The sequence below is a fragment of the Pinus tabuliformis genome, chromosome Q, assembly GCF_031772625.1.
Source record: "Pinus tabuliformis cultivar Carrire ecotype Pingquan chromosome Q, CPIR1, whole genome shotgun sequence".
Taxonomy (NCBI): Eukaryota; Viridiplantae; Streptophyta; class Pinopsida; order Pinales; family Pinaceae; genus Pinus; species Pinus tabuliformis.
Genome location: NC_142296.1, coordinates 121,176,223 through 121,320,401, shown reverse-complemented (window position 1 = coordinate 121,320,401; position 144,179 = coordinate 121,176,223). Strand labels below are relative to the sequence as shown.

The 144,179-nt window shown below is 39.5% G+C and overlaps 1 pseudogene; it reads right to left on the bottom strand.

Moving 5' to 3' along the window:
• Window positions 1–116,161: 116,161 nt before the first annotated feature.
• On the bottom strand, window positions 116,162–116,845 carry LOC149218552 (3-phosphoinositide-dependent protein kinase 2 pseudogene; annotated as a pseudogene).
• Window positions 116,846–144,179: the final 27,334 nt, after the last annotated feature.

Genomic DNA, 144,179 nt, shown 5'->3' with positions numbered 1-144,179 from the left:
TGGGGTTTTGCCAGGGCGCCCTAGGATCAGCGCAGGTTTCCCTTTCGAAACCTGCACTGAAGGTCAAGCTGCCTTAAGGCAGTCTGACCCTCAGCGCAAGTGCGAGACTTCCTGCCTGCGCTGGGCTCAAAAAGACTGAGTTTTAAGGTTATTTTTGATGATTTTTTCGCCAGTTTTTTATCAAATCAGGAATTCACTCTTTCTCTTGTTTTCTTTGCAGGGAACCTTGAACAAAATGTCCCTTACATGGCGAGAACGAGAACATGAAGAGGAGGACATGATTTCCCTCCATGACCCGGTCACGGTGAACGCGCTGCGGAACTGTGGCCTGCTGAAGTTCTTCCGTATCTCTAGCATGAGAGCACAGATTTCTTTACTGCAGTATATGCTTGATGCTTGGGATCCTGTTAACCAAGTGTTCCAGATTAGGAGGAAGACCATCCCCTTGACCATAGAGGACATGTACTTCTTGACTGGACTGTCAAGACGAGGTGCCCCCATTTCCTTATCAGGTACGGCCCGGGGGACTGATTCCACCAGAGATTATGTCCGCCAGTATTGCAGGGAAGGTTCTCAGCCGAGCAGAGACGGCAAGATTGTTATCCGTGAGATTACTGATCGGGCTCTCAGGTCTATTTTGTTCACTATAGGTAGGATGGCCGGCAGCGCAGCTCTACATGTTGCCAACAGGTCTTATATGCAGCACGCCTTGGAGTGTCTCCAACCGAAAGTATTCAACTGGTGTGATGCAGTACTTGTTCAGATGAAAAGTCAATTGACCAAGGTAAAGGACGGGAAGCTGAAGAACTTTGGATTTGGTTCTATTCTGACTGCCTTTGCCTTGGAGAAAATCCCACTGATGCAGCCTCAGTACATCATACTTGACTTGCCTTCTCCGACCGAGCCACGCATGCAGAGGTGGGTTGACCACATGTCTAGGCATGCAGGTCAACCTCAGATTACTTTTACTGAGGCCTTCTTTAGGTGGTTCGAGCGCCAGGAGATGGCGTTTTCTGAGTATCCATATGTGGGTATGGATTTCCGAGGTGATCCGGATTTGGTGCTACCGGATGGCGAGCAGTGGGGAGCCATTGGTAAACTCCTTGACCATATTACTGTTTATTGTTCTTACTCATAATGTTGTTGTGCTTTATTCTATCAAGACTTTTAATCGTACTCTTGGGTGCATGCAGATATTGGTCCTGTTCGTCCAGCAGTTCGTCCGAGATCGCCGGCTGCTGCCCTGGCAGGGGAGCCTGCTAGGAGAGTTGTTATTCGCGATCTTGACGACACTGAGACCCTTACAGCTGTGCAGGAGCAGGTTGAGAGCCTTACTCGTGGCCTTCCGGATGTACAGATTGACGAGTTACCTTTACAGATGCAGCGGCATACCATTGGTGTGCCTAGACGATGGACTCGTCTCTTGCGCATGATTGCACAGGCCGTGACGTACTATCATGAGCACCACTAGGCTAGGGTGCCCCCTAGCATCTTTTTGAGTTTTTAGGTCATATGACCAATTTTGTCTTGGTTACAGAACATTATGTATGAACTTATATAAACAGCTTATATATTTTGATTTTCGGGTTTTATTCTGGTTGATTTACGTGATCCATATGTACAATTTTTGATGATGTGTCCTTTTTATAAATGTTGCAAATGTCTATCTAACACATAGTTTGCTAATGAGTCAGTTAATGTGTTTAAGTTTCTTGAAATATGTTGATATTGAATTGAATCAAATCGTCTTTCCAAGATCTTAACCCTTAGGAACATGCGATAAATAGTTGGATTGCGAACAGAATATATACCATTGAGTTGTAGTATTACGAGCTGTGAGTCTAGCCTGACAATTAGTCGGCGTATGCCACGTGTGATGGCATCAGAGAGTAGTTCTATCAACGCGCTATACTCAGCGATGTTATTCGTTGATTGCCCAATACATACACCTCTGAAACTTACTAACTCACCGCTTGGATCAAAAATGGCCCAGGCTGCGGAGGACAGGTTCCGCGAACTACGACTCGCTCCGTCGGCATATCCAACACATGTCTCCATAAGGTTTGACATCTGCAACGAACGAAAAAGGCGGATCACTCGACCAGAACAAACACTTTAGCGAAAACAAAATACAACAAAAGCATACAGGTTACTATTTAAGCATAGTAACGCTTGAGGTACAACCCGTTGCGGGGCTGCACCAGTGGAATTCCATCGTAATCCATTAACTCGTAGGCTCCTTTTGCTAACACCCTTTTAACAATATAGGGGCCCATCCATAAGGACTTGAATTTACCTGCTCCCAATTTATCGGATTCTTGGTCATAAAGTAAGACCAAATCACCTTTTGAGAAGACACGGGGTTTGACATTTTTGTCAAACTGAGCCTTGACTCGTTTCTTATGAGCTTCGTTAGCCAAAGCGGCGTCATGACGAGTTTCATCCAACTGGATTAATTCCAAGAAACGAGCCTCTTCTTCTGAAGTTCCGGGGAGGAGGTCGATTGCGAGTTTAAGTGACGAAATTTCGCACTGGATTGGTAAGACTGCTTCTAGGCCATACACCAGTTGAAAAGGTGTGAACCCGGTTGCGTTCTTTACCGAGGTCCGGTAAGCCCACAAAGCTGAGTACAGGATTAGGTGCCATCTTCTTTTATGAACCCCGATCATCCTTTGCAACATACGCTTCAGGACCTTGTTGATTGCCTCAACTTGTCCGTTGGCTTGCGGATAATATGGGGTAGAGCTGTCGTGAGATAGCCCTAGCTTGGCAGCTAATTCGACCATCATGTGATTGCGAAAATGCGACCCATGATCTGTGACTATAGCCTGTGGTACACCGAACCTGGCGACTACATGATTGAAAAAGAAAAGGGCAGCTGTTTCACCAGTGTTATCCAATGTAGGCATCGCCTCGGCCCATTTGGTAAAATAGTCAACAGCGACTATAATATACCCATGCCCCCCGGTCGAGGTGGGGTTACATTGCATGAAATCGATGCCCCACTTGGCGAAGGGCCCAACAGCAACTATTGGCTGTAAAGGTGCGGGTGGTCGTCTGGTTTTACTATCAAAGATTTGACAAGCATGGCAACTTCTGACTGCGGTTATGCAATCTTTGAACATGGTTGGCCAGAAGTATCCTGCTCGTAAGATTCTTTGTGCTGTTGCATATCCAGACTGATGCCCTCCACACGCGCCTGAATGACAATCATTCAGGGATTTTTCGGCCTCCTCATGGGTAAGGCACCTCCTCAGAACTGTATCGACACCACGACGGTAAAGTGTATCACCGACGATCATGTAGTCTTTTGCTTGGTATCGTATACATTTTTGTTCGGAGCGAGAGGTGTTAGGCCTGAACTTTTGGGTTTGGAGATAAACTATGATATCTCCATACCACTCATCGCTTACAGATATCAGAAACAAACTTTCGTCCATGATTGACTCTTCCGATGTTTCATCGTTGGACAACGATGGGAGATCGCATAACAATTCTGCGAAAACTAGAGCTTTCTTTGATTTGAATTTTACAAATTCCGGATCAAACTCTTGAAGGATCGCTATCCATTTTGAATATTTTCCCCCCAGCAACTGTCGTGACAGTATATAAGTCATGGGGTTGCAATCTGACAGGATGGTAGTTTTCCGAAAGAGGACATAATGTCGAAACCTTTGAATCGCTTGAACAGCTGCAAGCGCTAGTTTTTCAACATAAGAATATTTACTTTCTGTATCGTTTAAGTTTTTACTTAAATAATAGATAGGATGTTCTATTCCATCGACTTCTTGAACTAAAACCATCGCAATGGTCGTATCCGCTGCAGCTAGATACAGGTTAAAATCTCTTTGATAGTCCGGGGCGTACATTAATGATGCTTTTACTAGACAATCTTTCAGAGCATCAAAAGAAGCTTGCGCCACCTGGTCCCAGACAAAAGGTACATCCTTTTTCAATAGACGAGTATAACCCTTAGCAAGTTCTGCGTAATTTGGAATGAACCTCCTCAGAAAGTTTGCTTTCCCTTGGAGTTTCTGAATCTGAAGCAAATTTGAAGGTGGAGGCAGATTAATGATTGCCTGAACCTTGCAGGGGTCGAGACGAATCCCATCTTTAGAGACTACAAAGCCAAGTAAACGACCAGAACCAACGCAAAACACACATTTGTGCGGATTGAGTCTTATCTTGTAGTGTCGGCAACGTAGAAATATCGCTCTTAAATGCTGCGGATGATCAGTCCGCTTTCGCGAATGAGCCGGAAGATCGTCGAGATAAGGTTGAACAATGTTCTTGACGTCATGGAAGGCATAATTCATCACCCTTTGAAACGTCGCCCCCGCGTTCTTTAAACCAAAGGGTAATTTTCGATAAGCGAATGTGCCCCACGGACAAATAAATGCAGTCTTTGACTGGTCCTGTGGGCGGATATTTATTTGATTATACCCGGAAAATCCATCCATAAATGAAAAGATTTCACATCCGGCACATTCGTCAATTATCTGGTCGATGAAGGGTGTAGGGTAGTTGTCCTTTGGACAAGCTTGGTTTACATCCCTATAATCAACACACACTCTAATCGTCCCTTGTTTTTTCATAACAGGGACAATATTCGATACCCAATCGGTTAGAGGAACCGGGTAGATGAATCCAACATGGAGGAGTTTTTCAACTTCCGCCTTAATGGCAGCGGCTTTCTTCGGCTGCACCTGCCGAAGCCGTTGCCTTATTGGTTTGACATCAGGATACATTTTAATTTCATGTTCAACGATACTCGAGTCAATGCCTGGCATTTCATCATATGACCACGCAAAGACATCTCTAAATTCGCGAAAAAGAGCGTTATATATTTCCAGTTCTGAAGGGGAACAACCTTTGCCGACATAAATATTTTCTACAACACCTGTTTTGGTCGAGATATTTATGGCTATAGTCTCTTCAATATTGGATAGGTTTCACTCGGAATCCATCGTATTTACAGTATTCGTTAGGAATTCAAATACTGAAGGGTGATAAAGGTCACTTTGAGTATCTTCTTCATATTCCGGAAGAAGGGAACGATGGTGGTGATCATTCCATGGTGCCCCCTCAATCATCATTGATTGTAAGATTCCTTCGTCAGTCCCATGTACTTTCGACCAAGGATCTAATGGGGTTCCATATTCTCTAGATCTATCTACCCAAATGCTTGACGAGCGTTGATTTGGGCTCGCCTCCCATGCTCGAAACATTGATTGCTACAATATTTCTAAAGGGCTTGGGGGCAAAACCATTGAATGATCCATGTCGACCTTCGTGGAAGATATCATGTTGCAGGTTGCTACAAACGGTACATTTCCTATATAAATAGGAGGTGGTAGCGCGAAAGTTCCCATCAATGTGGGGTCTTTCAATAATCCTACCCCGATATCTTGAATTGAATGGTTGCTCTCATGGATCATGGGAATGCTTCCTGTAACTTGTGAACCATTAGGGAGGAAATTCTGTTGGTCGACGATCGTAATCCCTCCTTCAAACGGGAATGCGATCTTCCTAAAATAAGTCAACACGACAGCTGCCATGGCATAAATCCATGGTCTACCCAGTAGGATGTTATAGTCAAGATTTCCATCAATGACTTCTACATCGATTTCTACTGTCTTTCCTCCTAGTTCGACTTTCAAGTTATTAAGGATACCGTAAGGGGTATAAGTCCTTCCGTCGAAGGCTTTTAATGTCGTCGAAGATCGCGACAAGGTTGGAGATCCTAAAGTTTTCCAGCAACTCATTGACATAATACATGTCGAGGCTCCCTCATCAATTATCGTTCTGTGAACAGTTTTGTTGAGTGCTTTCACTTGAATAAGGAAAGCTAGCTGAGCTGGTAACTGAGGATCATATCCCTTGTGATCAAAGGATACTAGATTGGAATCCTTAGGATCAACCCCACCAATTGCTGATAACAACGCCTGCCTTTGGGTTGGACAATTTTGTAGCACTTCAAGAGTCGACATAGCGGATGGCGATTGGGCCAAATCTTCCACTATATTATAATGCTGCGCCGCTCTGGCGTGAGGATTAAATGTCGACTTATGTACTACACCCTTTGGCGGTTTTATTGTTAATTCAGGGATGGTGGGCGTTACAACTTCTGTCGAAGTTGTTGTCGAACTGCTTGGTTGATCTTTACCTTTTTCGTTCGACACCTGAGGATTCCCATAATCTTTGTTCCTTGTCGAAATCAAAGCATCATTCTGCTGTTTCGAAACCGACAACATAAGGACTTGCGACGGGGAAGCATTTCCACTATCAACCAGATTTTGACCTGGGTTGGGAAACGGATCAGTTAACACAGCTGATGTTTGGGAACTTTTAAAGAACCTCTTTAACTCAGCTTTGAATGAGCAATTCTTTGTGTTATGATCTTTATCATCACATATTAGACATGGATAATTTTGTTTTCTCTTGCCAGGAGGGTTTGAAGAATTTTTTCCAAGGGATGACTCACCCTGTTTCTTCTTCTTCCCTTTGTTTTGCTTCTTCTTGCTTCCTGGTTGATTGGTTTCTTTGCCTTTATCTTCTGATACGGCATTTACTTCCGAAGCAAGAATTTCTTCTTTTGCATTTTGATCCGAATTCTTACGGGCTTTCTTTGACGAAGCCTTTATCGATTTCGCGTTTGCTGTGCCAATCACGCCATCACCGGCATGAGAGTCACTATTTGATTTAGGAGGGGGAGGAATTGAAAACTCTGGTCTAGGGGCGTCAGGTATTTTGTCATAGAGTGTGCCGGACTGAGTATAAACTAAGTCCAAATATTGTGCACGAGCAATCACTTGCTCCTCTGTTACGACTCCCCCCTTGGCCACATCTTCCGTAATAGCCGGAAGTAACGACTTTATAAACCATTCAGCTAATAGCTGATCGGGAACATACGTTTTCACCATCCTACGACAACGACGCCACTCATGTATATGATCAGATATATGGGTAGCAATTGTCTGTTTGAAGTTGGTTAATATTTTTGTTCCCGTTTCATACCTTATCGGTAATTGAAAGTGGGTTAAGAAAGTCGTGGCTAGGGAACTAAAGTTGTCGAAAGAGGCTCTTGGCAATTCAATATACCATTTAGCCGCTGGACCTGTCAATGTCCTCTGAAAAAGGCAAAGCCTTATCGAATCGTCATTAAGGGTGTTCGACGAACACCACAGATGAAAAGTCATCACGTGATTCGACGGGTCTTCACCTGGATTTCCATTGAATTTAGGAATGTCAGATGGAAGTTTGTGAGGAATCGTTGGCCACCAAGGGGCATAAGCAATCGGATCGTTTGTTAACCGGTGTAAATCAGGTAACTCTAAAGTTGCCACGAATGGTAACTGTTGATTCAGGTTAGGCGAAGTGTAACCAGGGTACGATGGAATAGCTTGAGCAGTGGGCCTTTGCATACCAGCATAATGTAATTGATGTTGGTATGATTGATACGATTGGTGGACTTGACCACTGTAAAGTTGATCCGGATTTAAACAGGAACGCAACAAATTACAGAGATAACCATATACACAAAGATGCAGCGGAAATAATACTTCATTTCATTAATGGAAAATACTCAAATATGCTTACAACAGAAATGGAAATAAACTAGCTAGGGCGATGGTAGCTTATCTCTGAGAAGAGATGTGATGGCTACATGCCTCTGAACTGTCTTACAATGAGGCTCGGAGGCCTATTTATTGTTGAGAAACAATAGAAAAACCCTTCACATTCCAAAACCTAACCCTAGAAGATGAAACGCCAAATTGTGGGCCCCGTTTTTGGGTAAGTTGGTACATCAACTTCCCGGGGTCGCGAATTGGTCATACTATCTCCGTTTGACGTGCATGATAGCCCGTTGGAAACATCTATCCGAGGACTACGATGGAAAAGATGATTTTTATCAGAAAAATCGTTGGCGGTAGATTTCCCAACAAACGTCGTTTAGGGCCTCAAAACGGCTCCGGAAGTTCAGGACCCGAAAAACTGCTAAAAATAGTAACTTGTGCTACAATTAAGGAAACTGAAAATGCTGAGAAAGACAATGGTGGGGGTCCAGGTGGACTTGGCAGGTGGCCACCAATATCCACCTGGATCATTCCTCCCCCCTTAGGAAGCAATGGTCCCCATTGCGTTGAGATCCTCCATGAGATGAGGAAACTTCTGCTGAACTTGTTCCCTGGTGAGCCACTTGCCCTGCTGAAGGAGTTGGCCTGCTTTGACAACTCGATACAGTTGGATATTCTGTTGGCGAGTGTTCTTGATCTGTGTGTCCATGATCCGATCAGTTGCAGCTTGTTCCATGCAATCTGGATTTAATTCTGTGGGTTTGAGCTGTTCTGCAATGTCGGATGTGTCTAGCAATGGTGGAAAGTATGGCCGAAGGCGGTCTACATTGAACACTGGGTGCAGGCCAAGGAATGGGGGAATGCTGAGCTCAAATGCATTGTCTCCCATAGCCTTAGTAATGGTGTAAGGACCATATCGGAGTGGTCTCAATTTCCGATAGGCTCCAGTAAGGCGTTCCTTTTGCAAATGCAACCAGACTTTGTCGCCCACCTGAAACTTGTGTGGCACCCGATGTTGATCATGTCGCTGCTTGTACTTGGCATTTGATTTCTCAAGAATTTCATGGACCTGCTGGCGAATATGTTGGATGCGCTCAATGAAGCTGGTGGCCTTATCTGTTTCGGACTGGACATGAGCTGAATTCATGTGAGTAGCTGCAAGTGGCATGGCCACATCAATGGGGCATAGTGGCTGGAATCCCAAACCCACCTGAAAAGGGCTATGGCCAGTGGAGCTGTGAAGAGCTCGGTTGTAGCTATGCTGAACATAGGGGAGGCTCTCGTCCCATGTGCGTGGATGCTTTGAGTTATACATGCGCAGAATGTGCACAATCATCCTATTGACAACCTCTGTCTGGCCATCAGTTTGAGGATGGAAGGCTGTGGACTTCATGAGTTTGGTGTCCATCATTGACCAGAGACTGGACCAAAATGTGCTGAGAAACCGACTGTCCCGATCTGAGATGATAGACTGTGGGATCCCAAAGTGCACCCACACTCGTTCAAAGAAGAGTTTAGCAGTGGCTTCTGCTGTGATATTCTTCTTGCAGGCCATCATAATGGCCATCTTTGAGAACCTGTCGACGACCACAAAAACACAGTCATTTCCATGCTTAGTGGAAGGAAGGCCTGACATGTAATCCATGGAGATGGATTCCCAAGGTCGACTAGGGGTAGGCAACAGGGTGTAGAGGCCTTGCTTCTTAATGGTCGGTTTGGCAATGGCACAGGCAGTACATGATCGGATGTACTTCCCAACATCCTGTCGAAGATTCGGCCAATAGAAATAATTTTGTAGTACTGCCACTGTTTTCTCGACCCCGAAATGCCCAGCAGCCCGACTGTAGTGTGCTTCCCAAATCATCTTGGCACGCTCGCTTGAAGGAACACAAAGGTGACCGAGGTGGCATAATAGGGCATCCTGGAGGTGAAAATCTGCAACCTGCCGACCCTCCAAGAGTGTCTGGTATGTGTGGCCGAATTCTGGGTCGCTTTTGTAGAGAAGTGGCCAATCAGAAGTCTCGTGCCCGCAGGAGTTGAGCACAGTGGTTAGCGCCATGATCGGTGGTCGACTGAGGCAATCTGCAACATTATTGGTGCTGCCCTTTTTGTACTTGATATTCAAGTGAAATTGTTGCAGGTATGTAGACCACTTCTGATGGCGATCATTTTGCAATTTCCCTTGGGTCTGTATGAACTGCAGAGGTCGGTGGTCTGTGTGGATGATCGTTTCCTTCCCCAAAATGTAATGCTTCCATTGTCGGCAGGCCTGTACAATGGAATACATCTCTTTATCATAAGTGGGGTACTTCCGGACTGTGTCTGAAAGTGTTTCACTGTGATATGCCACTGGATGTCCATGTTGAGTAAGGACTGCCCCAATAGCATAGTCAGAGGCATCTGTCTCGACCTCAAATGGTTGTTGTAAATCTGGTAACGCGAGCACTGGTGCCGTGCAGAGGCGATCCTTCAACTCCCTGAATGCCTTCTGTTGAGATTCAGACCAAAAGAATTTTTCTTTCGCCCCGCCCTTGGTGACTTGACTCAAGGGCCAAGAAATATGAGAAAACCCCAACACAAACCTGCGGTAGAAGTTGGCAAGACCTAGAAAGCTGCGTAGCTCTGTTAGAGTGGTTGGAGAGGGCCAATCCCGAATGACTTGGACCTTGGCTGGATCGACATGCACCCCCTGTTCATCAATGATGTATCCCAGATACTAAACCTCGGTCATGCCAAAAGTGCATTTCTCCAAATTGGCACATAGCTTGTGTTGCCGCAGTGTTTGGAGAACCTGTCGGATGTGGTGGAGGTGCTCTTCCCAACTCTGGCTGAAGATCAGAATGTCATCCAAGTATACTACTACAAAGGAGTTGGTGAATGGCCGCAAGATGTCATCCATTAGCCTCATAAAGGTTGCAGGAGCATTCGTCAATCCGAAAGGCATGACCAACCATTCGAAGAGGCCCTCCTTGGATTTGAAGGCAGTCTTCCACACATCTGAGGGTTCGATTGGTACCTGGTGATATCCTGACTTCAGATCGATCTTGCTGAAATATTTCGCCCCCTTTAGTTGGTCTAGGAGGTCATCAATCCGTGGGATCGGGTACCTATTACGGACAGTGATCTTGTTCAGCGCCCGATAGTCAATACAGAGTCTCCACGTCCCATCCTTCTTCTGTACCAACACGATCGGGCTCCCACAGGGCGATGAACTCGGACGGATGTGACCTTTCTGCAGGAGCTCCTGAATCTGCCTCTTGATTTCATCGTTCTCCAGAACGGAGCGCCGATAAATTGGTCCATTGGGTAGCGGTGCACCTGGGGTCAGATCGATGGAGTGCTTGACTTGACAGTGCAGAGGAACCCCTGCCGGGGAGGTGAAGATGTCCTCGTACTCCTCCACAATCTTGTCCATCTGTAGTTGTCGTGCAGAGGGGCCCCGTTTGGAGGCCGCGGCCACTGTCTTCTTCTTTCCTTGAGGGCGTATCATCAGGAAAACAAATTTCCTGGTTTTGGAAATGATCTTACTGCATTGTTTTGCAGTAATCAAAGAGAGGGCGGCAGGTGGTGCTACCTCTGGTATCCTGAACAACTTATTTCCCAATGTAATAATAACTGCACGGGGTCTCGATTCATACACAGCATGTCGCTTCCACAAGTATGGTTGTCCTAGTAATACATCACAAACTTCAAGGGGAGCAATGTCACACAATACCTCATCCGTGAAGGGCTTGATGTTGTATGGAAGGCGACACTGCTGGCTCACGCGAAGATCTCGTCCTTGGTGAAGCCACCCAATGGTGTATGGTTGTGGATGTGATGTGGTCGGTAAGCCCAACCGCTTCACGACCTCTGCCGAAATGAGGTTCTTTTGACTCCCGCTATCAACAATGAACTGTATCGGGGAGCCCTTTACCCACATCTGGGAGTGGAAGAGACGCTCCTCCTCCTCTGGATCTTCGGGTTCATTTTTCTGGATCTTTGCGGTAGCAACAGTGGCGCTGGGGTCCGCATCAATGATCTGCTTCCCTTTTTCATACCCCTTATCGGGTTCTGACTCTGTGTCGGAACATGCATCTGATTCTGAAACCTTTAGCTCAGCCACCAGTGACTGCTTGGCCCGACACTCACTTGTGTTGTGAGTGGAGCTCTTATGGAACTCGCACCATTTTCCAGTGTCCTTTCTCGGCTTCGCGGCGCTGTTCTTTGCTTGCAGCTTCGGCTGGTTGTCTTGGGCTGTCCCGCCTTGGATTTGTCCTTTGTTCTGTGGTTTAGGGGCACCTTTCCCCTGCTTTGGATTCGCAGATCCAAAGTCTCGCTTCTTTTGTTTAAACTTCTGCTCGACCTTGACGGCATACCGGTATGCTGCGCCGAGCGAGGGGATGTTTAGGAATTGTATTTCTTCCTGGATGTACTTGTGCAGGAAGCCACGGTATTTGAGTATCAAATGTTGCTCTGAATCCTTGATACCCAACTTTGTGCGAAGGGTATGGAAAAGATTGGTGAACTCCGGCACGTCTTGGTCCCTTCCCTGCCGCAGCGTGGTCCACTTTATGTATTCATCCTCATAGCTCCCGACAGGGTAGTACTGCTCCTTGATAGCATCCCGGAACGAATCCCAGGTGGGTGCGGCTGAAAATAGTGAGCCAGTACTTTCATCCTTCTGCTCGCAGTAGGTTTCCCACCAGTCCTTGACGTGGGGGGCTGCTTTGAGGAGAGCAAAAACAATCTTTTCCCGACTCGAAAATTCATGAACAGAAAAATAACCCTCTAGCAGATTTAACCATTTATCTACGGCATCTGCGTCTATCTGACCTTCGAATATGGGGATTTCAAAATTAACTTGTACCTTAAAGGGTGTGGCGTTTCCAGAGTAGCTGCTGGAAGCCGATGCATTGCTTCTCGGTAGCCGCTGAAGGATCTGGGCAAAACTGTCCATCATCGCGTTCCGTTGTCGCTCGAGGGCTTCTTCGAGCAAGATTTTGATGGGATCTCCTGCCCCCTCGTCTTTCTTCTCGTCTGCCATGGGAGGCCGTCGGGATTTGCGTGGCTGGTCTTGCAAAGGTTCAACCAGTTCAAGCCCTAACTCCTTATATCCCGACCTTGTTGGGGACATGCAAAGAAAAACAGAGAAAAAGCAGACCGCTCTGATACCACTGATCCGGATTTAAACAGGAACGCAACAAATTACAGAGATAACCATATACACAAAGATGCAGCGGAAATAATACTTCATTTCATTAATGGAAAATACTCAAATATGCTTACAACAGAAATGGAAATAAACTAGCTAGGGCGATGGTAGCTTATCTCTGAGAAGAGATGTGATGGCTACATGCCTCTGAACTGTCTTACAATGAGGCTCGGAGGCCTATTTATTGTTGAGAAACAATAGAAAAACCCTTCACATTCCAAAACCTAACCCTAGAAGATGAAACGCCAAATTGTGGGCCCCGTTTTTGGGTAAGTTGGTACATCAACTTCCCGGGGTCGCGAATTGGTCATACTATCTCCGTTTGACGTGCATGATAGCCCGTTGGAAAGATCTCTCCGAGGACTACGACGGAAAAGACGATTTTTATCAAAAAAATCGCTGGTTGTAGATTTCCCAACAAACGTCGTTTAGGGCCTCAAAACGGCTCCGGAAGTTCAGGACCCGAAAAACTGCTAAAAATAGTAAGTTGTGCTACAATTAAGGAAACTGAAAATGCTGAGAAAGACAATGGTGGGGGTCCAGGTGGACTTGGCAGGTGGCCACCAATATCCACCTGGATCAAAAGTGGTTGGTTTTGACCGTTTTGGATATACGGTTGTCCACTATTCACAAAGATCTGCTGCTGAGAACCTTGGTACACTTGCTGAAACTACGGTTGTTGGTATTGTACAAGCCATGGTTGTGACGCCATGTTCTGTTGCGCCATGCTAACCATTGGACCAAGGTGTGGGGTAATTGTACCCATTTGTACTTGTGTCGTCCCACCAGTTGGTGATTGTGGTTGTGACCCATGGTTGCATTACAACCTGAGAAATCTGAGGTTGACATGTAACACGAATCGCTTGAACTTGAGACACAGTTACAATAGCCGGTGTGGTTGGGATGTTCGTCACAGGTACACACTGTTGCATAGAATATACAATCCTTGGTTGTTGAGGTAGCATAGGTACCCAACTACTTGATGCAATTCCAGGATAACCTGAATACTGTTGAGAACTGCCATATGGATATCCTCCCGGAGGAGGTAATGAAAGGGCATACTGCCCCCCATATGGTAGCAATCCGGAACTCAGAGGGATTGTTAGTCCTTTAGGACTAGATGGCCCAAATTGACCTCCATGAGGATCAATCTGTCGAGTTTCAACATAAGAATTACCGGGTTTTACTCCGGATGAACAAACTGGAACAGACCATACTGTCGAAATAGTCCCTTGGTGGACTCCTTCTAGCTGTTGAGAGCTTGTTGGGACAGCTGGTATGCCGGCAAACATCGTTGGAGTGACGGCAGGGGCTTCTGCTGTCGCTGTGTCATTTGACACAGTCCTAGATGATGACGGTTGTTCAGACATTTTAAGTCTATCCAGTAGATTGCCTAGCGATTCTACAGGGACTTCCACTTGTGGTGGATTAACCTCTGATGAAGGAAAGAGAGTGACCCCTACTCCAAAATGAGTTGGAGTACTTGCTTGCGGATCCTCTGCAATTTCCTCTATCGCAATCAAACCTGGTGGAAGAGGAAGACCGTCAGGTCCGTAAAATATTTCTGGTGCCGAAGAAGTGGTTGTTTCGACAGCGACAGTTGTTTGGGGAACAAAACTTTCTGGATCGGTTACAGATGGAACTGGTTCAGTTACACAAGTATTTGCCCCCAGACTAGGATCAGTATTACTGTCCTTTTGTGGCTGTTGAACTTCTTCTATAGAGGCATGGTTTCCAGAAATGTTAGGAGTAACCGGAACCTCGGATGCAGTAGGAACACTTGTTCTAACTTTCAAAGGAGATTTTGAACCGGTTAAACGAGTTCGCTTTGCCCGTACTGTTTTCGATTCCGGGGACAAAGACGGTTGACTCGTAAGCCTCCGCGAATGACGGGGTTTCAATTGACTTTCTTCCACGATTGCGGATTACTCGATCAACTAAAATATTAAAAGGGGAAATTTGTGTTTCCGAATTGAGTGAATTTTATTAGACGCTTTTAGACACAACTTGCTTTTTCACTTTTTAAGAGTCGAGAAAAAGCTAAAGATGACTCTAGTCTCCTTCGATGTATTAACGAGCCCGAAGTGACAAATGCTCGGTTGGACTTTTTCAATTATATAGTTTGAAAAAGGCCAAAAGAAACTGCTCTGGAGATCTAGGCAGAGGGTGTGCCAAACCTTTCGCAAAACCACTAAATACGTTTTACGGTACGAGTGGTCGATCTTCGTGAATGTTGTGTTCACTGCATTGCGATCAGTAGGGCGGCCGACACGGTTTCCTATTGGATAAAGGCTTTATTCCTATAGGGGTCTCCCAATATATACGCGACGGTACGTGGGAGCACAAGTCCGTATTAGTGCCACCGACTCTCAGGAGGAATCACCCACCTTCGTCGAGATCGACAATCACTACGTTTAACGACGCCGGAACACGTCTCTAGCTTAGACCTCTAGATGTTTGCGTTATGTTTCAAAGCGTTGTTAGGTTCATTCAATATATTTTAAGTTGATCTTTTTTAAAGTTTGCCTTTCAAGGTTCACCACGAGATGTATTGATACAAATTCCTAAATGCAGTCTAAGATGAGAAGCAAGCTTTTTCAATCTTTTCGACTTATGAAAATCCTAACTACTAAGGGAAAAGAGAGACAAAATCTTTTCACACAGATCAAAGAGCACTCGCTAATGCACTTTTTCCCTAAATCAACATACAAACTTATATGCAAAATGCAAAGATGCAGGTATTTCTTTTCTCTTTCTTAATGTTGGCGTAATGCAAAAAAGAAAGCGGTTGTATAATTTTGAATTCAATTTCAAGTGAAAGCAAACAAGCTTGTCCAAAATCAAAAGACACCTTAAGATTTACTTGTTTCGACACTAGAAATATATAAACTCAAACCAAATGACGAAATCAAAAGCCTAATCAGCTATGAACAGCAAACAAACTAACTCTTAAGATCAAAACGACACTTTATCACAGGTCTAGATCTAAGAGGTCACAACAAGACTAGTTCACTTTCGTTATGGGAAACTGTAAATGTACAAGAAATACAAAAAGAACAAACACAGTTTCTTTATACAACTGAGGCGGAATAGTGACAAGGAAAGTTGGTTTCAGATAGGCACACTGACTGGTAACAAACAGCAAAAACAAGAGTGAAAACAGGGCAAGAAACAGCAGGAAACCCGAGTAGCACAAGGCAAGACTGGTCCAGCGCAGGTGGGACACTGCCTGTTTGACCTTCAGCGCAGGTAGCCCCTTCAGGAACTGCGCTGAAATGTAAACAGCCTTTGTACAGCCTGCACTGAAGAACGAAACTTTCGTTTCTCTTGGTTTCCGGGTCACAGATTGCTCAAAAATTCACAGTTTTTGCTCAAATCAGAAGCTATCAGCCAAGGACACACTAAGGGATGACAAGGAGGATGAAAAGCTATCACTAAGAGCTTATTAGAGTCCTTGTGGATCAGCTCTTCAAATCATAAACTTGCCCATAAACTGAGCTAGAGTAGCTGCCCTCTACTTTGCATTTGAAAGATTCAAACACAGTTCGATTCGGTACTCCCTTTGTTTATGAAATGAATAGCAAAAACACAAACAACCAACAAGATACGATCCCCAGTGGAGTCGCCAATTTGTTGTTGGGAAAAGTATCCAATACGGAATGACCCTATCCCACTCTAAGGGTGATAGTACCTCAGCAACAACTGAATGTAAAGCTATTCAAGATTACTTCTTTATGAATGAGAGAGAGAAGAGAAAGGGGATCCACTAACCGTTATCTTCCGCTAATGGTTGATCCAATCTTCCCTCTTTGATGCTTGCTCCTAGCTCCTTGCTCTTTCACAGGCCCAGCTACACAAAGATCCTGTAAAAGCACAAGAAAAGGAAACTACAAGAATCATACATCCATAATCGATTCAGGGATTAGAATAAATCAAATATACAAGCATCAATTCACCATTAAGACACATGCATATAGAAGAACCTCAAATACTTTATTAATGGAAGAAGTAAATTTCTGAGAGTGTTACAACCATAATAGGCCCAATCCAGCAACACCTCCCAGCAGAAAGAAATCTCCTCTTCACCTCCTTCAAAGCAATCACCCAATAGTTCTATACTCAAACCAACAGCACTTCCTTACTTGCACAAAATTCCAGCCTCCATAGACCTCATGAGAGAGCTCTATATATAGGAGTTTTGGAGAAAGGATGAGTCAGCTTGAGGCTGGCATGAAGCTGACTAGTGTCCTCTCCCACTTTAGTTATACTTCAATTCTTGAGTCCACTTGGAGTTTCTTGCTTCCACTTGGAGATCTAGATCCTCTTACTCATCACAAGGTGAATTCCCTGATCCAAGTGTCATTTTGGAAGCTTCCTGGGCATTTGACACCTTGCAGAATGACTGTGCCACTTGGCCAATCTCGCCCAGCGCAGGTAGCCTTCATTGCTTTTGACATTCAGTGCAGGTACAGAGTGGAGCAGTTGACATTCAGTGCAGATGCTCAGTGGAGCAGCTGACATGATCCAGAAATAGCCTGTTTTTGAGTGTTTTCAGGTGGAGAACTGATTTTCAGTGCTGTGGTTTGCTGACCTTGTTCCTCTAGGGGTAGGAACAACATGTTTAGGGACTTTGGATCCCTCAGATTATTGACATTTCATGCTTCATGCTGTTAGGCACAAAAATGTCTATAACACGGCGGTCCTTCTGTCCCCTCCGGGTATCAGTCACTTTCTGGTACTTTTGTGGGAGCAACTCCTCAACCCATTGAACATGGGTTATTAGCTGGAAACAATGGTAATAAACCATTGGGTGTAGGAGACATTTACATGATGTCAGGTTCAGTTCCCGGTTCTCAACCTCAAGGTGGCCAATTACCACCTGGGGGGCAGCCTCAGTTAACGCCTGGGGGGCAACCTCAAGGTACACAAGTTGCGTCTGGGGGCAACCTCAAGGACAGTATGTACCCATAGTACAATACATTCCTCAAGGTCAACCCCAGCCTCAATATGTACCCCAGGGTCAACCTCAGTATTAGTATTTACCTCAAGGGTATCAACCTCAAGGTCAAGGTCAACCCCAGTATCAGTATTTACCTCAAGGGTATCAACCCCAAGGTCAATACTCGAGTTAAGGTTATCAACCACCTCAAGGTCAGTCATATGTTCAAGGTACGGAACTGTGCCTTTCAGTTATCAATCCTACCCTCAATCCGGTTATGGATCTCAATATCCTCAACCTGTCATGGGTCAATACCCCGGAATGAACATAGTGTGGGATCCATCGCAAGTTTAATAGGTATTGCAGCCAAGCGTACAGTTGTCATCTCAAGCTGGACAACCGTTAGTTGCTGGTCCATCCCAGCAACCAGTCCAGTCTAATGTTCAAATTTATGTACCCTCGGTAGTTACTCAGTCGCCAATTGCACCTAGTACTCCATATCAAACGACTGTTGCAACTACCGCAACATCTGCTCCTTCCACCACACTTGCTTCTGGAGTATCGACAGCTCCGGTTTCTACTGTCTCTACAACTACTCCTCAGACATCTTTACCATTATCTGGATCTATGATTCAAACTACGGTTCAGATGCCTGTAGGACAACCTGGTTTAAGTACGGTTGTCACTAGTCAACCACAATTCGCATATCAACCGTACTAGGGACAGTACCAATACGGGTCTGTTGTCCAACAGCCGGTTTACCAGTATCAACCGTATCCTGGGTACACTTATCAACAACCCCAGTACGGTCCGATTAATCCTGGATTTCCAGGAGGATACAATATCCCGAATGCAATACCTATTCCAAGTTATCCTGGATATCCTCCCCCTGGGACTGGTCTTGTGACCCAGAGTTTTAGGGATCCTAATCGGCAATTACCGTTTATCGCAACTTTGGATTTGCCAGACTTGTCGCGCCTAACGAACGATCCAATAAATTATCTTCCGTTCTGGCCGCCAATGCCAAATAAGTTGCCCAGTGATATACCCAAGTTCGAAGGTAAGTCTGGAGAGGATCCGTCCAATCATGTGATGACTTACCACCTCTGGTGTGCTTCAAATTCCATCTCGGATGATTCGATCCGCTTACGTCTTTTCCAGCGTACGCTCATTGGTCTCGCGGCCAAGTGGTACATTGAGTTACCACGGGCCTCTTTTTACAATTTTAGTCAGTTAGCTACCCCGTTCCTAACTCATTTTCAGTTGCCGGTCAGATATGATAATGGCACGGAGCTACTAACTTCACTGAAACAGTCGACGTCCACTTATATTTCCGATCATATACATGAATGGAGACATCGACGGCGATTAGTGAAAGTTTTTATCCCGGACCAAATCTTAGCTGAATGGTTTGTTAAATCATTATTACCGAAGATTACTGAAGACGTAGCTAAGGCCGGAGTAGTTACTGAGGAGCAAGTAATTGCTCAAGCACAGTACCTTGACTTAGTTTACACTCAGTCAGGTACGTTACACGAAAAGATCCCAGATCTTCCAAAGTCAAATCAAATCGTTGTTGCTCCTTCGGGATCTCATGCTGCTGATGGCATGATTGGTACGGTAAATACTAAAAGCAAGAAGAATTATTCAAAGAATTCTTCGCCCATTATAACCTTACCAGATTCCCCGACAGGAGAATCTTCTCCTGAAATTTCCGCTGATATTCACGCTGTAGAGTCATCTACGGCTAAATCAAAAAACGGTGGGAAGAAGAAAGGTAAGAAGAAAGGTAAAGCAGACAAGACTCCAAAGGAGAAAACAGAAAAGTCGGAAACCAATGACGAAAAGCGCAAACCTCGATATCCTTGTCTTATTTGTGAAGAGGATCATTTTATAAGAGATTGCCCTCATCTGGCCGAGGTTGTGAAAATCGTCAAAGGTTCCTCAACTCCTGCTGTTTTGAAAGATCCATTTCCAAAGCAGGAGAGTAAGATGATAGGTTCTTCCTCGAGTGCCACTGAAGAACCCATATTGATGATGTCTCATGTAAGGATTGCGACTCGATCACAAGATTATGGTAGTAAAAGTCCTGTTGATGGATCGAAAGAAGCAGAATCTTCTCATTCAAATCCATCAACCTCAGCTCCCGGTTCCGATCCACTACAGATCGAGAAACCTAACCCTGACTTAGTAATCAAACCGCCCGCCAAGGGTGTACTTCGAAGGTCTGCTTTCAATCCACATGCGAGAGCGGCCCAGAATTACAACATTGTTGAGGATTTAGCTGTTTCACCCTCAGAAATGTCGGCTTTAGAAGTGCTTCAATCATGCCCAGAACAACGAAAATTACTTTTGTCGGCTATAGGAGCTGTTGACGTTCAGGACCGGAACCTCATAATCTTTGATCTAGAAAATAGTACACCGCGTTTACCTCATCAGATGGCTTTCCAGATCCCAGTGATAGTAAAAAACAAGCCTATTCATCGGACTGTAATTGATGAGGGAGCTTCCACGTGTATTATGTCAATACAGTGTTGGAGATCGCTTGGTTCTCCTTCACTAAATCAATCCCCGACAATTCTTAAGGCCTTTGATGGCCGTGGGTTCCATCCGTTTGGCAATCTACAGGATTTGCCTATAGGGGTTGAAGGAAAAACCGTTAGTCTAGATGTGGAGGTGGTTGATGCCCCTCTAGACTACAACCTTCTTTTGGGTCGAAGTTGGTCTTACGCTATGACAACGGTCGTTTCATCGGTCTTCAGAGTAATAAAGTTTCCACACAATGGCAAGATCGTGACCATAGACCATCTGGCTTATTTTTCATCCAACCCAGCCTCTTCAGAGAGTATCCAGCATGTCGGTAAAACGACTATCCCTTACAAGGATGTTGGCGTAGGATTAGTTAAAGATGCCAGTTTACTGGGAACTTTTCCTTTTCCTCCAATCAACGCCGTGACTTCATTTGCATCTATTCATATGATTAATTCAGATACCATTGTTTATGACGATCCTTGGATTGTTCCTGTTGAATCTGAGATAGACTCATTTGGTGATGTAATGCCTTTGAGTCCATATGAAATTGCTTATGAAGCCGTGCAGTCTTTTTCCGACCCGAGTTCAACCCAAATCGACCAAATGAATGTGGTCTGTGAGGAATCCCTTTTCGCGTCAACCTCGAAGTTAATAACGTTTCCTGAAGTTGTGTCATCTGACGAACAACTTTGTGAAGTCCTGTGCGTAGACGATTTACCATGGGAAGATCTCCATCATAGATCTTCGTTTTTACCTGAGGATGATGGTTTTGAAAACGATTTCTCATCAATCTTTACAGCTGAATATGTCAAAGACGCTCAGAGTCCACTGAAATATCCTGATTCAGATTTGAATTTGGGAAACATTTCTCGCACTATTCCCATTGACATTTCAGTAAAGCCCGGAATTGTTGAACACATTCATATAGGTGCCTCGTGTTCAGATGACGAAATTCAAACATACAAGGCCCTATTTCAAGAATTTCGTGACGTGTTTGCCTGGTCTTACGAAGAAATGCCAGGAATTGATCCCGCCATTGTTGTCGATGAAATCAAGACTTACCCAGACGCCAAACTCGTCCGGCAATGTTTGTGTCAGATTCACCCACGAAAAGCGGCTGCGATTAAAGCAGAAGTTGAGAAGCTGTTGAAAGCAGGTTTCATTTATCCGATCCCGTTAACGGATTGGGTATTGAATATTGTTCCGGTTAACAAAAAACAAGGAACAATAAGAATATGTATCGACTATAGGGATATCAATCGTGCTTTTCCCAAGGACAACTATCCAACACCCTATATCGATCAAATAATTGATGATTGTGCCGGTAGTGAAATATTTTCCTTTATGGACGGTTTTTCCGGTTACAACCAAATCAATATTCTACCTGCCGATCAACCAAAAACAGCTTTCATTTGTCCATGGGGGACATTTGCTTATTGTAAATTACATTTTGGGCTTAAGAATGCCAGAGCCACTTTTCAAAGGGCGATGTCTTATGCATTTCATGACATCAAGCACATTGTGCAACCGTATCTCGATGATTTTCCCGCTCACTCCTTACATCGAGTTGATCACCTTGTCCATTTACGAGCAATTTTTATGAGGTGTAGGCATTATCGTATACGGTTGAACCCACACAAATGTGTCTTCTGCATAGAAGTGGGACGATTGTTGGGATTTGTAGTTTCAAAAGCCGGCATTCGCGTCGATCCCTCGAAGGTAGAAGCTATCATCAAATTGCCTCCTCCTTCAAGTCTTCGCCAACTCCAAAGTTTGCAGGGGAAAGCAAACTTTTTACGCCGATTCATTCCTAAATACGCCGAGATTACCAAGAGTTTTACTCGTTTGTTGAAACAAAACGCTCAATTCTCTTGGGATGAGATAGCTCAGAAATCTTTTGATGCGCTAAAGCACGCGTTGACCCATGCACCGTTGCTGCATCCTCCCAACTACAACCAGGATTACTTTTTGTACCTCGCCTCCGCTCATTCCACCATTGGAATGGTCTTAGTCCAGGAAGATGAATTCAGAACGGAACATGTGATCTATTACCTTATTCGGACGTTAAATCCTACTAAGCTCAAATATTCACATGTGGAGAAATTGGCCTTGGCAGCTGTTCAAGTTGTCCAACGTTTTCGTCACTACATTCTTCTCCATAAAACTACAGTCATTTCAGATTGCAACCCTATGATCTACATTTTGACTAAACAATTGCTAGGGGGCAAGTACTCTAAATGGATCGTTATCCTGCAAGAGTTCGACTTAGAATTTGAAAAATCTAAGTCTAAGAAATCTTTAGTTTTTGCGGAATTGATGTGTGATTTCCCGCGTGCTGACACAGAAACTGTGGCAGAGGAACCCATTGCGGACGAATCTCTGTTTCTCATCAGCACTTTAGATCCGTGGTATGGGGATATAATTGTCTATCTCCAAACCCAATCCTTTCGGCCCGAACTTTCAAAGACGGAACGTCGAAAAATTCGATTCCAGTCCCAACAGTACAAAATTATTGGAGATGCTCTTTATCGTCGTGGAGCGGACTTGGTTTTTCGTCGTTGCTTAACTCACGAAGAGGCAGAAAGGGTTATGAATGACTATCATTCTGGAGCGTGTGGCGGTCATATGTCTGGGTATGCCACAGCCCAGAAGGTGTTGCGTGCTGGCTACTTCTGGTCGTCCATGTTTAAAGATTGTATCATTGCGGTCCGAAAATGCCACAACTGTCAAGTGTTTGATCGCAAGATGCGCACACCACCTGCTCCTCCCCACCCTATAATTGCCGTTGGTCCTTTTGCTAAATGGGGAATCAATTTTATTACATGTAACCCTCACTCGGCCGGGGGGCATGCGTATATCATCCTTGCGGTTGACTATTTTACTAAGTGAGCCGAGGTGATGCCTACATTCGAGGCAGACGGCAAGACAGCTGCAATTTTCGTATTCAATCACATTATTGCTAGGTTTGGTGTCCCACAAGTGATAATCACTGACCATGGGCGCCATTTTCGAAACATTATGATGACAGAACTTACAGGCCAGCTTGGTTTGCGTCACGATAGCTCAACTCCTTATTATCCACAAGCCAACGGCCTGGTTGAGTCTATCAACAAAGTTTTAGTTATCATGATCCGACGAATCATTGGTATTCATTGGTCGAATTGGCACAACATGTTATTTTCCGCGCTTTGGGCGTACCGAACCTCAGTGAAAACATCAACAGGGTTCACTCCTTTCCAACTAGTTTATGGTTTGGAAGCAGTGCTGCCCATTGAATGCGAAATCTCGTCACTTAAAATGGCTGTCGAATTAATTCCAGCTACTTCCGAAGAGGAGAAACGTCTATTATACTTAGCTCAATTAGATGAGACTCGACGTGATGCTGCTCTAGCAATCAAGACTCACGCAAAACGGATGAAAGCTCAGTATGATCGCAACGTGACCCCTCGTAATTTTTCAGAAGGAGACCTAGTGCTATTATATGATCAGGCTAACGATAAATTAGGTGCTGGAAAATTCGTTCCTATGTGGCATGGGCCCTACATTGTCAAGCGAAAGCTAGCAAAAGGGGCCTCTGAGCTGGTAGATTTTGATGGGGACTCTTTAGGTAAGCCCAGAAATGGACTTTACCTAAAGAGGTATTATGCTTAAATGATGGGTATGGAGATTTAGTTAGATTAGTTTTTCTTTCTAGCTGGTGTGTTTGTTAGTATAGACAGTGTGCTTAGCTTAGAGAGTGTGTTTTTCGTCGTTATTCTGGCTTATCTTGGTTTTACTCTTGATATTGCAGATGTCGACGCCTCTCCAAACGTATATTGGATTCGCTGATGGTGCTTGTCGTAGTATACGGAATATCTCTTCTGCAGCTTGGGTTATCTATTCGCTCTCTAATGAGTTAGTTTCTATGCATGGGGTGAGCCTCGGTCAAACAACAAATAACATTGCAGAATACAGTGCAGTGATTGAGTTATTATCTGAATCTATTTCGTTTGAGATTCGGAGTTTGATAGTGAGGTTAGATTCTGAACTCGTTGTATTACAGCTTAATAGAGTTTATGCCATTAGAAATCCAGTGTTATTAAGGTTATTTTTGAGAGTGCGCCTCTTGGAACGTGAATTTGATTACATTGAATATCAGCATATTCCAAGGTCATTAAATACATTAGCAGATGCAATTGCTTCTCGAATGTTAGACAGACATTTGCGATAATCATACATGTAAATTTAAAAACATTTCATCATACATGTTTAACAAGATAAGCCGGTAATAATGATATATATAGATAGGAGTGTGTCAAAATATACATCGTCTTCGATCATAGGTTGAAAAACACCTTATGATCGACAAAAATGATAAGTACAAAAAACCAAAATGTCACATGTGTCTACAAAAAGTGAATAGCCAATCACTGGTGGTGCTCTCTATATGACACCACTGCCCACGCTACCCTACACAAGAACCTCTTGAAAGGTCCTGGGACTGCGACCACATAGCGCTGAAGTCGGCTAGGAATATCGTCTATAGTCGTCTCTGGTATGTCCGCCGTAAGATGCTCTAGGTCCTGTTCCAACTCGGCTAAGGTCTCTGCGGCCGCATCCTGTGGGGCCGGTGCTGGTGCAACTGGTACTCTCCTCTCGAACGGCCGGAGATTGGCCGGACGCTGTGGACCTACATCTGCATTTTGAAAATTGTCACTGTCAGTTTTGAGACGATATAAAAAACAAAAAAAAAAGTAAATAATTTAAAAACTTGTGAAAAATGAAGTACCTTTGTTGTCCCATTGTTCTCCCTGTGGAAGAACCATGTCTGGATCACTGCGAAAATCCACTCCGGCATAAGGAAAATCCTGGATCGCAAAGACCTGGTCCTCCAACTAGTGAAAGTAACCCGCAGGAAATCGGACAACTCCCGCTCCCTCATCACGATGCCGGGCCATCACCGCAACCCATCGCATCAACTTTGGCTCCTGAGGAGGCCCAACTGCAACAGTGAGATGCTGAGGGATCAGCATCGGAACCCTCTCTAGGGCAAAGCTCACAACTAAAGGCCCATACCCAAAGGTCTTTAATTGCCCGTTCTTTGCCCTAGTCAGTTGGCCCTTCATATTGGCCAACACAGCGTCACACCAGTTGAAAATGGTGCCTCGGAAGAAATCAATCGCCATCCACATTTGGGACCCGGTGGAAATGTGCAAAGCGGCTGTGTCGCAGAGTCTGGTAACTGTAAAGGCAATTACCATAAGTTCAGGTCGAGATATGTATTTGATTTCTATCCCCTTTTCCTGGTGCTGATTATTGCACCACTCTAGCCGGAGACTAGCAAGGGATTGGCCACCCGGCCTAGTCCCGAACAAAGACAGTTGCTCACCCATATTAGGCAAACCAGTGAGAAAATATATGTCTGAGGGCTCTATCTCGATCTGGTGCCCTCCAATGTAAAAGCATTGATCCTGAATGTTTCACCTTTCAACCAGCCACTCTAAGAATCGCACCTGGGCCCTCATGCCAGGTATGGCCCAGTATTTGTAGAGACCGCATGCCTTCAAAGAATCAATGGAAGGTTGATGATCTATTACGGCCAAATCAACATCTTCATGTTCTCTTTCGCGCCAATCAAGCATGGTGGGCAATCTACACACCAGAAAACATCCATTAGAATTCACTAAATCAAAAATTAATGGTTCAATTTTGAGATTTGGGGGTTTAAAAATGCTTTGCGCGGAGTACGCACCCCGCCTTCAGAAACAGAGCGTGGGTACGCAACTGCTCTGAAGGTAGGCTGCGTACACCTGCCATTTTCCCAATGGAGAAAATGTCGGGGTACGCAGGTCACCCATGGGGGACCTGCGTACCCCGAAAAGCGGATCTTTAAACTCTAAAGCCCCCAAAAAATCAAACTAGGGCCTGAAATGAAATTCTAAACGGACAAAAACAAAGAAGAGGATGTTGTGAAGTACCTGAAAGAGACAGCGTTCGATTCCGACGGTCGGAGTCTCCGCAAAGTCCACGGGAAGTTTCTTGCCAAAAGCCCTTTTCTCTCCCTCAACAGTAAAATGGTAAAAATGACATGGTAAAAGGTCTTTTTATAGGTTTTTTGGATAAATGAATGCTAAGTTTGTTTATTTTTCACCATGGAAGGATATTTTCTCAATGCATTTTTGCCTATCTTAAACAGGTATGAGTAATGTGTTGTTTTTGTGCAGGACAAAAGGACTTTCAGGGAAAATTATCATTTTTCACGAACCAAAACATCAGAGTCATATTTTAAGCCCTTTTCTGACTCCTAAAACATGAAAAGATTCCCGAGCATTTCTTTTACACTCGTTAAAACGGAATTAAAAGACGGTCCCCTTATAGCTCTTTTCTGACCATAAAAATAGGAAAAGATTGCTGGGTTTTTGTCGTTTCAAACTTGATACTGGAAATAAAACGACGTGTCCTTGATCTCTTTTTACTTTTCAGGTCAGAGGCACTAATCATGAAAGTACTCCTTGGTCGCAAGATCAAGCGGTTCTCTCAAGTATTATTTTATACTTTTTCGGGCTTGGGAGACACAACTTTACGAAAAAGTTCAACCTGGAGTCTTCTTAAGTTTTTTCAGACTCTCTAAAAATGAAAAACGCCGAGTTTCTCCTATACTGGACTCGTTAAAATTTCACAGTAAAGGACCTGTTCGATTACAAACAGGAACAGACCACTCCTTCTTAGGGTTCGAATCAAAACTAAGTTGGACTCATCCGAAGGATGAGCTTATAATCAAGCATATGTTATCCTCCTCAAGATTGTTAAAAATAAAGAGGTACTTGCCAGAAATGGTGGGGGAAAAGAGAGAAAAATGAGCCTATTTGTCATCCTTTGTCTCAGAAGAAGCCTTATTATCACTCTTGAACACGACACTTTGCATTCACCTAGGTTGGGAAATCCTTTGCCTCACAGTTGATCGAAACCACATTGAAAGTCTTCAGTCGGGTATTAACTTTGGGTCAAATGTCACCAAGCCATCTGTCGTGTCATTATGTGTTCAAGAGGTCTCTGCATATAAAACATTCATCTGCAAAATACCCATCATCCATCTTGACCATCCCTAAGTCAGTCCTTACAGCTACATTTCTTCAACTTGATCTATGATTTCGTGTTGTGGGCTTGCCCTGCAACGGGTCGCTTTCTATCGACATCAGCACATTATCTAGAAAGATGACCTAGGAATCGTCAGAACCTTGAAGTCTGCATGCATCAATGGCAGGTTTCTCGCCTTTGACGACGGTTTACATCATTGACTTTCGATCGAAGGATTCCGTGAAATGTTCGACATCAACTCATTCATTCACATCTCATGGATTGTACTGGGTACTTTGAGAACCATTGACATCATTGGTGGTCTCTCTCACGCTTGTTAACAGTTTACATCACTGACTGGTAATCAAGTGGTTTCTACCATGTTCGACATCAACTCATTTATTCGCATGGATAGAATCGTACCTGTTCGGGGAGTAGAAATGAAGACCCTGGATCTAGTTTCCACCATCCAGGCTGCGAGGAGTTTTGTATTCATTATATAGTAGACCAACTATAAACAGATGGCTGCATCCATACTGTGTCTACAAAAAGTCTATGATTATGATGTACTGCAAAATCATTCCTGTATCAGAGCAGTAGATAGTCAATTAGTTAAAGTTTTCAATCTGAGTATGGGAATGCCTACCTCAGCGATGATATGATCTTATATATGTATTTTGTGTTGAATACTTGCAGGTTCTGACTGGGCTCTCCACAAGATAATCCTTGAAATGATAAAGTACTTCACCCTTCCTAGATGATATGAAACCCTTATCTACTACAGGCTTCGAACTTTAGGGGGCAATCTGTTACACTAAAATTTGTCACCATGACTCTTTGCAGTTAGTATGGCTCCATCAACTGTCATACTATCCTCCTTGGCAAGCCTCATACCTCTACTCTCCATGTCAAACTCCAAGAAAGAGAGAAAGTCATTAAAAATCTATATATCTCTGGGTACGCAGTTTCTCTTAGCCTTACCTGCGTGTACGCACCCCAAGTTCACAATACCTGCGTACTTGTACGCTCTGTATGTAAAGGTGAGGGTGCGTACTCCTGTAAAGGTCAAAAGGCGCAAGTTTCACTCCAAAAAAGTTACTTGTGGTCATTTCTAGAGCATTCTAGAAGCTTGTTTGACGTGTATGGAGCGCCTCCAAATGGTTCATGTATCCCTATCAAAGAGGAACTTATCCCATCAAGAGGGGAGCTATCCCATCCAAAGAGGGGCTTATCCCATTGATGGTGGACCTGAATAACTTCCTCTAGAGCACTATAAATACAGGCATTGGGCCAGAGGGAGGGGAGGTTGAAAGCTGAACATTCCTAAGGGTAGATGCTGCTGGAATTAGGACTCCCTTGTAAAGCTTGAGAGGAGAGATTCCCATCCTTTCCTAGCCTTATTGGAGAGTGGGTGAGCTGATCAAAGTAAAGGAAAACTCTTGTTGGACCCTAGGAGGGACCGGCACAACACCAAGGCTCAGGTTGTAATGGTTTCTTTTGTTTCCACTTAATACAAATGAACTCATTTTTCTCAATAGATTGTTATTCATGATTTGTTTCATATACTCCTTGGTCTGTATGATGGATATGTATTGTTTTATGAGTTTATCAGGTGCTATTTAATCTTTTGGCTTGTTAGTGAATGCAAGTTTCGAAGAGAAGGAGGAGCTCATCCGGATCGGCGAGGCTGGACTACTACAAAGCGTTGGACTAAAGGTATGTTAAAATCACCTAATTACTTGTATTTTCAATGCATGTTTAGAGAAAGGTAGTTTTTATTTGTCTTGTTTGTCACTAGAAAGCCTTTGCTTCTAGGGAGGTTGGTTGTGTCTGCACTATCGACTCTTTCCGCATGACAACAGGGTAAGTTCCTCAGATAGAACACCAAAAGTACACCGCTCACAACCAGATCGCAGATCAATACACTAGTATTTTGACGTGGTTAAAACCCTCAAAGAGGGAAACAGTCCACGGCCTGAGCCAATGCGGCCACTTCAGGCAATTTATTAATAAAAGAATGAAAATTTACATATGTTTCTCTCATGCACGGATTACCCTACAAATGACCCTCCATGCGCTTTAAATAGAATCCATGGACCAATCGGGTGTCAAGCCACGGATCAAGTGTCGATAATACCGAGGAGAGAATGAACCATCGGATCACTACATATCGTGACCGTCGGATTGTAAGTTACAAAATGTACAACGGTAAAGAAACACACTTTACCTAACTCTATACCTAACTCTACACTAGACCAAGTTGTACTTAACTATTTCCTATGTGTCGGAATATCCTAACATCCCCCCTTAAGAAAAAATTGGGATAGGATTGAAGGATTTACAAATATGACACAATAGGAGAAGGAAGGAGGCACTAGAGCCTATCCCCCTTCAATGACAACTTCGTGAACTCCAACCATAAATCGAAGTTTAGTGAACTTTGCCTCTGTGAGAGCCTTTGTGAAGATGTCTGCAACTTGATCATTTGTTGAACAATATTGCACTTCAAGAACATGGTCGTGAATGAGCTTTCTGATGAAGTGCATGTGCAGTTCAATGTTTTTGCTGCGCTGATGTTGGACTGGATCTTTGCATAGCTAAATGGCACTTTGATTATCACACCAAAGTGTAGTCGGATGCTGCTGCTGAAAGCCAAACTCTGACAGGATCTGACGAAGCCACAAGGCTTCCTTACTAGCTTCTACGGCACCGCGATACTCTGCTTCTACTGATGAAAGAGAAATGGCAGCTTGTTTCTTACAAGCCCATGTAATAGGTCCTGAACCAAGAGTGAATACATAACCGGCAGTAGACTTCCGATCATCAGGGTCACCAGCCCAATCGGAATCAGTGAAACCAACCAATAGAGGAGATGCTTCAGCACTGTAATGAATCCCAAACTGAACTGTACCTCGAACATAACGAAGTATTCTTTTAGCTGCTTTCCAATGACTTTCACGGGGGTTTTGCATGAATCGAGCAACAAGGCCAACAGCAAAGGAAAGGTCAGGACGAGTATGAGTTAGATACAAGAGTTTTCCTACAAGTTGACGGTATAATGTAGCATCAACTTCAGGAGAAGTACAAGTGACTGAAAGTTTGACTTCAGACTGAAAGGGAGAAGGGGCTGGCTTACAGTCTTCCATGTGAAAATGACGTAGAATATCACAAGCATACTTGGACTGGGAAAGGGAAATACCCTCCTTGGATTGCAGGACTTGAAGACCGAGAAAATAGTGTAAGTGTCCTAAGTCTGTCATTTCAAATTTCCTTTTAAGGCTAGACTTCACATGGTTTATAAGGTTGGGATCACTACCAGTAAGGATAAGATCATCAACATAAAGAATAAGGATGATAAGAGAGTTGCCCACTTTCTTGGTGTAGACAGTATTGTCAGAATGACACCTAGAAAAGACAGATTCTAAAAGAAAGCTATCCATTTTGGCATACCAAGCCCGAGGAGCTTGCTTGAGACCATAAAGGGATTTCTTAAGTCGACATACAAGGCTGGAGTCTGTTTGTATGAAGCCAATTGGTTGTTCCATATAGATTTCTTCATGCAAGTCCCCATGCAAGAAGGCAGATTTAACATCCACCTGATGGACTTCCCATTTGAAAGAGGCAGCAAGGAAAAGAACAAGGCGGACAGAGTTCATTTTGGCAACAGGGGAGAAGGTTTCAGTGTAGTCAATGCCTTCAACCTGTGAAAAACCCTTAGCAACAAAACGAGCTTTATGTTTATCAACTTTCCCATCTGGTCCATACTTGGTTCTGTAAACCCATTTGCATCTAACAAGTTTTCGTCCCTTTGGTAGAGGAACAAGATCCCATGTATCATTTGCCAATAATGAATGATATTCTTCATTCATAGCTGCTTCCCAATCTGGATGGCCTGAAGCCTCTGCAAAGGTGTCAGGATCATAATTTACTAGAGCTTGAGCCAGTAAAGAAGAGGCTCTCTCGAACTGAGAACGTGTACGTCGTTGATCTGTAGGATCACCGGCAAGATCACCTGCTGCATCTCGAGTAGCACGAACCCATTTTGGAAGCTCAGGAGCTGAAGGAGGATCCTGAGATGGTGGGGGAGGATTGTCATCCTCACTTTCATCATCTGAAGAAGAAATGTTTTCAAAAGTAGAAGAGATAGGGAGAGGTGGCACAACCGCCGGACTAGGCTCGCAGGCCGATATATTTTCATCAAATTTTACATCTCTTCTAATGATAACATTTTTGGACTTAAATGGAATAAGTCTATAGCCTTTGACATCTTCAAAATATCCAACAAAAGTACATTTTTCACTCTTAGGTTCTAAAGCTTTATGCTTTTTATCTAGAATATGGGCCCACGCTTCACTTCCAAAAACACGAAAGTGACTTACATCTGGTTTGATTGAGCTCCATGCTTTTTCTGGAGTGATATTCTTTAAAGCCTTAGTAGGAGTGTGATTTATTATGTAATTTGCACAGTTAATTGCTTCTGCCCAAAAACTAAGACCAAGTCCTTTAGATTGTAGCATACAATTAGCCATTTCCTTTAAGGTGCGATTCTTCCTTTCAGCTACACCATTTTGTTGTGGAGTATATGGAACAATATGTTGCATTTGAATTCCATTCTCAGTGCAATAGTTGATGAATGTTTTTTTAACATATTCTCCGCCATTATCAGATCTTAACTTAAGAATTTGATGTCCAGATTGTTTTTCAACAAAGGCCTTGAAGGCCAAAAAAGTGTTAAATACTTCACTCTTGAGTTCTAAGAAGTATACCCAAGTGCATCTGGAGAAATCATCAATGAAAGTTAAGAAATACTTGCAGCCAGAGAATGACACAACTGGAAGTGGACCACATAAATCACTATGCACAAGCTGTAAAGGGGTTGAGGCGTTCCAAGAGGCACGTTTTTCAAAACTGTCCCGATGATGTTTTCCGAGTACACATCTGGAACAAACACCATCTCTGCAAGATACCATAGGAAGACCTGTCACCATATTTTCTTTACATAGATGCTGAAGGGAGCGATAGTTTAAGTGACAAAATCACTCATGCCAAAGTTTGCTCACTTCATCGTTATGAGCAACAAATACTGAAGGAAGATTTGATGACCCAAAGTTGTGAAACTTATACAACCTTGTAGAATCATCAGCAATTCCAGTAGCCAAAATCTGTTTAGGATCTCTTAAGTCCTTGATTACAACATCATGAGGTGAAAATTCAACGATTTTACCTTCACCTGAATGAGTTATCTGATGTACAGATAGAAGGTTGCAGGATAAGGTTGGAACACATAATACATCATTAAACTGACCATTGTCTAGATGAACAGTTCCAGTCCCTACAACATTAAGAGATCTATCATCACCAACATATATATTTTTGGTGTTACAATCATTTAAAGAAGAAAACATGGCTTTGTTTTTGGCCATGTGATAAGAGGCTCCAGAATCAATGAGCCACTCATGAGAATGAGAAGAAGAAGATACATTTAATGCATAGCCAGACCGAGATGCTTGACAACCACATGCAGAAAGTGCCATTCCTGAAGATGAAGTTGAAGTTGAAGATTGCCCCAAATGGATGTTATGCTTCTTCATTGCTTCTTCCAAGGCTTCCATCTTCTTAAAGCATTTTAATTCTAAGTGGCCATCTCGATTACAAAAATTTCAATGTCTATCAGTCTTTTTCCCTTTGTTTTTATTTGTCTTATCATTTTGTTGAAATGATTTTTCATTTTGGGGCTGAAATTGCTTAGGACCCTTGTTTGGTTTAGGACCATTCTTTTTAGGATATGACTTCTTGGGATTCTTTGAATTTGGTTGCTGCTGGGCGGCTAACGCTTTCTTGGAAGAGTTTCCAAGATTAAGAAGACCAAGGTGTAAGAGTTTTTCTTGTTCTCTTATTAAAGAATCACAAAAAGAGTCAAAGGAAGGGGACTTGTAGTCTGTTCCTTGATAAATGAAGGCTTCTCTTGTAGAATGGAAGGTGGAAACAAACACAGAGTAGGCTGGTCCCAACTTTGTAAGAATGGAATAGATAAGATTACTATCTTCTTTCTTAACTTTAACACCTTCCAAAAGATATCTAAGGGTCTTGAACTTGGACAAGAAATCTTCAATGCAAGAAAAATTATTAGGGTCCAATGTAAGCAACTCATTTTCAAGTTGATGGGCTCTAATTTCATTTTTAATGCCAAAAACTTTATTGATTTGTTTCATTGCTTCATCAGGAGAATCAATTTCTGCAATATGGAATCTAAGATCTGGAGAAATAGACATCCCTATCAGTCCACGTGCTTGATCTTGCCTATTTTCCCATTTAGCAGCCTTATCTTCATCCTTCGGTTTCTTTTCTTGGCCTGAGGCTATTCTAAAGAGACCTTTACTTCTAAGTAAATCCTCAATGTAAGCCAACCATTGGAAGTAGTTGGTGCTATCAAGGGTAACTTGGTATTGACTTTCCATTTCAATGGAAACTGAAGCTAAAGATGCTGAAAATAAGTGTTCCAATGGATAGATCTCGAAAAATTAGGCTGGTTTAAAAAAAACGGCTCTGAAAACGGCTTCCGGATGAAGAAGTTATGGCTTTTTGAAAAAAAAGTTGTTGAAGTTGCCGACGAAGTGCGGGAATGTGCGGAAATGAAAAAGTCCGCCCCCAAAAAATGGAGACTTGAACCCAAGACCTCTAATCTCTTAAAATAGCTTTGAACCAATTGATCTATACAAAAAATTTGAGAGAGAGAGAGAGAGAGAGAGGAGAGGGGGGGGTGCTTTGGTTTGCGTGCTTGCCTTGAGAAAGCTCTTTTTCCCTACAAAACACAAAACACAAAACCCAACATGGACATGCAAAGAAAACGAACCTTATGGCTCGAAGTTAGCTTTAGCCGAAAAACTAAATATTTTCAAAAATGAACCTTGCGGCTCAAAGTTAGCTTTGGCCGAAAACTAAATATTTTTCTCAATGTTTCTGATTTTCCGAGATCACCCTAAGGCGCAGGGAAAAGAGCATACGCATGAGAAAAATCCTTCCTTTCTATTTCTGATTTGCCCAGATCGCACAGAGTCGCAGGGCAAAGAGCATACGCAGAAATGAAAGGTATAGATCCGGTAATAAAAAAGCTAAATAAACCGAAACCGAAATAAATAGAGAGAAAATAACAGTAAACTGCAAATAAACACTGTATACCTCCAGATCTTAAAAATGACGCAGTTAGGGCTACAGGAAACCTTTTCGCATGAAACGAAAGGGGTTCCTCACTGGAACAGATGCTCCGAACACAACAGAGCAGTCCTCTCAGCCCGAAAGCAGTCAGAAACAACATATCTAGGAAACGGCAGTTGGATGCAGTTCTACCGGCTTCAGATTTGGATCACCAACGGACGCGGCCCTCAAATAAATCTGATACCATGCAGGAATTTACAGGGTAAGTTCCTCAGAAAGAACACCAAAAGGATACCACTCACAACCAGATCGCAAATCAATACACCAGTATTTTGACGTGGTTAAAACCCTCAAAGAGGGAAACAGTCCACGGCCTGAGCCAACACGGCCACTTCAGGCAATTTATTAATAAAAGAATGAAAATTTACATATGTTTCTCTCATGCACGGATTACCCTACAAATGACCCTCCATGCGCTTTAAATAGAATTCATGGACCAATCGGGTGTCAAGCCACGGATCAAGTGTCGGTAATACCGAGGAGAGAATGAACCATCGGATCACTACATATCGTGACCGTCGAATTGTAAGTTACAAAATGTACAACGGTAAAGAAACACACTTTACCTAACTCTACACTAGACCAAGTTGTACTTAACTATTTCCTATGTGTCGGAATATCCTAACAGTAATTATGTACTAATCAATGAAATCTATAATATTTTCTATGTTAGCTATCTTTAGTGGGATAGTTTCTACCCATTTTGTGAAATAATCAGTAGCAGTAAGGATGTATTTGTGTTGCTTGGAAGAGTTATGAACAATCTCACCAATTATATCTAATCCCCATTGTTCAAATAATAGTTGGATATTGACTGGATGTAAAGGGAACAATAGTTTCTTTTCTCTTTCAGCTATAGTTTGACAAGTTTTGCATTTTATTGCATATTCATGTGCATCCTTGAATATTGTTGGCCAATAATAACCTACATGTAGGATTTTGTGAGTTGTGGTGTTTCCTTCGAAATGACCTCCAACTGGTCCATCATGTAATTCCTGAATGACCTTTTCAGCTTTAGGTTTTTCTAGGAATCTTAATAATACTAAATCATAGTTTTTTATAAATAATTTACATCATCAATTAATTCATACAGATTTGATTTTAACTTTAAAGCACACTTTGTTTTATAATTGATATTCATAGGATCATATCCATTCTTTAAATAAAAATTCAAATCATCATACTGTGATTGTGCATTATTGAGGCTGACCAATCATATTTTCCCTTCATTACCTTGGTCTTCTTCTGCTGATAAGTGGGAAGCTCCAATTAGCATCCTACAAAACCTTGGCCCCTAAAAATTTTAGCTGGCTGGATTTCTACATCGTACTCTTGAAGCACAATAACCCAATTGGCTCTTTTATTCCCCACTTCTCTTTGAATCAATAATTGCCTTACTACATAGTAAGGTACTACTATCTTTGTATGGGTTTTGAGAAGAAAAGGTCTGAAATGTTTCAATGTTTTAAAAGTAGCGAAAGCTTGTTTCTCAACAGTTGAATAGTTTAACTCAACACCTTGCAAGTTGGAACTGAAAAAAGAGATGGGTGCCTCTATATTTTGATCATTCAACCGTGTTAAGACTGCTGCATATGATGTATCAGATGAAAAAGTGTATAACACAAAAGGTTTGAGAAAGTCAGGAGTTGTTAAAGAAGGAGCATTGATAATGGCTTTTTTGATCAACTCAAATGACTCTCTTTCATATTTACCCCATTTGAAAATTGTGTTCTTTCTTATCACTGCTTGAAGGGGTAGGATAGTCTGTGAAAAATCTGGAACAAATATTCTTACAAAATTAATTTGACCTAGGAATGATTGCATGGTCCTTTTATTATGTGGGAGAGGAATCTTTTCAATTTATTGGACTCTATCAGGATCAATATAAATCCCTTTCTTGGACACTATAAATCCAAGGAGTTCTCCTTCTGTTAAGAAAAAATATGAGTTTTTGGGATTTAAAGCAATGCCATATTTCTTGCATCTTTAAAAAATGTGTTTTAGGTCATTTAAATGATTTTTTCTATCCTTGGAATAGATTGTAATGTCATCTAGGTAAATAACAACTTATTTATTAATTAGACATTTGAAAGAAATATCCATAGCATGTTGAAATGTAGTACCTGCATTAATGAGTCTGAAAGGCATCTTCCGATAAGCATATGTCCCCCACTTGGTCCTAAATGTTGTCTTCAATATGTCATCTAGATGTAGAATAATTTTATTGTATCCTGAAAATCCATCTAGAAAAAACATTAATTCAGAACCTACAACTAATTGCAATATTTTTTCCATGGTAGGCAAAGGAAATTTATCATTTTGACAAGCTCTATTCAGGTTTCTAAAATCAATACAAATCCTAATATCACCATTCTTTTTCCTCACAAGGACCATATTTGATACCCACTTTCATTGTCTAATATGAAATATTATTTTGGCTTTCAGAAGCTTGTTCAATTCGGATTTGATTTGACTTTCAAGGTTTGGGTGAATTTTCGTAAGCTTCTGCTGGACTGGCTTTTCATTAGAATTCATTGGTATGGTATGTTTAATTATAGAGGTATCATAGGTTTTGAGATCTGCGTAATCCTATGGAAAGACACCTTTATATTTTTTCAACAACTTAATGAATGATATTCTTTCTTCAGATGACAAACCAAGACCTAGGTTGACATTTTGAGGTTTTTCAGTTGAACCTAGGTTTACTACTTCAAATCTTAGAGTAGAACTCTGAGTTTTGGAGTTGGTAATTTTCTTAAATCTGTCCTTTAAATCATAGAGATCTTCCATCTTAACTATAGACTTTGGGATCGGGTTTTGATCTTGTTTATGGTTGATTTGTAAGTCATGCTCATGTTCATCTATGATTTGTTCCTCATAAGATCCTTCTGATGTAAGGAAATTGATTATATCAACATCATTATTAAACACTCTCCAATTTGTTACATTATTAGGAATGGATGGCCTAAAAACTAATTCTATAGAAAATCTATCTAGACTAAATTCTTTCGAAGGTATAAGCTTGGATGCCACATTAGCAAGTAAATCAGCACTTGTGTTTTGCAATCTAGGAACTGAAGAAATGTTAAAAGCAGTGAAATTAGAAGTAATATTTTAGGCTAGAGGTTGATAATGTTTAAGGTGCCTAGACACACAATGAATTGTATTTCTTACCTGTTTAATGACTATTTCGGAATTTCCATATACTTGCAAATACTTGACTTTAAGGTCAATGGATTTACACAACCCTTGAATCAATGCTTCATATTCCATAATATTGTTAGTGCATTGAAATTCAAGTCTGCAAGCTAACTTGGTTTTCTCTCCTCGCGGGTTGATTAAAATACATCTAGCACCTGCACCATCTTCAGATTTGGAACCATAAAAATAGAGAGTCAAGGACAATGAATTATCTAAAATTTTATCAACTACATATACACACTTGGAAGCATTTTTTTGTGAAAAAGTTTCTATTTGAGACACTACAACATTATTGGAAAATGAGATATTTGGGAATTAAAATACCCCAAAAATGGCTCGGATGAGTAATTTCCAATGATATTATTGGTGAAAGAAACAGGTTCATTGTTTCCCCAAAGATCAGTGACTATGTATTTCATGAACTTCTCTCGGTCTACTCTGATTTGGCTTGGTTTACCATTGTGTAGCAACCACATGTGAGACTAATTAGTTGTGAAGTATCCGTGCAACTTTTTAGAACAATCCCTACTTAGAATTAAACCATAAAATTCAAGTATCTCAGCCACTAGAATATCAATTATCTATGAAACTTTTGGATTAGAGAAAAGCCCAATTGAAACTAATGTTATTTCTCCAAGAACCTATACTTTTGACCTGTCCAATTGAACTATGTGTACTACAAATTTTTGAGGCGTAATGTTCAATTTAGTACACACGGTCCTTGGCATAATATTTGAAGAGGCTCCTAAATCAACAAGGAAATTATGGACATTTCTGTTGAAAATATCACAAGTAAGGAGGAATGGATGTGTGTGAGAAATAGACCTATCACCTATTAAAAATAAATCTTTGGGATTTACTTTATTTGAAGATGAGGGAGGATTTCCCATATCGTAGGCAGCTTGAGTAACTACAACAAATGGTAGAGGGGATATAGGAACTTCTTTTAACTCTCTTAATATAATTTTCTATTGTTGTTTGAGTTTAGTCAGCTCATGTAATGAAATATTTTCTTTGGTCTTTTTCATATCTTTGACTATGTTATATTCCACTGTATCTGATATTACCAATGTTTTGGAAGCATTTGGGGGATCTAGTGGAATAGGATCAGTTTGACTAGTCTTAGACTTCTTACTTACTGTTTTCTCCTTTAAAGGAGTAGCAATTTTTTGTTTCTGATTTGTTATAGACATATCAAGAGAGCTTTTACTTCTTGTAGTTATTGGCATAGCTTATGCTTCCTCTTCAGCTGGTAGAATGAAATCCCACATTCCATATAATTCAACTTCTTCTTCCATTTCAACTTCCTCTTCAGCTGGTGAGTCTTCTTCTACTTCTTGATCTGATTCAGAATTGGAAATAATATTTGGTGGTTGCAATGCAGAAGAAGGGTTTCTTTTAAATGAGCGAAAAGGTTTCTTGGGAGCATAAGACTCTGCGACCTACTTCTTGATTTCTACCATTTCATTGGACATGATCTTTAACACTTTCTGGAGGCCTTCAAGATTGAAAGGGTCCTTTCAAGCTTTCCTTTTTTAATCATCTTTGAATGTTACCTTTTTTGACTTCCTTTCATCTTCCTATGACCTATTTTATAAAGCAATAATTATTCTTTCTACAGATAGAACTTCCTTCATGTTTTCTACAAGGGTAGCCTTATTGGCTCTATCTACAAAAATCACAATATTAGAAGGAAGGGAGGATATATACCATTCTATTTGTACATCGACCGTAGGTTTTGATGTAGCTGGGATCTTGTTTAGTAACTTGTTAAATATGGAGTTGAAGTCTTTGATCATTACATCTGATTTTTCTTTTAAGTTAGAAAGATCATTGATTAAGGATGCTGTGGTCCTATCATCAAAATTTTTTGCAAGAAATACTTCTTGAAAAGTGTCCTAGTACCTTATTGATCCTGTTGGAAGGGACAAATACCAAGATCTAGCAGATCCTTGGAAGGTATAAGGAAAAAGTTTGATTACAACATATTCATGTGCAACTTCATTAAGATTCATGACTAGCATAAAGTTATTAAGATGTTCTTTAGCAGGAAGACCATCATCAGGATTATACTTAGGTAATCATTTTTCTAGGTTTGTTGGGAGAGCATTTGGATTAGCAACGAGAACAACACTAGGATTTTTCCAAGGTTGAGCGGGTTGATTGGCCATAACTTGAGTCGAGGACTGGGAAGATAGGAAGGTCGGTCCAGAAGTAGGTATAGATGGCGAAGAACTTATTACTGAGTTAGTACTACTAGTCGCAGTACTAGTTGGAGAAGTGCGTTGCTGAGAAGAAGTGGATTGAGTAGAAGTGAATGGATGGAAGGTTGATGTGATCTCGCTAGTTTCTATTTCAGACCTTAATGTGATAGCTTTCCTACATCGTGGAGGGATGGGAAACTCAAAAGGAGTTACTCCAAGCCTTTCACTTTACAATCTAGTTAATACACCAGCTTCTCGTAATAAGGAAGTAACACTCTATTCATAACCTTCGAGTCTCTCTGGTTTCTCATCAAAAATGGATATCTATTCCAATTTCTGTATCAAAGAGTGAACTTCGGGAGACTTGGGAGTGTAATTCAGAGAAGGTGGTTGTCTTACTACTTCAGGAGATAAGGGAGATGTTTCCACAACTTCAAATTTCTGATCCGGAGATTTTGAGCAAGATATAGAAGGTGTAGAAGTTGTGGAGGGGTTTTGACTCTTATGAATGTTTTTCAATTGATATTTAGGTTTATATGCCATTCATAGTCAGATGGCCCTCCTTCTAGTGCCAAAATGTTGAAGTCTCATATTTTTTCTACTCCAACATGGGGGATAACCACCCGGTCCAAACCTTAAGACAACTCCTTTTCCATTTAAAGTGGTGGCTCCGACTGGGGATGATGGGACTAGTTTCCTAGTGTGGGTTTTAAAATGAGAGTGGGTGGTTTTCAAGTGATTGCAAATAGGATAATGATAACTAAATTGTCTATTCTATCATGCAAATCTCTAGCTAACTTAATCTAATATAAACCCAGGTATTTATGTGTGATATGCGATCTAAAAAGATATATGTTTGACATGTGATAATAAAGATTAATCACGCATAAAACAGAGGTGATAACATATAAAGATAATTTCTTTGACTAAATAGTTAGTCAAAGAAATATATAAACCATATTGCATATAACTGATGATTTATATATGAAAATAAAAAAATTCAGCTAGGCATCATACAATAGTGCAATTAACGCTTAACAGAAAGAACATATCTCATATATAATTCATGAAAAAAAAGTGTTATCACTAATTAAACAAAAACAGAACTAATCATACAAGATATAAGTACCATATATTTGAATTTCTTCTCATTTGACTAATGAGATAGATCAACTTATTTCTTCATATCAAATTATCGTCTAAGTATACAATAGTGCATCAACAAAGGAAAGTAGTCTGATATTTAAAACAAACGATTATGTTCCATAATTTCACCAAAGCATTCACAAACTTACAAAAGTGCATTCTTTGCAAATATTTTTGATAAAATTTTGGACCCTTCTCTAAATGCATGAGAAGGGTATAAGTACTATTCTAACTAATTTTCAAAAATAGATTATACAAAAATTTGAGGAGGTTTCAAACAAACTTCCTCCTAACTACTTAACTAACTCTAAAAATGAAAGAGACTTGATGAGCAGAGGCTATGATAATGATTTTTTGTTTGCCAGCTTGTCTTTTAAATCACATATATCAGCCATCAGTTTGACTTGAGGAGGTGGCCCAAACTGTGTTCTAACCTGTCCTGTGAAAATAGCATCTGTGAGAGGTGGCAGCGTCTGCTGAGTTGAATGGAGTGAGTAGTTAAGGGTCATGATTTGGCTGTGTGGCTTGACAAGGTATTGCCAATATGCCTCCCAGTCAGTCTTTGCTATCTTTGCAATTGCTCCACTTTGGATTTCCGCTCTCTCCTTCCATATTTTATGCAAGTCATTTAGATCACATAGTTCTTTCAGGTTTCCTTCCTTCACCAGATTGGTGGCATACAAAGTGTGGTTTACTACCTTTACTATGTTCTTCGACACCTTGACTGCTCTTTCCACTCCTAATTTAGCTTGTTTGATCATTGCATCCCAACCCGTGAATAGAATGTCCTTATGTGTCTCTTCGACCTCAGGTAGATTAGCTTTTCTTCCCTCTTCTTTTTCTTGCCACTCAATGAATTCTAAGATTCTTGTGTGTAGATCAATAAATTCAATTCTTTGGTCAATCACCTTATCTGTTAACTAGTCACTGGTGATCAAATAAGGAGTGATATGTGACATCTTTTGGCAAAATTGTTCTTGTTGTTTTAATAGGAGGGAATTTAGCTCTAGCGCCTCTTTGATGAATTCCTCGATAGCAGGAACATCCTTGTTCTTTTCCATGGCTTTCTTCAAGTCTTGGAGTTGCATTTTTTTGGCCAATATGTCTTCTTCATGGCTTATCTTCAACACCTCCATGTTCTGTTGCAATTGGGTTAGCTGCTTAGTGGCCTGCCTGTTCACACTTGCCTTCTCTGTTTCAAGTTATTTCTTGAGCTTTGCAATCTTCTCTTCCTTTTCCTTCAACAAAATAGATATCTCGGTAGCTTTATCCATGGTGCCAGTTACATATGCCCCTGTAAACTGTGACATTCTGGTCAAGCTTTTGGCTAGATTGGAAACAATGTCCTTCCAGACTATGTCCATCGATTCATTCCCAGGTGGGATTTCAGGTGTCTCTACCCTCCTTCTTTTCCTATTTCTTCTTACTACAGCCTTGTGTAGTGGGCTATAGAACACATCTATAGGAGGGATTTCATTCACCTTTAAGACAGTTTCCAATGTGGGAAAAGCGTGAATGATTTCAGTTTGTTGAGATGTTGTTGCCTACTCATCCATCGGTTCAGAATCTATATTTTTCTGAATATGCAAAAGAGTTTGATATTACATGATTTCCTGGGTATCTTTTGTCTTGGGAGTGTTTTGTAGTCTTTTATTGAATTGATCCCACTCCTGTTCCAAACTATTGCTTTTGACCTCAGAACCGATGTCTCTAGGTGGGCTACTCGTACCCTGCTTTTCATCTGACCTATTGTTGGATTAAGCTATATTCTCAGTGTCTTGGACCCTCTCTGCATCCATTGTTTTCCCTGTATCCACTTGAAACTCTATGCAAGAATTAGGTCCCTCGCTATTGACAGTCACACTAAGTGTAGGCTTGTCCTCAATTTTTAACAAATGCAACAGAATTATTTCGAGGCTTTTGTTTCTGAACTCCTGAAAGTTTTCAAAATATTCAAGACTCAGATTTTCCCTTGCCTACTTGAACGCTTGTTTGAAGGATTTGGCTGACTGTAAAAGGTATTCAGAATTATTAGCCTCATGATTATAAGGCTTGATCTTTACTGTAGTAGTAATTTTATGTGCTATTTTGTCTAGATCGAATTTCCTTTTCAACAAAGTATGGAGCCTGAGGCGTTTTAGAATTACTGATTCTTTGGTTGCATGGTTAAAATTTGCTAATGAAAAGGAACCGCACCGAATGGGAAAACATGGCCATAATGACTTCTTGCTTTCTTTTAGGACTTCAGTCAAGCCTTTCCCCATAGTCTGGTGGGCTATTTCTTTTGCTAATAATTTATTAGAGACATACAAAGGGAGGACATGCGGGTCTGTTGTACTGCCAAAAACCCTGATGTATGTATACCATTCTTCAACAAAATACTTGCCCACTACTAGAAGGTATGTAGCGGCTTCTTTGGAAAACTTGGGGGATTTCTTATTAAAAATTAATTGATGCAATGTAAACATAATGACATGGCATATTTTATAGAAATGATGTATATAATGGGATTCCCAAATCTGTTTATGACTGAGATGGTTAGGGTAGGGGTCTTGCAAGGTCCATTTCCAATCCATGATTGGAAATTTAGTGCAGAAATAGATGGCATTCATGATGTAGGCACTGAAATAGAATGGAGGAAGGTTTTCTATGGAGGAGGATCTCTTCTAACAATACTCGATGATGATAGTGGCTAGGTTATCAGATAGGATAGTGGCCCAATTCAAAATGTGGGAATTAACACAGGCATTAATCAAAGGAATCCATTCTATGGAAAACTTAGCATTATTTGGTAATCTATATAGCCTACATAACATAGCAGTTGCATAATTGTAGGGGTTCCAAAGGGGCTATAGGATAAATACCTGTTTTCTCAAATTTGAACTTGTTCTCCAATACCCTCCGGCCTTGGATCATCTTGAAAGGTTCTTCATTTTTCTTTGCAAAGTTCGTAAGGTATGAGTTGTCATATATGTCCTGAGGGTCAGGTATATGGTACATTTGCTTCAGTTCTTCAGCTTTGAATTACACCATGAGTTCCATTTTCGAGTTTCTGAATTGCATGTCTTCAATAGTGAGGTTTTCCACCACCCACCTAACCATATCTATATATGGAAGTATTTTCGCTCTTGCTCCTATTCTGTGAAGGAAAGAACAGGCAGCGTCTTTAAATTAGACTCCCTCACATCACAACTTTTAAATGATGTAATATAGTGTTGCCTATTTATAATGCAAAATGCAATTAAGAATATCGCAATATCGCATTTCGCAAATCGTTAAAGGATGACACAATGAAATGGCTTATTTATTTGCGATTTCTACAAAGTGCAAATACGAATTCTCAAGGCATTTTGATTTGCATATTGCAGCAAGAGATTTGATCACATATCACAATTCGAGATTTACTTAAAGGTATTTACTTGAAAAAATGTGAAATGTTATTTGTGATAAGGATCCTAAACTTGGGTTATTTTCTAAGAGTTTTCAAGGCAATTTCTTAGAGTTAGAATTTATTTTTCAAAGACTAAAAATTTAAAAGGATCCCCATTTATATGTCTAATATTAGCTATTACTATATATAAATGGGTGGGTTGTTACATAGTACAACAAGTCCCCTCCCCGTTGCAGGCGCACCGCCCTCGGTGTTCTTCCACTAATAATCCATATCAAAATTTCAAAATGTAAAATAATATTTTCCATGGAGCTTTATATACACAACTCTATACAATATTTATAGTTTATATAAACTTGCTTTATCTAGCAAGCAAGAAAGGGAAATTTTTCTTTCGTGGCATCAACCATTTCCCACGTTGCCTCCTCTGGCCCAAAGTGCTTCCATTGCACCTTGAATTGTTCTATGGCTCAATTTCAGAGCTTGAGACTCCTCCGATATAGAATGCACACTAGTTCTGGCTAGAAATCTCCTTCCAATTCCACCTGTATCACATACCGATCAATCACGTGATTATAGTTCGACATATATCTTGAAAATATCATGAACTTTAAGTGATGGAGTTAAATCCAGCCTATATGCTACTGGCCCAATCCTTTCAAGGAATTTGAATGGTCCAAAATACCGTGGTGCCAATTTGATACACGTCTCAATTGTCAAGGAGCTCCTTCTAGGTTTGACTCTTAAGTAAACATGTTATCCAACTCAGAAATCCTTGTGTGTTCTATGTTGATCTGCATAACTTTCCCGTATAACTTGTGCTACCTTCAAGTTTTTCTTTATGCTCTGAACATTTTGTTCCATGTCCCTGAGCATATAAGTTCCTATATAGGTTTTGTTAATTGGGTCACTCTAGCTAATGGGAGTGTTACAAATCCTTCCATACAATGCCTCAAAGGGGCTTATTTTTGTGGACTCTTGGTGTCCATTATTGTATGAAAACTCCACAAGTGGAAGATATTCCTCCCATCTCTTGGGATGATACATCACACACATCCTTATCATGTCCTGAAGGATCTGATTGACCCTCTCTTTTTTCCCATTATTTTGTGGATGATAAATTGTACTAAATGCTAATTTTGTTCCCAATCCTGTAAATAATTCCTTCCAAAACCTAGAAGTGAATCTAACATCTCTATCTAATATGATCTTCTTGGGGATGCTATGAAGTATCACAATCTCCTTTATGATTATTTTTGCTATGTCTCTAGTGGAACTTGTAGATTTGACTGCCACGAAATGAGCTACCTTGCTAAGATTGTCCACTACCACCATGATTGTATCATGAAACTTAGATGTTTTGGGAAATCTGATAATGAAATAGAAATTACCTCCCACTTCCACTTTGGAATGGGGATAGGCTGCAACAATCCAAATAGATGTTTTCACTCAGCCTTTACTTGCTAGAACTCTATGCACCTTGCCACAAAATCAACCACTTCACTTTTCAAATTCAACCAATAATAGCACCTTTTGGATTGTTTTAAGGGTCTTTTGATAACCTGGATGACCCGAACAAGAATTATTATGAGATTCTTTCATTTTTAGCCCTTCTACCTTGCCATTGTTAGGAACATATATCTTTCCTTTGAACCAGATTAAGCCATCCTCAAAGAGGCTATACTCTTCATCCTTACCGTTCTACAATTTTTTCTCTCACTTGTTGATATTTATCATCCTAATGTCCAACACTTCTGACTTTTTCTGCCAAATTTGTTGTACCAAAATTATTATTTTCAAATGAGTTGCCTAAATTCTTCAACTCAGAGCATCAGCAACCTTGTTCTCCTTACCTCTTATGTACTGGATTTCAAAGTCAATTTCACTGAGTATATCTATCCATCTTTCTTACCTATCATTCAACTTCGGTTGTCCAAAAAAATACTTAATTCCACTATGGTCTATCATGAGTGTGAATTTCCTGCCGAGGAGGTAATGCCTCCACATCTTCAGAGCATGAATGATGGCAGCCAACTCTAAATCATGAGTGACGTAGTTCACCTCATGCTCATTTAACTTCCTAGATTTGTAGCATACCGCTTTCCCTTCTTTCATCAAAACTCCACCGAGTCCTTCCTTGCAGGCATCTGTACATACCAGGAAATCCTTGTTAGGATCTGCAATTCTCAGTACTGGTGCATTTGTAAGTAACTTCATTAGTAGTTTGAAGCTTTCTACACATTGTGCGGTCCATTCAAATTGCTTCCCTTTTCTCTGCAATGTTGTAATGGGATGGCCTACCTTAGAGAAATTTTGAATAAATCTCCTGTAGTACCTTGCCAAACCCATGAATGACCTAACTTCATCCACATTCCTTGGAGTTGGCCACTCCCTTATAGATTTAATATTCTTAGGATCAACTGTGATTCCCTCCTTGGAGACGATATGTCCCAAATAGTGTATATATGACTGGAAGAAGTCACACTTGTTGAGATTCACATATAGCTTGTGTTCTCTCAACAGTTGTAGTACTAAAACTAGATGTTTCTCATGTTCTTCTTTTGACTTTGAGTACACCAGTATGTCATCGATAAACACAATGACATACTTGTCCAAATAAGGACACAACATGTTGTTCATTAGGCACATAAATGTAGCTTGGGCATTGGTAAGTCCAAAGGGTACCATTATGAACTCATAGTTTCCATATCTCATTCTGAATGCAGTCTTATGAATATCTTCCTCCTTGATTCTCATTTGATGGTATCTAGATCTCAGTCGATTTTAGAGAAAATTGTTTCTCCTCGTAACTAATCAAAGAGTTCATCGATCCTTGGAAATGGATATTTGTTCTTAATAGTCACTTTGTTTAGTTGTCTCTAGTCAATGCACAGTCTAAGAGTTCCATCATTATTTTTTACAAATAGTACTAGTGCTCCCCATAAAGACACACTTGGCCTTATATAGCCTTTGTTGAGAATTTCCTTCAACTGAAATTTCATCTCAACTAGTTCTGAGGTGCGCCTTAGACATCGATGTTTCTCCATGTATCGTCTCGATAGAAAATTTTATCTCTCTGCAAGGAGACAGTCCAGGAACTTCCACTAGAAAGACATCTATGAACTGCTACAAAACAAGGTATCTTTGTAGGAAATTGGCTTTTTCTCCTCTTATGCCTTGTTCGACATTCACTTCCTTGGTGCTCAGTATAGAAAATAAAATGTAGCCTTTTCTACCATTGTATTTGGCCTGCATATCAATAACCAACCTTATTGAAACATGCTTTTTATTTCCCTACAACACTCTTTCCCTTCCCTTCTTATCCAGGAACTAAATTGTTTCCTCATAGCAATCCACTTTGGCTTGGTGCAAGTACATCCAGTCCATGCCCAACAACATGTCATATGTTCCCAATGGTAACATATTCAAGTAGATGGTTGTGGGCATGTCTTTAAGCTCGAATTCACATGAATGGTTGATCCTTCGCCTTGTTCGAGTTTCCAACTAAACTAGCCAAGGTTCTTCATGCAATTCTCTGACTAGATTGCATTTCTCAACGAGTTCTAGGTTAACATGGACATAATTAGAACCTAGATCAATTAAAATGGAAAAACTTGTTCTTGGAGCTTACCTTCCATCTCAATTATGGACACCTTATGATCTGCTTAGCAGTTATCCACTACGGCATAGATTCTAGGCATACTCCAAGCTACCTTTCCCATCATGCTTGCCTCCTGAGAACTGTAAATCCTTGGTCCTATGCCCTGCTAGTGTGGACAATATATTCTTCTATGATTATAACCACAAGTACAACATTTGAGCAGCTCACAACCTTCAAACTTAGGGGGTAATTTCATTGGTTGCTACACCATTTTCCTAACAACAACATTGGCCTTCCGCTAAAATTGTTTCATCTCAACTGTGTGTTTACCCTCCTTTCTTTCTAAGCCTCTCCTAGTCCAATTTCCCTTACTTCCAACATTACCCTTGGCCTTCCAATTATTTCTGGTGTCCAACCTATTTTGGGCTTTCTCATAACAGTTTCCCAACTTCTTGATAGCTTCCTTCAGGGTTTGGGGTTCTAGTAACTCAATTTTGTCCTTAAATTCGATTGGAAATCCACTGGTGAATCTTTGGATTTTGGCTTTCTCATCCTTAATATATGGCACATATCTCAATAATTCTAAGAATTTGGTGACATATTCATCACTGATTAATTGACTCATTCTGAGTTCATAAAATTCTCTGGCCTTGCCATCATAATAGCTTTCGAACAAGTAGTGTTCTATGAAGAGCTTCTCAAAATCTTCCCATTCGAATTCTCTTTAACAATGTCCCTTACGGTTTTTAGGTCCTCCCATCATATATCATATTTTCCTTTCAAGTTTTAGGAAACTACTCTAGTTTTTATGTTCTCAGAATAGTCATGTATCTTGAAGAATTTCTTCATTCCTAACAACCATGATTTTGCGTCTTCTACTTTTTTCATACCCCCTTTGAATGTAGGTGGCATGGACTTCTCGAATTCCTCAAGCATGTGATCCTTTTCCTTGCACCTTGAATGGTGATGATGATAGTGAGGATGATGGTACCTCCGAGTAGAGGAACTATACAGTTTGTTGTAATGATGTACTTGCATGCTAGTTCCTCACTTGGGGGTGCTCAACGAATCATCCCCAGGCACTGTGTCTGCACTCCCTTGTTGGTGTCTCTTTCTAGGCCTACTACCATTTGCCTCGTTGGTATTATCTTCTGATTCATGAAGGCTTTTCCTATCTATCTAACTAGCCCTCCTTTTAGATTTCCTTTGCCTTTGCCAATCCCAAATACCTTGTAGGATGAATCCATTGATCTCAACTTTCCTTTCTTGAGCTCTTACTAGCCTCTCATTATCAGCCTTAAAGCTTCTTACCTCATCCCTTAGGCTTCTCAAGGTTTCCATCCAGTATGGGGAATGATTCCCTTCCCTTTGACCAACTGATCCTTCCTCTTTGTGAGTTCTAGCCCTGTCACTTCCATGTTGTGATTGATGAGAGAAATGTTGTCAACCACACAAATTGTTAGACAAATAATCACAAGTCTAAGTCTGACATGTATGATTCTACCACAGAAGGATATGCTGCAACAAGAAACCTAGTTAGTGTGAAAACATAATCTTAATTCATATGAAATAATAATTTAAACTTGCAATCATAATAGTCAACATTAGATATAATAGAAACAACCCTCAGTAACTCAGAACACCCAACAATCACATAGAAGATTTCACTCTCATTACTTGCTCATGATTAAGCCCATCCAGTCCAAGTGTTGAACCTTGCTATGATAACACTCTATAAAATACCCACCCCACCCACCTAGAGTAAGAGGGTCATCACTAGGTAGGTCCATCTCAAATAGTACGATCATGGGAATGAAACTATAAAGCATAAACCCCTTGCATATTTTTTTTTCCCTCTACGCACAAGGATCAATTGCCACCTGCTGCCCCTTACCACAAAGTAGTTTTCTATAGGCTCACCTAACAATCGGTTAAGTAGAAGGGTCAGGAGCACATAAATCTCCACAACGCATAACTACCATCTAATGTCCCAACCCTTGACATCTAACTAAGTTGGAGTCAGCCTATCTCATGAGTGTAGCAATCACCTCCTACAAGATGGCTTAACCCTTGACTTCCAACCAAGTCATATTCATGTGGGAAACTTCCTCCTTCACAGCAACCTGAACTTCGAATTTTGACCAAGTCATGGATGACATACGGCTCCTTGTTGTCATTCCCTTTATTGTAGGCAGGCAACCCAACTCTCGACCTAGTTAGGGTCTGCATCACTCCTACCTTGTGATCACTGTAACATTGAATCTAACCTTTGACATCCAAACCATCCTTGGGACTAATGTAGTTCTCTTTTTCTACGTACTTGGATGCACGATGTCAATAACAAACCCATGGTTGACACGTTTAGGGTTTATCTCCTGGGTTAGGATAAGGTTCAAGCATTCTAGCTGTTATAAGGTATAAATGCACTTCTTCATGTCAAGGTAACTTGCTACCCCTGCCATGGCATGAATAAGGGCCTCTACCCTTGTCTCCTATAATGCATCTGAGGATATTTCCTCCCGGTGTTGATGATATTGATCGTACTTTCTCAACCAAGGCTCTAATCTAAAAGGCCCGTAGACCTCAAGAATAATTGTAGAGCTTGACTCCGACATCAAGAAGTCATTAACTCTTGACACGATGATACCCCTACTAAACTTTTGTAATATATTCCGTAATAGGTTCTAGCCCATCTTGGTTTCATCATTTCTGAATAGGGAATTCTAGGCATGGCAGTCCCAACACCTTCTCCACTATTAACCACCATGGGCTTTGTGTGAACTCCTGAAAGGGGTTCACCTCTCTTGCCACACGCTGACAATGCCCAAATATTTGCTAAGGCTACAAATGGTTCCAGACCACTATGAAAAACCTCTTGGTTCCCCACTAACACCACAAGAATGCTAATAGTAGATAACTAGTCTATTAAGGATGCAAGGTTGGTTAAGCCTTCCTACAAGACCCTTTGGCTAACCTCATGCTTTGAGGGAGAAATTCCTACTTCGATGCTCTTACAACATATTCTAGACAGGTACACAACTTTGAGTTGAATATCAAGGGTAAAAAGGAAGTTCAACCCTTCCCACACAAGTTGGTTACATGTAATCTCTACATGAATAAAATGGGTCTCTTAGCCCTCTGATTCCCATCAAATTTGTCCCATGGCCCTAAGATTTCTCCTCTCTAGCCAAAGGCTCATTATTTATTTTGTACAACTTAAACATTTTATTGAAATATCATTCAGAAATGTACTTACTTCAATCTCGAGTTATTCATTGTTTATTAGTATATCATAGGCTTGGGATCAACTCCAATGACCCTTTTGGCAGTATTCTGCTTCCTTCTCAGAAGCCCTGATTTACTTTGTTTATCTAACAAAATTACTCATTCAATGATTAATACAAATGCACAGATAGGCTCGAGTTTCCATTACTGCTATATTTTCAATGAGATGTTATCATCCACATAAGCCATAATATCATACAATAAACACAAGTCCAGGCAACATCATACAATAATTAATTATCAACAAAGAAGATAACAGGCACAAATCCAGAACTAAAATAACATCATTCAATATCATTTGTTAACAAGAAATAACCTCTAAGGGTAATTAGTTATATTATATTTGCAGGGTAACTGAGTCTGGGAAAAGGACTCTCCACCCAACCTTAGATAGTTGCAGCTACAGTTACTTTCTTTTGTCACACTCGAGCCAGATTATAGAGTCTAAGAGGGATGGTTGCTTAAGGCTGAAAATCAGCTTCCAACAATGCAAGGACTCTAGAGTTCCTCCTACCTCAATCCCAATCGTTACCTACCATCTTTGTAAACATAGAGGGTCCATAGGTGCTCCACCTCACCCGAAGAGTGAACACAATGATTTACTCATTTTAAGAGTCCAAAATCCACTATGCCCACAGTCTCCAAACAAATCTTTTTGGTGAACAACTCCAAGATGATATCTTCCCAAGAAGTTATAGGGCTCTACAGTTAGATATCTCAACCCATAGCATCCAGGGGACCCAATCTGTTACATGGATCTAAATATTTCATCCCAACCCACAACCTCAAGGGACACGAGTTGTTATAGGGCTCCAGAGTCCTCTTTCTCAACCCACAACCTGCAGGGACCCATGTTGTTACAAGGCTCTAGGGATCTTATCTCAACCCATAGCCTCTAGGGACCCCAGGTTGTTACAAGGCCCTAGATACTAGCAACTCAACCCATAGCCTCCAAGGAACCTGACAATCAATCCCCCTCTCTTCTCTTCTCTTTTCTTTTGTGCTCTGTTGATTGCCTCCAAAATATGTCTGCAGACCTTCTTCCTGGTGTGATCTGTCATTTTTTCCTACTTGGTTGGGCTCTTTTCTCTCCAAATGTATTTCCATGTTCTGAATGAATATCCCCTTTCCATGGTGTCCCTCTTCTTCTTCCCAGTAGCTATTGTCTTGGAATTCACAACTCCCCTTCTGCTTCCCTTCATCCTTTCCTTAAGCACATGGGTTGTGTACTCTGTGTTACAACTTATTTAATTTGGATATTTTTCCTCATTAAATTTCTACACCAATAACCTTTAATGGCTATCCAAAAACTTAGTTTCTTTCTTTGCACAAGAACCATAACTTCCCAAGCAAGCCATCCTCTTCCCCAACTTTGGAATTTGTGTCCTTGACTCAGTTTTCCCTTTTCCTTTTCATATCTTTTCACCATATTTACAATGCCTTCTTGAGAGAACCTCGGCGGGGGGGGCTATCACACTTATTAAATAAACACAATTTGAACAATGTGGAAAAATATTTAATTAAAAGCTTCAAAAATAATTTTTACCATGGTTATTAAATCAGTGAGATGTAACCATATTCTAGGAAAAAAAGTGTCGTTTCATGCAAGACAAAAGGCAGTCCTAGCTAGAAATGAAGCTTCAAACACAGTACATCAATTTCACCCAAAAATGCTTAGAAGTTGTAGAAAACAAAAATTTATCTTACATGTAGTGACACAATGTTAAGATCTCAATCATTACCAACAATAAATTTTCTTAAGATCTCTAATGTCATGACATTCTGAGTGGGAGTCGCCTGGAGCACCCCTTCCCACATTTGTGCAATTAGTGTGGGGCAGTCTACTGGGTCATGATCGAATTGGTAATAGTACAAGCATCATGTCTTGATCGGGTTTCATGTAATCCCGCGTGTAACGTGTAGGTCCTCCACAATTGTAGTAGATTAATTGTCCCCAGCCTCGTCCAGGTCCCATTCCTCCTCATCCCCATCCGCGTCCCTGAACTCCACCCCGTGTGAGTGGTACAGCGGGGTCCTGACCTCACGCCTCAATCTGCATCCTATACGCAGATGTATGTTCCATCAACAACTCATAACTTTAACAATTGCATTCGTCATGGCCCATCGATATACAAAAATTGCAAAATAGTTGCTGAGGGGGTTGTATCAATTTCAACAATAGATGACAGTTGTCTATGTTGTTCTTTCCTCCCACCTGACAGATTGCACACTAGAGCAACGACACCATGCTTGACCCTACTTGTGCCTCTGGTCGCAATGGCATTGGTCCCACTCCTGCCTAATAGTTTGCGAATATCGAACAGTGATCCTTATCATGGCCCTGGCATTTACATTTTATGCACTATACCTCTACGCATGCTTCTAATTAGGGTGCTTTATCTTGTTTCAAAATTTGTATTTCTAAGCTTAGGTTTTGTATTTGCGTGTGGATTTGTTGAACTCCCAACCCCCGATCTTGTATTGGAGTTTCATGCAACCTCATCACTGTCTCCAATGCTTTAGCTTGGGTTGGGATATTTTGCTGTGATAGCATCCTCCTAAGATGTGGTGTCAATGATGCCACAAACCACATGCAGTGTTGTGCATCTGTTAGTGTCGTGTTCACCTCACATATTTTACTTTTCAATCTCTGATCCAGATCCCACGGGGTTTCACTAGGCATCATTGCGATCTCCTTGAAACTGATGATCAACTGTGTTTCCAATTTTGGTCGGCTAAATTATTTGTTCAACATGTCCTGAATCACCACTATTCCCGCATTCAGGTGATCGCTAGTGTATTTTATATACCAAGTCAGTGCGTGATCCTGCATCGCACTCACCAAAGTTGCCTTTTTAAGGTTATCATCCATAATGCCTTGGGCTTCCCAAACTGCCTTTGCCACAAACCAGAACTAATCTATCGCTTCGTTTCCTACACCCCTAAATACAGGCAACTTGATCGCATTCGCCATTCCAACCCTTGGAGGTGCTGGGGGTGGTGTAGGTGGGGATGTGGTTGGTGAAGGCGGGGTTGACGTAGGTGAAGCGAGCGATGGTGTGGGTGGATGTGGTAATAGTGGGATGCGCTAGTTTATCAACTGGACCACGCTTCTCGAAGAGAACGCAACAAGCTCTTCTTCGCTTTCTCACAACCATGAAATTAGGGGACTATTTTATAATCCTTCGATCCCTCGGTAGACTCTTCCACTCCGCGTTACCCCAGACATCAATGGATTCACATAACCTGTTTCTCACATAACAAAATTTTAATCCAAGTATTCAATGATTTGATGTACTTACCTTGTGGTCCTTAGAGAAAATGCCTTTCCGCTTCACTGTAACTTACAGTGGTGTCTATCATGAACTCAGTGATGAACCCTCCTATTACCCGATCCAGCCAATGATCTACCACCCTCGCGATCTTATCTTCAGATGCTTCTAGCCTATGCACCAGCTCTGGAGTCCACACTATTAGTTGATCAAGTCTGCACCTTCCCACACTGTCAGCTAGCCTCGCAATCCACTCATACAATTCTGTCGAGAATGACGCGAAGAAGATCTCATGGATTTCTATGTATATGTAGCGATCTAACCACCTTTCCTTATATATCTGTGGATTTCTATTTTCTTGTACCACGAACTTGTGAAGCTTCTGATCCAACCAATCTTCAAGCTCTTTCTTTGTAGGGTTCCAGTGTTCCGACATCAGAAATCCCTTAGGCAGATCCTGGTCCTGACAACGAAACCAATTGTTGGCTTATTGGGGCCTGATCCAGGTTCAGAAGAGTTATTAGCCAAACAAATCCCGTAGCTACCGACCCTTTCAGCAACAGTCCGTGGAGCGCAGACTGAGGTCTCACTCGAGGTAGCAGGGGAGGGTGCTCGAACTAGGTTTCCACACCCTTGGGATGTCTTAATGTGGTCTAGAGGTATTGCGCACTATTTTGAGGCCTCGTGCTACTCTGAATTATTATCGAGCTTTTGCGAAGATCTGTGCAGTGGGGTTAATTTCTTCTTAATGAAATTATTATAGATCTGATCTTCTGATTATAGTGTCTAAGCAAACATTTAACAATAAAACCTAGTGCACGCAATTATAAAAAGATATAAAATCATATAACAAATGCATAACTCAAAGCACAATAGATCTGCGATACTTTAGAAACCACTTTATCTTTATTAAATTCTTTCACCAATACAACCAGGTCTGCCCTGTGCACTCAGCTGCAAGGGTCTGTGCACACAGTTGTGGACTCTACCAGGCCTCTACACACACAGCTGTAGAGCCTCTATCTATCTCCCAACACCCTTGACTCAGACTTACAGACTCAAAAACTATTGTTTTCACACAACCATACTACCAAGATCCAAGACAAAGACTTCTCCAAAAACTGACTTCTATCCATAGAGCCTTGCTCTATTTATACATTCCCATGGTCCGTGGACCATGGGCAGGCCGACTCACTTCCTATTCTTTTACATTATTTTTGGGCAGACAACCCTTTGACTTGACTCAATTCATGCTCTGCGCACTTCGCAGAGTCTTTACCATACTTTTCCAAAAATTGTGGACTTTGGGTCCCAGAACCGTTATGTGGGGCCTTCACTACCCAACACATGACCAAAAGGGAAAGTATATGCATATAGATCAAGCACCTAAGGCAAATGCACGCACACAGAAAATAGAGCAATGCAACAATATTTACTTAGTTAATACCATCAAAGAGAGAAAGAGTCTATGACCCTAAACAACTAGGCCACTTAAGGTAAATGGTTAATACAAAATGTATAATTTATATAAACTCTCAAAGTAAACCAACAACAAATGATCATCCATGCTCTTTAAACAACGACACTTAATCAATTGGATGCTAAAACATGGATCAAGTATCATTAAAACCTCTAAAACATTTAAATCATTGAATCATGCATATGTAGGAAACTATCTTGACACTTAGATTAGTAAGATACAAAAGTGAACTAAAAGCACACTTTAATTTAACATTACACCAAATCAAGTTGATTTCTGATGTTCAAATATTATAACAGCTTACAAAAATAATTTTATTGAGGATATTGATTTCTATTTTGAAATAAAATACACACACACACACACACACACACACACACACACACATATAATATGCAGCTTGTCTCTCTCTTTTAATGTAAAATTTCGTGATATTTATAATTAAATAAAAATGATAGTAATAAGAGAAAAAGTAAATTTGAAATAAGTTTTAAATAGAAGGATAACAGTAATATAAAATGGAAAAATAAGGTAGAAGTTGTAAAAAGATGATAAGAATAAAATGAAATGAAATGTCCTGATGGGGTGATAGCACGAACGTTAATGTGGGTGCCTTGTGAGGCATCCCCCATCAAAAAATGGCCCAAATTAGTTATGGCATGGCAGAGAATGGGAAATAATAGTTAGATGTTGTATACTGGTCTCATTGTTTTAAATGTAGGCTTTAGGCTTTGGGGTGGCGAGGGTACATAACTTGTGTGGAAGGTGGTGAGATTGGTTTTCCCTCAGCCTCCCCTTCCTTGGTCTATGTGGTGTCATTGTTGTTGGTTCCTCTATAGGGTGTGGATGCAGTTGTTCCTATCCAAGCATTTGGCTATGGTACATCAATTATGTCTGCACTAAGTTGGGTGCTTTGTAAGAGTGAGGTATTGTGGTTCCTTGTTTATTAGTTGGTTCACTTTGCTATGAATTCCATTTTGTTTTTGTCTTTCCTTCAGAGTAGTGTAATGTTTGATGCGTGTGCTGGACAATTCCACTTTAGTAGTTATTCCTATGGTGGTCATTAGGGTTTAAATTTTTGTACTCCCTTGGTGCATCTAGATTCCATATTGCATTTGCCTATTTCTCTTTTGTGTAGTCTCAATGTTGTCTATATTGATTAATATTTGGTCTTCCCTCTGATAATTCTTGGTGGTTATCCTAGAAACGTTCCTATTTTTTGGCCTTCACCTTGTTCTAGGTGAGTCACTCGCTATTGTGGCAATGATGTTTGTTCTTATAGGGCAGTTGGATATTGTTTTGTAACATCCCTAGTGAAAATTCCATGTAAAAAATATATAAGGCCACGGTGATGGGACACTTGTTCATTTGGTTTATTATGGATAAGGAAATTGCCAAAGGTAATGGCTAAGGCTTTGGAAAGGAAAAATGGAATTTTTGGCACATTTATTTATGAAAATAATGGAAATTAGGAGAAAAGGAAGGTTGTTGGGGGGAAAAGTATCTAATGCAGAATGCCTCTATCCCTACTCTGAAGGTGATAGTACTCCAGCAACAACTGAATGCAAAGCTATTCAAAGTTTCTTCTTTATGGGATGAGAGAGGGAAGAAAAGGATGATCTACTAACCGTTATCTTGCGCTTATAGTCGATCCAGTCTTCACTCCTTGCTGCTTGCTCCTAGCTCCTTGCCCTTTCACCGGCCCAGCTACACACCGATCCTGTAAAAGCACAAGAAAAGGAAACTACAAGAAGCATACATCCATAATCGATTATAGGATTAGCATAAATCAAATGTACAAACATCTATTAATCATACAGATACATGCACATAGAAAAATCTTGAATACTTTATTGATAATAGAAGTAAAGTTCTGAGAGAGTTACAACCACAATGGGCCCAATCCAGCAACACCTCCCAGCTGAATGAAATCTCCTCTTCACCTCCTTCAAGCAAACACCCAATAGCTCTAATCACAAACCAACAGCACTTCCTTACTTTCACAAAATTCCAGCCTCCTTAGACCTCATGAGAGAGCTCTATATATAGGTTTTTGGAGAAAGGATGAGTCATCTTGAGACTGGCCTGAAGCTGACTTGAGTCCTCTCCCACTTTAGTTAATCTTCAGTTCTTGAGTCCACTTGGAGAATCTTGCTTCCACTTGGAGATCAAGACCCTCTTACTCATCATAGGGCGAATTCCTTGAACCAAGTGTCAGTTTGGAAGCTTCCTCGGCAGTTGACACCTTGCAGAATGACTGTGCCACTTGGCCAATCTCGCCCAGCGCAGGTAGCCTTCATTGATTTTGACCTTCAGCGCAGGTACAAGGAGGAGCAGTTGACATTCAGCGCAGATGCTCAGTGGAGCAGCTGACATGATCCAGAAATAGCCTGTTTTTGAGTGTTTTTGAGTGGAGAACTGATTTTCAGTGTTGTGGTTTGCAGACCTTGTTCCTCTAAGGGTAAGAACAACATGTTTAGGGACTTTGGATCCCTCATATTATTGACATTTCATGATCCATGCTGATAGGCACAAAAATGTCTATAACAGTTGCCCCCTAAAGTATGAGGTCGTTTATCAGGTGAAATGCTTTATTAGGAGGATCCGAAGTTCATTCAATCGGCTGAGAGGTGCCCTGCAATAAAATACAATACAATACATTATTTTTCATTCTGCTTTCATGATCTAGCTGAGGCGGGCATTCCCATGCTCAGCTTTATAAATTCATTTTGGTACATATAACAGACGACCATCTGATGATAGACTGATAATTCTCTGCTGAAATTATCATCCTTTGAGTAGGATGATCATCTGCTGTAATGATGTACATATCAAATGTCTTTATATCCTGAATATATATCGCAGCCCGGATGGATGAAACTAGATCCGGGGTCTTCAATCTCGTTCGATCTTCACTCTAAGTACAAGTCGATCCATGTGAGAATTACGCTGAAGTCGAACATGGAAAGACATCGCTTGATTACCGGTCAATAATGTAAACCGTTAACAAGCGCGAGAGGAATCACCAATAATGACAATGACCCTCAAGGTACTACAGTACAATTCACGTGGTGTGAATAAAGGACTTGCCGTCGAACACCACGCAAAATCTTCTGGTCGAAGGTCATTGATGTATACCTGTCGCCGGAAGTGAGAAACTTGCCATTGAGGCATGCAAGCTTCAAAGTACTGGGGGGGTTGTTCCTAGTAGATTCACTTCTTGGATAATGAGCTGAAGTCGACAAGAAGTGATCCGTCAAAGGAGGGCCTTAATGAATCCCACATCAGTGACACGGAACGGAGCTAATGACTTTAGTGGAGGTGAAAACAAACTGTGAGATATGATTCAGGGTGGCGATCATGGGTGGATGAAGGATAATGTATGGCAGTGGATGGGACACGGTTGACTCTTTCTGAACACATCTCTTGAACATATAACGACACTAATGTGATGGATCGGTAGCATTACCCCAAATACGGATGGTTTGGCGAGGACCATGGTGATGAGACCGGTGAATGAAACAACCCAACCCGATGTGGTACGGAGGACAAAGTGTCATGTTCAAGAGCGACTTGCTACCATCAAAGCTTTTCGAGATTCTCCCAATTTTCCCCCAGTCATTTCTGACCAGTACCTCTTTATTTTTGTCAAGCTTGAGGAGGATAACATATGCTTGTTCTATAACCTGCCCTTCGGGCAAGCCCATCGCTATGTTTTAACGAGCCTAGAGATAGGGAAACTCGTTCTCGTCTAAAGACAAGCTTGTCGCTATTTAATCATTTTAACGAGTCTAGCGACAAAGACAACTCGGTCCTTTTCATTTTTAGAGAGTCTGAAAAGGTACAGAAAGTTAACTCCAAATTTCCTTTTTCATCATCTAATCCCTTAAGTCCGAAAAAGTATAAAACAATACAGAAGGGATGAATTTTCGATAACTTTAACGAGCCGAATAAAACAAGCGCTCGACCTTTTTGTGCAATAATCCCTCAGGTCCAAAAAGATTAAAATCTAGAGGAGGGATAGCTCTTCCGGTCCTTTTAACGAGCTGGAAGGCCAAAACTCGACAAACTTTTCATATTTTACAAGTCAGATGAAAAGAGCTCAAAGAAGACTCGTCTTTTGAGGAACGAGTGATAAACAGGGATAGCTGCAGATTCCAGGTACAAGTTGGAATTTTCCAATCACAGCAGTGTCACAAGGATGGCTAGGTGAAATCACTCTTCGCAGCTGTTCCTCAAAATGGGTAAACAATCATATGGAGGTGAACGATAGGCCAAATGAAATGGAGGTGGCGGGTGCAAACACGACCAAGGCTTTTATGGCTAATAAATTTACGATCACAATGGTTATTTACCGGAATAGGTTCTTTTTTAGATAAAAATGAGCTTAAACTCTGGAGGAAACATTGCTCACTGCTTATATTTATTTTTTAACGAGCATGAAGACCGCGTTAAAACTGCTCGGATCTTGCGTTTATTTTTTAACGAGCATGAACTTTATGCTAAAACTGCTCGATATACCAGTCATGAGATAAGAAATGTCTCTTGTGAGATAGCTATTTTTTATGGAGCTTTATCTCACGAAGCTATGCTCCTAATTTGGCAAATTTTGACTTTTGCCCCACATCTTTGCATGCCCCCAGGTATAAAGTACAATTTCAAGACTGCCCCTACTTATCCGATAAAACATTTGTTTTAAAGGGTGAGGCTTGACTCTTTCTGGTTACCCAAAGAATGGTTTTATTTGCTACCGCAAATGAAACTCTCTCTTCGGCGGTGTCTATCATTAGGTTACTCAAAGATGGTTACTACTTGTTGCAGCACAGAGTCCCCTTCTTTGGGGGCTGCCCCTACTTATCCTCTAAAACATAGTTTTAATGGGTGAGGCTTGCCTTTTACCCAAAGACGGTTACCATTTGCTGCCGCAATAGAATCTCTTTCTTTGGTAACCTACTTGTTTAGACAGAGATGAGTGACACTTTGTCAGACAAGTAACCTTATCAAAAGAATCTTATTCTAGAACAACCCCTCTTCCATCCACGGACGGGGTACGGACTAGTCATATTCTTTCGCGGAAATTCCACTTTATACCCAAGGTTTCTTCTGCCCGAAGCAGACCAGGATGCATGCCCCCTGGGTTCCAGTTCTATCTTTCCGAATCACTCGCATTCATCCAGAAGGAGGACTGGGGGTGGAGACATTTCTTGGGTGAATAGACCATTGAGGATTGGTATTTGACTATTTGCGATGCGTGATCCCGGAAATGAAAGTTGGTCTACGAGCTTGACCACCCTTCCTTCGTGTGGAAAACACATTACTCTAAAGAGTGAGGAGACTATAGCTCCCATGCAATATATATAGTCACATCCAAGGAGTAGGTTATAATCCAAGGGTCCTTGAACGACCATCACGTTCAAATTAACGGTCTTCCCTTTCAATGTAACAGGCACATTGGGGAGGATTCCTAATGGTCGACTGGTTCCTTTATCAAAGCCCGAGAGATTTCTCATCTCAGGAAAAAGCGTCGGGGAACCCAGTGCTTTCCAAGCAACAGAGGAAAGGATACTCACAGATGCCCCTTCATCAATGATAGTTCCAGCCATCACCATTCTATAAATTTGGACTATGATTTTGAATGGTATACTGGCTGGTAACCGGGGTCTGCCCAGTTGGTTCCAATCAAAGGACACAAACAGGTTGCTTGGTGGTGGGACCGAATAAACGGTCGGATACGATCCTGACGATGTTCCTTCATGTGATAAAGGAATGGGCGCATTGCCCTGATGCTCATCAGAATCTGTGTTGATGAAAAGAATATGGATGGTGTCATCCTTATTCTTTTCCGTGAGGGTGTCATTTGAAGATGAATCTTCAATGACGGAGTCATTTGAGGATGAAACCTCTGAAGGAAGAACCGGGTCAACTGCTGTATCGACCTTTAGACTTTCATCTGGTCTGGATTCAGTAGGTTCATTTTCAATGACTGACGCTTCAGCTGACCACTTGAGCAGGCCAGTTGTATTTTCAACCAACAAAGGACTTGGCACGAGTTTTTTGTATCCAGGAGGAAGTATTACCGGAGAAACCGAACGATCTTCCAAAACTCTCTTTGCTTCGTCTAAGAAGGGACAACGGTGGATGGCGTGACCGCCTTCACACAGTCTGCAGGGGGATTTTACTCCCCCTCTTTGTCTTGAACCTTCACTTTCGTTGGTTGACGGTAAGCAATCAACATGGCCATCAGAGGTTGATGCCCCCGAATTGTGCAAACGAGGTGACCAGTCCCTTAGTATCCGGGGAATACAGGGACAATCTCTATGGAAGTGGTCTCCTCTACATATGACACATGGCGATTTAGGCCCGGTCTGTGCTGTGTGTGGGTTTTTGTCAGATGTCTTTTGCTTGCCCCCAGTCGCCTTAGGCTCCTTCTTCTTCTTCTCTTTCTTCTTCTTTTCCTTCTTCTCTATGGGAGCTTGGCTTTTTCCAGCTTTACCTTTTGAAGATGAAGGATTAGAGGAAGGGTTAGAAGAAGTGGAAGGCTGGTGGGATGCTCTAGACTCATCTAACTGTTGACTCGACTGCTCAGGAACCATGGTGTTCTGAACTACACTAGTTGAGAATAGCCAAACAGGCAGGCCAATTGTCAGCCCTGGAAGCGACAAGGTGGCCATGTGGGGCGCACCAACTTCTCCCCAAGAGGAGAATGGACTAGGACTTCCATCATGTGGAGTTCCTTGGTTGGGGCATTCCATGTTCTCAACTTTAAGATCAACGTGGGAATAGGAGGTGATTATGTTCCGTTTAAAATAAATTTTATAACGACGCTTAGACACAACTTGCTTTTTCACTTTTTAAGAGTCGAGAAAAAGCTAAAGATGACTCTAGTCTCCTTCGATGTTTTAACGAGCCCGAAGTGACAAATGCTTGGATGGAATTTTTCAGTTATAGAGTTTGAAAAAGGCCAAAAGAAACTGCTCTGGAGTTCTAGGCAGAGGGTGTGCCAAACCTTTCGCAAAACCACAGAATACGTTTTACGGTACGAGTGGTCGATCTTCGTGAATGCTGTGTTCACTACATTGCGATCAATAGGGCGGCCGACACGGTTCCCTATGGATAAAGGCTTTGATCCTATAGGGGTCTCCCAATATATACGCGATGGTACGTGGGAGCACAAGTCCGTATTGATACTTATCGCTTCACCGTGGAGGAATCACCCAACCACTCAACGCTAAGATATCACGTTTAACGACGCCGGAACACGTCTCTAGCTTAGACCTCTAGATGTTTGCGTTATGTTTCAATGCGTTGTTATGTAAATTCAATTTATTTTAAGTTTGATCTTGTTTAGCAGTTTTCCTTTATGGATCACCACGAGATGTATATAAACACTCCTGAATGCAATCTAAGATGATAAGCAAGCTTTTCAATCTTTCAACTTTGAAAACCTTAACTACTGAGGGAGAAGGAAGATAACACCTTTTCACACAGATCATAGAGCACACACTAATGCACTTTCCTAAATCATCATGCAAACTGTCATAATGTACATGCACAATGCAAGTATTTCTTTTCTCTTTCTTAATGTTTGATGAAATGCAAAAAGAAAGCTGTTGTATAACTTTGAATTCAATTTCAAGCGAAAACAAACAAGTTTGTCCAAAAATCGAAAGACACCTTACGATCTACTTGTTTCGACACTTAGAAATATATGAATTCAAACCATATAACGAAAGCGACAAACTCAATCAGCTATGAACAACAAATAAGCTAACTCTTAAGATCAGAAACGACACTTAATCACAGGTCTAGATCTAAGAGGTCAATGCACGACTGGTTCACTTTTGTTATGGGAAACTGTAAATGACGTAAGAAATACAAAAGAACAACTACAGTTTCTTTATACAACTGAGGTGGAATAATGACAAAGGAAGATGGTTCAGATAGGCCTACTAACTGGCAGCAAACAGCAAAAACAACGGTGAAAACAGATCAAGACACAGCAAGAAACCACAGGAACTCAAGCCAAGACTGGTCCAGCGCAGGTAGCCCCTTCGGGAACTGCGCTGAAATGCAGACTGCTAGTGTACAACCTGCAATGAAGAACGAGACTTTCGTCCGTCTTGGTTTCCGGGTCACAGATTGCTCAAAAATTCACAGTTTTTGCTAAAATCAGAAGCTATCAGTCAAGGACACACTAAGGGATGTAAAGGAGGATGAAAAGCTATCACTAAGAGCTTATTAGAGTTCTTGTGGATCAGCTCTTCAACTCATAAACTTGCTCAGAAACTGAGCCAGAGTAGCTGCCCTCTACTTTGTGTTTGATAGATTCAAACACAGTTCGATTTGGTACTCTCCTTGTTTATGAAATGAATAGCAAGAAACACAACAAACTACCAAGATCCTCTCCCCAGTGGAGTCGCCATTTTGTTGGGGGGAAAAGTATCTAATGCAGAATGAATCTATCCCTACTCTGAAGGTGATAGTACTCCAGCAACAACTGAATGCAAAGCTATTCAAAGTTTCTTCTTTATGGGATGAGAGAGGGAAGAAAAGGATGATCTACTAACCGTTATCTTGCGCTTATAGTCGATCCAGTCTTCACTCCTTGCTGCTTGCTCCTAGCTCCTTGCCCTTTCACCGGCCCAGCTACACACCGATCCTGTAAAAGCACAAGAAAAGGAAACTACAAGAAGCATACATCCATAATCGATTATAGGATTAGCATAAATCAAATGTACAAACATCTATTCATCATACAGATACATGCACATAGAAAAATATTGAATACTTTATTGATAATAGAAGTAAAGTTCTGAGAGAGTTACAACCACAATGGGCCCAATCCAGCAACACCTCCCAGCTGAATGAAATCTCCTCTTCACCTCCTTCAAGCAAACACCCAATAGCTCTAATCACAAACCAACAGCACTTCCTTACTTGCACAAAATTCCAGCCTCCTTAGACCTCATGAGAGAGCTCTATATATAGGTTTTTGGAGAAAGGATGAGTCATCTTGAGACTGGCCTGAAGCTGACTTGAGTCCTCTCCCAATTTAGCTAATCTTTAGTTCTTGAGTCCACTTGGAGAATCTTGCTTCCACTTGGAGATCAAGACCCTCTTACTCATCATAGGGCAAATTCCTTGAACCAAGTGTCAGTTTGGAAGCTTCCTCGGCAGTTGACACCTTGCAGAATGACTGTGCCACTTGGCCAATCTCGCCAAGCACAGGTAGCCTTCATTGATTTTGACCTTCAGCGCAGGTACAAGGAGGAGCAGTTGACATTCAGCACAGATGCTCAGTGGAGCAGCTGACATGATCCAAAAATAGCCTGTTTTTTAGAGTGGAGAACTGATTTTCAGTGCTGTGGTTTGCAGACCTTGTTCCTCTAAGGGTAAGAACAACATGTTTAGGGACTTTGGATCCCTCAGATTATTGACATTTCATGCTCCATGCTGATAGGCACAAAAATGTCTATAACAAAGGTGAAAGGTCACAGGTTACAGATGAGGAGGAAAGTGAAAGAAAATAATGGAAAATGAAGAAAATAGAGGCCTAATTGATAAAAAATTAAAAGGCTTCTAAGGATCAATTTGTAACCTTTTGTTAGTTTAGTTTTGGAGCTCTCTCATTATTCTCTCTCTCTCTCTCACTCTTGGACACTTAGAGTTTTCAAGGGGCACTTTGGCATTGGATCAAGAAAGGCAAAGAAGGCAAGAGGAAGGAAGGAGAAAGCAATGAAGATTAGGATCAAGCAACTACAAAAAAATTCTTTGTAGGTATTGATCTACATGTGTGTTTTCCTTGCTATATTTTGGCATGCATCGTATTTCATGTGGTTGTTTTGATGTTATGGCATGTTTTGCTAGGTGTTACAGTGTTTTAGGCTAGCCTTGCCATTTCTAGAGAGCCATGGTGTGAGAGGGTTCTCCTGTTTTGGTTGAGCTGGATTGTTAGATGGATTCAAACTTGAGTGAGGTGGATCTTCGAATGATAGAGTAGATGGCCTACTGTTCCCTGAAATAGACTGTGAATCATAGTAAAGCCACTTGTCTAGTAACCCTTGAGCCAGACTATGGGTTGCAGTAAAGCCAGGATTGTGTTGCCTCGGTGAGCCTAGGAATCCTTTTCAATGAATGACAGGATATACAATAAAGCCAATAAGTGGATTACTCTTTGTTGGGTCTAGTAATATTGTGTTTGGTATGCATTAAAGCTTAGAGTGTGGATCTCGTTTTAGGGCCTAGTGATCTGATGTGGATTGCGGTAAAGACTGAGAGACTAAGGGATAGGAAAATTCCTCATGGCGTAGGTGGAGAAAGTTGGTGGCATCCATGCTTGTTTGGCCTAGTGATCAGGTGGAGATCATGGTAAAGCCTATTATTACATGTTTATTGTGTTGGCATAGTGATCCAGGATACATTATGGTAAAACCTAGTTTTTATTGATGAGGGTGAGGTGGTTTAGCCTCGGGATGCCCTAGTTGGTTATTTTGGTTTGAGTCCCACATTCATGGTTGGAATATGGCATGGGGGTGAATGGCTAAAGAGAGATTTGGCTCAACCATTCTATGGTTAAGTGGAATGTGGTAGTCCCATCCCATGTTTGGATTTTGCATCATCAATATGAGGTTATTTCTCCTTGTATTTCTATATAATGGTTTATATGTGGATCATATGGTTGTGATTTCCTTGTTATTTATGTTTCTATTATGTTGGTTATGTATATGTTTTATCCCAGTGGCTATGTATGGATCTCGTGATGTTTTTAATTGTAAATCAATGAATAATGTATCTATGACCTAATAGATGATAATGCAAAAAATGATATAAGGGAACAATGCTTCATATCGATTCTCAGATAAGTACGAGACCCCTATGCTTAAATTTGTTGTTTACACCTATAGATTACATATTCAAGATATGTTTGACGAAATTCATGTCATGGCTAGTAGGGGTCCGATTAAGGTCTTCTTCAAGTATTTACATTTGCATCACTATTTCCCTGTTATATTTCTATTTTGAAGGTGTCATTCAATTGTGGACAGTAACTTAGGCTCTGGGCCTGAAAATGTGGCTCAAATCCTAGGGACGATGGCACTGCACTGGGAAAAATAGTCCCTAGACATTGGCATGAGAACATTCAAAGCCTCCTAGATGTTTTTAGGTCCATATCATGCAAGCATCCAGAGGTGAAGTGGTATAAAACCTCAGTGGGACCCAAAGGCTAGCTACCTAAGTGGTTGGGATGGTTCTTGGGAGTCCTATAGATGATGTGGAAGGCTTTTTTCTTGTGTTTCTGTCGATTCCACTTACTTAAGGTCACATAGGAGGTTAAATCTAATCGTAGTAACCTCTCGTCACGTGTTTACCCTGGTTGGTCGGTTACTTGGGTAGATGCGAGAAGAGGTTGTTACAAAGTGGTATTATATCATGGTTCACCTCTCGGACTAGATGGGCGGTGTGTTGGTCATTCATTCATGTCAGTTGCATATGTGTTTCCTATGCTTGTAGTCCATGTGTTTGTTTCATTTGTATGGTTTTGATCATCATTGTAGTGATGTCACCATGTGAAGGTTGATGGTGTTGTTGTGCGATGTGTCACTTTGAGTGTATGGTTGTATATGCATTTGTTATGCATGTCGATGTCTATATGTTGTTATGCATGCATTGTCATGGTTATGGTTATGCATGTCTAGTAGGTCATAAATGCATTTTGAGATCATTGTATGCAACTAGGTCATCATGATGATATTGGTATGTTATGATGTTAATGTGTTGGATGAGATAGAGCAAGAGATGCAAATCATCAAAGTGAAGTTGCAACATTGGACCTCGAGGCAAGAGCATGTTGTCATACAGGTTTTGTATGTTCGGCATGTAGGTGTGTAGGTTAAGGATTGTTATTTTCATTATGGTTAGGTATATGCCTTTCATTCTGCTGATGTTATGGTTACATACATGATAGATGCTAGTTGATTAGTGTAGTCATATGCACATGTTGGATAGTCATGAATGATAGTAACCTGTGGTTGTATGCATTTCTATTGTTGTTTTAGGTTAGATAACTAGATGATTATGTTATATGTTGTTGATGAGTATGTTATAGGTTAACTTGTTGTTGCTATATGATAGTTAGCTTGATTATTAGGTTATATGTTTGATGAGTGTGATATGTAACTTCTTGTTGTTATATGGTGGTAACCTGACGATTAGGGTTATTGCATTTAAGATTTTAATGTTATTTGTATTGTGTTAACCTAAATTGGCCTATGCAGATGGTTATGGTTATGATATTCAAGTATGAGTTAATATATTGTGATATTCTGTCATACTAATCTAGACTAGTGATGCATATGTTCTTGTTATGCATGAGAAACAAATTATTATGAGATGTGAACATGTTAGTTAGTTAATGTTATGGAGATCATGATCTTATTTGTGCTTGAGATTATGTGTTGTAAAGTTATATTGTGCTAAATAGATATATTGTGCAGACAAGATAGCCTCCCATGAGATACATTAAGGTATGGGTTTGTTTATGTTATATATTTGGTGCTTGACTGTTTAATTATGTCACCTAGTTGATTAATTTAACATGGTATGTTTGCAAGTTGGTTGTATGCTTAATGAATTGCATAATACGAGTATCTGTTCAAATGATCTTGTTTCAAAATGGTAATACCAATACATATGTGTTGAGACAGTTGATATGTACTTGAGTGTAGTAGGTTATAGTTACAACATTATGTCTAATGACTATGAGTTGACTATGGATTATGACATGATTGTTAGTCTTGGGAAATTTTGATTTCAAATTTATAGATATGATTGTCTTGATATTTGGAACCTGTGGTTGACATGTGTAAACAGTTGCAGGAAACATGCTTGGTATTAGCATGAAAAGGTAACAATTGATGTGATTATATAACTAACAGTCGAGTGATGTGGCAATACATAGTAAGCCTCGATTGCAATAAGGTAGAAGGTAAAAGAAAGGAATTGGGAAAGAATTCCTTTGGCTATGTTTGGAAACCCTAATTCAAAATGAATGAGTGATTTTCATAACAGAACTCTTATTAACCTTGATTTCGTCTAAAATTATGTGGATATGTGTGATGTTCATGGACATGTCTTTGATAGGTATATCACCTAGTTTCTAATTATAGCTGCATTCATCAAGGAATTGGAGTTCCTTGAGAAGTGTACATTTTTTGCAAGAAAAGTGCTTGGCACAACAAGGTAAGGTAACCAATGTATTTTATGTTTATTTATGCATTGATAGTTATCTATTTATGGAAACAAGATGCAGGGAGTTACATGGAAAGAGAGGTTGCCATGAAATCTTGAAGAAGGATCTAGTTGAGCTTTCCTTCGGAACCATGGGATTGAGTCATTGTGTTTGTTGTTAGTCTTGTTATTTTTGTTAGAAAATTTATATATTACAGAGCAATGGAACACATAAAATATATTGCATAAATATAAACACAGAAAACACATAAAACAAGAGAGAAACAGATATATGTGGTTCTCCCAATTTTTGCTACATCCACATAGAAACAGCTAGTCCTTCCTTTTATATTATCCAACAAACTAACGAGATACAACCTACAACAGTACTGTTGTAATTCCCTTTTCGCTTTCACACAATCTCCTCTCTCTTTCTTACTCAGAATATAGATCTACATAGACGCAATATAATGTCCTCATATATAGCGAGGGGTTTCTTTCTATAGCAAAAAACCCGAAATTAAACATAACTTCTACCATCATATCTATGCCTAATGAATGGCCCGGATTGACTACGAAATTACAACATTTTACATCTATTTTTAGCTTCGGGGGCATTGGCCCCCTCTGGACCCCCCTGGCGGTGTACATTTTATGGGCAACATTACCGCCACATTATGAACTGGGGTCCAATGTGGTGATACCTCTGAATAAAGAAGATAATCAGGCTCCACACCCAACAATATCCCACTTGGAGACTGATTATAGAAACTCCACCACTGCTTCATTTGTTGGACAACGACTCCATTTTGGACCTAGTTGTTTCTCACCTTCTTCATCATTCTTGAAGACCGATTGAAACTGAGCAGAATCTTAGCTTCTCCCTAGTTACAACTTTTGTTAACATATCTACAATATTCTGGCTAGTGTGTATCTTTTCCAGCTTCCACTGTCCATCTTCCAACGCTAACCGTATGAAATGGTACTTGAGTTGTATATGTTTAGTATTGGAATGAAATGCAGAGTTCTTTGCAAGATGTATGACACTCTGGTTGTCACTATATAACCTACCCAACTCCTGTTGCTTACCCAATTTATCTAAAAACATTTGTAACCAAATCATTTCTTTACTAGCCTCTCTAACAACAACATACTCTACTTCCATTGTTGAGAGTGTAACAACGCTGCAGTTTTGAAACCCAACTAGCAGTTGTTCCACCTACATTAAACACATACCCTACTATGATCCTCATGTTATCTCTATCACCCACCATATCTACATCAACATATCCCTATAGAGAAATGTTTGAACCACCAAAGAATAATGCTTTATTTGTGGTACCTCTCAAATACCTGAGAATCCACTTCACCACCATCCAATGTTCTTTTCCTGAATTTTTCATGTACCTGCTTACAACTCCCACTGCATTTGCAATATCAAGCCTTGTGCAGACCATTGCATACATTAAGCTTCCAACTGCTGATGCCTATGGAACTTTAGACATATAATCCATTTATTTCCGAGTCTTGGGACACACCTCCTTACTTAGTTTGAAATGGCTAGCCAAAGGTATACTAACTGGTTTTCATTCTGCATATTAAATATTTTCAACACCTTTTATATGTATTCACACTGAGACAATGTTAATTTTTGATTCTTCCTGTTTCTAGTTATTCTCATACCAAGGATTTGTTTTGTAGCACCCAAATCCTTCATTGCAAATAAGTTCACCAATTTTATTTTGAGCACATTTATTTCTTGCATGTTAGAACCTACAACAAGCATGTCATCTACATACAATAACAATATAATATAGCTTCCATCATTTTTCCTTTTGAGATAAACACAATGATTAGAGTGACGTCTAGTATAACCTTGTTTAGACATAAACATGTCAAATTTTAGATACCACTGTCTTGGAGCTCGTTTTAAGCCATACAAGTTCTTCTTCAACCTGCACATCAGTTTCTCCTTTCCTTTTACCTCATATCCTTGTGGTTTCTGCATATATATCTCTTCCTCCAAATCCCCATGGAGAAATGTTGTCTTTACATCTAATCGCTCAAGATGAAAATCTTCAACTACTACCAGACTTAAAATTGTTCTAATTGAAGTCATTTTAACAACAAGAGAAAATATCTCATCAAATTCTATACCCTTTTTCTATGCAAACCCTTTCACCAGAAGTCTAGCTTTATACCTTTTTCTACCTCAATCTTCTTCCTTCAACCTGTAAACCCATTTATTCTGCAATGTTGTTTTACCTGTAGGTAACCTGACTAAATCCCAAGTCTGGTAATGTGCTAAGGAGTCCATCTCTTCTTTCATTTCTTGCTCCCACTTCTTCCTAGTTTCTACCTACACTGCTTCTTCATAACATTCTGGTTCACCAGAATAAATCAACAATACATAATATAATGAAGGAGAGTATTTTTCAGGGGGTCTACTTATCCTAGTAGATATTCTAACACCACTTTCAGATGTTTGAGGTGCTTTTTGTTGTTGTAGTTTCTGTTGTTATTCTGGCTGTTGATCATTATGATTTTCAAGCACCTTCACTTTTTCTGTGATTTCATCAAGCACTATGTATTCTCTGTTTTATTTTTCCTGTTTCTTTTCCTACATCTGATCCTTATACAAAAGCTTTTCATTGAATATGACATCTCTGCTCCTAATTATTTTGTGTTTTTCATAATCATAAAAGCGAAAACCAAAATCATTAACACCATATCCAATAAAGGTACATTTCTTTGATTTTTTCCTCAATCTTTGTTCTATTTTCTTTATTAATGTGGACAAAGGCTTCAAAACCAAAAGTCTTTAAAATGAGTAGTTTACCTTTTTACCTATCCATGCCTCCTCCAAAATACCACCATCCAAGGAACTTGAAGGCCCTCTGTTTATTAGATACACAACAGTGTCTACAACATCTACCCAAAATTGTAAAGGAAATCATGCATGCAATTTCATGCACCTTGCACGTTCCATGATTGTCCCGTTCATCCTTTCTGACACACCATTTTCTTGTGGTGTTCTTGGAATTGTCTTCTCTCTACAAATTCCATTCTCTGAATAGTACCTATCAAACTCTTTGCTGCAATATTCAACTCCATTATCTGATCTGAGACACTTCAACCTTTTTCTTGTCTCATGTTCAACCAAAGCCTTCCATTTCTTGAAAGTATCAAATACATTAGATTTATTTCAAATACAATAAATCTAAGTTTTCCTGGTTGCATAATCAATAAAAGTAACATAATAATGAGAGCCACTGAGAGATGATACTTGAGCCGGTCCCCATACATCTGTATGCACAATCTCTAATTTTTCGCTCTTCTTTTCTTTCCCAACTCTGAGGAATCTGACTCTCTTCTATTTTCCATAAACATAATTCTCACAGAATTTTAAATCAATGTGCTTCAAACCTGGCAAAAAATTTCTTGAGTGAAGAATCTACATCCGCTTCTCACTCATTTGCCCAAGCCTATGATGCCACAATGTCGTATCTTCTCCTATATAGGTTAAAGCATTAAAAATATTAGAAATACCATTGCATAAATACAATGTACCAACATTTTCTCCTTTTCCTATTACCAGGGCTCCTTTAGTGACCTTCCAGGTTTTATCTGTAAAAGTAGTTACACAACCTTCACCTCCCAACTGCCCTATTGAAATAAGATTTTTCTTCAGATATGGAACATGCCTTACCTCCTTCAATAGTCATTTATTTCCATTCTACCTTTTTATGAAAACTATACCCATTCTAATGATATTATAGGGTTTATCATCACCCAATTGAACATGTCCAAAATCTCCTTGAACATAATCATGAAAATGTTTCCTATCGGAGTGGCATGGAATGCGGCCCTTGAATCTACACCCAAGCATCAATAATATTTTCTAATGTAAGAATCAAAGCATCATGCAACACATCACCTGTCACGTTCGCTTCATGATTATTTTCTTGTTGCGCATCTCCTTCTTTTCCCTTCCGACACTTGCAGTCTTTCTTCAGGTGTCCTTTCTTCCTGCATTTCCAGCACACTATCCCTGATCTGGACTTGGATCTACCTTTCCTTGACTTACTGTGATATCATAGGCTCTTTCCTCTTTCCATTTTTCTTCCCCTAGTCTTTGTAGTCAAAGCATTACCTTATGTGTCACCGGAGCTTTTCCATCACATTTCCTCACTAAGGATTGCACCGAAAACATCATCAAACATTAAAGTACTAGATCCAAAGACATAATTACTAATGGCCATAACTAAACCATTCCAACTTTCTGGCAATTAGCACAGAAATAAAAAAGCCCTAACTTCATCATCAAAAGTTACCCCTACAGAACTTAATTGACTAGCAACATATCCACCTTCTAACATCTTCATATTAAACAAATTCTTCATAAGAAATACCTTATTTGAGGCCGAGGGCTTTTCATATAATTTGGATAATCCTAACATTAAATGCTTTGTTGTCATTTCCTTAGAACTATTAAAGGCTACCGATGATGCTAGGCATAGACGTATTGTTCCAAGTGCCTTTCTGTCGAGAATATCCCATTATGTGTCTGTCATACTCGTTGGCTTCTTTGTCTTTCTGCTCAATGGTATGTACAGATCTTTTTGTCTTCCATAGCTGGTAGTTTTGGGCGTTAAATTTTTCAACCCTAAACCTACCACTTCTGCCATTGCTCCCACTCGAACCAGGGACCCTTCTCTCCAACAATTTTATCAGCCAAATAAACCTTTGGCTCTGATACCATTTGTTAGAAAAATTATATATTACAGAGCAATGGAACACATAAAATATATTGTAGAAATATAAACACAGAAAAGACATAAAATAATAGAGACACAAATTTACGTGGTTCACCCAATTTGGGCTACGTCCACGGAGAAACAACCAGTCCTTCCTTTTATATTATCCAACAAACTAAAGAGATACAACCTATAACATATATGTTGTAATTCCCTCTTCGCTCTCACATAATCCCCTCTCTATTTCTCACTCAGAATACAGATCTACATAGACACAATGCAATTTCCTCATATATAGCGAGGGGTTTCATTTTAGGGAAAAAAACCCTAAATTAAACATAACTTCTACTGTTAGATATCTGCCTAATGAATGGCCCAGATTGACTACCAAATTACAACATTTTACAAGGAAAATTTACATCTATTTTAGCATCGGGAGCGCTGCCCCCCCTGGACACCCCTGGAAGCATACATTTTACAGGCAGCATTGCTGCAACATTATGAACTGGGGTCCAATGTGGCGATACCTTTGAATAAAGAAGATAATCAAGCTCCACACCCCACACTTTTCGTATTTTGTGATTGTTGCTTTTGATTTGTGATTTTGAATGTGTCTTGTGCAAGGCCTTTCCACTTTGTTCGTGGTTTCGTATTCCTGTTGGTTTTCCATGGTTTTCTTCTTGTTTGATTTTTGGCCTTGCCTTTATTGTTTTGAGAGTCTTTGGAATTGGTTAGAAAAGAGGAAATTTAGTGGAGCTCAGGGAGAGCTAAATGAAATCCAACAGGAAATGTAAGACTCAGATGAAGCTGGTGCATGTAGCTAAAGGTAAGAGTATGTCAATTGGCTAAGTTGGTTGGGTCCATTGGTGTAAATGGATTGTAACAACCCGGATGAAAATCTGATGTAATAAAATTTAATCAAGACAAAAGTAATAACCACGGTTGATGGGACACTTATTCCAAGCTTAATGTTGGGAAAAAAGGAAATTGGAAAAGGCAATGGCTAAGGCTTTGGAAAGGAAAAATGGCATTTTTGTCACATTTATTTATGAAAATAATGCAAATTAGGAGAAAACGAAGGTGAAAGGTCACAGGTTGCATGTGAGGAAGAAAATGAAGGAAAATAATGGAAAATGAAGAAAATAGAGGCCTAATTGATAAAAAGGCTTTTGAATATCAGTTCGTAACCTTTTGTCACTTTAGTTTTGGAGCTCTCCCATTACTCTCTCTCTCTCTCTCTCTTGGACACTTAGATTTTTCTTGGATCATTTTGGCATTGGAATAAGAAAGTAAAAGAAGGCAAGATGGAGTAGAGAGCAAGCAAGGAAGAGCATGATCAAGCAACTACAACAATATTCTTTGCAGGTATTGATTTGCATGTGTATTTCCCTTGCTAGATTTAGAATGCATGGTATTGCATGTGGTTATTTTGTTATTATGGCATGGGTCTTTCCAGGTGTGACTATGTTTTCAGCCTAGCCTTTCCATTTCTAGATAGCCATGATGTGATGGAATTCTCATGTTTTGGTTGACCTGGATCTCCGAATGGATTCAAAGCTGAGTGAGGTGGATATCCATATGATAGAAAAAATGGCATAGTAACCCCTGAACTGGACTGTGGGTTGTGGTAAACCTAGATGTAGTGTTTCCTTGGTGGGCCTAGGAATCCTTGTCGGTGAATGGTAGTATATACGGTAAAGCCAAGAGGTGGCTTGCTCTACATTGGGCGTAGTAATCTCGGGTTGGGATATGTGGTAAATCCTGGAGAGTGGGTCTCACTTTATGGCATAGTGATCTGGTGTCGATTGCGGTAAAGTCTAAGAGACTAAGAGACATGAAAATTCTTCATGGTGTAGGTGGAGAAATCTGGTGGCATCCATGCTTGTTTGGCCTAGCGATCGGGTGGAGATTATGGTAAAGCATGTTATGACATGTGTATTGTGTTAGCCTAGTGATTTGGGATGGATTATGGTAAAGCATAGTTTCTATTGATGAGGGTGAGGTGGTTTAGCCTCGGGATGCCCCGGTTGGCTCTTTTAGTTTCACTCACACATTCATTCTTGGAATATGGCACGGGGGTTAATGGTTGAAGAGAGATTTGGAACAACCATTCAATGTCGGGTGGAACGTGGTTGTCCCATCCCAGGTTTGGATTTTTCATCATCAATATGATGTTATTTGTCCTTGTATTCCTATGAGTATTATGTAGAATATTTCTACAAATATAGCTCTGATACCATGTAGAAAATCCTATAGATTCACAAGCTCATGCAACGTACTAAAGAAAAAGACAAGAATCTACTTCTACTTTTAACCAGCGGAAGCCAATAGATTGATGAAAACAATATGAACAAGAGGAAGATAAATCAATGGCACATAACACAACAAGTGTCTGGGGAAAGCCTCAGCTAAAAACCCCCACTATCTGTATTGCATTAAATCAAAAATCCAAGATGATAATACAATGCTTGTTCTCACAAGAACAATCCCAACACTTAGTATGATCAATCTCCCTGCTCACACGCAAGCTGAATCCAATATCTAACCTCTTCTACTGCTGTCCACGCCCCTGATTCCTTGTGCAATTCCTATGGCTGAATAGCCCATATTAATGGGAATCTAGTGCTTCCAAAATTGCGGAATACAATCTGGGTTGACTTCCTGATAGCATGCATGATCTATACAACTCAGTAAATCATGCAACTGATAGTACACTATCCTTCCACTCTAGTCTCAACTAGGTCTTTCTCATAATCGACATGCATGAATTTTTGATGGGGAATATTTAGTTAACTAGAGTAACACTTGTCGATGCACCAGTGCACCAACTGACTGTTAATCCTCTAATAGTTCCACAAATAGTTTGGAACTAATTTAATTGAACATAACTCAGTAAATTGAGTTATATAATTACAACTCACAATTAAACTCATCATGGACCCCTAAAACTTAGGGAGAACATATACATGAATTCCAAAAGACGTCCAACTTGAAATTCCTAAGTTAACTAAGTCAACTTAACTTAGTTAACTATTACAAGTTTCTATGAGAAAATAATTACAATTTTAATTCACAATTTAATTCAAGGAAAAATTAAATTGGAATTTCAGGATTTTATTTTTAACATTTCTTGTTGTTATTTTCAACACTCCCTCTCAACAAGAAAGGAATTCAACTCTATCCTGATCCTAAAACTTTGGAATTTTCTGCATGCAACACTTCTCTCTAGTGTTGTTTCTACATCAACTCCAGAAACAAGAGAAACATCCAACATGAATCATTATGATGCCTCTGTCAGTAAAGTCTCCGACTGCTATTGCCTTTGTCGACTGAAAACTTTGCGCTTCTGCTGACTCTACCTTTCTGCACTATTGTCAACCCTTCTTTGTGTTCTTCAGTATCTGATTGCCCTAGCCTTTATCACTCTGATCTTTGACTGCATCAATCGCCACTTATTCCTCCCGCTACTTTGTACTTGGGGCTCTTGTAGCAAGGTACGATCCATGAGATAAAACCTCTCAATGGACCCTACCCAATTTCAGCCCTCTTGGGGCTATCACTTCACATCTCCCCACCTCTCACCTGGAGGTATGACTGCATGTTCTCCCTTTGCCCACCTCGCTCGGAATTTCCCCCAACTGGAGATCTATGCATGAGTGGATACGTCCACTCAGTCTCCTCTCTACTTCTCCAATTGGGGCTGCTCCACAACTGTTTAAGACTACTTTTGAGGCTGCTTCTTCTCTGCTTGAGTGGATCTATCCACTCGGTCTCCTCTCTACTTCTACAATTGTGGTTGCTCCACAATTGTCTGAGACTACTTCTGAGGCTTCTTCTGGGGATTCATGTTGAGAGGTAATTCACTCTCCCTCTCAACCACCAAGTCTCTAACCTTTTCCTTGCTCCTCAAGGCTTTGCATGCATCTTGAACTTCAAGAGCATACAGTTTCTTGACCCGTGCATCAATATGTTTCACCTGTCTCGTGGCGATCTGTCTAAGGAAACATTTCCCTTACAAAAAATCACATCATAGCCCTTGTTTTCCAATACCGCAACTAAAACAAGATTCTTCTTTAGCCCTGGAACATACATCACATTTATGATCCTGAGAGGGGAGCCAGACTCCTTATGAGAAGTAGCCATGCCCAATCCAATAACACTATACCTCCTGTCATCTCCAAACTCTTTGTTATGCTTGAGGTCTTTCTCCTTAAAATCACTAAAGAGATATCTATTCCTTGTCTTATAGAATGAGGCACCATTATCAAGATACCACACATCTCCTATGATAGTGTTGGCCATGCATGCAATGAGAGTGAAATCAAGTTTGAATTTTGAAGCTAGAGCTTCACCTGCTACCACTATTGTTGGCTCCTTCTTGCTTGCTTGCTTCTGTGGGCATTTCTTGGCATAGTGCTCATGCTCATGATAGTGAAAACACTTGACTTTTTTCAATTCCATCTTCTTTCCGCCCTCCTTTCCTTCGTACTTCTTTCCCTTGGCCTTCTTTGCCTTACTCGCTAAGGAAAAATCCTCTTCCACTTCCTTGGAAGAGGTCCCATCTCTAGTGTTTAGTCAAAACTCCTCTTGTACCAAATCCGACCATAGTCATTCCCAATCTGGTAGCTTTTCCCTCCCATTGAAAGAGTCCTGATAACTATGCCAACTCTTGGGAAGTCCTAGAAGAGAAAGGATCACCATATCATCCTTGGAAATAGTGATTCCAACACTTCCAAGCTCATCCTGAAAATGAGTGAACTTGGTCAAGTAATTTTGAATTGAGTCTCCTGCCTCAATCTTCTTTTTTTGAAGTTTATCTTTCAGTGCCAACTTCCAATGGTCACTATTGTTCTAGAAAAGGTCCTTCAATGCTTTCCACATAGCACGCAGAGTTTCCTTCCCATGGAGACTCAAGACAATGTGGTCTCAAACTCCCTCAAGGATTATTTGCCTCGCCCTTGCCACGCACTTCTTCCATTCTTCTAGATTATGATCATCCGATGCTGGTGGCTTATGAATGTCCTGATTGATGAATTCCTTCAAGCTAGTACCCTCCAACATGGCCTCCATCTTGTCCTTCCAGGCTGTATAATTCAATCCGCCATCCAAGGCATACTAGAGCCGCAAACTGTAGAACACCATCTGCCGATCTTGAAGTATGAAATGAAAATTTGAACTTCACCTATAACCCTGAACTCAAAACTTTGAAATCACCTCTAATATACTATTCTCATCTCTGATTCCAACACTCCTTTGAGAATTAACCCATATTTAATGTGGGAAATCCTTCTCACAAGCAATCTCAACCCAATCTCTAGCCTCTTTTTCTGCTCTCCAAGCCCTTGATTCCTTGCACAATTCCTATGGCTGAATAGCCCATATTAATTGGAATCTAGTGCTTCCAAAACCGTGCAATCCAATCTAGGTTGACTCCCTGATTGCATGCATGATCTATACAACTCAGTAAATCATACAACTGATAGTACATTATCCCTGCACTTTAGTCTCAACTAGGTCTTTCTCATAATCGACATGCATGAGTTTATGATGAGGGAATCTTCAGTTAACTAGAGTAACACTTGTGGATGCACTAGTGTACCAACTGACTATTAATCCTATATTAGTTCCACAAATAGTTTAGAACTAAATTGACTGAAACTAACTCAGTAAATTAAGTTATCTAATTACAACTCACAATGAAACTCATCCTGGACCCCTAAACTTAGGGAGAACATATACATGACTTTCAAAAGACTTCCAACTCAAAATTCCTAAGTTAAGTAAATCAACTTAATTGTTAACTATTAGAAGATGCTATGAGAAAATAATTACAATTTTAATTCACAATTTAATTCAAGGCCAAATTAAATTGGAATTTCTGGATTCTATTTTTAACATTTTTTGTTGTTATTTTCAACATATTATGTTGGTCTATATGTGGATCATATGATTGTGATTTCATTGGTATTTTTGTTACTATTATTCTAGTTAAGTATGTGTTTTATGACAGTGGTTATGTATGGCTCTCATAGTATTTTTACTTGTAAATGAATGGACAATGTATCTATGACCTAATAGATGATAATGCAACAAATGATATGAGGGAAGAATGGTTCTTAGTGATCCTCATATAAGTATGAGATCCTATGCCTAGATATATTGCTTACACCTATCGATTACATAGTTGTGATATGTTCGATGAAATGCCTATCAAGGCTAGTAGGGGTCTGGTTGAGGGTTTATTTAAGTATTTATCTTTGCATCATTGTTTCCATGTTATCTAACCGTTCTAAAGGTGTCATTCAATTCTGGGCAGTGACCTGGTCTCTGGGCCTGAAAAATTGGCTCAAATCCTGGGGACGTTGGCAAAGCACTGAGAAAATAGTCCCTAAATGCTAGCATGCCTTGTCATGAAAGCGTCCAGAGTTTCCTGGATGCTAGCAGGCCTATAACATGAAAGCGCCTAGAGGTCAAGTGGGCAAAAACTATAGTGGGACCCAAGGGTTACTTATCTGAGTGGTTGGAATGGTTCCTAGGGGTCTTGTAGCTGATGCAGAAGGTATGTATGTTGTGTTTCCTTTGATTTCACCTCCTTAAGGTCACATAGGAGGTTTAATTTAATCATAGTAACCTCTCTTCACATGTTTACCCTAGTTGGCCAGTTACTTGGGTAGATGTGGGAGTAGGGTGTTACAAAGTGGTATCAAAGCATGGTTCACCCCTTGGACTAGATGGGAGATGTGTTGTTCATGCATTCATGTCGTTTTCATGTGTGATTAATCATCCTTGTCATCTATGTGCTTGTTACATATGCATGGTGTCAGTCATGGTTGTAACGATGTCGCCATGTGGAATAGCATGTTGTTGTTATGAAGTATGTCATCATGATTTAATGATTTGTTACATGTTGTTTTTGTTTGCGTATTGTCAGTGTACGTTAGTATGGTTGTTGTTGTCATGCATGAGGTCATGGCATGTGTAGTTGGTATGGTCATGCATTGATGACTGGATTCTAGCTAGACTGATGGTTACATGGTTATATTCTTATGTATTATATGTCTATATGTTGTTATGATTATGTTTATACATGTATCACAGTGATTTGATGATCTTGAAAATGAGATATCCTCCCTAAATTTTGCTTAGGTACATTGGTTTATTGTGATTTGGTTTAGCTGACATAGTATGCCTATTAGGAGAAATATCAAAATGAATAGCAAGATGGTAGACTACAAAGACTCTCCCTATGAATTAGATGGGAAACATGGTGTTGGGCACTCTTCTGATTTGGAAGACACCTTGAGAAGCTTGAAGGAAGAAATAAGTAGTTGTAAGGCAGACAATGACAAGATCATACAAGCACAAGAGAAAAAATCAAAGGTTAATGCAATACTTCTTCGGTGTTTGTCAAAATTGCAACGATAAGGGCCACTTCAGATCAGCCATGGACAGGAGGAAAAAACTAATGGGGCATATGGAAATAGGTCTCATGGTGGTTACAGGTCAGATAGAGATGACACTATTAGAGATGACAGACTATTGGATATTCCAGATAAGAGAGGAGATGGATATAGGTACTATTCTAGTTCTGGTTCTAATAGGCATCATGATCATCATCGTTATCAACCTTACAGGAGGAGTGATAAGTGATACTTTCCAGATGAGTTTAAGAAAACAAAGGCACCAAGTTTTGATGGAGATGTGAAGATGTTGGAAGATGCAAAGGCTTGGATACTTGGGATGAAGAAATTATTTGAGTTGCATGAGTACACAGATAATATGAAGGCCATAATAGTTATCTTCAGCCGAGAGGTAAAGAAGACATCTGTTGGGAAGATGTGAAACGGGTTATAGACATAAGGATCAATGAATTGACTTGGCACAAGTTCAAGAGGCCTTTTAGGAAGAAGTACTTGTCAGAAAGGTACTAGGACAGTAAGGCCAAAGAGTTTTATGAGCTAAAGATGGGATTAATGACAGATGAAGAGTACACGACCAAGTTCCTAGAGCTATTAAGGTATGCACCATATCTTAAAGATGAGAAGGATAAAGTTCAGTGATTTGTTAGTGGATTTCCATTAGTGTTTAGAGATTGGATTGAGTATGATGAGAATCAGTCACTTGAGGAAGTTATTGGGAAATTGAAGCATTTGTATGAACATTCAAAGCATAAGAATGAATCTTAGAAAGGTTGGAAAGGGAAAGAAAAAGGTAAAGGTAAATGGCAATCTAAGAAAGCAAGGCCTCAAAATGAAAATCAGAAAGAAAATGTGGCACCACAAAAGAGGTTCAATGCAGCTAGGTAGGGACATGGGTCACAGCAACAGTAGCATAGAGGTGAGGGTACTAGTCAGTTAGAGTGTTGGACATGTGGAAAGGAGCATCATAAGAGAGATTGTCCACAAAATAAGGTGGTAAGCCTCAAATATATAGTGCAAAGGAGGCACAGACTATTGGGGATGTTTGTTAGAGCGTTCCTCGTATTTATGCAGTATTGGATAACAAACAGGCAAACCATTAGGAATTTATCATTGAGATGGATGGTAAGCTTTGTGATCAAATTATTTCTATTTTTATCAAACCTAGATCTAATTATAGCTATGTTAATCTTGACTTGGTGGATAAGTGTTGTTTGGGTAAGGAATTGCATGCAAAATCATCGTTAGTGCAATTGGCTATAGGTACAAAGAAATGAATTCATCATTGGGTAAGAGTTTGTACATTTGAGTTGAATGGTATGCTTACCATAGCACATTTGAATGTATTACCATTGGGATCATATAGTATGTTGTTGAGCATGGACTAGTTGTACCTTCATAGGACCAAGGTCGATTGTTATCACAAAGCCATTGAGTGTGTTGATGACAATGAGGAACCAAGAGTATTACAAGGAAAGAAGAAAGCCACATTAGTTAGGATGGTGTTATCTATGTAGGCAAAGTACAACCACAAAAAATAATGTGTGTTATTCGTAGTAAACATTTCTAGTGACAAGGGTAAGGAAGTTGAGGATGCAGATGTTTTGAGCAGGTACCTAGTTCTACAACAGTTTCAGGATGCGCTTCCCGAGGATATTTTAGAGCTTCCACCTCACAAAGAAGTAGATTTTTCTATTGAGTTAGTGCCAGGGGCAGCTCCAACATCAAAAGCACCTTACAGGATGAGCACACCTAAGTTGGTAGAGTTGAAGTTGTAGTTGAAGGAAATGTTGGACAAAGGATACATTAGGCCAAGTGTATCATCTTGGGGCACACGGTGTTGTCTATGGAGAGGAAAGATGGCACTCTTAGATTGTGCATTGACTACAGGCATATGAAAAAAGTGAATATTAAGAACAAGTACCCATTACCGAGGATTGATGACTTGTTCAAATAGTTGAAGGGAGTAGCAATGTTCTCTCGACTTGAGATCTGAATATCATTAGGTATGCATCAAAGAAGAGGACATTTACAAGACAACTTTCTGGACTAGGTATGGGAATTATGAGTTTGTTGTAGTTCCATTTTGTTTGACTAATGCTCCAACTACATTTATGAGCTTGATGACTAGTGTGTTACATCCGTATTTGGATAAGTTTGTTATTGTGTTCATTGATGACATATTATTATATTCTGAAAATGAGGGATAACATTCCGAGAATTTAGCAACAATATTGAGGTTGTTGAGATAGCATCAATTGCATGCTAAATTCATCAAGTGCAGTTTCTTCAGAATGAGATACACTATTTGGGACATGTTGTTTCCAAGGAGGGCATAGCAGTAGATCTAGAAATGATAAGGGCCATAATGGAATGGGTAGCTCCTATAAATGTGGATGAGGTGAGATCCTTCATGGGATTGGAAAGCTATTATAGGAGGTTCATCAAGAACTTCTCATAGATTTCTTATCCTATTACATCATTGCAGAGGAAAGGTAAGAATTTTGAATGGATAGATGAGTGTGAGGCTAGTTTTGAGCAGCTTAAGTAGTTGTCGACACATGCTCCAGTGTTAAATATTACAGATTCAGACAAGGATTTTGTAGTATGTACATATTCTTGCAAGAGAGGAATTAGTAGAGTTCTTATGTAGGAAGGACAAGTGGTATGATATGAGTAATGAAAAATAAATGAGCACGAGTAGAACTAATCGATGCATGATCTTGTGTTACCAGAAATTATACATGCATTGAAGATGTGGAGGCACTATCTTCTTGGTAGGAGGTTTGTACCGATAAGTGATCATATTGGGTTGAGATATTTGTTTGACCAGCCAAATCTAAATGCCAGGCAATCTAGATGGTTGGCCATGATCAGTGAGTTTGACTTCGAGATCAGGTACATCAAAGGAAAGGAGAACAAGGTGGAAGATGCTCTTAGCAAGCAAGTACAAGTAAATCACTTAGCAACTATGAGCTCCTATGGGACAGACTTCTAGGATAGGATTTTATAGGCAAGTCAGCAGGACGTCGGGTATGTGGAGATTATGCACAGGTTGCAGTAGAGTACAAGTACAAGTATAGGTACTAGCACAGGTACAGGTAGAAGTATAGGTGTAGGTAGTGGTACAAGTATACGTACAGGTGCAGGCGCAAAGGATGTGGACTATATTCTTACAGTAGAAGGATTGGTTAGATTAAGAGACATATATATGTGCTAGACAGTAGTGATCTCAAGAAGGTGACCTTGAGGGAGTTTCATGTGAAACCATATTTGGGTCACCCACATTACCAAAAGACATTGATTGTAGTGAAGAAATTTTATTATTGGCCAAATCTAAATAAGGATGGAGCACAATTTGTGGCTATGTGTTTCGATTGTCAGTTGATGAAAGCAAAGTGCAAGCATCCAAGAGGACTACTTCAATCGATTGAGATTCTAGAGTAGAAATGGGAGGTTATTTCCATGGATTTTATCATAGGCTTGCTGAGAAAAGTGAGAAGCATGATTCCATCATGGTTGTTGTGGACAGATTGAAAAAGGTTGCACACTTCATTCCAGTGAAGTCTACATTCTCAACTAGCGATGTAGCACAAGTATTCATCAGAGATGTGGTCAGATTGCACGGTGTTTTGAAGAAGATTGTGTCATACAATGATGCAAAGTTCACTTCTATGTTTTGGAAGGAGTTGTTTGTAGGTTTGGGCACAAAATTCACCTTCAGTACAACTTGTCATTCACGGACAGATGGAAAAATAGAGAGGGTCAATAGGATATTGGAAGACATGTTGAGGATGTATGTGATGCCTCAACAACGAAAGTGGGAAGAGTATCTTCCATTGGTAGAATTCACTTACAACAATGGGTATGAGGAATCTTTGAAGATGAGTCCATTTGAGGCATTGTATGGGTAGAGTTGCAATACTCCTATCAGTTGGAGTGATCCAGTTAATAGGGTGTTGATTGGACCAAACATGTTGGTAGACATGGAACAAGAAATGCAGGTTATAAAGAAGAATCTAAAGGCAAAACAGGATGGGTAGAAGAGATATGCAGATCAAAATAGGTTGTTTAAGGAGTTTCAGGTTGGGGAATAGGTGTACTTGGGGGTCAAACCAAAGAATAACTCCTTACGAATTGGATCATGTTCCAAGATGGCACCACCGTTTTGTGGACCCTTCAATATTATTGAGAGGATTGGACTAGTAGCCTATCGACTTGCACTTCCTCCGAAAGTGAAAGTCCATGATGTTTTCCATGTGTCATTACTTAAGAAGTATGTTAAATGTGCTAATCATGTGATTGGCTAGTCTATATTGTAGGTGGAACCAAATGGCGAAATCCAGCCGAAGCATTGGTACATATTGGAGAAAAAGGTGCTCATGCTATGGCACCGAGCAATCAAACAGGATAAAGTGCAATGGAAGCACTTTGGAACTGATGAAGCTACATGGGATATGGCAGATCATACGTAGGCTATGTATCCTTCATTATTTGTCAGTTGAGGCAAAGTAGTTCTGGTATGGTGTTTTCATATATGTCTTTGGTATATGTTTTGGTACATGTTTGATGATGTTTTGGTATATGTACATATTTGTATGGATGTAAATACCGCCATCAGCTAAGTTATAAAGCTCCAATAAGTAGTATGGGTTTCATGTCATTATGATGTTATGTTTGTTATGTTTTCCTGTTGGTTTGCTTCTCATGCTCAGCAGGGTGATCATTTAAGTATTAGGGGGTTTTACATAGTGCATTATATTAAATATCATTTTGGGATTCAACTGTGTTAAGTAAGTCATTCACGTATGACCATTTCCATGAGGGTGATCATTGTAAATACTGCACCGAGCTTTTTTGTAAAGCTCCATGGGTAGTATGTTTGTTTTGCAATTTTTCGTTGAGGTATAGGTGTTGTTGAATGCCAAGGATGGTGTCCCCCAAGGGGGAGGGTTATGTAATAGCCTTGGTGAAAATATCATGTAATAAAAGTTAATAAAGGAAAAAATAATAACCACGGTTTATGGTGTTACCACTTAGAATTTTTCCCTAGAAGTTATGAGAAGAAGGAAAAGACCGAGGTAACCAAAAACCAATATTTTAAGTATAGGCTCTAGCCAACCTATGACTCAGAGAGGGTTCTCTCTATATGATTTAGCTTTGTTTGCTAGGATTTTTAGGCTAGTTCTTAAAGTTCGAGTGGTTTTGATTTGTATTGAAGTTTGGATGGTGGAATACTTAAAAAGGATGGATAGAATGATGTCTCTAGACTATTGGACTATGGAGTCAAAGAAGGGCAACAAAAATGGAATTAATTCATTAAAGGGAGTGTTCAAAGGGCAAGCTAGAAGAGTAAAGTGTAGGTCTTTGGGCTGAATGGGTGAAATGATCTTAACCAGGGTGAGAGAGCATTTAAGAATTCTCAAACCGAGAATAAAATGAGGAACAGAGGATAATCATGAGCAAAGGGTAATTAAGAATCCTTTACTATAGATTAGAGGGAAACTACCTAAACTAAAGAGAAATCAAGAATTCCTTAACTTAGATAATTAATGGAAAACATTAAAATGCATAATAGTTAAAACATAGTGCAATGAAGCAAATTCTGAGATATCGTTCCATATCATAGCATTCAAATTTTAGATACATTAAATATTATGGAAAAACTTTTAAAGAAAGATAACAACACAAGAGAAAATACTTATATGTGCTTTGCACTACACATGAATCATGTGAAATGTCTTGGCTTTATTCATTAATCCAGCTTGCTGCTCCAAACAGTGATACAATAGCTTATAGTATTTGATCAAGAAATTCTATAGAATTATCTAAGAATCCACCCTACATACTTCAAATTGTGAAGTATTTATACAAAAATTATTACAAAATATCTCAAACTAACTTTAGATTTAATCTAGGAAATACAAATATCTTCTTGTAAGAAGATAGAGATAGATATTGAACTGTTTCATGTTGTGCCTTTTTATTTGGTACTGCTAGCTTCTATGGTTGGATTTGTAGCCCTTTATGCTGGTTTGCAGTTGTGGTCTTTCATGTTGGAATCTTCTTTAACTTTTATCTTTCACCTGATACTCTTTGACCCTGATACTCTTTGACTATGCTGCCTTGTTTTCATTTGTTTACCTGGATACTCTCATTTTTACTATGCAGTTTTGTTGTAAGTTTCTCATAGTAAATTAGTCATTGTCTCCCACTATTCTGCATCAGGTAATTTTACATTCATCATCCTCCTATAGATCTCATCAGCTTCAATATAATTGGAAAAATTGGGCTTGGTGAGGAATAAGTGTTTTATCTCATGCTCAAGAAAAAACAAGTTCTCAAATGTGTTGTACAAAACTTTGCCTGTTGGCAGTGTTTTTATGAATGAAGTGCTTGCTTGTTCCTTAGCCAACTGTCTGAGTCTATTAGCATAGTCCAGCTATGTCATAAGTTTATCATTGATGACCAATGGACTGGGAAATCCTTTCTCCCTCAAAATTTGGAATTTGGCATTGAATATATCAATGGCCACCTGCATGTTATGGCACTTTTCTTCTAAGTTCAGCATCAGGTTTCTTTTGGACATGATCTTCCTTATTTCCAAGATGGCTTCAGTCCTATCTTCTATATTGATTTCTTGGAGCTCATACCTATTCTTTTTGTTGAGGAAGTGGATGAGCCTATTGGCATCCTCAGGCTTATCTCCCAACTCCTCCTTTACTTTCTGGATAGCTTATGTAGCTATCTTTATCAATTCTGTTTGCTCAAAAATAACTTGAATAGATGGCCAAATATCCTTGACGGAGTCAATGATATTGGCAAACAACATTTCCTTGGTTTTCCCAAGAGGTTTCTCCAGTGTTAAATATTTCTCTAAGACTTTGACTCTTTCACTCATTCTTTGGGCCTTTTGTGCCTCTTCCTTTTTCTTAAGTTGGGCAAGTTTGTAGTCAGTTTCCAAACTCGCCACCTTTTCTCTGAGCCTGTTCATTTCTGTAGCCTGGATAGACATCTCTTCCATGGCTTTAACTAATTCTACTACTTTCTCACCTGATGCACCTATTGTTTTAGATTCTGTTGTGACTGGCAATGTTGTGGCAAGTGGAATTGTAGGTTCCAGTGAAGTTGCCAGTGTAGAAGGGACTACTATGGATACTGTAGGGATGACATCTTTAGAAGTTGTGGCCAAGTCGCTTTGCTTCAATTGAATTAAAGCGTCCAACTCCTTTTTTGTCTCCTTTAATTGATCATTAAGCTTTAGGACCAAGTCCATCACCTCCTCATGTCTGGTTTGGCTCTCTAAGACTTCTAGATTTTGAGGATGTTGCAGTTGGGGTATTTTGAATTGCCTCTTAAGTGCAGAAATATCATCATTTTTCTTCTTTATAAGCTGCTTTGTAGCTTTAATATCCTTGGGATCGTTCCCCAATTCAATCACTAAGTCCTCTAAGGACTTGATCCTGGTATCCTTGGCCTATGAGGAGGCCTTCTCTAATGGAAATTGCACTGAAATGTTGTTCAAAGAGTTTTGTGGCTAATGAGCAACTATGGCTTTACCTATTAGGGTGGAGTATATCATCTCTCCATCCTATTTATGCAGTTCAATTTGGTCTATGGGATGAATATCCCTTTCCAACACTTCAAAGTCAGCCCTTTTGAAATCAGATGTTGTCTTGGGCTATTGTGTTGTAGGTTTGATGAAAGACATCTACAACTTTTCCTCTTTAATGTCAAAAGCTGACATTAGTTTTGTTTGATTTGTGGGAGTCATCTTTAGGTATTGAGCATATGTTTGGGCCTTAAGCCTCTCATTTCTCACTTTGATTTCCTTGTACTTGTTTTTTATGTCCTGATCTTAATTATCAACAGGCCTATTAAAGGATGACACTTCCACACTAAGCTGCCTTTCCAACATCTAAGTCTGTGATGTGGAAGGCTCTTGTATGTCTTCAGATGGAGTAGTAGGCCTACTAATTTCTACCTCTATGTTGGTAACCTGTGCTGATCCTTCTGTGTATTCCTGTTCAGAGGCTGGATTGAGCCTTTGCCTTTTGTTGTAACTTGTTTCCTGTTGTAGATTAAAGGTTCCCATTCCTGATGTGGAAGCTCCCTCTCTATTTCTTTTTGGAATCTTTTCCTCATTCTGAGGAGTCTGCATGACCGAAGGGGTGCTCATAACTCTTTCTTGTTCTTCTGGTACCTGCTGGAAAGTGCTCTCATCAAGCTGCTTTTCCAAATCAATCTGAGCATTTTCTACATCTACCCTCGTGTTGTCTATGTCTACTAAAGTATTTTCCACCCATTTTGTTTGATTTGCATATGCCTCTATTTCTGGTATAGGTGGCGGATGAAAGGTCTGAGCTTGACCTTTTTCCTTTTCTTGGTAATGAATTTCAAAGGGTCATATCTCCATTCAAAACTCCTTTGGAATTTCATTCTTTGCAGGATTAAGTCTTCCTCTTTCCCTGCCTCTCTGGAATTTAATATGAAGGGACCTAATTGGTCTTTGAGTTTGAAATAGGCCTTCTTCTTGGCATTGACAAAGTTGACTTCTTTTGCATAGATGATCTGTTTGTAATATTCTAAGGCAAAAAACCTCATAGGGAGGTATCTTGACAACTTATATGGTGCAAGCAGGCAACATATTCTGATTTTTGTGTGGTTTTAGTAGAGGTACCAATCACCCACTTTGGTTTGCTTGGAAAGCTGGAGGACTCTCTTTATCTTTGGGCTTATCCTAGGTGGAGGATTCCCAGTGAGAATAGTCATGATTGGATGCACAAAAGAGTCTATGAAGTCAGAGTATGTATAAGGTGATCTAAACTCATAGAAAAGTGGGGTCCAAAAGATTACAGATCTGGGCTGGCCCTTGGTGTCAATATTTTGGAGAGTGAAAGGAAACTTATCTGACTGATTGTACAAAAATAGATGGTACAATATAAAAGAGTATTTGAAGACCCTCTCATTGCCCATTCTTGTGAATTTCTCATGCATTCTATCAACTATGAATGTGGCAAAGTGATATACGGTTGCAGGAGGTTTTCCTAGAGTATAAATGGACATGAAAGCAAGGATAATTTCATCAATGTACTCACCTGTGGTGTAACCTAACACACATGATATCATAGCTATAATGTTCTCGCCCCATGGAGAGAAAATAGTTGATACATATGGAGGGGGGTCCTTAGGGATGTTTTTTTCCTCCTGTTGATGCCCCGAAAATCGTTGTATCAACATTAGGGGATAACCACCCGGTCCGGACCTTAATACATCTCCTTTTCCGTTTGGGATGGTGGCTCCGACTGGATATAATGGGACCAGTTTCCCAATAATGAACAAAAGGGGATGGATGAGCGATTGGTTTTCTAATAAATGATAATGAGTGGATGACTTAATCTAACAGCGAAAATACAAATGACTATTCTATCCCAGGAGGCTTCTATTCTTTTAAGTGCAACACTTGATGATCTCTATTCATCGATAGGCATATAGATGACTCTACTCAATAAACATAGACATTCATTTACTTAATGATTGCTTTGTTCAAATAGTTGAACAAAGTGATTAACAAAACATTGTTACACTTATCCTTTTATATTACCGATACATGTATGATAAAAGAAAGGCATGTTGTAAACATCCAGTAATGGAAAGTATAAAGAATGTTGTTAAAAACACATGCATATATCCGATAATAGCAAGAGCGGTCAAACAACAATTCACATAAAAAGAATGAACTCAGACATAGATAGTAGTACCATATGAGCTGCAAATCATTCCCAACGTCAATCGCTATTTGAATTCCTTCTTCCGACTCAGAAATACTTTTAAATAAAGGCAGTAGTGCACATCAACATAAAAGCTTCGTTATGAAAATTGGAATAATTGGCCCAGTCTTTATAAAAAAATATGCCTGAAGTACAGTAGTGCAACTTCAGGTTTATGTCATATACAAAAACTTACGACCCTTTCCAATGCATTGAAAGGGTCTATAAATACTTGATTAAAACTAACTAACTATAAAATTAAAATGCTACTTAATTGGTACAACTTGATTTGGAGTATCTTCCTCATAGCAATCTGGCAGTCGACAGCATGATTCATCACTCTGGCTGTTTGCCTTTTGACCTGAGTTGGCATATTGCTAGCATTGGTTCCACTTCTAGAGGGTGTCTGAGACGAGAATTGAGTTGAGCAACACAGGTGGCATCTTGTATATCGGGAATGATACACTCGATTGCATCTGTTAGGAACTTGAGGGCGGCTCTCTCGCTGTATGGTTTTACTAGGAACAACCAATAGGTGTCCCAAGTTAAACTGTTAATATCTGCGATCAATCTCCCATTCTTTTCCAACTCTTGATAACATGACTGCTCCTATGTTTTAGCTGATAGTAATTTACCTGGTGTACATTGAGATATCATATTAGATAAGTAGAGAGTATCATTAATCAATTCAACCAAATTACTTGTAGTTAATTTTCATCTGGAAATTTCTCTCTCTGCCTTCATTAACTGGGACTGTCATTCCATAAATAGGATCTCTTTATGGGATTCTAAGATTTTTGGCAAATTAGCTGCCTGTCCCTCATCAGTGTCCTGCCAATCAAGAAAAATTGTCAAGGTCTCATCGGCCTGCTCCAAGTCTGTTCTAGCATCAACTGATTAATCGATTATTGATGCTATTATGTCACATAAAACTTCTACTTCAGCAATTTTCTGACATAATAGTATTATTTTTGTTACCAATGCCTTGTTAATCTGTAGTGCTTCTGCTCTGAATTCGGCAGGCTGCGGAAGATCCTTGGACTTTTCTATTTGGCCTTATAATTGAGCAATTTGCTCATCTTTCGACTTCACCATCTGTTCATTCACTGCTTTCAATTTTGACAATGCTTCCGACAGCTCTTTCTGCTTTGAATTGCACTTGAATCAATCCTTTGTTTCTCTTCCTGCAATTGTTTATTCAATTGATTATTTATTTGTGCTACGTAGACAACTGCTGTTCGAGTTGTTCTGCTTTCTATTGTGCCTCCGATAACTGTGCTTGTAGCGAAGCGATTGCTTGGTCCTTTTCTCTTAAAAGATTACTCACTTCTGATGCCTTGTCTATGGTGGCTGCTGAATAGGCTCCAACATATTGGGACAATTTTGTTAGGTCATCAAAAGGATCAAACTCCTCTTTCCAAACCACATTGGCTGTCACTGTTTGTTTAGGGAATAGGGAAGGTTGATCAATCCTTCTCCTTTTTCGCTGTCACTTTACCACAGCCCTGTGCTTTGGGCTGTAAAAGACATCCAATGAAGGTATATCCTCCACTTGCAAAATGATCTGATCCAAAGGATCTTTGGGAATTATTTCTATGTCTGTAGAAGGGGGTAGGCTGCTGGTTCCACTTGGAACCTCTTTTGATGTTGTATCCTGTGTATCAGCCACTTTGGATGTATCGACTTCCTTTGAGCTTTCAAGATTGCTTATGATTGAATCGAATTGTTGCCATTCCTGGAGCAACTTAGGGTCAATCTGGGCATCAACATTCACGTCCGTGTTGCTCTGCTCCTGCTCTTTCCTCTGCACTTCCTCCTGCTCTTTCCTCTGCACTTCCTCCTGCTCTCTTGTTTGGATTTATTGTTATAGCTCCAAATCTCACTCTTATGGTTTGTGATGCTGCACTTATGGCCTAGGGCAACCCCTCCTTCCAGACCTGGTCCAAAAATTTAAAAAACAGTGTTTTATTCCCTATACGCGACTTTGCCCTGTGTTAAACGCGTGTATACGCGGGTCTGTCATACCCAACCCGCGTGTATCTATTAAAACACTTAAAAAAATATAATTTCCTCTTTTTCGGGAGGTGATCGCGGGTTTACCTGCTGGATCACCTGTTAGTGCCCGTGGCCCAACTATTCCCAACCAACTCCTAACTAAAAAACTACTTTGGAGAGGGTATAAAAAGACATCAAAGGGAAGGCCAAGGGGAGAGAGAAAGGAGAGCAAGATTATTATGCTGAGATTTTTCCCTTAGACCAGGTCTGAAGTCCTTGGTGCATTCTGCACTTCCCCCATTTTGCATAGGAAACCCTTGTTTCCATGTGTATTGGTGATCATTTATCCTTGACATCATCATTGAGTAAGACTTGGAAGGAGCTCTTGTTGGAGGCTGGAGGCTGGAACGAATCCGGGAGGAAGCTTGCTTGGAGCCTGCTGAAGGTGTTCAGGTGATATCTTTCCGATATATGTACTTTATTTGCCTTTATATATAAAGAAACACGTCTTTGTTCCCGAATAATCTTTCTTTATGCTTATGAGATTCTTGTGTTGAATTCTTATGAAAGTGGTTACTTAAAGATTTTTTATAACTAACTTTATAGCATAAAGATGATTTATATATAAACTTCTATACATGTACTGTTGTGTTATTTGATTTGTTTGTCTTGCAGGTCAAAGAAAGAAGAAGGGAACTCCAAGAAGGGTTTGCACCCTAACGGTCTTCTCGAACGTAGGACCTTAGGTATGTACCCTAAACATTAGAATTTGCTTAAAAGTAAAAAAGATGGCTGTGTGTGTGTGTTTCTTTGTATAAGCAATTTTCAGTCTGGTAGAGTCTTAGCCCAAAGGACCCTAGGGGTACTTTCCCTTCAACCAGAATTGGCGACTCCACTGGGGACAACACTCTTGTTGTTCCTAGTTTGGGTAGTCCTCAAGCCAATCAAGGCTCAGTCCCTCTGTTTGTTGGTTCTGACTGTCTGATATTTTCTTGAACTCCAAGCTTTTCCAGTTTTTCAGTTTGTGTTTTTTATTTTTCTTGAAACACTTCATATACACACTTTTTCTGGATTACAGAAGCGTATATACGCAAGTTTCACTAAGTAAACCCGCGTATACGCAGGTTTCCTTAGTTACAGTCGCGTGTACACGCATTCTGCAAATAATTGTAGGCGCGTATATCACATAATTTTCAAGATTTATAATTTTTCTTTTGCTGAATGTCTGTCTGGTGGTTTGGGTCAATTTAAAACAGTCAATTCCCAGTGACAGTTCTCTGTTTAACAGGGGGCATCTTGTTTCGAACTCTCTCTAGTTATAAGGAGTGCTAGTCTTGTTTTTCGTTGATTGCAAGCGTCATTGATTTTTGACACACAAGGTTTCTGTTTAAGAATCTTGATTGCTCTGTTTCGGCAGAGTGGGAAGATTGTCTTCAAATCTTTGTGTCCATTTTGTTTTCATGACATTTATGTTTGCTTAACGAAATCGTTTTTATGACCATTTACTCCTTTGTTTCGGGAAATTTGTTTGTTACCAGTTTCTTGAAACTTGTCTTTTGATATTTTGGACTTTCATTGCTGCTTTTGATTGTCAAAAGCGTTTTCGAACACATTTTATTTTTGTTGAGTTTTCATCATTTGAAAGGTGTCAATTCACAAAAGTGTTTGGTGGCTTGTTTATCAATCATTAGTGTCAGTTTTTTTTTTTGAGAGTTTTCCTTTGAAAAAGACTTTTTGGTTTGATTGAAAGAAAATCTTTTGAAAGTTTTTGAGTTTCGCTTTCTTAAACTTGCTTCTCATTTGATTTCCTTTTTTGCGAAGTGAAAGTGCTTTGTTTTTTATCTTAAAACTTGTTTTTATTGTTTGGACGAAATGATTAGTAACAAATCATCTTCTATCTAAGCATTTCAGTGGCAAGACAAAATTTGGTAAAGCAGCAACTTTCCTTCTTTGTTTTTAGAGTAGTCTTTGAATCGTGCATCCACATTTAGTTCTTGCATTAGGGAAAGATTTGCATCTCTTTTTAGGCATATTTAGTTTTGTTAGTTTTTGTGAGTGTGGAGTCTGAAAAGAAAAGGAAAAAAATTTTGTTTATATTACAAGTGCCTTCTGAACCTTATAGAAATTGCTATTCATCGAAAACAAAAGTGCATGTGCATGTAGCTAGGTTTTATTAATTTCTTTTGCGTCCATAAAACACCACAAGTTTCACCTCCATTACCTTTGACTTAAAGAACAGCCTAATAAAATCAAGCGCTTAATTAAAATCCACTAGAACTTTTTGTTTTAGTTATTACACCAACAAGTTTAGGATTTTAGGGCCTTGGATTAGGCGAGTGGAGAGTTAACTCTCCAAGGCCACACAAAATGTCAAACATAAGAGTCTGATTAAAGAGAGTAAATCCAATAGCGTTAGGGAGACCAGGAAAGCTCCGGATCTGGGAGTTAAGCACGAGGGTCTGTGAAGACAGGGAAGAGAGATACCCCCTCTCCTACTTGTCCGAACTTACCTCACGACTGTTCCGCCTGGCTTCTGCGACGAGTTGGTACCCATAGTTGCCTCTCCTAGGAATCTGCATAGGTGGCTGCGGAGGGGAATCCCGTGGCACCTGAGGTCGACGTTGTATCACTCTCGACAGTACTTCCGGAGGGCACCCTTGCGAAGCTTGGGGGCTTGCACCGGCGCAGGCTGTTGTTAGGAGGTCAGCGTAACTTCCTCTGATACCTTCGCTGATAGGACTGGGCCCTCATCATCCCAGACTATCCTCGGAAGGCCCTTTGATTCACTTTCTCGTATTTTGGTGTCCGGTCTCAATCACCCGGAGCGGAAATACTTGAAAGTTGTTTGACTGGCTGTATCTTTAGGAACTTTATACTGTGTGCTCTGTGCTCTCCTAGGGGTACTTTCCCTTCAACCATTTATCCAATGATTTCTGATGTAGCAGGAGGTTCATTGGTAAGTCGTTGTTCAGGCTCGCTTGTCTGTGTCATCGGGGCCGTTGCTAACAGATCTAGAGGCAGAGTTTGCAACCTCTGCTCTCTAAGTCTGTTAAATTCAACTAACCCATCATCGTGATATCTCATTCTGGCTAGCGTTTGAACCTGAAATAATGACTCGGCCGAGGAGAACAGGTCATCAAACTCATCATCTTTATGTTCAAACTTAGTGAGTTTTGCCTGTTCAAGTGCATTATAGGCGACTTTGTTTGGATCAAATCGCCTGTTAGGAAGAGTGGCGAGATTTAGTGTATTAATCTTTTCTGCTTCTTTCTCTGCATGTTTATAGTCATGCAGAGCATAAACGCCACACCTTAGAGGAAAAGGAGGCCAAACCTGCTTCTTTTTATTCCTTAGAGTCTGTGTAACTCCTTCGCATGTAAGCTGATATGCTATCTCTCGGGCCAACAGTTTGTCAGGTGTGTATAAGGGGAGGACATGAGGCTTGGCATGGCTGCCGAAAACTCTTACATACGTGAATTTTTCTTCTCAAAACCATCTCCCTATGGCTGTCAAGTCAATCTCTGCCTGTGAGGAAATCTTAGGAGCAGGTTTGTCAAAAATGGCATAGTGAATGGGTAACATAAATCCATTGCAAACTTGATATAGGTGGTGTTTATAGTGGGCTTTCCACAACTTCTGGTGGTATATATGAATGGGCATGGGGTCTTGTGGAGTCCATCTCCACCCCAACACAGGAAATTCAGAATTAAAACAGAGGGTATCCAAGATGTAGGCACTATAGTAAAATGGGGGAATGAACCTTTCAGTAACGCGAGATTTGTTTCTGAATTCAAGAACAGTTGTTGCTAACTTATCAGATAATATATTCCCCCAATCCATTATTTCGCTATTGCATGTTGCTGCCATTAAAGGTACCATCTCTATAGTGAAGTTTGAGGAATCATGCAATCCCCAAATCCTACACATCATTACTCTGGCATAACAATAAGGAGAACAAAAAGAATCGACAGAGTACTTACCCAAAGGCTCATGCTTGTGTTTAGCTGGGTTTTGTCTCCAATCCCGTATAGGTTTAGATTCAATGTCATTTTCATTTCTGAACTTCTCCAGAAATTCTTTGTTGTACTTCTTCTCCGGTGCAGGCAAATGGTACATTTGCCTCAAATCATCGGGTTGAAACGAGCCGAACACTCTCCCGTCGATGGTGCAAAATGTTCTGTTTGTAATTGGGATTTCCTCAATTTCCCATCTTACTACATCTATATATGGAAGAATTTGCTCTCGGGCTGCTATCCGATGAAGGTAAGAGTTGGCCAAATCCTTTAGAGTAGCATCAGACTTCGGGGCCGGGTCTGCTGTGGCTTGCACTGTTGTTACCTGAGGCTCTTCGGCCTCAATCAGATTATAGATGCTCAACCAAGTAGTTTTACCGAGTCCTAGACATGTGGTGTCCGAGATTAGTCCCTTTTTGCTTGGTCCCGGACCGGAAATGTGTTGTCCTGTTACTGCGGAAGCTAAAGTTGTTCCAGTTTTCTTAGATTTCTTCCCCATTTGGCTTGAATTTTCTGCTTCGGAGGAGCTCTGCACAGGAGAGAAAATGAACGTAATGCGTAGAATTGGTGGCGCAAACCAAATATGAATGAGATATATTAATCAATGAATAATGGAGGATTAACTTAAGGTGGCCGCGGATACAATCTCTGAAGAGATTTTGGCCTTACTGTTCCATTAAATGGCCGTTTAAACCTATAAATCCTTTAAATGCTCATCATATCGTTTACTGGCTGAATAATTCATTTAAGCGTAACTTTGATGTTTTGGCGGTTGAGCGTAAGTGAATCACTATCGAGAAGAGAAAGGCCTTTAATACCAATTAACCATAATATATCTCGGCCTTATCAATCCTTTTTGAAATCTGCGCATAGCTTTATCGCAATCGGCGATCGGGGGAATGCTTAAGTTGTTATATTGGTGTCCTTTCGGAATCCCCGATCGCTGATAGCGATATTGCCAATTCGCATCGAGATTTTTTAAACGAGGGCTTTTAGATGCATGCATGATACATTCCCCGATCGCCGATAGCGATATCGCATCGGAGCAAAGAGAGGGGCCTTTTGTTATGATCACTTGCCTTCTCGATATCCGATAGTCATTTGTGCATTGTCGCATCGAGGAAAACCAATGGGTCTTTTGTCATGCATCCTTTGTTATTGCGATATGCGATCTTGCAATCGCTTTATCGCAATAATAAAGGATTATTCATTTTTTATTATAAGACTGATTATGTGATTTATCAAAAAGGTTTATAATATTTTATTTCTTTTCAGACCTTTTGAATAATGATAAGTTGATACCAATTTAATCTAAAAGGGACCCATTTCATATTATAGTTTTGAAAATAAAAATTTTATGAAATGCGGGGGTTGTTGTACATTACAACATTTGGCGATTCGCTGGGAGAAACAATTATCTCTGAGAAATATTGAAATACTTAGACTTTCTTTAAATAGGAATCTTATCAAAGAGGAAAATTTTAATATAACTAGGTATATATACATTCCGAATAAAATAAAAGCTATTTTTGCTATTTTCTTCTCTTGTTAAAATTAGATACATTCTAAGTTTTAAATTGGTCTCTATTGGTTGATAATGATAAAACAAAAAACCTTTCCAACTCAGCCTTTTTAATTGACTCCTTTGTCATAGGTAGAGCCTCTACTGCCAGCAAACGTTCATAGTTTTGACAGGGATACCTTTTAACCATTTTACTTCCCATTATCCCATCCATTTCAGAGTATGATTAAAAGAATGAATTCAAAACATGCTTTCATATTTTGTATCTCTTTTTGCTTTTCTATTATTTTGTAAGATAAAAAGTCATTGTCCTGGTTTGGTGGCCAACTGTTTGACAATGCCATTCACTGGTAGTAATCTAACCGAACAAGCTGGCTCGTGATGAGACCCCTTGTCTTATGATTATAAGCCATTACCCTGTTTTGGTATGCAGTGTTGGTAATGTCGGTTAAACTATTTCGCAATGATCATGGTAAGCAGGCTTGTAATAAGACCCCTTATCTTTTATATCAAATATTTTAGAATTACACTCTGAGTAATCATAAACTTTGATGAATGGGATGGACAATTTTCTCCTTAAGAGTGAATGGATGACAGGGTGAGAGTTGAAGATGTTGAAGTTGAATTAGTTTCTGTTTTGATATTGATAACCTTTTTGTGACCAACTTGAAAACCATAAAATGATTTACAATACTTCTAAATCTTGAGAATATTTCACAAAAATTGAAATGGGGTTTCAGAATGTGAATATACCTAATTTCCTAGAAATTGTCCCTTTTGTTTAACGCTTCTATTATTTAAAAGCAAATATCAAAACTATTTCTTTGAGCAACTTTTCAATACAGCAAAGGCCAATGGAAGATACCTTACAACTTTATTTTCTAATGGTCCTACAAACTACAAATTCTACTGATCTATAAAGGGAGAAGGGGTTACCTCCTCAATTGAAGAATTTCTTTAAGATGAGGCCATTAACAGGAAGTGAATCTCTCTTACCTGATAAATATTGTAATATGAATGTCAAATGGCCTATCTTTTCGCAAATATGAAATGGTCCAAGCCACATTTTCTAGAACTTGGTGTGTTTTCCTTTATCCTCATGGGATTTGTCCCATTTCAGAACTAGATCACCAACTTGCAATTGTTTTGAACTGGATGAAGTTGAATCAAAAGATGACTTGATAATTTGCTGATGTTTTTCATAAGTAATTTTGGCCTTTTCTCTTTCTTCCCCTAATTTTAAGATTTGATCATGTCTAAGTTGAATAGAAGAAGAGGGGCTTTCTTCAATAAACTGAACTAGGGCTAGAGAAGGAAGGACAAGATTCGTTGGTAGCACTGCTTCTTTCCCATATACAAGATTGAATGGAGAAGAACCTATGGAATCCTTCTGTGTTATCCTTTCAGCCCATAGTGCGAATAGTAAAGATTTGTGCCAGTTTTTATGATTCTGTTCGATAGTTCGCTTAATAATTTTAACTAGATTTTTATTGGTAGATTTTGCTAAACCATTACCTTGGGGATAGTAATTTGCAGAATATTTCAATTTAAACCCTCTTTTAATAGCGAACTCAAACATAGAATTTCCAGAAAAATAAGATGCATTATCAAAAACAAGAGCATTTGGGACACCAAACCTGGTAATGATGAATTGATCTATGAATTCCGTAATTGCCTCAGAATTTGTTGTCTTTAAAGGAATCGCTTCAACCCACTTAGTAAAATAATCAGTGGCAGTAAGGATATACTTATGTTGTTTGGACAAATGTGGAGTGATTTCTCCAATGATGTCCAATCCCCATTGCTCAAATGGTTGTTCAATGTTGACTGGTTGCAAAGGGAAAGCTGGCTTTCTTTGCCTTCCACTAGAAGTTTGACAACTTCAGCATTTCCTTACATATTCATGAGAATATTTGAACAAGGTGGGCCAATAGTATCCAGCATGAATGATTTTGTGGGCTGTTATGTCAGCTCCAAAATGTCCTCCTGCTGGTCCATCATGTAGTTCCTGCAAAACCTTTTATGCTTCAAGTTTTTCTAGGCATCTTAATAAAATTGAATCATAATTTTTCCTAAAAAGTACATCATCAATGATTGTGAATTTTTTTTCCTTTAATCTAATGGCCCGTTTGTTTTTATAAGATAGGTTAGGAGGTGCATATCCATTTTTCAAATAAAAGATCAAGTTTGCATATTGTGATTCAGAATCGGTAATACTTATCTTGTTGATTTCTTCGATATGTTCTGTAACACCTGGTTCTTGAATGTTGGATACTCCTGCTAATAACCTACAAAAACCTTGGCCTCTAACAATCTTTGTTGGCTTGATTTCCAAGTCATATTCTTGAAGTGCTGTAACCCAGTTTGCCCTTTTTTCACCTAATTCCCTTTGGATTAGTAATTGCCTTACTACAGGAAAAGGAACTATAACTTTTGTATGGGCTTTTAAAGGAAGGGCCTGTAATGTTTGACAACATTATACACAGCAAAGGCTTGTTTTTCTACTTCGGAATAATTCAGTTTAGCACCCTGCAGGTTTGAACTATAAAATGAAATAGGTGCTTCCAAGTTGTGATCATTAATCTGAGTGAGTACTGTTGCATAATATGAATCGGATGCGATAGTGTACAATGTGAAATGATTAGAAAAATTAGGAGTGTTCAAAGCGGGGGCATTGATTATTGATTGTTTGATTGAATCAAATGCTTCCTTTTCTACAGATCCCCATCTAAACACTGAATTTTTCTTAATCATAGTTTGTAATGGTAAAATGATGTGAGAAAAATTAGGAACAAATCTCTTGACAGAATTTATTTGGCCTAAAAATGACTGCATGGCTCTTTTATTATGAGGAAAAGGAATTTCAGAGATTTCTTTAATCCTATCTGGATCAATATAAATTCCATCTTTGGAAACAATAAAGCCCAAGAGCTTTCCTTGATTAAGAGTGAAGAAGGATTTTTTGGGATTGAGTGAAATACCATACCTTCTGCAAAGATTTGATTTAAATCATGCAAATGATTGGATCCATTCTTAGAAAATACAGTAATATCATCTAAGTAGATAACTACTATTTTTTTGATCAATCCTTTGAAAGCTATATCCATCACTCTTTGGAACGTGGCTCCTGCATTAATAAGTCCAAAAGGCATTTTCTGATAAGCATAAGTTCCCCATTTCATTCTGAAGGTAGTTTTGAGTCTATCATCAGGATGGACCAAAATTTTGTTATATCCTAAAAAACCATCTAAAAAGGACATTAACTCAGAACTTGCTACTGAATGGAGTATCTGCTCCATAGTAGGTAATGGGAAATTATCTTTTTGGCTTGCCTTATTCAGATTTCTGACATCTATACAAATCCTGATGTCGCCATTTTTCTTCCTAACAGGCACCATATTGGAGACCCAGTTTGAGTGCCGAACAGGAAAAATGATCTTAGCTTTCAAGAGTTTATTGAGTTCTGATTTTATTTGACTCTCTAAGTTCAGATGTATTTTCCTCAACCTTTGTTGAACTGGTTTTTGTTGGGAAAGCATTGGAATGGTATGTTGGATGATAGATGCATCATATGTTTTTAAATCGTCATATTTCCAAGCGAAGGCATGTTTATTTTTTCTTAATAATCTAATGAATGCTATCTTTTCTTCCACAGAAAGTCCTAATCCCAAATTAATGTTTTGAGGATTCTGCTCAGTGCCAAGATTTATCAATTCAAATCTTAAGGTGGAACTTTAGAGCTTTGTATTGGTCACTGGTTTAAACCTGTCTTTAATATCGTAAAGATCCTCAAGCTTAACCACAGGCCTTGGTATTGAGTTTTCCTCGTGCTTTTATTTCATCTGAAGATCATGCTCGCTTTCCTCAATGGTTTGATCATCGTAGGACTTTTCGGAAGTCAAAAATTGTAAGATGTCTTCATCGTGATTGAACACTCTCCAATTAGTGACATTGTCAGGAATTAATGGTCTAAAAAGCAACTCTACTGAAAATCTATCTATTCTATAATCTTCGGAAGGTAGGAGTTTGGAAGCAACATTGGCTAGCAAGTCAGCTGCTAAATTTTGAGACCTAGGGATGGAAGAAATATTGAATGCTAAAAATTGAGAGGTGAGTTCTTGTACCAGCAACTGATAATGTTTGAGGTGGCTAGAAAGACAATGAATCATATTTCTCACCTGTTTAATAATAATTTCTGAATCACCAAACACTTTCAAATATTGAACCTTGAGGCCAATCGCTTTGTATAGTCCTTGGACTAAGGCTTCGTACTCAGCTGTATTATTTGTGCATTCAAACTCCAACCTACAGGACAGCATCGTTTTTTCGCCTTGAGGGCTAACCAAAATACATCCTACTCCCAAGCCTTCGCTAGACTTAGAACCATCAAAATATAGTGACCAAAATAAAGAATTATCAACAATTTTATTTACAGTTTCCTCAGTGTTGTTAAAGCATCTTGACCTATCTGTTTGTGAATAATTTTTTATTTGAGATGTAAAATTGTTTACTGAGAAAGGAGATGGTTGGGCTATGAAGTTGCCAAAGAATGATTCAGATGAATAATTCCCCAAGATATTGTTATTAAATGCTATTAGTTGATTTTCCTGTTCAAATTCTGTAACAGTAAGGGTCATGTGTTTCTCCCGATTGATTTTTATTTGATTTGGCTTTCCCTTGTAGGGTAGCCACATATGGGACCAATCGGTAGAAATATACCCATGGAGCTTCTCAAACCAATCCCTACTCAAGATTAAACCATAAAATTCAAGTATATCGGTGATTAAGATATCAATTCTTTGAACTACTCGTGGATCAGCCGATAACCTGATAGTTACAGAGTTAATGTCTCCTAAAACCTGGACCTTGGTTCTATCTAACTGGACAATGTGAATTTTGGACTTTTGGGGCTCAATGTTCAATTTGGAACAAACCGAAGTTGGCATTATATTTGAGGATGCCCCTGAGTCAATCAAACAATTGTGTAGATTTCAATTATAAATCTCATAGGTTAAGAGGAAAGGAGGAGTATGGGAATTTGATCTGTCTCCAATCATAATCGTATCAGTAGCTTCAATCCTACCAGAAGGTGGTTGACCTGAATCATTTGCAGCTTTAGCACTGGGAAGAGGTGAAGAAGGAACAACATTCAATTCCTTGAGAAGCAATTTCTACTGATGTTTTAGTTTGCTAAGTTCAAACATGGTAATGTTTGCCTTAGTCTTCTTCATATCATCAACAATATTGTAATCCATTGAATTAGATACTACCAACGTTTTAGATGTTGAAGGTATATTTGAGGATGAAGGTTGGTTTTGCAGAACTATTGCAACTGGCTTCTTTGTGGATACCTTTTCCTCTGTAGTAGTAGCACCTGCACTTCTTTTCTTTGAACCTGCTTGGACGGGTTCAGGGGCACCTTTACTCCTAGTAGTGACAGGAAAAGCTTCTTGTTCATTTTCTGTATCGGAGTTAGGCAATATGAAGTCCCACATTCCATGGCATTCAACAACTTCCTCTTCTTCTTCGGTTGGTGAAATGGTTTCCTCTTCTTCTTCTTCTTCAGGATCTGAATCTGCATTAGATATAACATTTGGTGGTTTTGATTCGGTTTTCTTGAAATTTATAAAGGGCCTTTTTGTTGAGGTTTTAGCTACTTGTTTTTTTATTTCAACCATTTCTTTTGACAGGGTCTTGAGGACTTTTTGCAGACCCTCCATATCGTATGGATCTTTGGGAGTTTTCTTTTTTGAATCATCTTTAAAAGAAACTTTTTTGTATTTACTATCTTCAAGAGTAGCTTTTTTTTCTAGAGCATTAATACGTTTCTCCACAGCAAGTGCTTCTTTCATGTTTTCAGCTAAAGTTGGTTTTCCGTCCTTGTCTATGAAGATAGCTATATTGGAAGGTAGGGCAGTTATATACCATTCGCTTCTGATTTTCTCACTTGGTTTGGAGGCCATTGGGATTTTATTCGAGATTTTATTGAATCGCGCATTGAATTCTTTAATCTATTCCCTATGCTCTATCCTAAGATTGGAGAGATCATTGATTAATGTGGCTAAAGATCTATCATCACCATACTTAGTGAGAAACTGTTCTTGGCAAGTGGTCCAACTCGTAATGGATCCAGAAGGCAGGGAAAAATACCAGGATCCCGCTGATCCTTGCAAAGTATAAGGGAAAAGCCTAACAACAACATCTTCCTCTGTTACTCCTTTCAAATTAACTGATAACATGAAGTTATTAATATGTTCCTCAGCTTGTATTCCATCATCTGGGTTAAACTTGGGTAGCCATTTTTCAGGAGCATCAGGTAATGCATGTAATGGTGCAGGCATATTGACCGCACCAGGTCTATTCCATGGATTTGCCATTGAAACACCAGTAGTGGATGAGATGGCTGATGAAATTCCAGATGTTTGGGAAGGAATTGATATTGAGGATTGAGCCGGTTGGGATGTTGAAGTTCCTAATCCTTGATGAACAACAATGTGTAATGAGGGAGTGGACGGTTGACTTTGCACTGTGGAAGATGAGATGGAGGATGTGGATGAAAATGTTTCACTGTCAGATCCTTCAGTGTTCTTCTTTGCCCTTTTCCTTTTAGGTAAGGGCAGCTCAGTAGGTTCAATACCGAGCTTTCTGCTCTGAAGTCTAGTGAGAGGAAGAGGTAGATTGAATTGCAAAGTCTCACTGCTTTGAGATACTTCAGATTTCTTTGGTGATATCGAGAAGCCTTGAAGTTTATGGATGAGTAACTCAACTTCAGGGGACTCAGGACTTAATCGTTCTGGAGTGTTTTGGGTTTGAGCAGTGGTAGTTCATTCCTCTTCTTCTCGCTTGGATACTGGAGAACCAACGTGCAATTGGGAAGTATGAGGTGATGTGGAGGGAGATTTAATCTCAGAATGGTCCGTAGATTTGGATTTGCTCACCATTCATAGTTAGGTCCTCCTTCTAGCGCCAAAAATGTTGATGCCCCAAAAATCGTTGTATCAACATTGGGGGATAACCACCCAGTCCGGACCTTAATACAACTCCTTTTCCGTTTGGGATGGTGGCTCCGACTGGATATAATGGGACCAATTTCCCAATAATAAATAAAAGGGGATGGATGAGTGATTGGTTTTCTAATAAATGATAAGGAGTGGATGACTTAATCTAACAGCGAATTACAAATGACTATTCTATCCCGGGAGGCTTCTATTATTTTAAGTGCAACACTTGATGATCTCTGTTCATCGATAGGCATATAGATGACTCTACTCAATAAACATAGACATTCATTTACTTAATGATTGCTTTGTTCAAATATTTGAACAAAGTGATTAACAAAACATTGTTACACTTATCCTTTTATATTACCGATACATGTGTGATAAAAGAAAGGCATGTTGTAAACATCCAGTAATGGAAAGTATAAAGAATGTTGTTAAAAACACATGCATATATATAGCAAGAGTGGTCAAACAAAAATTCACATAAAAATAATGAACTCAGACATAGATAGTAGTACCATATGAGCTGCAAATCATTCCCAAAATCAATTGCTATTTTAATTCCTTCTTCCGACTCAGAAATATTTTTAAATAAAGGCAGTAGTGCACATCCACATAAAAGCTTCGTTATCAAAATTGGAATAATTGGCCCAATCTTTATAAAAAATATGCCTGAAGTACAGTAGTGCAACTTCAGGTTTAAGTCATATACAAAAACTCACGACCCTTTCCAATGCATTGGAAGGGTCTATAAATACTTGATTAAAACTAACTAACTATAAAATTAAAATGCTACTTAATTGGTACAACTTGATTTGGAGTATCTTCCTCATAGCAATTTGGCAGTCGGCAGCATGATTCATCACTCTAGCTGTTTGCCTTTCGACCTGAGTTGGCATATTGCTAGCATTGGTTCCACTTCTCGAGGACAGCTGAGACGAGAATTGAGTTGAGCAACATAGGTGGCATCTTCTATATCGGGAGTGATACACCCGATTGAATCTGTTAGGCACTTGAGGGCGGCTCTCTCGCTGTATGGTTTTACTAGGAACAACCAATAGGTGTCCCAAGTTAAACTGTTAATACCTGTGATCAATCTCCTATTCTTTTCTAGCTCTTGATAACATGACTGCTCCAATGTTTTAGCCAATAGTAATTTACCTGGTGTACATTGAGAGATCATATTAGATAAGTAGAGAGTACCATTAATAAATTCAACCAAATTACTTGTGGTTAATTTTCATCTGGAAACTGCTCTCTCTGCCTTCATTAACTGGGACTGCCATTCCATAAATAGGATCTCTTTATGGGATTCTAAGATTTTTGGGAAATTAGCTGCCTATCCCTCATCAGTGTCCTGCCAATCAAGAAAATTTGTCAAGGTCTCATTGGCTTGCTCCAAGTTTGTTCTAGCATCAACTGATTTATCGATTATTGATGCTGTTATGTCACATAAAGGTTCTGCTTGAGAAATTTTCTGACATAATAGTCTTATTTTTGTTACCAATGCCTTGTTAATATGTAGTGCTTCTGCTCTGAATTCGGGAGGCTGCGGAATATTCTTGGACTTTTCTATTTGGCCTGATAATTGAGCAATTTGCTCATCTTTCGACTTCACCATCTATTCATTCACTGCTTTCAATTTTGCCAATGCTTCCGATAGCTCTTTCTGCTTTTGAATTGCACTTGAATTAATCCTTTGTTTCTCTTCCTGCAATTGTTTATTCAATTGATTATTTATTTGTTGTTGCGTAGACAACTGTTGTTCGAGTTGTTCTGTTTTCTGCTGTGCCTCCGATAACTGTGCTTGTAGCGAAGCGATTGCTTGGTCCTTTTCTCTTAAAAGATTACTCACTTCTGATGCCTTGTCCATGGTGGCCCCTGAATAGGCTCCAGCATATTGGGACAATTTTGTTAGGTCATCAGAACGATCAAACTCCTCTTTCCAAACCACATTGGTTGTCACTGTTTGTTCAGGGAATAGGGAAGGTTGATCAATCCTTCTCCTTTTCCGTTGTTGCTTTACCACAACCCTGTGCTTTGGGCTGTAAAAGACATCCAATGGAGGTATATCCTCCACTTCCAAAATGATCTGATCCGAAGGATCTTTGGGAATTATTTCTATGTCTATAGAAGGGGGTAGGCCGATGGTTCCACTTGGAACCTCTTTTGATGTTGTATCTTGTGTATCAGCCGCTTTGGATGTATCGGCTTCCTTTGAGCTTTCAAGGTTGCTTATGATTGAATCGAATTACTACCATTCCTGGAGCAACTTCGGGTCAATCTGGGCATCGACATTCACGTCCGTGCCGCTATGCTCCCGCCCTTTCCTCTGCACTTCTTCCTACTCTCTTCTTTGGATTTCTCCAGCAATTTCTGATGTAGCAGGAGGTTCATTGGTAAGTCGTTGTTCAGGCTCGCTTGTCTGTTTCATCGGGGCTGCTGCTAACAGATCTAGAACCAGAGTTTGCAACCTCTGCTCTCTAAGTCTGTTAAATTCAACTAACCCATCGTTGTGATATCTCATTCTGGCTAGCGTTTGAACCTGAAATAACGACTCAGCCGAGGAGAACAAGTCATCAAACTCATCATCTTTATGTTCAAACTTAGGGAGTTTTGCCTGTTCAAGTGCATTATAGGCGACTTTGTTTGGATCAAATCGCCTGTTAGGAAGAGTAGCGAGATTCAGTGTATTAATATTTTCTGCTTCTTTCTCTGCATGTTTATAGTCATGCAGAGCATAAATGCCACACATCAGAGGAAAAGGAGGGAAAACCTGCTTCTTTTTATTCCTTAGAGTCTGTGTAACTCCTTCGCATGTAAGCTGATATGCTATCTCTCGAGCCAACAGTTTGTCGGTTGTGTATAAGGGGAGGACATGAGCCTTGGCATGGCTGCCGAAATCTCTTACATAGGTGAATTTTTCTTCTCCGAGCCATCTCCTTATGGTTGTCAAGTCAATCTCTGCTTGTGAGGAAATCTTAGGAGCACGTTTGTCAAAAATGGCATAGTGAATGGGTAACATAAATCCATTGTAAACTTGATATAGGTGGTGTTTATAGGGGGCTTTCCACAATTTCTGGTGGTATTATGAATGGGCATGGGGTCTTGTGGAGTCCATCTCCACCCTAGCACAGGAAATTCGGAATTAAAATAGAGGGTATCCAAGATGTAGGCACTATAGTAAAATGGGGGAATGAACCTTTCAGTAATGCGGGATTTTTTTCTGAATTCAAGAATAGCTGTTGCTAACTTATCAGACAATATATTCCCCCAATCCATTATTTCCCTATTGCATGCTGCTTCCATTAAAGGTACTGTCTCTATAGTGAAGTTTGAGGAATCATGCAATCCCCAAATCCTACACATCATTACTCCGGTATAACAATAAGGAGAACACAAAGAATCGACAGAGTACTTACCCTAAGACTCATGCTTGTGTTTTGCTAGGTTTTTTCTCCAATCCCGTATAGGTTCTGATTCAATGTCATTTTCATTTCTAAACTTCTCCAGAAATGCTTTGTTGTACTTCTTCTCCGATGTAGGCAAATGGTACATTTTCCTCAAATCATCGGGTTGAAAGGAGCCGAACACTCTCTCGTCGATGGTGAAAAATGTTTTGTTTGTAATTGGGATTTACTCAATTGCCCATCTTACTACATCAGTATATGGAAGAATTTGCTCTCGGGCTGTTATCTGATGAAGGTAAGAGTCGGCCAAATCCTTTAGAGTAGCATCAGACTTCCGGGTCGGGTCTGCTGTGGCTTGCACTGTTGTTACCTGAGGTTCTTCGGCCTAAATCAGATTATAGATGCTTAGCCAAGTAGTTTTACCGAGTCCTAGACATGTGGTGTCCGAGATCAGTCCCTTTTTCCTTGGTCCTGGATCAGCAATGTGTTGTCCTATTACTGCGGAAGCTGAAGTTGTTCCAGTTTTCTTAGATTTCTTCCCCATTTGGCTTGAATTTACTGCTTCGGAGGAGCTCTGCACAGGAGAGAAAATGAACGTAATGCGGAGAATTGGTGGCGCAAACCAAATATGAACAAGATATATTAATCAATGAATAATGGAGGATTAACTTAAGGTGGTCACGGATACAATCTTTTAAGAGATTTTGGCCTTACTGTTCCATTAAATAGCTGTTTCAACTTGTCAATCCTTTAAATGCTCATCATATCGTTTATTGGCCGAATAATTCATTTAAGCGTGGCTTTGATGTTTTGGCGGTTGAGCGTAAGTGAATCACTATTGGGAAGAGAAAGGCCTTTAATACTAATTAACCATAATATATCCTGGCCTTATCAATCCTTTTTGAAATCTGCGCCTAGCTTTATCGCAATCGGCGATCGGGGGAATGCTTAAGTTGTTATATTGGTGTCCTTTCGGAATCCCTGATCGCCAATAGTGATATTGCCAATTCGCATCAGGAGTTTTTAAATGAGGGATTTTAGATGCATGCATGATACATTCCCCGATCGCCGATAGCGATATCGCATCGGAGCAAAGATAGGGGCCTTTTGTTATGATCGCTTGCCTTCCCAATATCCAATAGTCATTTGTGCATTGTCGCATCGGGGAAAACCAATGGATCTTTTGTCATGCATCCTTTGTTATTGTGATATGCAATCTTGCGATCGCTTTATCGCAATAATAAAGGATTATTCATTTTTTATTATAAGACTGATTATGTGATTTATCAAAAAGGTTTATAATGTTTTATTTCTTTTCGGACCTTTTGAATAATGATAAATTGATACCACTTTAATCTAAAAGGGACCCATTTCATATTATAGTTTTGAAAATAAAAATTTTATGAAATGGGGGGGTTGTTGTACAGCACAACACCTCCCTAATGAAGGTTTGGAACAACTGGGCCAATTTTGCAGGGCTAAGCTTGGGATACTGGTCCAAGAGGTCCCCAATTGAGAGTGGAGTTAGGTTTGGCCCTGGTTGGAACTGCAGCAAATGTTATGGTTCTATGGTTGGGGACATAGCATGTATAGCACATATGAACAATCTCTAGAAAGATGTGAACTTGGGGGAACTGGTACTTGGGCAAATTTGAGTCCCAAAGGCCAATCTCATCAACATGGTTGAGGTATCTGTCCCTACTTTGACAATGAACTTTGAGCAGGGGATATAGGGCAGTGGTATCTTTATTTGGAAGTCCTTATTAGCCAAGGGAAGTTGGTCAAGGTCCAAATGGGGAGTGGTAATGGGTCTTACATCCATGGCGATAGGGGTAGCCATAATTTGGTTCTTGTGGATTTCAATTATGCTCTCGGAGTTTCAGCAAAGGTTTTTGGAATTTTTCAGAGGGTTTAGGCAAGAGATTCCTTTAATTTACAATATTTTTACTTAATTTCTTAATTTAAAATACTACACAGGCTAAAGGTCATGAAATTTGCAGAGGTAAGAGGTAATTTTGTGGTGAAATACCTAGAAATGGGAAAATTGGCTCTGAAAACGGTGTTTCACGGTAGCTGCAGTGGTTGGCGTAGTCTTGGTATGTTCTGGAAAGGTTGGCTAGCTATCTGCAGCGTCTTCTGGAGCAGAATTGGAAGTCTATGGGTAAATTCTATGTTTATAGTGGTCGCAATGGTTTACACAACTTAGAAAGAGAATGCGCGAAAAGAAAAAAAAAAGGGCTTCACGTCTTTTATAGAAAAAATGGTTAATTTTTGGTGGGTTCACCTTCGGATGAATAGTGACGGTTTTTCGATTAAATGGGGGAAGCAGTTTTGGAGGGCAATCGCACCACTTTTGTGGTGCAGGCTGTATTCAGGAGGGGTCGCCCGATTCCATACATCGTTTGACACATAGCATCAAGGGTCGGGAGGAAAACCACTTTATCGGGCGGTTATTTTTCAGTCATCAGGCGTGACCGATATGATTATGGGTCGTTGGGTGTGGGGAAGGGATGATCAACGGTGGTCGGGAGACAAATCTACACGGTGGGAAATGATGGGAATTGATGGGGGGCCCAGGGATTTAATTATGGTGGTTTCAGAATTAATTTAGGGACTAACCTAGGGTTCAGTCAGCAGGCCAGGCTTTAATGAGGAATTAGGGATTTGGACGAGGCCGACGTGGGATTAACTTAATTTTACCAGGGTTAGGTAAATTAAGTGAAATTACATCAGGATAAGGGGTAGTTTATATCATTTTTTATTTAAAACTAAGGGGTTGGGATATTCTATATAGGGTTTTAATTTAATATGGGCTTAATGGATTTCGGGGAATTTATATAATAAAGTTAGTTTAATTAATATGAAAGTGATGCCAGAATGGGTTTTCCTAAGTAAAAAAGGGGTAAAGTGTATGTGATTGCACGTTTTGATTTACACTTAGGATAAAAACTTTTGGTGGGTTTTTGTGTGAAAGGGTTTTTACAAGGGTGTTCCCACTTTTCCTAGGTAAGTGATGTCAACCATAGGAAAGTGTGATTTTATTAGGGAAATAAGGGGAAATGAAGGGGGGTTAATTTTTTATGAAGGGGATTCTAGCACTTATGCCCATAAGTCATCAAGTCGAGGGTCTGGTCCCTCCAAAAGTTAGAGAAATGCTCTGAGCCCCTTTGAATTAAAGGATTTTAAGCACTAGAACTTATTTATGGGAAATTAGTGAAGTAAAGGGGTGAAATGAATGAGGGGATGTAAAATAAACCATATTGTGAACCATTGTGCTTGCTTTGTTTACTGCTTATGCATATTTGAAAGATGCATTTGAAACAATGACATAAGTACTTTTGTGTAATCACATGATATTTCTACAACCTTCTTACTACTTACCCATTTACTCATCCTACCATTTTTTCTTCACTTTATTTGGGTGCATTTAGGCTAGCAAACCCTTATCAATATTTTTCTTCTCTTTACAAAGTAAACTATATAATTCTAACCTTATACCATCCAAGGGATCAGATTAAACTGATGAGCTCCTTTTATTTACTCTACTTATCTAATGATCTACCAAGATTACACTGTTTGGTCAGATTTTATTCTTTAACTATAAACATAAAATTTAAAACATGAAATAGCCAAGTTTAAAGAATTTGACTATCATGGATTGTGGCATGAATTGCAAGCTACACACAATAATTATTATGCATAAAAGTAAATAGCAGTGACATTTTGACTTGCACACTTTCATGGTCTCTTTTTGTCTTTCAGGGTTCATATATCTTTCTTTTTGACCTTTTCTTATTCTTTTGTCCTTTGATTATTCTTTTAGGACATACCCTCTTTACATTTTTTATTTTTTTTAATATTAGAAAACATTTGCAGAAAGCAAAGGTATGTACAATATTACAAGGCTTAACCTTAGTCATTCAAAATTATGACTCCTATTGGTATAGGAACCTAATAGTGGCTCTACTTGGGGATGACATTTTCTAGTGAAATGTCAAGAAATTTCTAAATTAGTAGCCTCTGAATTGTTGGCGATGTTTCCTTGCACACTTTTCCTCTATGCCTCTGCATTATTGATACTTATGATAGTAAATCTTTTAAAGCTTAGGGCCTTCTCTTCGGGCTTCAACTTCAAAAATCACCATCCAATCCAACTAGACTTTTGATAATAAAATATGTACAATGGGAAATAAAATTCAGTAGTTAGGTTCAAAATAGTGTTTGTGCATTCGACCATTCACTGGCCCACCTTCTTCTTCTGTACCATCCATTACTCTTAGGAAGAAAACATTATTACCTCTGAAAGCATAAATGACATATGGGCCTTTCCATAAGAAATCAAATTTCCCATGTTTACCTTTGTCTTCCCTCCTTGAATCCCACTTCAGCACCTTGTCACCAAGGTAGAAATCTTCAGCCTTGGTTCTTTTATCAAAAACCTTTTTAACCCTTTCCTCCACAATTTAAGACCTGATGTAGACCTCTTCTCTGGTTTGTTGAAGATGAATAGTTTGGTTTATTCTTATTTGAATACTATTTGGTTCAACCTTCATTTCTTGAAGCAACTTCATCACTGGTGTTCCCAAGGAAGATGGAAAAACAACTTCCATCCCATAAACTAGTTGATAGGGAGAAGTACCAATTGATTTCTTAGTGGTTAGTTTTGTTGGAAATAATACTAAGAGGGGGGGGGGGGGGGGGGGGGGGTGTGAATCAGTATTATCAGATCAATTATTTTTCATTTCACAATTAAATTTGTATACGCTACTTCGGTTAGCAAATACCGCGTATGTACACAACTTCAGTTAAGGAAACATGCGTATATGAGCAAACTTGTAAGTTAGATCATTCTTCAGATGTTAATCATTAATATGTGCATCAAAACATATGAATAGTAACCATGAACAGTAAAACATAACAGGAAATCACACATAAGAACACCAGATATAAGGTGGAAACCCAATGTGGGTGAAAACCACCTGCTGCAATGCATCTCTATCTTATTTCAATTAGAAAATTCTTTTTACAATGTTTCTGTACTGGTACAGACTTATACCAGTATGCAGGCTTCAGCCTATAGAAGGCTACAACCTTCTCTCATTCTCCAGTTTCTCCTGGAAGGGAGCTACAACCCCCTTAGCTCTTGTACTAGCTGAGGTACTAGTACGTAGGTGCTGACCTACAGAAGGCTTCTACCTTCTCTTTTCTTCCAGGGACCACGTTTCATAAACTTTCAGACTAGATCCATGAATATCAATCAAACATCTAATAGATCTATAATAACCAATCTCCTTTGTACAAAATACTGAATCAACCAATAACTTCTTAGAATGTTGTAACCAGAAAAACAGTACTAGTAACCAGACACCAATTCTGAACCCAGAACATTGCAGCAATAAATAGAGGTAGCTAAAACATATTTCAAGAGACGTGTTATCACAAAACCAGTACTAGGGACTGCAACCAAGCAAGGTCTCATGTAACTGTTTCAGACCATACTTTAGATTAGGAATTAGCCTTCCTAATCAGAGAGGGCTCTCTCATGACTCTTGACAAAATCCTTCAAACACTAGAGGGCTAACTCTTCACACATTTATAAAAATATAGCTGGCTGGACATACATCAAATTAGTCTTCATTGGGCTATGGAGTCTCTCACAGTTAATAAACCAAATCACAGTCATCTCATAGAAGCCAAGGCTCTTTGCATCATCAAAGGTTCAAACATAATTTACCTAAATCAAAGCCTGCTGAACATATAGGAAGTCAGAGCATATAATATGAATTCTGAGTGATGTTCAAACATGCTTCACCAAAACCCACAGCCTGTCAAGCACACAGGAAGTCAGAGCATATAATATGAATTCTAAGGGATTGTACCATAACAAGGCTGTAAAAAGAACATTAAGAAACTAAAACCACCATCACATTTGAACAAAAGGATGCATTGAGAATCTTGGGAAGAAAAAACTCTGTTTGCTATTACTGTAACAGTCTTTTCATAAGCTCTAAAACTCTGTTTTTGTATATACAATCCAACCCTTTTTACATCCTACCTTGATCCATATATAGGCAAGCAAACTAAACCACCTCGAGCTTCCTCCTCCAGCATGAGGGGAGCCTCGAAGGTGGCTATTAACTATTCCTACATGCTATTTAATTAATGCATTTATCACAAAGTGCTGAAATGTAATTGCACACAATCCTAATCAAACTAAAACATTAATTCCTTTTTCCTCGTATGCTTGATGCTTTACTGGCTCTTGACACTTGTCCTTTTGCTGATTGAGTTGAGAAGGCTGAGCTACAGATACAATGAATACTGATTTTGGATGCTTGAAAGCGCTGATGGCTCATTAATTGACCAAGAGATGTGCTCCTATTTTAACGGTTTCTGTCTCCCATTTTCTTTCATCATATAAATACCACGCTCCAAACTCTTTAAACCTTTAATGACAACGCATAATAACCATATGCCATATGATCTGAATGCTTCATGGACCAAACAGGTGTACCAACCGAACATGCTGGTAACCCCACCAATACCCTAGTAGCTCGGTCATAAATTGCCTTTGAGAAAACTTTATGAAAATAAACAAAATATTTTATTTTCCCTTCAAGACCTACACCTGTCACTGCTTGAGCTGTTATGAAATCCATGTATGATTTCCCTGCCTGTGTTTGAGACCTTCTTTTTACCGTTAGCTGACCTCATCATCAAAATTCATTGTTTTTCCACAAAACAGCATTCTACAGCAGTTTCGTAGCGCGCTACGAAACTGCTATAGATGTCAAAACAGAACCTATGTATCTTTGAAGCATTTTCTGCTTAGATTCATGATCTCTTCAGACATTTGTACAGCTATTAGGAACCTAAATAGTTTTAAGAAGATGAAACTTGCTTCTGTCATTACATATCACAGCAAACTTGATTAGCATCAAACCAATAAAAAGCTTCATAAATCCCAACTGGAACGTAAAATCACTGTAGTATTCCTTGTTGTCTTCAAATCTTCAAATGAAGTGGTCTTTTTCAAAGTACAGATCTTAAAGTTGGAAGAATTCAACACTTGGACATTAATCTCCTCAGGATTATCAGACCAAACTATCTCACCCTTCTGTACCAATTTGACTGGGTCTACATATATCAACTTCGGCTTGTCTGTCAGAATCAGCTGCATCTTTTTGTTGTAAAGTTTCCGAATTTTCTTAACCAATGAAACCATCACAATGAACTCCCCTGGATCTAGAAATTTCTCCCATTTAGAGTCAAAAGCATCGATAGTATAACATTTAGCCTTGTGCTCCTTATTCTCTACTGCCACTGATGATGAGGCCAACTCTTTCTCTTTGGGAGGTGCTTCATCATTAGTAGAACCACATCCAGCATGTGAAAGAAGCCACCCAGCATCTTCAGCTTCATCTTCCTTATCAACAGTTAATGGTGGGGCTAACTTTGGAGCCAGCATACCCCTAACATTATCCCAGTCAACTCCCTTGAAGAAAGGATGGCTCTTGAGAGAAGCATACCCTTCAGGACCAGAAGCCAATCTTTTAGATGGGTCCATATCCAGCAAACAATCAATAAGGTGCCGTGCTTCAGAAGGAAAATATTTAGGAAATTTGAAACCTCTATCCATGATCCTTTGGAATGTGAGCTACTCACTGCCATCTTTAAAAGGTGATATGTCAGACAGCATCTGATACAAAGTGCAACCTAGTGCCCATAGATCATTTCCAGTTTGTTTGAGTTTTCCATCCTCAAACCATTTAGCGCAGCTAAGGCCTTCGACTTATTATATACAAAATAGCCCTCTCCAACTCTAAAAATCATCTTCACCTGAAACTGTAATATGAATTTGAATGAAAAGATCATAACTGGCGCAGAAAGGAAAACATTCAAAGAGTATATTCCGGTCACCATTATTTGACAAAGTGCTCTAGTTTCTCTGATATAAATTGCACAACCTCTGACAACCCGTGCAGCACCATGGCATTCAATTGCTGGATGTAGGTTATGAAACATATCCCAATCAGGTTGTATGAATTCTCCAGCAACAAGGTATTGTAAGTAACAGAGGAAATATAGTTCTTCATGGGCAAACTTATATTCTGCTTCTTGAGATTTTGTTTTTTAGGCCATGAAGAGCTTGGTTAATTTAATTCTCAAATTTCAGAGCTGTGATATGAACCGGTGCATTAAGTAGAGCCGAGGATCCATCTGTTTCTTCTGGAAGCAACCTCGATCTTCTCTGTAATATATTATGAACAAATGAACTTCTTTTCTGAGAAGTCACATCAGATAAAGTATTTACTGCTTGGAAGATATCATATGGTTGGGCACGAGTTGCAAATGAACCGCCAGATGAAGATTCACTGGTTTTGTTGTCTGCTACTTGAATTCTCCGCCATCCTACTCCATGTACATAAAAATACAACTTAGTTTTGCAAAAAAAACTCGGGCTTCTATCAATTGTCTCCTAGGCGCGCAGCAACAAACAAACTCAAAATGTGAGCAACGCTCAAGCATCCCGCATATGAATTGCAAAGCCCTATCCATCAACAGCGAGTTTGTCATCAGTCTTTTCCCACAGGTTTGAGGGCATCCGTCAATGGCTTTACTAGAGCAATAGAAATCTCCCCAGTAATCTTTGCAATTACTCTGTAAACGAACTCTCTTACAGCTTTCATTGCATTTACAAAACCGCTCTGTTTGTTTAGAGGTGTATGATATGTACAGAATTCAGATGCTTGAATTACTCCATTCTCATATCCTTTAAAATCAACACTATTTGGTGTAAGCACGATGACCTCCTTTTGCGCAATCTGCAGATGGCAATGTTATCAAAAACCATGGCGATTTCTCTCTGAATTGCGTTGTAGATGGGCGGTCTCTGATCAATTCTGAATGTCCACTTTTAGGATAAAAAATCATATTGCAGACGTTCCTGTCCTTCACAAAATGATGACAGAAGTCCGACAGTAGACACGCCTCCAGATCGCTGCTCCTTTTTGTTTTCCCACATCTTATCTTGCTCTTCCTTGGATACTAACACGTGGTGGACCTCGCCTCAGCCTTTTTAGTGTCGGTGGAAGTTTCACTCTCACCCTTGTTATTAATAATGACAGAATCATGAACAGATGTTACATTCCCTTTCATTAACCCCTCCTTTTACCGAACAGATGCTACAGTCATCTAAGTCTCTCTAAAAATCCGCTGTTACAAATAACACGATTTTTCACAAGCGGAGAAAAGCCTGACGGTGGGTATGCAACTAGAAATGCCGTATTACAAATGACTTTCCTGGTATCTCCAGTGTCGACCTCCATAATTGAGACATATGTCATGGTGACAGCGTCCAAAGGTGGAGCATTGTTACAGCTCAGTTGAGTTTATTTGTCGACATATTCTCCACACAGCTTGAGAAATCAAACAATATAACCAAGCTAACATTGATAGATGATACCGACGCTTTTATATCATTTGCATGAAATATTGTGATTTCTGTATGCGCAAGAGGGCGCCACAGTAAAGAGCGTTGATAGGCAGAGGCAACTCAATTTTGTTGTTTTATCTCTGAATTCACAACCCTTACATATGCTACCTGACCCAGAAAATATAGAAAATTAATCTTAAAACATGTCCTTACTTCCTTCTCGAGGATCTTGGTTTTGTGTAGTTGCATACAAACTCCTCTTGCAGCTGTACCCTCAAATGAAAATCCTTGCCTATGACTCTCCAAAACTGGACTACGAGAGCATATCTGGATTCCAGTTCCCTCACGATCAAACGATGGATTAGGGACCTCCCATAAACAAGAATCATGATTCTCCAGCTCCCCTATGGAAGGTATTAGATTCTTTACCTTTATATAACCTCCATTCAAAATATCAGCGCAGCTATCTCCAAGGGAAGTATGATATGTTTTAGAATTAGTGTAGTCCTGTGAGGCCACAGACAACATTTCCCCCAGCATTCTTTCTTCTTCAAAATATGCATCCATACGTCCATTTGGAACTCTGTACTGAGAAAAGCTTATATTAACTGGAAATTTTGGGAACTCACTTTCCACAGATGGAAGACATGCAGATTCACATTGCATCCTTGGAGTGTCTAGCATAGCATCAACCTGTGTGTGAATTGTGTCCTCCTCAGCTACCACACTTTAAGAGTTTGAACTAGTGTCGTCCAGAAATATGTCTAACCATTTCATAAGTGGCGCACTATCTCCAGTTGTATCAATTAAAATCTTCGATGATATTTTTGATAGTAAATGTAAATTTACATCAATCCCCTCCACTGGCTTTGACTGATCTTCTGATTGCACTTCAATGTCACCAGAGTAACCAAGGGAGGGATTTTTCTTTGTAGGAGATAAATCACCCTTCTCAAGTGATGCCGTGTACTGTTCTCCACTTTTTTCACCAAGTCCACTCTTCACTGAGAAGCAGTTTAGCTGCATCATCATAGGGTGCCTCCTTGGACACACTGTCACTGCTCTCATCAACATTCCTGGAGGGAAGCAAAACTCTATACAATAGGCATGCTAGGATTTGGACCCTTGCTGAAAACTCGAACCAATTCCCAATTTCGTAGCACGCTACGAAACCACGCAAACAGGTAGCGCTGCGAAACTGCTAAAAATAATTTAGGCGCTGCGAAAACACCCATTCTTTAAGCCAGGCTAAAAAATTTTGACTACAGCATTTTCAGTGATAACAAGACGTATGCTACTTTACCAATAGAAACCTACGTATATACACAGCTATGACAAAACCAACCAGCATATACGCAACCTTCACTAGCTTAACCTGTGTGTATACGCGCCTCTGTCGTGCCGAACCTGCGTACAGGTCTATAAAAGATAATTTATCCTCAAACGTCAGTTATACCCAGATTATCAGTTTTATAGATCTAATCATGCGCCAAATATAACAGATCAAAATCACACAATGATACTACTATTCAAGCCTTGAGATCTTGACCCATCAATAGAACTTAACCATCTTGTAATGTTTAGGTTCCTCCTTGATTCAGGTTCAGCTATGTCTCACCAACCAATCACCAATCTTCCATATCGTGCACCTCTTCAGACATTCAATGCATAAGTTCATCCCTTGCCAAATGATCTCCTTCCCTTTTTATAGTCTGGGCCTTACACAAACCATGGTCCAAAGCCATCGAGATCCAATACTAGGGACTCAATACTTGGATTTAATACTTAGAAAGCAGTACCAAGGATCAAAAACCATAGGTTCAAATATGTCGGACTAAATACCATGGACCAACCATAAGATTTCCCAAATGTACACGCTTTTCTTTGCATGAAAGTGCGTGCATACGCATACGCAACTTTTGATCAGTAGACCTGCGTGTATACGTGACTTTGTCAAGATGAACCTGCGTATACCTCATTTTCTTTCATTCTGAGAGCCTGAACTATGATCTGCCTTTTTGAATCAGTATTATCAGATCAATTATTTTTCATTTCACAATTAAATTTGTATACGCTACTTCGGTTAGCAAATACCGCGTATGTACACAGCTTCAGTTAAGGAAACATGCGTATATGAGCAAACTTGTAAGTTAGATCATTCTTAAGATGTTAATCATTAATCTGTGCATCAAAACATATGAATAGTAACCATGAACAGTAAAACATAACAGGAAATCACACATAAGAACACCAGATATAAGGTGGAAACCCAATGTGGGTGAAAACCACCTGCTGCAATGCATCTCTATCTTATTTCAATTAGAAAATTCTTTTTACAATGTTTCTGTACTGGTACAGACTTATACCAGTATGCAGGCTTCAGCCTATAGAAGGCTACAACCTTCTCTCATTCTCCAGTTTCTCCTGGAAGGGAGCTACAACCCCCTTAGCTCTTGTACTAGCTGAGGTACTAGTACGTAGGTGCTGACCTACAGAAGGCTTCTACCTTCTCTTTTCTTCCAGGGACCACGTTTCATAAATTTTCAGACTAGATCCATGAATATCAATCAAACATCTAATAGATCTATAATAACCAATCTCCTTTGTACAAAATACTGAATCAACCAATAACTTCTTAGAATGTTGTAACCAGAAAAACAGTACTAGTAACCAGACACCAATTCTGAACCCAGAACATTGCAGCAATAAATAGAGGTAGCTAAAACATATTTCAAGAGACGTATGCTACTTTACCAATAGAAACCTACGTATATACACAGCTATGACAAAACCAACCAGCATATACGCAACCTTCACTAGCTTAACCTGTGTGTATACGCGCCTCTGTCGTGCCGAACCTGCGTACAGATCTATAAAAGATAATTTATCCTCAAACGTCAGTTATACCCAGATTATCAGTTTTATAGATCTAATCATGCGCCAAATATAACAGATCAAAATCACACAATGATACTACTATTCAAGCCTTGAGATCTTGACCCATCAATAGAACTTAACCATCTTGTAATGTTTAGGTTCCTCCTTGATTCAGGTTCAGCTATGTCTCACCAACCAATCACCAATCTTCCATATCGTGCACCTCTTCAGACATTCAATGCATAAGTTCATCCCTTGCCAAATGATCTCCTTCCCTTTTTATAGTCTGGGCCTTACACAAACCATGGTCCAAAGCCATCGAGATCCAATACTAGGGACTCAATACTTGGATTTAATACTTAGAAAGCAGTACCAAGGATCAAAAACCATAGGTTCAAATATGTCGGACTAAATACCATGGACCAACCATAAGATTTCCCAAATGTACACGCTTTTCTTTGCATGAAAGTGCGTGCATACGCATACGCAACTTTTGATCAGTAGACCTGCGTGTATACGTGACTTTGTCAAGATGAACCTGCGTATACCTCATTTTCTTTCATTCTGAGAGCCTGAACTATGATCTGCCTTTTTGAATCAGTATTATCAGATCAATTATTTTTCATTTCACAATTAAATTTGTATACGCTACTTCGGTTAGCAAATACCGCGTATGTACACAGCTTCAGTTAAGGAAACATGCGTATATGAGCAAACTTGTAAGTTAGATCATTCTTAAGATGTTAATCATTAATATGTGCATCAAAACATATGAATAGTAACCATGAACAGTAAAACATAACAGGAAATCACACATAAGAACACCAGATATAAGGTGGAAACCCAATGTGGGTGAAAACCACCTGCTGCAATGCATCTCTATCTTATTTCAATTAGAAAATTCTTTTTACAATGTTTCTGTACTGGTACAGACTTATACCAGTATGCAGGCTTCAGCCTATAGAAGGCTACAACCTTCTCTCATTCTCCAGTTTCTCCTGGAAGGGAGCTACAACCCCCTTAGCTCTTGTACTAGCTGAGGTACTAGTACGTAGGTGCTGACCTACAGAAGGCTTCTACCTTCTCTTTTCTTCCAGGGACCACGTTTCATAAACTTTCAGACTAGATCCATGAATATCAATCAAACATCTAATAGATCTATAATAACCAATCTCCTTTGTACAAAATACTGAATCAACCAATAACTTCTTAGAATGTTGTAACCAGAAAAACAGTACTAGTAACCAGACACCAATTCTGAACCCAGAACATTGCAGCAATAAATAGAGGTAGCTAAAACATATTTCAAGAGACGTATGCTACTTTACCAATAGAAACCTACGTATATACACAGCTATGAAAAAACCAACCAGCATATACGCAACCTTCACTAGCTTAACCTGTGTGTATACGCGCCTCTGCCGTGCCGAACCTGCGTACAGATCTATAAAAGATAATTTATCCTCAGACGTCAGTTATACCCAGATTATCAGTTTTATAGATCTAATCATGCGCCAAATATAACAGATCAAAATCACACAATGATACTACTATTCAAGCCTTGAGATCTTGACCCATCAATAGAACTTAACCATCTTGTAATGTTTAGGTTCCTCCTTGATTCAGGTTCAGCTATGTCTCACCAACCAATCACCAATCTTCCAGATCTTGCTCCTCTTCAGATATTCAATGCATAAGTTCATCCCTTGCCAAATGATCTCCTTCCCTTTTTATAGTCTAGGCCTTACTCAAACCATGGTCCAAAACCATAGAGATCCAATACTAGGGACTCAATACTTGGATTTAATACTTAGAAAGCAGTACCAAGGATCAAAAACCATAGGTTCAAATATGTCGGACTAAATACCATGGACCAACCATAAGATTTCCCAAATGTACACGCTTTTCTTTGCATGAAAGTGCGTGCATACGCATACGCAACTTTTGATCAGTAGACCTGCGTGTATACGTGACTTTGTCAAGATGAACCTGCGTATACCTCATTTTCTTTCATTCTGAGAGCCTGAACTATGATCTGCCTTTTTGAGTGAGTTTCCATCAAGGACAACACCTGTGCCATAGTGCCAAACCTGTGCCATAATTCCAACCAATTTGTCTACCCATAAGGCATTTACTATCTTTTTGTGACATGTTTTCTTATTGTGCTCTACCAACTTTTTGATGATGTTTACCAAGATTTTGTTTGAGGATTCTACCAGTCCATTTCCTTTAGGATAATAGGTTGTGGAATGCCCCAGGGTTATATGATACTTTTTGCAAAAATCTATCATTCGTTTGGATTGAAAGGCTACTGCATTATCAGTAATGAGCTTAGTTGGACATCCAAATCTTGACAGAATATTGGTTTCAAGGAAGGTTATGATAACAGTGTCAGTGGCTTGCCTTGAAGGTATGACCTCTATCCATTTTGTGAGGTAGTATGTGGCTGTGAGGTTCCATTGTGTTGGACAAAGGAGGGTGGGTGAATTTCGCCAATGAATTCTAAACTCCATTGTTGAAAAGGTATTTCAGCAGAGATTGGCTTGAGGGGTAAAGGTAAAATCTTTTTCTTTACCTCAAGAATTTGACATTTGTGATAGGAAATCACATATTTCTTAACATCGGAAAACAAAGTAGGCCAGTAGAAACCAGCTCTAGGAATTTTATCTGTTGTGGTATTCTAGTAAAGGTGTCCTCCACAGTCACCTACATGAAACTCTTGCAACACCATGTCAGCTTCATCTTTTAATAAGCAATTGATAAGAATTCCTTCATGATCTCTCTAAAACAAAGCATTTTATAATACACAAAATTCTAAGGATTTCATCTTTAAAAGCCTACTTTTTAGTCCTAGATAATTCAGGAGGAGCTTGTAAATTCAGTAAAACGTAAATGATATCAGCATACCATGGTGATTCAATAAAGGCCTAGCTGATTAGTGGAGTCGCCATCTCCTCCTCATCATCTATTGCTGCAATAAAGTTTATATCCAAGGTCTGACAGTTTGATTCAGCCATGAACTTGTCTAAACCTTGGCCCTTGATTAACTTAGTTGGTTTGATTTCTATGTCATATTCTAGAATAGTAGCAATCCACTTTCCCCTCTTTCCATCTGGACCTTCCTGAGTTAGGATGTCTTTGACTACTGAATTAGGAACGTAGGCCACTATATGAGAATATAAAATGTATACCATAAAATCCTTGATGGCTTTGACCAAAGCAAAGGCTTGTTTTTCTATTATGTTATATTTCAAGGGGGAATCTCTCAAGGCTTTGCTAAAGAAAGAAATCAATTGTTCATAGCCCTGGTCATTTTTCTGCAGTAGGACTACAACAATTGTGTGCTCAAAAGAAAAGGAAAATAAGATGAAATGTCTGTCAAATTTTGGACTAATTAACACTGGTGTTTTAGTTAAGGCCAATTTAATGTCTTCAAAAGATTTCTTAGCCTCAACAGTACATTTTATGGTCGAACCTTTTTTTAGAATATTGTTCAGTGATCTAATTAACTCTACTAAATTGGAAATAAATCTTCTAAGACAATTAAATTTCCCTAAGAAATATTTCAATGCTCTAATGTTCCTCAGATGTTGTATCTATAAGACGGCTTCTATTCTTGCAGGGTCTATTCGGATACCATCTTTTGAAATTATATGACCTAATAACTTTCCTTCTTCTAACCCACACAAAGACTTCTTGGGGTTCAAGGAATTTCCATATTTCCTACATTTAATAAAGAATTGCCTTAGATTATCTAGATGTTGATTGTCAGATTTTGAAAATACAGTAATGTCATCTAGATATATCACAAGGGAATCATGAATTTCTGTTGCAAAAGCTATATCCATAGCCCTCTGGAAAGTGGCTCCTGCATTCATTAGTCCAAAAGGCATTTTCACATACATGAATGTGCCCCAAGGAGTAGTAAAGGCAACTTTGGCTTGGTCATCAGGATGAACTAAGATCTGATTGTAACTAGAAAACCCATCCAATAATGAGATTCTAGTTTCTCCAACTACTCTTTGTAAAATGTGGTCCATTTTGGGGAGAAGGTAATTGTCTTTTAGGGACACTTTATTGAGGTTTCTAAGATATACATAGAGTCTGATCTCACCAATTTCAAGACCCAATCAGAAAATCTGATTGGTGCAATTATTTTGGCATCATACATCCTCTGAATTTCCTTTTCAATTGCAAGTAATAAGACATGATTTATCCTTCTAAGTTATTGTTTGAAAGGATTTTGATTTTCTTTTATAGGAATGTTGTGTTGTATGATGTTGCTGTCATATGATTTGAGGTCCTCATAACTCCAAGCAAATATATCTTGAAATTATTTTAATGATTCAACATATTTCACTTTTTTAGTTGGAGGTAATGATTTCGAAAGTTTGATCAATTTTGGATTTTCATCAGTGCTATATTACACTCCTCTATATCAGATTTCAAAGGTTACATTTTAAGTTTCTTAGGAACATCATTTGAATCAAACAAATCTTCCAAAGGGGTTAATCCCTTAGGTAAGAAATTATCTTTGAGATTAATTACTTCAGTGTCTTCGTTAATTATTTCATCAATCTCAACTTGCTCTAGGTTTTCTACATCTGACTTGGTAAATTTAGTACGATGAAATCTATCTATTTCTTCACCTTCTATCTGATTTAGTTCTATCTCATCTTTAATGTTAGGATCTATTGATATGTCAGTATGTATATTGCTATTTACAAACTCTTCTTCTAAGATTAAAAAGTTATTTATCTACTTGTCATCAGAAAATATTTGCCAGTTCTTCAAATTATCTGGAATTGCAGGTATGTGCCTAACTTCAGCAGTGTACTGATGGTTAGGTTGAAAGGGTAACTTGCACGTGCTGGCAAACATTGCTAAACTATGAGCCTGCATATTGTGTTTTTTGGGAATTACTGCAAGCTTGGTTTCTAAGAAAGTGTTAAGTATTTCTACAAGTTTTCCTCTATAACAACTTAATCTAGGGTCCTTTGTCATATATACAAATCAATCTGTTTTATAACTAGTTTAGAGTCTCCTGTGACAGAAACTCTTTTAGCTCCTAGATTCCTAACTAATTTAATACCTAAAATTAGCGCTTCATACTCGACCATATTGTTAGTACATTTAAAATTCAGTTTGTATGCATGGCCTCTCGAGTGATTATTCTCCATATTGTATATCCATACTCCTGATCCTACTCCAAACTTATTGACCGACCCATCAAACTCCAGATGCCATAATATCTCATGCTCATAATTTTCATCATCTGGTGCAACAAACTTTTCCTCATTTAAATCAATTTGGCCACCTTGTTTATTGGAAAGTTCTAAAGTTTGGTTAGTTTCATTTTGAATAGAAACTGCAATTTCTTTTGGTTTTGTATCAATACCGTCTAAAATATTTTTTTATGTTTGATCATCATTGTACAAGATAAAGGAATCAATGTTTGAATGTTCGGAGTAGATAGGAAATATTTTAGGCCAATATTGGCTACTTACCATGTATTTCATTAACATTTCTCGGTACAGCTTCTTAGGTTGTCCAAAAATAGAGATTGTTGCATATGACATATCAAGTTGTAAAGATCCCTGAAGTTGGCTCCCCATGATTTGGATAAAAGCATGCCATACTTTGGTGGGATGTTAGAAACCACAATATCCATAAGGATTCTTTTGGCATGATATTGAACTAAGGTAACACACAGGTCTTTAATCAGTCCTAGACACTTTACTTGACTTGAGTCAAATGAGAATAAGTCCTTGTAAGGCTTTGTAATTTCTAGGTTTAATTTCTCCATTATTGATTTGCGCATTAAGTTGTGGGAGGCCCCAGAATCCAACATTGCATTGTGTAGAATTTTGTCATGGATGTTAAGGCTAATGTAGAAAGGTGGTACTCCTCCTTCTAGTGGTTTTCCATTAACATCTGGTCCAAATATAAGTTTTGGTTGGTCATCAAACAGGTTGACTAAATCCTCATTTTCAACAATGTTTAAAGTTTAGTTTATCTGTGACTTGTAGGTTTCATTCTTGATTAGTTATGTTAAAGGGACTGAAATATTTAGCTTAGCTACCTCTGCTCCCAGATTGAATGGCAAATGGGATTTTTTTGTTTGAGTTTTTTGAATTTTCACAGCAAGGATTTGAGTAGGTTGGTCTTCTTTTCCTTTATTGGGGACCTCTTTATGTTGGTTTTCAAATCTGTTGTTTTGAGGTTTGTCCACTAGTTCTTTAGGGGGAATTGAAGTTAATGGATGATCATTAGAAGGTTGATTAGGGGTTATATCTACAATGGTGGGGCCAGAAGGATTCTGGTTCTTTCTGGGGAGAATCTGGAGGATTTAGAAACCGGGGCGTCTTTGATTTTCTTGGGTTGATTTGGAACTGTTTTCTTGGTTTGGTCAGGGATATTAGAGTTCTTTTTACTCCTTAGGTTATACTATTTATGCACTTCAAAAATGGCATAATAATATCCTTATTTATAATCAAATGACTCTCTAGACTAGATTTGCAATTGCCTCAACATGTGCATTTCCTGCTCATCTTGGGTTAGAAAAACAGTATCTTCATCATCTAATCTCATCAGGTTAATTTGTGTATCTTGTTCTGGATCATCTGGCTGGGATATTTCTGCATAATTTTCTTGAAAAAGAGGCCTAATATTCTAATCCGGTCCATTTTTCCCAATGTTTTGGTTTCGATTTTTTCTAAAATTTGGGTTTCTAACTGGAGGGGCCTGTTGGTTATCCCATTGGGCTTTCCTTTCTATGTTATCTATTCTATCCATTAGGCTCTCCATACTTTTGGCTAAACTATCTATTTTGATGTCAGATGGTGAAGCTTCACCTTTAGCAGTTCCTCTCTTTTCATTTCTAACTTTAGCTCTTTTAGCTAACAAATTAGCTTCAACACTAACAACTACACTTTGCATTTCTTCTAATGTTTGGGGGTTTCTTTCCCTAAGTTGGAATGCCATATCTGTGTCAATACGTCAGGGAACTTTATTAAGGCTAAGTCAGGTGGGGGTCTAATATTAACAGGGATTGTCTTATATATATTGTTAAATCTAGTGCAGTAATCTTGAATAGTTTCATTAGGTCCCCTTCTAATATTTTCATATTCTAAAAGGATTTGTAGGGGATATTTCTTCTTTTTCCATATATTCAAAAATTGTTGATGGAATGCTTCTAAACTATTAATGCTATTGTCAGGAAATGCTCTAAACCATTTCCTAACATCACCAGCTAAAGTCTGAGCAAATAGTCTCATTCGAACATCCACAATATCAATTTCATGTAGTTCAAAGTAATCTGTCATCTTATTGACATGGTGTTGTGCAGTGTAGTGTCTTGTGCCATCAAATTGAATAATTTTGCTCTAGTAGTCTGTTGGAATAGCACCAAGTGGGGCAGGCAAAACAAGAGGATCATATCTGTTTGCCACGGCTGTATGCTGGGAGGGGTTAAGATGTGGATGAAGAATGGATGAAGAACCAGGACTAGTAGGTGGTGAATGGGATATAATAGGTTGGTGAGGAAGAGTAGGTACAAATGGTGGTGGAGAATGGACTTCAGAAGTTGAAGGGAACAACGGTGAACTGGGAGTGGTGGACAATTGTTCAGAAATCTCAGGGATCTTAGCAGTACTAAGGGATGATTGTGGAGAATTCAGAATGTATTCATCAATTGACTAGTTGGATTTTTGGACTTAAAGGTCTAAAATGAAATCGGGGTCTAGAACAATATCGTATATTTCACTTTCAGACTTTGCTTTAAAGAATGACCAATCAAATTTCTCATCAAAGGGAAGATCTTTTAAAAACAACCACTCATCAGGACATGAATTAGCTTTAATAAACGGTGTGTGACTAGCTGAACTTTCTTCTTTTTTGGATTTTCTTGAAATCAGGTTGGGATTATCAACTACTGGGGCAGGGTTTGGATCTGGGTTAGCCCTAGTATAATGAGTTCTCCTTGAAGCCAAAATTTCAAAATTTTTCTAATTGTTTTCTTTTGTGAGATTTTCTAAAATAACTTCTAATAAATTACTTCAAGAGGCTCAAAATACAAATTCAAAAATTTCTTAAATATTTATTAGGACTGAGGGTTTGAGTTCCCCAGTATGGTCGCCACTATGTTATCACTCGGAATTTTTCCCTAGAAGTTATCATAAGAAGGACAAGACCGAGGTAACCAAAAACGAATATTTTAAGTATAGGCTCTAGCCAACCTATGACTCAGAGAGGGCTCTCTCTATATGATTTAGCTTTATTTGCTGGGATTTTTAGGCTAGTTCTTAAAGTTCGGGGGGTTTTGATTTTTATTGAAGTTTGGATGGTGGAATCCTTAAAATAGATGGATAGAATGATGTCTCTGGACTATTGGGCTATGGAGTCAAAGAAGGGTAGCAAAACTAGAATTAATTCATTAAAGGGAGTGTTCAAAGGGCAAGCTAGCAGAGTAAAGTGCAGGTCTTTGGACTGAATGGGTGAAATGATCTTAACCAGGGTGAGAGATCATTTAAGAATTATAAAACCGGGATTAAAATGAGGAACAGAGGATAATCATGAGCAAAGGGAAATTAAGAATCCTTTACTATAGATTAGAGGGAAACTACCTAAACTAAGGAGCAATCAAGAATTCCTTAACTTAGATAATTAGCAGAAAACATTAAAATGCATAATAGTTAAAACAGAGTGCAATGAAGCAAATTATGAGATATCATTCCATATTATAGCATTCAGATTTTAGATACATTAAATATTATGGAAAAACTTTTAAATAAAAATAACGACACAAGAGAAAATACTTGTCTGTACTTCGCACTACACATGAATCCTGTGAAATGTCTTGGCTTTATTCATTAATCCAGCTTGCTGGTCCAAACAGTGATACAATAGCTTACAGTCTTTGATCAAGAAAGTCTATAGAAATGTCTAAGAATCCACCCTACATACTTCGAATTGTGAAGTATTTATACAAAAATTATTACAAAATATCTCAAACTAACTTGAGATTTAATCTAGGAAATACAAATATCTTCTTGCAAGAAGATAGAGACAGCTATTGAACCGTTTCATGTTGTCCCTTTTTACTTAGTAATGCTGGCCTTTATGGTTGGATTTGTAGCCCTTTATGCTGGTTTGTAGTTGTGGTCTTTCACACTAGAATCTTCTTCAACTTTTATCTTTCACCTGATACTCTTTGACTATGTTGCCCTGTTTTCATCTATTTACCTGGTTACTCTCATTTTTATTGTGCAGTAACTTTTTGTTGTCAATTTCTCACAGTAAATTAGTCATTGTCTCCCACCATTCTGCATCAGGTAATTTTACATTCATCATCCTCCTATAGATCTCATCAGCTTCAGTATACTTGGCAAAATTGGGCTTGGTGAGGAATAAGTGTTTTATCTCATGCTCAAGAAAAAACAAGTTCTCAAAAGTGTTGTACAAAACTTTACTTATTGGCAGTGATTTTATGGATGAAGTGCTTGCTTATCCCTTAGCCAACTTTCTGAGTTTGTTTTCATAGTCTAGCTGTGTCATAAGTTTATCATTATGACCAATGGACTAGGAAATCATTCTCCCTCAAAATTTGGAATTTGTCCATGAGTCTATCAATGGCCACATGCATGTTATGGCACTTTTCTTCTAATTTTAGCATCAGGTTTCTTTTGAAAGGGCCTTACTTATTTACAAGATGGTATTTTAGTCCTGTCTTCTATATTGAGTTCTTGGAGCTCATACCTATTCTTTTTGTTGAGGATTTGGATGGGTCTATTGGCGTCCTTAGGCTTATCTCCCAACTCCTCCTTTACTTTCTAGATAGCTTTTGTAGCTATCTTTATCAATTTTGTTTGCTCAAAATTAACTTGAATAGATGGCCAAATATCCTTGACGGAGTCAATGATATTCGCCCACAACATTTCCTTGGTTTTCCCAAGGGGTTTCTCCAGTGTTAAATCTTTCTCTAAGACTTTGATTCTTTCACTCATTCTTTGGGCCTTTTGTGCCTCTTCCTTTTGCTTAAGTTGGGCAAGTTTGTAGTCAGTTTCCAAAATTGCCACCGTTTCTCTAAGCCTATTCATTTTTACAGCCTGGATAGACATCTCTTCCATGGCTTTAACTATTTTTGTTTCTTTCTCACCTGATGCACCTGTTGTTGTAGATTCTGTTCTGACTGGCAATGCTGTGGCAGGTGGAACTGTAGGTGCCAGTGAAGCTACCAGTGCAGGAGGGACTGTTGTGGATACTATAGGGATGACATCTTTAGAAGTTGTGGCCAATTCACTTTGCTTCAATTCAATTAAAGCGTCCAACTCATTTTATGTCTCCTTTAATTGATCACTAAGTTTTAGGACCAAGTCCATCACCTCCTCATGTCTAGTTTGGCTCTCTAAGACTTCTATAGTTTAAGGATGTTGCAACTGGAGTATTTTTAATTTCCTCTTAAGTGTAGCAATATCATTGTTTTTCTTCTTTATAAGTTGCTCTGTAGCTTTAATATCCTTGGGATCGTGTCCCAATTCAATCAGTAAGTCCTCTAAGGACTTGATCCTGGTATCCTTGGCCTATGAGGAGGCCTTCTCTAACTAAAATTGTACTGAAATGTTGTTCAAAGAGTTTTGTAGCTCATGAGCAGCTATGGATTTACCTGTTACGATGGACTATATCATCTATCTAGCCTGTTTATGTAGTTCAATCTGGTCTATGGGATGAATATCCCTTGCCAACACTTCAAAGTCAACCCTTTTGAAATCAATGTTGTCTTGGGTTGTTGTGTTGTAGTTTTGATGAAAGACATCTGTAGCTTTCCCTCTTTAATGTCAAATGTTGACATTAGTCTTTTTTGATTTGTGGGAGTTAGCTTTAGGTACTTAGCATATGTTTGGGCCTTAAGCCTCTCATTTCTCACATTGATTTCCTTGTACCTGTTTTTTGTGGCCTGGTCTTTATCAGCATGCCTATTGAAGGATGACACTTCCACACTAAGTTTCCTTTCCAACATCTGAGTTTGTGATGTGGAAGGCTCCTGTATGTCTTCAGATGGAGTAGCAGGCCTACTTCTTTCTCCCTCTATGTTGGTAACCTATGATAATCCTTTTGTGTATTCCTGTTCAGAGGCTGGATTGAGCCTTTGCCTTTTGTTGTGACTTGTTTCCTACTGTAGATCAGAGGTGCCCATTCCTGAAGTGGAAGCTCCCTCTCTGTTTCTTTTTGGAATCTTCTCCTCATTATGAGGAGTCTGCATGACTAGAGGGGTGCTCATAACTCTTTCTTGTTCTTCTGGTACCTATAGGAAAGTGCTCTCATCAAGCAACTTTTCCAAATCAATAAGAACATTTTCTACATCTACCCTCATGTTGTCTCTGTCAACTAAATTATTTTCCATCCATTTTGTTTGATTTGTATATGCCTCTATTTCTGGTATTGTGTGGTGGATGAAAGGTCCTGTCTTGACCTTTTGCCTTTTCTTGGTAATGAATTCCAAATGGTCATATCTCCATACATAACTCCTTTGGAATTTCATTCTCTGTAGGATTAGATCTGCCTCTTTCCCTTCCTCTCTGGAATTGCATATGAAGGGACCTAATTGGTCTTTGATTTTGAAATAGGCCTTCTTCTTGGCATTGACAAAGTTGAATTCATCTGCATTGATGATCTGTCTGTAATATTCTAAGGCAAACAACCTCATAGGGAGGTATATTGGCAACTTATATGGTGCAAGCAGGCGACCATATATTCAGATTTCTGTTTGGTTTCGGTACAGGTACTAATCACCCACTTTGGTTTGCTCGGAAAGCTAGAGGACTCTCTTTATCTTTGGGCTTATCCTAGGTGGAGGATTCCTAGTGAGAATAGTCATGATTGGATTCACATAAGAGTCATGAAGTCAGAGTATGTATAAGGTGATCTAAACTCATGGAAAAGTGGGGTCTAAAAGATTACAGATCTGGGCTGGCCCCTGGTGTCAAGCTTTTGGAGAGTGAAAGGAAACTTATCCAACTGATAGTACAAAAATAGATGGTACAATACAGAAGAGTATTTGAACACCCTCTCATTGCCCATTCTTGAGAATTTCTCATGCATTCTATCAGCTATGAATGTGGCAAATTCATATATGTTTGCAAGAGGTTGTCCTGGAGTATATATGGACATGAAAGCAAGGATAGTTTCATCAATGTACTCACTTGTGGTGTAACCTAACACACATGATATCATAGCTACAATGTTCTAGCCCCATGCAGAGAAAATAGCTGATACATATGGAGGGGGGTCCTTAGGGATGTGTTTTTCCTCCCTAATGAAGGTTTGGAACAATTGGGCCAATTTTGTAGGGCTAAGCTTGGGATACTGGCCCAACAAGTCCCCAACTAAGAGTGGAGTTAGGTTTGGCCCTGGTTGGAACTACAGTGTTTCATTAATGGACTCAGCTCTGATAGTGAAAAAAACCTTCTGGTCATGGGACATTATGGTTCTATGGCTAGGAACGTAGCATGTATAACACATATGAATAATCTCTGGAAAGATGTGAACTTGGGGGAACTGGTACTTGGGAAAAATTGACTGCCAAAGGCTAATCTCATCAGCATGGTTGAGGTATCTATCTGTACTTTGACAATGCACTTTGAGTAGGGGCTCTAGGGCAGTGGTATCTTTTATTTGGAAGTCCCTATCAGCCATGGGAAGGTGGTCGAGGTCCAAATGGGGAGTGGTAATGGGTCTTATGTCCATGGCCATGGGGGCAGCCATAATTCAGTTCTTATGGATTTGAATTATGCTCTAGGAGTTTCAACAAAGGTTTTTGGAGAGGGTTTAGGTAAGTGATTCCTTTAATTTAAAGTATTTTTACTTAATTTCTTCATTTAAAATACTGCACAGGCTAAAGGTCTTGAAATTTGTAGGGGTAAGAGGTAATTTTGTGGTGAAATACCTGTAAATTGGAAAAATTGGCGTTGAAAATGGTGTTTCATGGCAGCTGTAGTGGTTGGTGTAGTCCTCGAACGGTCTGAAAAGGTTGGCTAGCTGTATGTAGTGTCTTCTGGAGCAGAATGTTGGAAATAATATTGAGAGGGGGGGTGAATCAGTATTATTAAGTCAAATATTCCTTTTTCAAAATCAACTGCTATACGCTACTTCAGTTAATTAAACCTGCGTATATACGCAACAATGCAGAAGAAAACCCGTGTATACAATGCAAACTTTTAATTTACTTTATCTTTCTGATGTTGATTGTTAATATGAGATTCAAAAGCAAATAACCAGTAACCAGAAACAATAAAGCAGAGCAGAAAGACAATCGCACACAAGAACACAAGATATAAGGTGGAAACCCAATGTGGGTGAAAACCACCTGCTGCAATTCGTCTCTATCTTTTCTTTAATTAGAAACTTCTTTTTACAAATGTACTGGTGCAGTCCTTTTACCAGTATGCAGGTTGCAACTTGCAGAGAGCTATAACTCTCTCTCATTTTTTCAGCTTCTCCTGGAAGGGAGCTACAACCCCCTTAGCTCTTGCACTAGCCAAGATACTAGTACGTAGGTGCTGGCCTACAGAAAGCTACAACCATCTCTTTCTTTCAAGGACCACATTTCATAAATTTTCAAACTGGATCCCCAAATAACATCAATCAACCATCAAGAATTTCTGCATCAACCAATCACCTTTTCAACAAAAACTAAATCAACATAAACACCTCTCTGACGACTGTACCCAGATCACAGTAACAATACCATACACCAAAACTGAACCCAGAACACTGCAGAAATAAACAAAAGCTGCAAAAACACAACTCAAAATGTATACGCTACTTTAATGGCCTGAAACCTGCGTGCATACGCTTCTGCGTATGGAACAACCTGCGTATACGCTGTTTTCCTTCACTGAACCTGCGTATATACGCGCCTTAGCTGAACTGAACCTGCGTATAGATCTACAAACATAATTCACTCTTTCAAGTATTCAGATTAACCCTGATTATCAGATTTATAGATCACGCATGTGCCAGATATAACAGATCAAAATCATGCAAAGATATTATCATTCAAGCCAAGAGATTATGACCCATCAATAGAACTTATCCTTCTTTTCGCTAAGGTTCCTCCTTGATTCAGATCTAGATCTGCTCCACAATGCTAATCACAAATATTTCAGATCTCGAACATTATCAGATATTCAATAATAATTCAGATGATGCCTTGTCACATGATCTCCTTCCTCTTTTATAGTTTTAGGCCTTCCACAATGCCACGGTCCAAAACCATAATAAACCAATACCAAGGGCCCAAAACCTGGGGTCAACACTTCTGACGAGATACCTTGGTCCAAAACCATAGGTTCAAATTCCAAGGACTAACAACCATGGACCAAAAATAAGTTTCCCACCATGTACGCACTTTTCTGTGCATAAAAGTGCGTGTATACGCATACGCGACTTCTGAATCTATAACCCACGTGTATACGCGTCTTCGGCAAGGTGAACCTGCGTATATAAGATTTCCTTCATTCTGAGCGCCTGAACTGAGGTCTGACACCAAAGTGAGTTGCCATCAAGGACAACACCTGTACCATAGGGCCACACCTGTGCCAAAATGCCAACAATCTCCCCCTTTGGACTTGATGGCAACCCCACGATCCTCAAAGTCATTCTCCCCCTTTGTCATCAAGGGCAAAGGGTTGTGCTCCCCCTGAGTACATGCTGATATCTCTACTCTGCTGTGCTGAACATGCTCCCCCTGACTGTAGGCAAGATCTGCAAAAAGATGTTCTTCAAGCAGAACCATATACATCATAAAAGACCTTCCTATCACCAAAAGACTCAATACATACAGCCATCACCCAACCAAGTGGGGATACATCAGAATTTTACATATGACAACCAATCACATCAATCATCCTAGGCATAGTGGGGAAACCAAAATAGGCCGTTACATGACCTTGATAAAATAATATACATGACATAGAGACAAAATATCAAGACTTATGCAAATGACCAATAACTACTATCAGCAACTTCTGACAATCACTGTATATATCAGCAACCATGTTCTCCTTCTGATCTCCTTTCTGCAGCTGATCTACCTGAACCAAAAACAGCTTGAGTACTAGAACCAAGAGCTTCTAAGGTAATGCCAACAATGCATTATTAGACGATTAGCTGCTCCCCCTGAACCCGTGCCTGATGGTCTCTGACAGACCCATATCAGACTCTCTTCAACCAGAGTCTATCCTTGCTGATTTTCTCCAGATACGCGACTGCACCTACATAAATCAACGTATGTACGCGGATTCCCCTCATCCAACTCGCATACACCAACTTTTCTTTGATATAGACAAGCTTCAACAGCAGGATGAAGCATCAACTACTCCCAGCTTCTGTCTGAGATATTCAAAAGTTTCCCTGGGCAGTGGTTTGGTGAGGATATCGACAATTTGTTCCTTAGAAGGAAAATACTCCAACTTGACTTTTTGCTCAAGCACTTGTTCTCGAAGAAAGTGATATTTGATAGGTATATGCTTGGTATTTGAATGCATGACATGATTCTTTGAAATGCTTATTGCACTTGTATTATCACATAAGATAGAGACAGGTGGAGTACATGTGATTTGAAAATCCTGCAAGGTTTGCATCATCCAAAGAAGTTGAGTGCAACAAGATGCAGCAGCCACATATTCTGCTTCAGCTGTAGATAAAGCAATCGAGCTTTGTTTCTTGCTGAACCAAGATACTAATCTAGAACCCATAAAGAATGCACCACCACTTGTGCTCTTCCTATCATCCACGCTTCCGGCCCAATCTACATCTGTGTAAGCATGAAGTGTGAGATCTATATCTCTAGGATACCATAAGCCATAGTTTTGAGTTCCTTGAAGGTACTTGAAGATTCTCTTGACTACCTGAAGATGAGTTTCCTTTGGATTTGCCTGAAATCTTCCAACTATTCCCACTGCATGCATGATGTCTGGTCGTGTGCCTGTCAAATAAAGTAGACTTCCAATCATCGATCTATAGGTTGGTTGATGTACTGCTATTGATTCATCATTTGCACTGAGACTGCATCCTGTAACCATAGGGGTACATACTGGTTTCGAATCTTCCATGCCATATTTCTTCAGAATCTGCTTGAGGTACTTGGATTGAGACAAGAAGATACCGCCCTCATTTTGTTGGATTTGCAATCCAAGAAAGTATGTTAGTTCTCCAATCAAAGACATTTCGAATTCTTTCTGCATTACCAAGGCAAAGCTTTGACTCATAGCTTCTTCGTTGCTGCCAAAGATAATATCATCTACATACACAACAAGTATTAGCAATTTGTCATTTTCAATTTTTATATAAAGATTGCTATCTGCTGATCCTTTTGAAAAACCTTGTTGATGAAGGTATTTGTCCAAGTGGTAGTACCAAGCCCTTGGAGCTTGTTTAAGCCCATAGAGAGCCTTTTTAAGTCTGCATACAAGATTTGGATCATTCCCAAGGATAAAGCCATCTGGTTGCTCTATGTACACTTCTTCTTCTAAGTCTCCATTCAGAAAGGCTGATTTTACGTCCATTTGAAATACTTTGAACTTCTGGAAGCTAGAGAGAGCAAGGAACATTCTGATGGCCTCAAGTCTAGCAACGAGAGAAAAAGTTTCTTCAAAGTCTATTCCTTCCTGTTGAGCATACCCTTTACAAACAAGTCTGGCCTTGTTTCTAATCACTTCCCCATTTTCATTCAACTTATTTTTGAAGATCCATTTTTTTCCTATGACATTTTTGTCTTTTGGTCTAGGAACCAACTCCCAAGTGTTATTCTTTTCGATCTGCTCAAGCTCTTCATCCATTGCCTTAACCAAACACTCATCTTTTCATGCTTCTTTTACATTTTGTGGTTCAATGGAGGAGAGCAATGCCAAATAGCTTGAAGCTTCTGCTATTGTTCTTCTTGTTTGTATACCTGCTTCTTTCTGCCCCAAAATTTGAGATTCTAGATGATTCTTCTGAACATACCTGGATGGAGTCTTTTCTTCTATCCTTATCTATTCCTCTGGTGCCTCTTGGGGTCCTTCTTCATCATTTGTCTGATTTGGAGAGTAGTCTTCATCCTCATCAATATTTTCATGATTCACTTGCCTAGGGATGTATCCTTTTTCATCAACCACTACATCAATGCTGTCAACAATTCTTCCAAGTCTTTTATTGTAACACTTATATGCTTTTTTGTAGGGAGAATAACCAAGGAGAATGCCTTCATCTGCTCTAGGTTCAAGTTTGCCAAGCTGCTCATCAGTATTCTTAATATAGCATTTTCTCCCAAAAATTTTGAAATGCTTTACCGAAGGAGTCTCACCATACCAGAGCTCATGAGGAGTTTGAGTGTTGTTCACTAGGACATTTGTTTTGTTGAGAATAACAACTGCAGCATATGCAGCTTCACCCCAGAAGGTTGCGGGAGTTCCAGACTCATCAAGCATAGCACAAGCCATTTGTTGGATTGTTCTGTTCATCCTTTCCGCCACTCCATTTTGCTGAGGAGTCCTAGCTGTAGAGAATTCCCTTCTTATTCCATGTTCTTCACAGAAATCAAAAAATTCATTTGAGGTAAATTCCCCACCTCTGTCGGACCTGAGGCACTTAATTTTGTAATCTGATTCATTTTCAGCCAAGGCTTTGAAGGATTTGAATTTTTCGAATGCTTCATCTTTGTGCTTCATAAGTCCTAACCAAACAAACTTGGAGAAGTCGTCAATGAATAATATAAGGTATTCTTCTCCTCGAGGTGACCTTGTCCTAAATGGACCACATACATCTGTATGGACTAGCTCAAGAGGCCTGCTAGCTGATCCTTCCTTCTCAGGAAAGTTAGTTCTGGTTTGCTTACCAAACTGACATGATTTGCATATGGTGTTGTCTGGAATTTTGATGTCTGGAAGACCACGAACTGCCTGGTATTTGCATGCTTTCCTTATTTGTGAAAAGCTTAGATGCCCCAACCTCCGGTGCCATAACCAATGTTCATCATCCTTGCTTAAATAGCATTGTTGTTGTCCTTCTTCAAATATGTATAGATTATTTGGAGTTCTTCTGCCTTTGATCACTGTTTATCCTGTATCAAGGTCACGAACACTACATCCAGTTGATCAAAATATTACCTCAGTTCCTTGATCGCACATCTGACTAACACTCAGTAGATTATGCTTCAAGCCATAAACATACAAAACATTTCCAGCCTTGACCCTTTCTTTCAACTGAGCAGTGCCTTTTCCTTTTATGGCTGCAAGGGTATTGTTTCCAAAAGAAACCTTCTTTCCCTTTTCTAATGCAGTATATGATTCAAGTTTTTCTTTATCACCTGTCATATGCTTCGAACATCCGTTGTCGATATACCATAGATTTTCTTGTCCTTCTGCATAAAAGGCTATCCCACATCTTTCTGGTTGTGGTTCCTTCATTCTCCATGTTCTGGCACTTGAGGTTTGTTCCTTCTGAGTTGTCTTCCAAAACCTGCTCCTGCATTCAGAATCTTCATGACCAAAGTTATTACAAATAGAACATTCAAATTCATTTTCAAGGGCTGAAAAGTTGTTATAAGTCCTTTTCGTGATCCCAGTCATATTCCTTTGTTTTGAGATTCTCTAGTCATGATTGTCTTATAGGCAACACATTGGGCTGCTTTGTGACCAAAGTTATGGCAAGAGAAGCATTGGCCATTGAAGAAACTCCTGCGATTATTAAATCTATCATCCAACCGATTGTAGTTTCTACTAACATCCATTCTTGAGGCAAATTGGGAATATTTTACCTGGGGCTGATTGTAGCTTCTATTTGTCCTTAAGGTAGCTTGCCCCTGATTTTCTTGAGTCTTTGTTCGTTCTTGAGGTAAATTGTCCTTGATATACCTGATGATTTCTATTAGGCCTTTGCTCGCTCCTCCTTGCTGCATCAAGATAACTTTTGGAGGTGGATGCTTGAGATGTTTCTTCATTATATCCCAGACCTGTCTTAATTAGTGGAGAACGCTGCACATTGATAATATCATCTAGAGTTTCAGATCCTTTAAAAAATTTAAGATTAATAACTTTTGTTTTCTCAATCTCCTTTCTAAGACCAACAATTTCACATTCCAAATTTTCAAGATGTTTTTCCCTTTCAGTCAGTTGACATTGCAGAGAATCAATAATCGCATTTTTCTCTTCTAAGCAAATTTTGAGATTAGATATCTCTTTATAAAAACCTTCTACATCTATAGCATCCATGTAGTCATCATCTTCAAAAGCCATTAAAAGTTTATACTTTTTACCTCGTTCGTCTTCGTCACTATTTGAAAGTCCATCACTATCTTCATGAGTGTAATAGCTTTTCTTATTTGCATTTTGTTTCTTGTTCCATATAACACGTTCCTTCCCTTTGTTAATATTATCCTTGTGAGGACATTTGGAAGCATAGTGACCAACTCTTCCACAAGAAAAGCATTTTAAAGGTAACTTACCTCGGAACCGCCCAGTACCCCATTGAAGATTTCTGACAAAATTTGATTCTTCTTCTTCTTCTGACACGTGTCCTAACTCATAGTACTCGCCTTTGCCTGAAGCCTTGAAGGCAGCTTCTCTCCTGTCTGATGGACCTCCTTTCCTCATTTCATAAGCAGTTAGAATTCCGTGCAGCTGTGACATTTTAAGGCTTTGTAGATTCTATTTTTCTTCTATTGCAGAAACTTTAGATTCAAACCTAGGGGACAAAGATCTTAGAACTTTTTCAACCACAACAGCCTCTTTTATTTCTTCACCCAAATTTTTCATACAATTAACAATCTCATCTACACGAAGAAAATAGTTAGCCACACTTTCATCATTATACATCCTGAGATTTTCATACTGAATCCTGAGGGTTTGAAGTTTTGCTCGTTTTACCTGATCATCTCCTTCATAGCTCAGAACAATCTTGTCTCATATCTCTTTTACAGATTTAAACTGCATTACCTTGACAAATTCTGATTGAGATAGGCATCCTAATAGAGTATTGACCGAATTTGCATTTGTTTCATATTTCTTCTTTTCAGCCGGATCCGTAGGAGTTGCTGATGGAAAAGTATACCCTGTATCTATGATATCCCAGACTTTTGTACCAAGAGATTGAAGATAGGCAGTAACTCTTACCTTCCAATAAACGAAGTTTGTCCCATCAAAAACCGATGGCCTGATTGATGCTTCCCTCTCGTAGTTGCTCATGATGAATGATCTTCCTTCAAGCGATCAAGCTTCTTCTGAAGGACCTGCTCTGATACCAATTGTTGGAAATAATATTGAGAGGGGGGGTGAATCAATATTATTAAGTCAAATATTCCTTTTTCAAAATCAACTGCTATACGCTACTTCAGTTAATTAAACCTACGTATATACGCAACAATGCAGAAGAAAACCCGTGTATACAATGAAAACTTTTAATTTACTTTATCTTTCTGATGTTGATTGTTAATCTGAGATTCAGAAGCAAATAACCAGTAACCAGAAACAATAAAGCAGAGCAGAAAGTCAATCGCACACAAGAACACAAGATATAAGGTGGAAACCCAATGTGGGTGAAAACCACCTGCTGCAATTCGTCTCTATCTTTTCTTTAATTAGAAACTTATTTTTACAGATGTACTGGTGCAGTCCTTTTACCAGTACGCAGGTTGCAACTTGCAGAGAGCTACAACTCTCTCTTGTTTTTCCAGCTTCTCCTGGAAGGGAGCTACAACCCCCTTAGCTCTTGCACTAGCCAAGATACTAGTATGTAGGTGCTGGCCTACAGAAGGCTACAACCTTCTCTTTCTTTCAAGGACCACATTTCATAAATTTTCAAACTGGATCCCCAAATAACATCAATCAACCATCAAGAATTTCTGCATCAACCAATCACCTTTTCACCAAAAACAAAATCAACATAAACACCTCTCTGACGACTGTACCCAAATCACAGTAACAGTACCATACACCAAAACTGAACCCAGAACACTGCAGCAATAAACAAAAGCAGCAAAAACACAACTCAAAATGTATACGCTACTTTAATGGCCTGAAACCTACGTGCATACGCTTCTGCGTATGGAACAACCTGCGTATATGCTGTTTTCCTTCACTGAACCTGCGTATATACGTGCCTTAGCTGAACTGAACCTGCGTACATATCTACAAACATAATTCACTCTTTCAAGTATTCAGATTAACCCAAATTATCAGATTTATAGATCACGCATGTGCCAGATATAACAGATCAAAATCATGCAAAGATATTATCATTCAAGCCAAGAGATTATGACCCATCAATAAAACTTATCCTTCTTTTCGCTAAGGTTGCTCCTTGATTCAGATCCAGATCTGCTCCACAATGCTAATCACCAATATTTCAGATCTCGAACATTATCAGATATTCAATAATAATTCAGATGATGCCTTGTCACATGATCTCCTTCCTCTTTTATAGTTTTAGGCCTTCCACAATACCACGATCCAAAACCATAATAAACCAATACCAAGGGCCCAAAACCTGGGGTCAACACTTCTTACGATATACCTTGGTCCAACACCATAGGTTCAAATTCCAAGGACTAACAATCATGGACCAAAAATAAGTTTCCCACCATGTACGCGCTTTTCTGTGCATAAAAGTGCGTGTATATGCATACGCGACTTCTGAACGTATAACCCGCGTGTATACGCGTCTTCGGCAAGGTGAACCTGCGTATACAAGATTTCCTTCATTCTGAGCACCTGAACTGAGGTCTGACACCAAAGTGAGTTGCCATCAAGGACAACACCTGTACCATAGGGCCACACCTGTTCCAAAATGCCAACACAAAATTGGAAGTATGTCAGTAAATTCTATGTTTACAGTGGTCACAATGGTTTACACAGCTTACAAAGAGAATGCGTAAAAAAAAAATCCAAAGAGAGTTTCACGACTTTTATAGAAAAACGGTTAATTTTTGGTGGGTTCAGCTTCGAATGAATAGTGATAGTTTTTTCAGTTAAATGGGGGAAGCGGTTTTGGACGGCCATCACACCCCTTTTGTGGTGTGAGCAGTATTTGGGAGGGGACGCCAGATTCCATACATCATTTGACACATAGCATTGGGGGTCAGGAGGAAAACCACTTTATTAGGTGGCTATTGTTTAGTCATCGGGCGTGGCCGATATTATTATGTTTCATTGGATGTGGGGAAGGGATGATCAATGGTGGTCAGGAGGTAAAGTTGTGCAGTGGGAAATGACAGGAATTGATCGGGGGCTCGGGCAAGGATAATTTTAGGGGCGAATGTTCGCCCTTTGGCGAAATTAAGGGGTTTTAAATTTTTAGTGGGCGAATATTTTGTATCATAGTACATTTTTACAAATCACCTCAAATAGCCCACCTTATTTTAAGGGAGAGGGTAAAAAAGGTAAATTTAGCCCTTGAAATTAGGACTTACAACCTTCCATTCGCCCATTTTCAAGAATAGGTTTTATTTAGGTGAATCCATTCGCCCATTTTCAAGAATAGGTTTTATTTAAGTGAATCCTATGGGCCAAATACCATATTTATAAAAGAGGTATGGTAAATTAATAAAAATATAAATAAATGAAAGGTATGGTAAATAAATAAAACATTTTTTATATTTACTCCATCATGTAAGGGTGTAAACAAA